We start from the raw sequence: 144179 nt of genomic DNA, 5'->3' as shown, positions 1-144179 counted from the left end.
CCTGACATTAGGAAAACATGATGGGATCTTGAGGGATGGTAGGTGTGTCTGTCCTTAATGAGGATGGAACTGGGCGGTTCGATATTTCCGTCTGCGGAATCGGAGGGCCCCCGCGGCGTACTTCTCCTTCCAGCCGGGACGTTATTCTTTACGCTGCTCGTTGGCGTCTTCATCCTTAAGCTCCCTTTTCAGATGGCACCTTTCCCTGCCTATCTCACTGTAATAGTTAGCCATGTATGCTATGTGTATGCTATATGTAATAATTGCCCTAGCGTTTTATTATTTGATTATTCGTGGTGTTCTACCTGTCAACTGTGGTATTGCTACTTGGACCGTTATCTGATTATTATAAGGGTTAACTACACAAGGCTTCACGTTTTTATCTATGTGATCACTTCGCGTCTTGGAACCGTACTTACCTCTAGGGTTTTTAGCGAACTTGTCCCTGGTTCTGATTTGCCCTTCTGTACGTCGCTCTGGATAAGAGCGTCTGCTAAATGACTATAATGTAATGTAATAATGATATATGCGTGCGTGCGCTCCGTCTGAGAAAGCAACCTGCTGCTTATGGCTGCAGGTAGACATGGAGCCACCCGTTTGACCTAATTTTGTTTCCACCTGCATGTCTGCAGGAAACGGGGGGACACTGACCCAAATTCAGACCTCCGCGACGCCAGCTGTGGCCGCTTGCGACAGCGGCGGTTTCTGCACCTCTGTGTGCGATTGCAGGAGCGGGAGTGCTCGCGCATCGGCCTTTCAGATGCCAAGCATCAATCCGTGTCAAGAGATATCTAAATATAGATCCCTTACAAACTGAAGCCCCTTCCCCCAGGAACACACACACACACACAGAGATACACACGCATACGCACAGAGAAACGTCTGTCTTATTAAAGAGGCTCCATTTTGTATTTTGTTGCTTCGTTTGAATCTTCCCGGACCACCCGTGCGCCATACCCTGGAGGGGGGAAAAACCCTAAAACTATCCGACGGTCCCCCACCAATCCTCATCCTGCCCCCCCACAAAGCGCTGGCCCAAAAAACCTGACGAATTCGTTCGGTCCCTCTTTGATTAACTGGCCGGTCTGGGACGACATTCGTCATTTTTACCCACTTCTGCAGCAGGTGTATGTCCCAGTTCTTTCAGCCCTGAGTCTACAGCACAATTTATGTGACCCAGGCTCCGACCGCCCAGCGCAGACTAGCGCTGCTTCGGCTCGTAAAGGTTTGATTGCTCTCGCCTCCTCCTGTCTCCTATCTATCAGTCTAAAAATACGTCTAATTGTCTACATCATTTATATTTATGTCAGTCATTTATTCATTCTTTGATACAATTGATACGCACACATACACACCGTGCATTCTGAATGCCGCTGTCAGTAACCACACAAGTAGGTCATTTCACCAGCTTGTGACTGGTGAGGATATGGGAGGATGAGGCTTCATTGGCCCTAAAACAGACAGCTGTTATAAGCAACAAATCATGGAGTTATTTTGTCTTTTGGCAATAGATCGAATAATTGTCTTGATTGGTTAATACCATCTGGTGACTGACAGAGCAGGTTGGCACCACCCGTGTGAGGGGTAAGGGAGACTTGTGTTCCCAGCCCTGCTCGTTATGGGATGCTGCCACTTAGAGTGTGGGGTTTTTTTTCCAGACAAATCACCACATTCATTTTAGTTTGCGACACACTGGCAGAGACTGAATTGCACCACTACTGTTTCACCTTCATAATCTCCAAAGGATCCTGAGAATAGATGGTAACAGATCAGATGCCCAATGCCTTCACAGGGGCAATCGCATGGCCAGGGTCAAATAAATATCCTTCTGGTTTGACTGAATCTGGAGAAGAAAATGCCATAATCCTCCTCACGTTAAAATCCTGAAATCCTTCCTATCGTTGTTTGTTTTTCCAAACCCAACTCAATATCCTTTCATTTTTCTGGCCAGCAAAAGTGTTCAAATATACACTCAGTGAGCACTTTATTAGGTATTTATTAGTCTTTATTTTTTAGACTTATTGGTCTTCTTCTGTAGGCTATCCACTTAAGAAGTTTAAAGTGTTGTGTGTTCAGAATTGCTCATCTGCATATAACTGTTGTAATGTGTGGTTATTTGCCTCAGTCTGACCTTCCTGTCAGCTTTGACCAGTCTAGCCCTTCTCCACTGACCTCTCTCATTAGCAACACGTTTCTGCCCGCAGAACTGCTGCTCACTGGATGTTTTTTGTTTTTCACTCCATTCTCTGCAAACTCTAGAGACTGTTGTATGTGAAAATCCCAGGCAATCAGCAGTTTCTCAGATTCTCAAACCACCCTGGCTGACACCAACAATCATTTCACAGTCAAAGTCACTTGGATCACATTATCTCCCCATTTTGACATTTGGTCTGGAAAAACTGCTGAACTTCTTGACCATGTCTGCATGCTTTTATGCCTTTAGTTGCTGCCACATGATTAGCTGATGAAATATTTGCATTAACAAGCTGGTGTACAGGTCTACCTAATAAAGTGCTCAGTGAGTATACAACCAGAGTAAATATATATATAAAAATGTGACTTGCACTTTTGCTGAAGTTTATTTGGCCACAATTTATTTATTTATTTATTTTTGCAGCATTCTCTGACTCCAAGGATACCGCGTGGGCACCCTTTTATTGCTGGAGTTGCAGATGCTGCACTGTCCTCTTGCCATTAATTATGACCTTGAGTATACTGTACACAGCCAAGGTGTGCTGTGATTAATCTCTGCTGTTTTCTAATGGGTCCTTTTTCCTGTCTCGGTTCAGCTGATTTGTAGGCCAAACCGAATGAGCTGAGCCATCAGAAATGTGAAAGGAGTGTACAGTGCATATAATCCCTTATTGTAAGGCCACGTCCATAGCATGGGGTCTCGGATACTGCCAGTTGCTTATGCTTCCTTATTTAGCTTCCCCTTTCCACAATTAGAATTTGGAGAAATTACAAGATTTTCGTCTATGCTTTTCCCCATATCTGCACGACCCAAACATGTTCATTCGCACTCATTACTGCCCCCTCTGCTGTCGTTGTTTATCACGGCGCAGTTTTCCAGTCGGGCTGGTGGCGCGACGCTTCCACTGCGCCGTATAGGACTGACTGTGACTTATTCCTTTATTTGTTTTATCATCGAAGTGTATGTTCACATGTCTTACTAATGTATCGGGTTTATTGTTGCACAAATGCACTCCCTGATGATATTATGGCTGCTGTTTGGAACGCTGAGTAACAGACATAGTTATGGGTGGTGGAGCATTGCTAATGCAGATTTCGGTAAGTGAGATACCGTGCACAATGATGCATACCCACCGTATTGTTCCCTCAGCCTGAATGACATAATATTCCACAGCAGAGAGAATGATGACTGTTTCTTGGGGGTAAACCAGTTTACCATAAAAAAGTGGCTTTAGTCCTCTGGTCACCATCGAAACCAGAGACTAACCTCATATTTTGATTTTTATGCATCGGAAATTAATATTAATATCACAAAGAATTTTTCATTCAGTACCGTATGTGTCCACAAGATGGCGAGAGGAAGTCATCTGTGTCTATTTTGATAGCAGTTCTTTTATGGTAGTCATCCAAATGCATGCCATCTAAGTTCAACACTCACATTGTCTGCAACAGAATCAAAACATTTTTGTTGCACAGTGAAAAGATTGACTGTTTTGCATTTTGTTCCCCCCTTTTAAAGAACTTAACATCTGGAATTCACCACAAACAAATGTGCTGAACAAGTTGGCTCCTAGCAGCCAGAAAACTATCCCAAGGAATGAGAGGTGTGAAACTAATTTATTTAAATTTAGTACTTGCCCTTCAAAGGCTTATCTACTCAATTTGCAATTACCAAATGTACCTCTTCAATCAATGTTGGACCTACACCCCCCCCCCTCCCATTATCCATAATGAAGTTTCATCCACAGTCAGCAATACAAAGCCAGCACCAACCAATCATGCTCATGCAATTTGAGATCAAGCCACAAGGTGTCATTGTTTCACCACGACTTTTAATACAGGCAATGGAATCTATTCATGTTTCATTAGCAAATTGTATTGGTTAGCCGCATTAGTTGTGGAAGGTGAACACTAACATGATACTCTGTATGTACAAGTGAAACTCGAAAAATTAGAATATCGTGCAAAAGTTCATTTATTTCAATAACTCAACTTTAAAGGTGAAACTAACATATTACATAGACAAATTACATGCAAAGCAAGATATTTCAAGCCTTTATTTGTTATAATTTTGATGATTATGACTTACAGCTTATGAAAACCTCAAATTCAAAATCTCAGAAAATTAGAATATTACATGAAATCAATCAAAAAAGGATTTTAAATAGAGAAATGTCGGCCCTCTGAAAAGTATAATCATGCATATGTACTCAGTACTTGGTTTGGGCCCCTTTTGCACAAATTACTGCCTCAATGCGGCGTGGCATGGATGTGATCAGCCTGTGGCACTGCTGAGGTGTTATGGAAGACCAGGATGCTTCAATAGCAGCCTTCAGCTCTTCTGCATTGTTCGGTCTCATGTCTCTCATCTTTCTCTTGGCAATGCCCCATAGATTCTCTATGGGGTTCAGGTCAGATGAGTTTGCTGGCCAATCAAGCACAGTAATCCCATGGTCATTGAACCAGGTTTTGGTACTTTTGGCAGTGTGGGCAGGTGCTAAGCCCTGCTAAATTTCCTGGTAGACGGTTGCGTTGACCCTGGACTTAATAAAGCACAGTGGACCAACACCAGCAGATGACATGGCTCCCCAAATCAACACTGACTGTGGAAACTTCACACTGGACTTTAAGAATCTTGGATTGTGTGCCTCTCCATTCTTCCTCCAGACTTTGGGACCTTGCTTTCCAAATGAGATGCAAAATTTGCTCTCATCAGAGAAGAGGACTTTGGACCACTGAGCAACAGACCAGTTATTTTTTTCTTTAGCCGAGGTAAGACGCTTCTGGCGTTGTTTGTTATTCAGGAGCGGCTTCACAAGAGGAATACGACATGTGAAGCCCATGTCCAGGATCCGTCTGTGTGTGGTGGCTCTTGATGCATCAACTCCAGCCCCAGTCCACTCCTTGTGAAGCTCTCCCACACTTTTGAATGGCCTTTTCCTGACAATCCTCTCCAGGATGCGGTCATCCCTGCTGCTTGTGCACCTTTTTCTTCCACACTTTTTCCATCCACTTAACTTCCTATTAATGTGCTTTGATATAGCACTTTGAGAACATCCAACTTCTCTCGCAATTACCTTTTGAGGCTTTCCCTCCTTGTGGAGGGTGTCGATGATGGTTTTCTGCACAACAGTCAGGTCAGCAGTCTTCCCCATGATTGTGAATTCGACTGAACCATACTGAGAGACAATTTAAAGGCTCAGGAACCCTTTGCAGGTGTTTTGGATTAATTAGCTGATTAGAGTGTGACAATTTGAGCCTACAATATTGAACCTTTCCACAATATTCTAATTTTCTGAGATTTTGAATTTGGGGTTTTCATAAGCTTTAAGCCATAATCATCAAAAATGTAAGAAATAAAGGCTTGGAATATCTCACTTTGCATGTAATGAGTCTATATGATATATCAGTTTCACCTTTTTAGTTGAATTACTGAAATAAATGAACTTTTGCATGATATTCAAATTTTTCGAGTTTCACCTGTATATGTGGTATATGTGTAACCTGAATGTAATGTCTAATGTCTAATGTCTACCTAAACTGCTACTCAATATTCATCGCAGTTATTTGTTTCTCTTCTTCTTGTATCATCCCATGTTTAGTCATCATCCTATGTTGTCTGTTTCTTTTTTCTCGTATCATCCTATGTTCAATCATCATCCTATGATGTCTGTTTCTTCTTTTTCGTATCATCCTATATTCAATCATTATCCTATGTTGTCTGTTTCTTCTTTCTTATATCATCTTATGTTTAATCATCACTCTATGTTGTCTGTTTCTTCTTTCTTATATCATCTTATATTTAATCATCATCCTATGTTTGTCTGTTTCTTCTTTCTCGTATCAACTGATGTTTAATCCTTAAACATTCTATTTTTCTTTTCTTTCTCGTATCAGCCTATGTTGGATATGGATTGGCTACATTTTATTTTGCCCGCTAAATGTACTAAATGTAGTAAGTGTTGGTTAGGTGTGGAGCTCTGTACAAGCCTGTTAGGGCTTCGCTCCCACCTTGCACAGATTTGTACTAAAATTTGTGCTAAATAAATAAACCTAAACCTAAATGAGAATGCTGAAGAATCAGCGCCTGCGAATGACATTAAAACTGTATCATGCCAGCATGTGTCATGAACCATTGACTTACTCATGATATGCGGTACATTGATCATATTTGAGGGTCACATATTTGAACCCACAGCTGTTGCTATTGTAAAAATTTTGCTGAAAAGAAAAACCTGCGCTCGTCGTACAGTCAACTCCAGCGATACGGTTTTGGTGTCTTTCCCTGTCATGACCACTAGAGGGAGTAATACCAACATGTTATTGCATCCCGGTCCCTGTAAATGGAAGAGTCCGTAGGAAAGCAAGGGATTGATAGAGAGAATATATTGTATGACCAACAATTTACCCTCTACCAATAACGACTCCGTTAAGATGACTAGGGTAAGAATTGAACGTAAATTAACTGCGAACGGAACTCTCAAACCTTTCCCCCTGGGATCCGCCATTGCAGTCATTGAAGTGGGATTCGTACATAATATAATATTTATTATTTGTAATTATTTATCGTGCATTTATCTATGTATGGTAAACAAATGGTATATTTCCCTGTAATTCCCAAAAGAAAGGATGTTTATCGGCAATAACCATTGAAACGACAATATTACATACTGCCGGCTCCAAGGCTACCGACAAACCTACTTTGGCATTAAAAGTACTTTTGGAGCCCATGTTAATTAAAGATGGCCTACTCGCACAATTCCTTGAAAATATTTTGCTTTATTTAAGGTCATATGATGCATATGAGATGGACAGCTCACTGTTGGAAGACAGGCCTTTGATCAGTGGAAATGAGCATGCTGGGAATGGGTAAATGTCAGTTCATTATGAGCACCAGGTGGGGTGCCTTCTTACTCAGGGCCTTATCTGCAACGACATGAGACACTGATGAATAGTACTGGCTTCTTTAAAAAAACAAAACAAATTTACGACAAAAAACATCCTTTTTCAGGAAGTGAATTTGATCACTTGCTGATTTAATTAACCAGTATTGCTGGCATGTTTGGACCACATAGGCCTACCTAAGCAATAACAATATGTACATGGACATCCATCCATCCATCCATTATCTTAACCTGCTTATCCTGAACAGGGTCGCTGGGGGCTGGAGCCTATCCCAGCATACATTGGGCGAAAGGCAGGAATACACCCTGGACAAGTCGCCAGTCCATCGCAGGGCACACACACCATTCACTCACACACTCATACCTATGGGCAATTTAGACTCTCCAATCAGCCTAACCTGCATGTCTTTGGACTGTGGGAGGAAACCGGAGTACCCGGAGGAAACCCACGCAGACACGGGGAGAACATGCAAACTCCGCACAGAGAGGCCCCGGCCGACGGGGATTCAAACCCAGGACCTCCTTGCTGTGAAGCAGCAGTGCTACCCACTGCACCATCCGTGCCACCTGTACATGGACAGTATGTACCAAATTATTTTGGGGTGGGAGAACAACACTAGGTGGCAGCGTTGGACAGGAATGTTTCACATAAGCAAGTCCCCTGGTACCCAAAGAACTTTCAACAGCAGGGGCAATAATGGTGTAAGAGTTTAAAGCACAAAAACTGTAAGAGTTTAAAGCTTAGGTTAGAGATTAGGTTTTCTTTAGAGATTCAAGGATGCGTGCATGGGTGTCTTGAATTAGAATGATTGTGGGTTACTATATCTTGCTGAGAAACATAATACTACAATTAGTGTGATGTGAGAGAGAGGGAGAGGGAGAGCGAGTGCAGGTGTATTTGTAAATTGTGCGTTTGTGTGTGCCCTCAGTACCGATGTGGAGGTTTGGTGGGCTGGGGACGGGATTCTCCAGTTAAAGAAATGAACAGAATGGGGTGTTCTCAGTGCCCTCGCATAGCTGGCTGCAGTCTGTCATAGGCCAGAGGGTGGATTCCTGTGGTCCCGCCACTCAGTCTGGGGGGCGGGTAAGAGGCGTGGCTAGGTGGCGCAAACACCAATTAGAGGGTTTTATGTACAGGGGGCCACATGATGCAGAGACCCCAATTAATGCCTTCATCGTCACAGTATGGACCACCTTCATGCAAAAAGTCCCCCTTGGCTGCACCTAAAAACAAGTGCATCCATGTTGTCTAAAAGAGCCCATCCACCATTAAGTGTTTTATTTTTTATTTTTTGAGGCCGGGGATATAAAATGTGCCTGCCCTTTTGTGTCCCAGTGTAAAGTATCAGAGTCAACTGCTGGCATAAACACCATTTAACTGTACAGAATTATTATTGCTGTGTCTGCGCCAATCCATCCCCTGGCCCTCAATTGCTTCCCCTGGCCCCTGCCCCCCCCCCATCTGCAATCAGCACCCCCGTCTGTCTGCGTATTCACACAAACAACCTGCCTGTTCAGGGCTGCCAATATCCTAGAGCTCATCATAAAACAAATGTTTATTTGTATTTTATTTGTTTTTTGATACATCGTTTACTTTCAAACAAATGCAGAAATGGTAAACACGCATTATCTTCCCTTATGTTGAGTGCTACTTTTCTTAAATGTGTGGCTATGGGTACAGCTGTCGGTTATAAAGTCACAATTGTGTTTCATTCAGAGGAGCTGTGAGAAAGGATTGACTTTTATGCCTACTCTTGATTTACACATGTAAAAAAATAGTGGACAGAGGGAGTGAGGGAGCCAGAGAACGTGATAGGTGGATTGTGTGATAGGTGACCAAAAAGAGGGGATAAGAGAGAGGTGCTTGTCGATGCCTTATCTGCCCGGCAGCAGCGGGTGTGAGGTGCAGGTGTTTAACAGCTTGTCAGGATGGAATAAAAGGCTGAGACAGCCTCATCATCGAGAGTCAATAACCGGCGTTTCCCCCGCAGGCTGACTGTCACTGCACCGTGTCAGATTACGGCTGGGGTGGGCAGCGTCGGACGCTTCCCTGTTCCAGCTTCCTCCTCATCAGCGCTCATCCAAACCCACAATCCCTCTCTCTTAGTCACCCTCCCTCCACTGAAATGGTCGCTGTCCTCAAAAATGAAGGAAGTGCCATTGGATTACCTCATGGGACGGTTTAGCTGAGACTTATCTATAGTGAATAAAAATGTTAAAGGGTTAAAAAGGGGACTGCTGGGTGGCTCGTACTGTTAATACACTGTTCTAGTGCATGGATGCTCCCCACGGTCTGGTATTGAGCCCAGACTATGGCACTGCCAACTTTGGGTTGGGTTATAGTTTGGGTATCTGTTTTGGCACTGTTCTGCGTAGAGGGGTCCCGCATATTTTCAGGCACCTGTGAGATTCGGTGGCCCCGGCTACTGGTGGAGAGGGCACTCGCTCCTGGGTTGCGGTAAATAATCAGCCCAGGTGCTTAAAGGTGTGTTCGTTTTCACAGTATGGATCTGAGACCGTGAGATCGCTCCGAGAGAGCCACTGTTGTGTCCTGCTTTTTAGCACTGGAAAGTGACTGGCGCCGAGCTGAAAAGCCGATGCTCGGTTTTACCTTCTTCTGCCTTTTTTATTTCAGTTTATTGTGTTAATTTAGTGTGTTCATTTATTATTTTTGCCTGGAATCCATGAGAGGGAAGGGTGAAGATGTTTTATTATTTAATGTGTGTTGGTGCACTCTCTCTCTCTCTCCATGCAGGAAACAACGGTAAAAATCCCAGAAGGGCCACATCTCCCTCCCAGGGGAGTCACACGGTGTGTGCCAGCACTGTTCTGCATGGATAGGCATCACAATCTGGCATCGGAGGTTGGCTGCCTGTAAGTTTGCCGCTTAAACACTGAATAAGCCCAATTCGGTGTCATTAGACTTCTAGAGCTTCTCTGTTTCTTTAGGAAGTACTGCAGTCAGTCAGTGCTGGTTCTGAGGGAATTTTGTGGAGCAGTCGCAGGGTTAAGGAATGGGTTTGAGGGAATTATGTGGAGCAGTCGCAGGGGGTGAGGAGTGGGTTTTAGCGAATTGTATAGAGCAGTGGGCGCATTTGAGGAGTGCATTTAATTTCCTGTAAGATGATGCAGCTATTCCGTTGTGGCCTGCTCTTCGAGTTAAATCCTACTCTCGGTGCCCCTGCGGAAGACAAAGAATCTGCCCCTTGAGTGCAGTGACATCACTTTCCCCAGTATCAGGCTAAATTTGTCTCCTGTCATTCACTGCATCACACTCCCTGTAGCCCAGCTTGGGTATTCCTCCTGAGAAATGTGTGTATGCACACACACACAGACACACATACACACACACACTCACACACACACACACACACACACAAACAAACAGAAATACAGAGAAATCAAATTTACATGGTTTTCTGGTGTTCCTCCTGAGAAATATGTGCATGCACGCACACACACACTCACACACACACACACAAACAAACAGAAATACAGAGGCATCAAATTCACATGGTTTTCTGGTACTGTTAGTCTGACATTAACTCATCTGGCCTACAGGTAAACAATGTTCAACTGGTTCTCTACTAAGAGCTCATGTCCCAGCTTACCTGACATTTCAGGAGGAAAAGTAGGCCCAGTCCAGTTCAATCACACGGCCAATCTTCAGGAAGACAGCAGTCACTGGCTCAGTGCGGCTGTCACAGGTTCTGATAACAGAATAAATCTGCTGATAAGGCTGCCCATAAGCAGGTGCTTAGCGCTGTAATGGCGAGCGTTAAAATCCCTCCTGTGGCAGTGGTATCGGCAGGCTTCGATTTTTTTGAAGTCTGTCCGATGGCGCGGGACAGTCTAACGCCTCCGCTGGCTAGTGAAGGTTTTCATGTTTTTGGCTGGCAGTGCACGTTGCTCATGGTTACCTCACTATTCGTGACAGGCCTGTAGGCCTTTTGACATTTCGTTAGTTTGGGGTAGGGGTGGCCAACCCTGGTCCTGGAGAGCCACAGGGTGTGCTGGCTTTTGTTTTCACCCTAAAATCAGCATCCAATTCATACCCATGAAACAGGTGAGGTGAGTTAACTATGCAATGCTTTAATTGATCAATTAACTGCTGAGTAACAGCGAAAGGTTTGGGGGTGTCTATGTGCTCCACCAATCACATAAGTATTTACCATGAGTCTCATAGTTTACCTGTCATCCCTCTAAGATTTTATGCATCTTAGACATAAGCAATCTTATGACTTGGCATATGGTGTCACAGAAGGTGTGTCTGTTAGAAAGGGAATATTTTCTAGTAACCACTGTGCTTATGTAATGCTTTATTGACTTTTGGACTCTTTGTCATTTTGTTCTAACTCTTCTGAGAGGAGGAATTTCAGGAATTCCTTTTTCTAGCCATGTAGGGCAGAAGCCATGTAACGCTTGGGGATGCCTGTTGTGTTCATATTGGGTGGGGGTGGCAGGTGGAACACGGATGATTTTTCAGCTTCCTAGAATGTTGCCTCTGAAGTGGGGGAGTCTCACATTAGCATAGCATTCTGTATGATAAATTGTTTTATTCCATATGTAACACTGCGTGTTTGTGTGTTTAGGGGGTTATGGTATACTGTTAACATATAGTTAACATAATTATGCAAGACAGGGCAATTTCCCACAGGGTCTCACTTGCTATGGCCCGCATGTAATTTAAATAGTAATGGCTATAGTATGGAGTGATTTCAACCCCTCCAAGACAAACCCAATGACTTGCTCATTTGCGGCGGCCATTTCTTCTTTATGCAAGCTGTTTTGTCTTATTTTCCTTCATAAAACCTTTGTTGTCTTTATGTGTCTTTATGTGATGGCCACAGGCACCTCATTGAAATTCTTTCTTCTCTCTCTTCCATGGCTTAGGTATCACAGGGGACTAATGCTGCAAACAGACTGGGCATCTTCGCAGGTGCGTCTGAACAGTCAGAAAAGCGCGTCGTCTACATTATTTTATTCCCCAGCAAGTCTGTACATCCATTACATTGCATTACAACCCAATTCAGAATGCCGAAAAACGTCTTCTATCCCATTGCTCAGCGGATAGGAAGTCACAACTCCCCAGATCCATAACCCAGCAAAATATCCCAATCCCAATTTATGAAAACAATTATGGCAAATAATCATTCTTCAGTCAGAACACTCCCATCTGGAACTCCCTCCCATTATCCAGTACACCTGCATTCATACACACTTTCACATATCTGTTAAAATACTCACATCTCTCGCCCAATCAAACTAGTTAGCTCTCCCTCTATCAATTCAGATAATATACATATATTATTTTCCTTTTCACTGTATTTTCTTCATTCTTTTTCTATACATACTTTCTCTCATATTTTACTCTTCACTCTCTCCCCTTTATTAATTTTTTTTGCTTTATCTGTTTTCTCCTCTCCTTTTCTTATTTTCTTCCTTGTTCCTAATTCACATCTTCCTTTTCTTCACTAAGACTATGTTCGTTCGTTTAAGTATTGCTTTTATTCCTGTGAGAAAATAAATAAATATATATATATATTTTTTTAAGTAGCCGTAGGACTTTTTCTATCAGTGTGATGTCCAGCGCCCATGTTTCCCCAAAATGAACACAGCCAGCCTTGCACTCTGCAGTTCGTGAGGTCGTCATGACGAATGATGATAGCATCTCGCTGCTGGGTGCGGGTGAGCAGTATTCTAGAGAGTTCTAGAGTTCTGCTCTGTTTCGGTAGATAACTTCTGCCTGAGAGGGAATATTAACTCAGAAAGTAGTTCATATTAATATAACACCCTGGTAATCCCTGCCCCCTCAACTTCCCAAAAGGCAACCCCAAGGATTAACATAAATCCCTTTTTTTGGCAAATCATAGGGTAAGTCCTTTTGATGTACCTTTTGCAGATAACTGCACACCCAGTCACCCTCTCACCGAAAACCTTCCTTGCCTCAGGAAGCCTGAAAGCATGCCACTAATCGGATCATTTAAATTAGATTAATTATTTGACGGATGAGGGTTTTGTCTACTGTTTAAATTCCTTAACACTGCCAGTTTAAGGCTTTGCATATGAAATCCCTGAAATCATTGAAATTCATTGTAGAATATTTGCTATAATCAACAAGATGGACACAATGAAGGGAAATATCTAAAATCCAAATCCCTTTCACCGTAGAATATTTATAATGCAAAAATATATTTGTTTCCCCTTATTTACAATATAGTTGAGGCTTTTTTTGATCATGCAGACATTTTAAAAGATGCATCTGATTTCATTATTAATATTATCCCTGTTGAATGAGGACATAGTTGACTTACAGTGTGTTTGTGGTGGAAAATAAAATAGGTCAGAGCGTACTACACACATTTCCCCGATTTCTTTCAACACAATGCTCGTGTTCTCATGCCATAGTTTACCAGATATACCAGGGATTTAGGGTTCCAAGGTAAACACCTAGCACATTCGTGATGTGCTGCCTCGAATCTCCATCTCCTCCTTAATACCCGCCTTCGCTGCGATCATGTGACCGTTACAGAAGTAGACGTGCGAGTGCTTCGTCCCTTCATCACCTTTTTTTGAGCCGGGCAGAGAATGAGGGCTTGACGAGAGATTGAACATGGCTTTCGCTGCCTAACTTTGCAGTAATTGGAAACCCTTGGCTGTCGTTCCTGGGTTGGGGAGCGGAGGAAAGGTTGATACTAACAGCTGGAGACATAGTGGGGGTGAAATACGAATGTCAGATTTGACTTTTCGAGAGAAATTTGAGCTCAGTTCAAGACTCCACAAGTACTGCAAGAGGGCGTAATATGGTGTGGTCATCAACAAGATATTTTTTTATCAAGGACGATTGTGAGAGTTCTGATGATGAATGAATGATGGAAGATTGTATTTCTGTTCTGACTGTGAGGCTTCAGGCTTGTCGGGTGGGTTGGGGGATGTGAAGTGTATATATTGGTCGTGGGGTACCCCTCCCCACCCCCACCATTTTGAACCTGCCCTGCATCTGTTTGACATCCTGGTGTCATAGGCATAGATGCATACATACAGCATTTAAATGATTTATTCCCGCAAAAAAGAATTGTAATGAAAATTGTGAACACTCTGTCCTCCATGCAAATGCATGTTCCTCGGAAGCTAATTCAAACGTCAAGTGCAAATTAAGGTTTGCCTGGATAGAACTGGGGAAATTATGGGTAAAATGCATAGAAACAGATTTTGAATGGGTCCTAGAGTGGATTGTTCCCGCGCTATGTACAGCACTGCAGACCACAGGCAGTTTAAATCAGGATTGAAAACAGAAAAAAGGCGGGTCAGGGGGGAGGTAGGACACATCACTGTGAAAGCCTGCTGCTCGAAGCCTATTGATTCACAAGCTGAAACCACACTATGCACCACAGCCTTTCTGGACGCCCAAGTGCTACATAGAAAATATGTTTACTCTGGCTCACCTCAAGAAGTAATTTTTTGGCACTTGAGTACCTGTTCAGTCAGAAAAAGGGTTTATAAGTGGAATTATTGACTCTGTAATATGACAATAACTTCCAATGCCGCAAAGCGTCAAAAAGCTCTTATTACTCGAACTCACTGTTCTGTTATTTTGTTATGACTGTAATAAACTTTCACTGTCAAGAAGTGTACTTTTCATCTTTCATACACAGACACACACACACACAGCAACACGCAGGTGCACACACGCACACACAGACAAGGCAACATGCACACACACACACATACACACTCAAGAATGCACGCTCACACCTCAGACCAAAAGCCATCATCTTATCCTAATTGGTTTCTTCACCACACCATTGTAACATTTTTGTCAAAATCCAAAAAGCATTTGAGAGAGGATGTTCCTGTTGTCAAATACTTAGGAGTTGACCTAGCTGTACTATTTACATTTTTTAAGTGTGCCAGCCTTCACTCATGGTGTCCCTGTTCTCGAAGCATATGAAACGCAGGTTGTGCTTTCCCACATGCTGGTGAACACTGACAGGAAACAAGGGAGCATTATTTTCAAATTGCATTCATATCTGTGTATCAGTGTCCAAAAAAATAAATAAAATGCTTGCACAGCATGCATTCCCCATCCTCAGAGCTGTGTGTGTTCCTGGTGGTTAAAGGAATATGTGCAGACATTACGCCCAGTTTTTCCATCGGATGGAGAGTTTAGAGAAGGACTTGTGCTCTATCCCTACACAGTTAACTTACTCTCATAATATCTCACACCATATAATAAATAAATAATGCATGACATTCATTTTCTGAAGTGCACAAAACAGAAGGAAAAAATACATTTCGTGAGACCGTTCTGAATCACAAGACTACATTTCGAACAAGAGTGTTCGATATTCGCACCTCTTTCCACCAGATCAGCGATAGACGGGAGCAGAGAAAGGTTTTGCATCTCTTCATCAATGTGGGCTCATGAATGTTTATGTTTCCCAGAGGGAAGTGTGGCCGTATTCTCACATACAAGTGCAGCCATTGGCCTAGAAATCGACATAAAAACGGTTTAAATGACTGGGTAAACGACTAAAGTGCAAGTAACATACTGTATATCAATGGCCCTTTAGAAAAACTGCAATCTGGTTAAGGGTTTGATTGTATCAATCCAGTACTATGGGTATGTCCGCTTTGTAAACAAAATTAATAAAAACACAAATTTGAAACTACTGTTCTTAAAAAAGAAAATAACTAAAATGAACTTGAATCTAGTAAGTGTGTTCAGTCTTCCCACTCCAGTGCTTTTGATTTTGAATAATTCAACAGCTGTCCCACAGCTGCAGAGTAAAATGGTTGGTGTTAAATCAACTCTTACTTAGTACATATGGCCTCTGATGGACAGCGTTGAGAGTTGAGTGTTACTGTCCCCCAGGAAGGGAAGGAAGGTTAGGATTGGCAGGGCTGTTCCTGTTTAATTGCACACTACCCATGACTCTTCTGTTCGCTCTGCGAATATGGTAGACAGATAAGTACAGGGGAAAAAGTTAAACAAAATGATTGGATAGAACATCCCACTGTTTGGGATTTGAAATCCATATACTGTGCTAATATAACCCTCTCATGGGGAAGTTCAAAAGTCCCTTTGAAAGCAAAGCTTTGAAAAGGTTGTTGCAGGTAATTGCTGGCCTGCTATTATTAGACGCGGTTAAAGCTCATTAATTGTAGATATAATAATTTTATATTTGTGTCCTGCCAACTGACAGTGCACATTCAACTCTTATTTAATTTGTAAATATACTCATCATTTCTATCTGTGTTTTACTACTTTAAATTATATAAGAATTATTATATAATAATTATATGTTTGGAGACCGTCTAAAGACCAATATCAAATAAAATACTTTTCCTGAATAGCAAAACCCAACACTGGTAAATCCTTAAATTGTACGAAAAGTAAAGGTGTGACCTATATATAAAATCAATTTTTCAATTTTGCCTGTGTAGGACTATGATGAATATTGATCTAGAACAGGCAGCCATCAGATTTGATGGATTTATTGGTTGTGGTGGGTGGGTTCTTTGCATTCTTCCTCGTGATTTGATTTCCCAGAAGCCTTTGCCATAGGATTGCCCCCTTGTTCTCATTTCTTTCTGGTCTCTGTGTTTTCCCCTTGAGGTGACAGGCCCCTTGGCCGTTGAAACGCTGCCATTAGAGCCACTGAGGAAGTTAAGCTCATTAGAGGAAAGGTTTGATGACTTCTCCGGTGATGAAACTCAATGCTTCAATCGTTACAGTATTGAATTTGAGGACTACGAGGGATGTGCCTGTTGTTCATGTCCTAGCCGCTCCCTGGGGCCAAGATGGCAGAGTCCGAATTCAATGAGCACCTGACTGAATTTGGTCAGTTTTATTGATTGGATTTCCTGGATGCTTGATTCCTGGACCCATGAGAATGCCACTTATCAAATGTTATAAACTCATTACATCTGAGTTCTGTTAGATGTGTGTGTCTATCAGTGCAATACATGTAATTATATTTCTGTAGATCACGTTACTTGACACAGGAGGACTTACAATTTTACACTGGCCTTCTTCCCTGGCCCAGTCGTGTCTGGAGAAATGTTTAACTGCTAAACTGTTTTCAACTAAGATTGGGTGCATTAACCACGACTTCAGTACAATGCCCTGCGTAACTACATTATAAAATTATAGGCTGCTCTCAATACTATTGGAAGAAATGTAAATTGGTATGTCTGGAATCCTTTGCCATTGAATAAACAGCCACAGGCCTTACTTGTTAAATTATGTCTCTTACTTTGTTTGAGGGGAACAGTAAGTCCTCTCCACTTAAATCATATGCATGCCCTGCACCACACGGTCACGGCTCAGAGGAACGCTCTTTCCGAATACGAGCTGGCGCCAAGCTCCGATTAGATTTGTGCAAAATGGAGGCTGTGCTGTAAATGGACCCTGGCGGGGACGACGCGTTGTCGAGACCGCTCGCTCGCGACACCTCCGAATGGAACGGGTAATAAAGGCGCATGAGTGCGGCGAGTTCATTTCCTCCCGACGTTTATGCGATGGCCCTGGGCGTTCAAGTATCTGGCCTGTGATTAACGTTGATGGTTGCTTATCTGCGGGTTTGCAGAGTATTCAGCATCGTGTGCACGCGCCTCTGTCATTATTATTATTATTATTATTATTATTATTATTATTATTATTATTAGTAGTAGTAGTAGTAGTAGTAGTATTACTATTACTTTTATTATTATTATCCATATTTGTATTACTGTCAGTATTATTATTAGTAGTAATATTATCATTGTCAGCTCAGCCTCCATGAGACTATGTGTTCTATTGTCTGAGGACATCAATAGTTACAGTGAATTATGTGACTTAAAGTACACCCAGCCTCAGGGGGCTATTTGACCCAACAGGTTTAGAGTCCTATGGAAGCCACTGTACACTGTGAACTGTGAACATGGTCATCGAGAGTCGGGTGAGCGGTGGTGAGGAGTCTAGGGGCCCACAGTTTAGCACAGCCTGCAGTGGGAGGGGGCCCATGAAAATTCCAGTAGGATGCGGGGCACGGAGCAAGATCCTATTGGGTAGGCCAGATTTGGTACTATGGCCAGTTCCCTGAGCCTCTGTAAAACTCTGTGGTCTATTGTTGGGGGGCATCAACATGTCTGCTCATGATATTTTCAATCTGAACGCAACACCACAATGATTGCATTCTTTTCCAGGGGTCAGTAAAGATTCTGTATTCACTTCTCTTATATTCTTGTGATGTCTACTTTGCGAGAATCAAAATGACTACTAGACAAAAAAAATACATGGTCAAGCTGATTATAACGTTTCCAACTGTAAGATACCTTAGACTGCTAAATGATGTAGGTATGAAATGTACAAAGAGGAAGGTGTAATTACTATTACTCATTTAACACAAATGCTCATTGTTACATTTACAACATGTTGCTCAAAATTGAAATTGTTGCAAAATATTGTGTTAATCATCAAAATATGTTTCCATAATTTGTGCTAGTACTGCCTGTCTTATTATTCTGCTTGTCTTTTTGTATAGTATTGTTGTGAAATCTAGTATGAATTTCTTTGGGGGGCATATTTTTCCATCAGTTATACAGCACTGTTGGTGTGAATGTATCAAGAAATTTGGACTGTTGGATTTCGGAGTTGTAATTGCCTCTAAAATGGTCTAAACATGGTATGACTCATTTGATGCCAGTACCCTCTGGAGAGAAAAGAGTTTTGTCTTTGGGGTGGTGGTAAGTGTATTGGGGGAGGGGGAGATGATGGTTTATTGAACTTATTGTATTGCTCACTGAGAGGTTAGGGTGTGAACATGCTGTTTTTCCTCCTGATCATTGTTTTTCCTTCACATAATGGAGTCAACGCGGGGTCAAAGTGCCATGGGGGTCTGGGGAGATTGACACAATGGATGATAGAAGCCAGCAGAAAGAGATACGTAAGGGAAGGCATGGGTCACTGGAAACAGAACTACAGTGTCACTGGAAATATAACTACAGTGTCACTGGAAATAGAACTATAGTGTCACTGGAAATATAACTACAGTGTCACTGGAAACAGGGCCATGGTGTCACTGGAAATATAACTACAGTGTCACTGGAAATAGAACTACAGTGTCACTGGAAACAGGGCTATGGTGTCACTGGAAATAGAACTACAGTGTCACTGGAAACAGGGCTATGGTGTGAAAGCAAATGCGAGAGAGCAGTGCTGAATTGCTAAAGCAAAATCATGTTGAGATTTTATGACATTGTTTTTCATCCAAAATTATGTAGTAACTAGTAGTTTGCAGTGGATCATTCACTGAATCGGTTACTCCTGTATCACACACCAGCAAATGTGAGAGAATCTAACCAATATGGTACATTGCTATTGTGCTGTTACTGCAATATTAAGATACTGCAATATTAATTCTGTACACCCGGTAATAATAATAATAATAATAATAATAATAATAATAATAAAAATCTGGAATGGGTTCACATAGAAAGCCTATGATCTCTTTGATAGTTGCATCAAATCAACTATACACTCAGTGAGCAGTTTATTAAGTATTCATTAGACTTATTTTTTTACTGGTCTTCTGCTGCTGTAGCTTATCCACAGGTTTGACACGTTGTGTGTTCGGAAATGCTGTTCTGCATACTACTGTTGTAATGTGTGGTTATTTGCTTCATTGTCAGCTTCCTGTCAGCTTCCCCTCTGGCCAGTCTAATTAAAAATACATTTCCACCTGCAGAATTGCTGCTCACTAGGTTTTTTTTGTTTTTCGCACCATTCTCTGCAAACTCAAGAGACTGTTGTGTGTGAAAATCACGTGAGATCAGATGTTTTTGAGATACTAAACCACCCTGTCTGGCACCCAGAGATTTTTTATTTCCCTCGGAATGAATAAAGTCTATCTATCTATCTATCTATCTATCTATCTATCTATCTATCTATCTATCTATCTATCTATCTATTTTTATAATTTGATACAAAATAAATGATGTGCCACCTATTAATCAGAACCAAGACACTGATTATTTCTAAGGCTTGTGGATCGAGTTCATGAAATATTTCAATGTTGCACTTCTCACTTCATAAATCCATCATAGATACAAATATACACAAAGTCAACAGTTTATGTACTTTTAATTCAACAAAGCAACGTGTTTTCGGGTGTTCGGCACAGCAGCAAATAAATTATAACGTTATACATCTGTTGCCCATTTACGAGCAGAAGGGCAAAACAGAATGAGCATTTCTGACACATACCGAAGGCTACTTTATGTTGTCTTGTAAAATGGGAGACATTCAGTGTCGGTCCAATGCGCTTTTCTCGTCGCTGGAACTCTCCCGTGGAAGAGGCGATGTACTTTGACTGACACGGATTAAGAACTCGATTCAGGCGTTGAGACAGTTTTGTGAATCGAGAGACAGGAACACGTTCGCTTTACACTGAAACACACTTGTGCCGTCCTGGACTAGCTCGCAGCTTTGCAGGTTTGGCGAGATGTCCTTGACGCACACTGCCTGAAAACATAATCGAAGAACAATAATTGGTTATAGGGTGTTTAACTAAAATTACAGTTCTGACAATTGAACAGAAATTAAATTAAGGAGTTGTATGTAAATCCATGGTTTAGCATATAGTAGTCTTAAATTACATCATTTGAAAAAAGTCATGTAACCCTTCAGACGCTTTACTATGTGAACCTGTGGCTCTGGTGACAGGTCGATAGATACCGTTGTATAGAGATAGGCTGGTGATTGTGTTCAAATAAAGTGATCTCTCTTCAATCGTATACAATGTTGCGCATGTCTTATGAAATAGAACTAATGCTCGTCCTGTACACAAATAGGCTATTACAACTTCCATGATTGAGACCGCGCGCCGTGCACTAACTGTACCTCTTGGTGGACAGCGTTCTTTACGCGCGATTTAGTTGGCAGTTGACTTCGGTCCACAGTCCGAGAAAACGAAATATTATTTATTATAAGCCCTATGTAAAAGTCAAGAATTATATACTGTCACCACACATTTCCTCTTCCTTTTAAGATGTCCAAATGCCGAATTTATGTTTCCCTCAGATGCATAATCTACAATCGTTGCTATATTATCTATGTAGGCTATAAGAGCGACCAACCAATTGCAAATGTTAAAAGCTCTACTTGCCATGTTTTTCAGGAATGGGTTCTTTCGGTCTCCCGGCTCGGAAATCGCGTTGTTTTCTGAAGACTCTCCGCTTTCAAGCACGGACTCGGACTCAGACCTCCTGATGTAAGGTGATCTCCGGATTCCTGAAAGCAGACCCGAAGCTCTGCCCACTGAATAGTAACTTGGGCCAGTTGCTTGCTTGTACCATGCTTCCGTGGGGTTACACAAAACAAGAACTGAAATCGCCACGGACACTAAGGCGAATCTGACATGAATCTTCTCAGTGGCGAGCATTGTTGCTTGGCGGTCGGGGTTCTGTGCGCTTTCAAAATCTTAACACCTAACTCTACACTCAGTGTTTCAAAATGTCGCTGCTTATATAGGCAGCTCATAATCGTAATCGCATTCGTCAACTTCATCAGAGTCGGTGATTCATATGCCCTAGGGAAAATTCAAATCTGAATTGATCGGTTTACGCGATATACCAGTTGGGGAGGATAATGGCGAATCGGAGAGGAGGTAACACCACGTACAGTTTTAAGCTTTTTATTTTAAAATTTTATTTACTATTATTTGTATTCATAGTCCTAAACTCGCATCTCATAAATGTCACACCATGGTTCACTGGCTTTTAAAACGGTGAGATAGATATATCCAGGATGCAAAGCCTAATCCGCGCAATCCCAAACTTCTGGCATTTGCCATACATTCCCATACAAACCCCCCTTCTTCTCGAATCACATTACGATTAAATATCACTAAACCGACCATTAGCATTTTAAAGCCATCCTCGTTAGGACCTTTGTGACTAAATTCCCCCTCCTTTTTGTATTTCCAAACTTGTCAACTTAATATTTATGTATTGCCGTATTGTATGTCTAAGGCAAAAACGAACACAGTTACCTCCTGCGGCAGAACACTTGGTGATTATTAATTTCCCTCGCGCATTTGTGTCAGTCTCAAGGTACTTTTGTGTCAAAGCCCGACGCCTTTTCAATATTGATTCACCGAATGCGTAATATATTTCACCTGGGGCTAGATGCACATCCAAATATTACCTGTTCCTGCAGGCACATATTACAGAAGGCCAGTACAATTACTATAAAATAGAGGCCAGTACAATTACTGTAAAATGAACCATTTAGGCGTTTATTAATTATTCATGTCCTTCAACAGTTCTAGAAACAGTGAGCTCTAACTTCAGTTAATTTGGAAATAGTGAGCTCTATAATACTCTGGGGCGGCACAGATGGTGCAGTGGGTAGCACTGCCGCCTCACAGCAAGAAGGTCCTGGGTTCGAATCCCCGTCAGCCGGGGCCTCTCTGTGAGGAGTTTGCATGTTCTCCCCGTGTCTGCGTGGGTTTCCTCCGGGTTAGGATAATGAATGAATAATACTTTGGACAAATACATGTTTTTTCTTGATTTGGCTCTTTTGTCTGATTTGTAATGAAACCATTCCATTGTGGTTCGCCATGCAGAAAGTATCACTCTTTTTATAAATAACCCCTGCCCCCTTCCATTTCATGGCAATGTTTGAGGAATATTAATGTTATCTAAATTGGTGGCTAGTTGCCTTAAGTTTTCTCTTCAGCAACTGAAATGCATCTTCAGTTGGATCGGCTGACTGATTTGGCCAGTTAAGGATTTTCCAGTTTTTTGGCTTTGAAAAATTCCCTTGTTGCTTTAGCAGTATGTTTGGGATGCTCGTTGTAGAATGAAGTGCCCTCCAATGAGTTTGGAGGTATTTCTATGAACTTGAGCAAATAAGATGCTTCTGCAGACTTCAGAATTCACCCTGCTGCGGCCATTTCATCGTCAATGAGGACAAATGAGCCAGTACTTGTTGCAGCCAAACTTACCCAGGGAGGTGCTTTGGATCTTGGGCAGTTCCTTTTGGCCTCCACAGTATGCTCTTGTCATCACTCTGATGCCCTCCTTTTGTGCAGTTGGCCTCACTCAGCGCGCAAATGAGGTTTGGGCATGGCTAATAGCTATCGGACACAAAAGCACACAAAGTTAAACCTGTCAACCTGTGCCGCCTACACTGTCTGTGTACAGTGTGATACAGTCCTCAACAGTGTAAGCAGATCCAATAGTACCCAAAAACTCAGAGGACCAAGCAAAGTCAGGCACATACAAAGTAGCCTGCTCACAAAGCAAATGGCTGTAGTCTTTGTATTTTTATTTGGCTATATTTAAAATTGAATTCAGTTCCCTTGTCTGCATGTCATGAACATGACCTGAACTTCAAGTATCCATCTATATCAGATTTCCTCTGTATTATACACTCACTGTGCACTTTATTAGGAATAAACCAAACCGAAAAAGCAACAGGTCCAGCTGAGCCAGGGAACTAAGTCAGGCCCTGCAGGCGACCAGAAGTGCAATGCATACAGTCATGTAGATACGGGTCAGGAGCTTCAGTTAATGTTCACATCAACCATCAGAATGGGGAAAAATTTGATCTAAATGACTTTGACCGTGGAATGATTGTTGGTGGCAGAGTGTGGCTTGAGTATCTCCTGGGATTTTCCACGCACACTAGTCTCTAGAGTTTGCAAAGAATGGTGCAAGAATGTTAATGAGAGATGTTAATGAGAGATGTCAGAGGCCAGACTGGTCAAAGCTGACAGGAAGGTGAAAGTAACGCAAATAACCACACATTACAACAGTGGTATGCAGAAGAGCATCTCTGAACACACAACACATCATAACTCTTAGTAGATAGGCTACAGCAGTAGAAGTATAAAAAATAAGTCTAATAAATACCTAATAAAGTGCTCACTGAGTGTCACTTGGCATACTATGAAGCAGATAATGCCAATGTTCGACACTGCACACATTTCTTGCGGATAGGCTTAGGTGTCTGTCTGCCGTACAGCACCACCGTGTGGTCAATATATAGCATCGCGTATGGACGGTTTACATGCGGGAGTGTCACCAGCTTTCAGAGAGAGCGAGAGAGAAAGATAGATACAAAAGGCGTCATCAAAAGGCGTTAATCATAATTAACGTGACTATGAATGTAATAATGGAAAGAATGTGGGGTGCGCGGGCAAGGCGCCGTAATCTGTTCTCAAATGTAACCTAATCATTACCCTGCAAATAAACTAAAATAAAATAAAATCAAAAAATGAACCAAAGCAAACCAGAGTCTTTCTCTCATCCCAATTATTGGTGTGATTTGGAGGAATACACGTGTGGCCTCGCAAATTAACCCTCGGACCCACCAGTATACACGATTCTGGTACTGGTCGGTATGGTTGAACTATTTGCTTTCATTTAGGAATTAAATTATTACAGGTGATCTTTGGTTTGGGAAAGGTGGGAACATGTGTGTGTTTATGTATTCATTTATTAATGTATTTATTATCAGCACTTGCTAGCACTCGTTGAGAACCGGTTCTTCCTGTTTATCAGAATATTTTGCTTGTCTTTTTGGTGACAAGCGAAGATACAGTCTCAGTTGCAACTATTTTATAACTTCCAGAAGCTTCTACCAGAGAGACATATATATTTTCAAAAGGGTTTACAGGACGGTTCTGACATTGCGTACATAAATAAAACATATAACTGACAGAACAAGCAGTTTTAAACGGTGAAGGCGAGATGTGGTAAGTTACCATTTGTTTTCTAAAGTTTAGTCATTTATTAACTTTAGGAGCCCTTTAATTGGCTACGTTATGACTTATTTCTGTCTCAAGTGTACTAGATATGAATTCATAATCATTTAGCCCAATTTCTTAAAATATAATATGGAATATAGCATGTGTATACCCGATATTCATAAATTAATTAATATATTAAATCTATACTTGTTCAGAAATAATCGGTTCTGAATGTACAGTCAAAACTGCGGGTAAATCGACAACGTGTCATAGCGTAATGTAGGTTCTGATGTGTGACGTTTCTTGACATATTTATCACACGTCATGTAGCCTATGACCTTTAGACTTGCAAAACGAAAACTCGCATTACTCGACTTGACTTCGAATAGTTAGCAATTGAATGGGAATAGCATTGCTCGCCTTGGAGGCGCTTTGAACCAGTGTGCCTTCCCTCTTTAAAAAACAACGAAAAAGAAACAACACACATTCATTTCTTTACGAAATGAAATTGTTCGCTCCCAACGCCTTCTCGTCCGACTTTATCCGGCGACAATTTCTCTTTGTTAATGAAATGCGTATTACTTCCTTATATTCCATCTGCGTCTCTGGGTAGGCGAAGCAGGCGAGACCGGATGGAACTTCAGGAAGAGCACAGCTGGCAGGACAGGAAACAGGAGCGATTCTCGTACGCTACCCTTAAGGCTCATCTGCCAGTCTTGGGGTGGCTGCCCCGGTACAGACGGGCCTGGCTACAGATGGACCTGATCGCTGGGGCAACGGTGGGGTTGACCACTGTGCCCATGGCCCTGGCTTACGCTGAAGTAGCTGGTCTACCTGTGCAGGTGAGTGTGTGAACAGCATATATAGGGTTGTACGCAGGATGATGCCTGGTGTCCTGAAGAGTGTTTCTGCATTTGTGTTGTCATTCTTTTAAATTGTAGTGAATGTGCGGCTAAATGATTCACACACTTTGTTCTTTTATTCTTAAATGGCTGCTGAATGAAAGGAAATCAAAAATACCTGCAGCCCTCCAGGAGCTGAGTTTGAGACCCCTTCTTTTGAAGACGATAAAATACAATTACTTCAAAGGCAGAAAATGTATCAGACGTGAAAGTTTCTGTGCAGTGAAGTGTTTTACAGAACTGGGTTTGTGATGAGGGGACAGCAGGTTTGATGAAGTGTGGTGCTGCTGATGTACGTTTAAGGCACTTATCTTTGAAAAGCTTTAAGAAAGGCATACAACTGCATTGTATAGTATGTAAAAAGGTGTATTCTCCTAGAAAATTAATAACAAAAAGCTATGCAATATATATATAATATTTGATCAACAGTATGAATGCTGTTTGGCTGAATTTGGCCTTGAAAGAACAATGAATTCACAGTACCAATATCAATCATAAATACACTCTTCTCTGTGTGAAGAAACAGTGATATTTACATGTGACTGGCTTTCACCTGCACATTCTCCTTCTGTTAAAGTTTAACGCTCAGCAATCTCCATCATTTTAACTGACAAAGATATATATGTATGTATATATATATATATATATATATATATATATATATATATATATACACAAAGATATATAATTTCTTATGATTCAGTTATTTTTATTTTCCATTGATTTCTCTGACAGAGGCATGCATTGCAGTTATAGTTTATTTAACAAACTGTTGAACACATTATAAAAACAAACACGTCAGTGAAACAAACTTATCGCTGCCAGCTGATAAGTGAAATTCATGGCTGATATAAAGGGCAGCTATGATGATGCAATATCCAAGCAACAGAGAAGAGGCAACATACAGTGCATCCGGAAAGTATTCACAGCGCTTCACTTTTCCCACATTTTGTTATGTTACAGCCTTATTCCAAAATGGAATAAATTCATTTTTTTTCCTCAAAATTCTACACACAACACCCCATAATGACAACATGAAAGAAGTTTTTTTGAAATTTTTGCAAATTTATTAAAAATAAAAGACTAAGAAATCACATGTACATAAGTATTCACAGCCTTTGGTCAATACTTTGTTGATGCACCTTTGGCAGCAATTACAGCCTCAAGTCTTTTTGAATATGATGCCACAAGCTTGGCACACCTATCTTTGGGCAGTTTCACCCATTCCTCTTTGCAGCACCTCTCAAGCTCCATCAGGTTGGATGGGGAGTGTCGGTGCACAGCCATTTTCAGATCTCTCCAGAGATCTCTCTCAATCGGATTCAAGTCTGGGCTCTGGCTGGGCCACTCAAGGACATTCACAGAGCTGTCCTGAAGCCAGTCCTTTGACATCTTGGCTGAATTTACCACAGGTGGACTCCAATTAAGCTGTAGAAACATCTCAAGGTTGATCAGTGGAAACAGGATGCACCTGAGCTCAATTTTGAGCATCATGGCAAAGGCTGTGAATACTTATGTACATGTGATTTCTTAGTTTTTTATTTTTAATAAATTTGCAAAAATTTCAAAAAGACTTCTTTCATGTTGTCATTATGTTAGCAGCTAAGCTCACAAGCAAAGCTATACAGAGAATCAGTTGCTCTCAACACTAATGCTCTCCCTTTAATACTGAACTTAATGAGTTGAAATATTTTGGAAAATTTTTTTTTTTTACACTACTTCTTTCTTCAATGTGTTGTTTTGATGGTATCTCTCTCTCCCTCCCTGCTCCCATAGTATGGCCTGTACTCAGCGTTCATGGGGGGGTTTGTCTACTGCATCTTTGGAACGGCGAAGGACCTGGCTCTTGGGCCGACCGGCATCATGTCCCTCCTCTGCGCCCGTCATGTACACCATGATCCCGTCTACGCTGTGCTCTTGACCTTCCTCTGTGGGATCATCCAGGTGGCTGTGGCCCTTCTCAAACTGGGTGAGCCCCTTGTGACTAGTTAGGCACGTTGGAACCCGCCATACTGTTCTTCAGAGTAGAGGAATTATATCACTTCCCTATTCTGCCATAAAGTTCATAGAGCTTAGTGCTACAGTATCTTTTTACTATTCATAAAATTTTCACTGACCAATATTAGCTATGCAGCCCGTATTTTAATAACATAGCATTAACATGGCTGCTCATAGGCTCTGCACTCTGTCCGAATTCCCTAATCTGCAGGCTTCCTGCTGGATCTCATATCCTCCCCTGTGATTAAGGGCTTCACCTGCGCTGCTGCCATCACCATTGGCTTTGGGCAACTGAAGGTGAGAGTGGTGGCATTTCTCTGGGGGTCAGAGGTCAAAGGGCAAGGCAGGCAGCGAGTCCCCTTCATGATATGAGATTTTACATCCTGGAAAGTTGCCGTATAGTAGCTACACTTTACTGTCATGATGATGATGATGATGATAATGATGATTATTGCTATTATTCTTAAAACCTGAAGTGTTGTGCTGAATTGGAACATGTACATATGCTGCTACAGAACATTTTCACACATATATAATTTACAAATATCAATAAAATATTAATGGCAGAACCTGAATTTAAAATGGCAGAATAGAAATTAAATGTAATTTCCATTTTGTCTGTAGAACATTCTGGGTCTTCGGGAGGTTCCTCACCAGTTCTTCCAGCAGATCTACCACAGCCTTTGCAGGATACCTGAATGCAGGTGTGCATTGCTTTCCTTTGGTATGCCCCCTTTCCTCTTTGTGTGCCTCATACAAGCACGGTACAAAGGGGGAAGAGGAGAAGCTTCAGAGAGGAAGAACAGGGCAAAGTTAATATGTGAGGTTTGTCTCTCCCCCTCTATCACTCTGTCAGGCTGGGAGATGTGACCTTGGGCCTGCTCTGCCTCTGCTTGCTGGCGACGCTGATGAGGATGAAGAATTCGGGAAACAGTGCAGGGGATTTGCCCGCCCAGAGCCACGCCCGCATCCTGCTGCGAGGCCTTGTCACAGGTGCATGGGTTCTCCTCTGCGCTAACTTGATTGGCTGCCCTTTGAAAAGTGGGCTGCCAATCACCCTCCACTTTCATAGTCCACGTACAAGTTTATTGCCTGAGGAGACTTACAGTTGGAGGTTTTCTGAATATAAACAATAAACAACATTTAGGGAATGTAATTCATTTTAACTACCAGCTCAATTTGTAATTCTGTGTTATGTAATAAATGTATGCCTCCATACCATGTACTTGTCAGCTCATTACTGTCAAGTGTACTGGTGATTATCTAGTGGCTTTGTTACCCTGACTGCATCTGCTCACGTGTTCTTGTATCGCACTGTATAACCCTGAGTATGTGTTCATTTAGCACGCTGTGCCCTCGTGGTGATTGGTGCCACCGCTGTGGCATATGCGTGCCAGGAATCCGGGCATGGTATATTCACCATTATGGGTTCGACCACCCAGGGCCTCCCACCACTTCGAGCTCCGCCCTTCTCCGAGATCACACCCGAAGGAGACGTGATCACCTTCAGTGAGATTGCACAGGTGTGTGGAAACTGCTGTTCATCTTGAAGCCCAAGCTGTACATAACTGCTGTTCAGACAAATGTAGAAAGAAGTACAGTGAAACACACAATTTTGCACTGTAAGAACAACGTAACACACAATTTCAAATAATACATTGTAAGCACAATATAAACACAATGGGCCTCATGCAAGACTTATTCTTAAATCATTCATACGAGAACTTTAAATATGAGCGCATGTGCCAATTTTCTCATATTTAGAATTTTTACTTTGGGAGGAACAAAATGTATGACTGGTCCCCATCAGTCACACAAATAATGCAAACAATGCATTCCACTCATTCAGCCGTTGCAGTACATGATGATCCAGTGCTGTGGTGTGACATGTATTCAAATTAAAATTCCAGCACAGCTCCCCTGGCTCACAGAACTCGGACCAAACTTTCAAACTAGGCATTGCAGATCAAGATCAATATGAATTGCATTTCTTATTTCTCGCCTCAAGTGTTTACAGAAACATATTTTAATGGACTGTTTTGGAGGACTAGAGAAGGTTATCAACATTTATGATGTATAACTGTTATATTGACGACACTTATTCTTGTTGATCCCATTGGCCATCTATTAGATGGACCCCACCTACAGAACGTCTTGGGGGTTCAATGCCATTTTTATGAATTCATTTTCTGGACACACCTAGCCTTTATGCTAATTTACCATTTTCATGCATAGACGCTCATTCAATAAGAGGTGGGGATTCATTGTGATTATGTGGACAGTTTTCTGAGGTTAGGAATGTTTGTTGATTCCGGCGTTACACACTTGTACGAGTCGTAGTAAGAGAAAATTACGATAAGAATACAAAATTGTTCTTGCGGTCCAATGTTACATTGTAAAGAGGCTTTTATTTTAGCTGCTGTGTGGACATGGCCCTATGATTTGCCAAGCTTTCTGATAATCTGTCTGCTCCTCCATCTTTTCCCTCTGGAAGGGTCTGGGAGGAGGCCTGGTTGTCATCCCCTTCATGGGATTACTGGAGAGCATCGCAATAGCCAAGGCCTTCTGTAAGCCTTATCATCATTCCTATGACTAACAGCTAAGATTAAAAATGAATAAATAAGACATTTATATTTGTAAAGTGTCTTGCTGAGGCACTACCCTTGTAGCTTCATGAATAAACACCCAATTTTGTTTCCTCTTCAACCAGCCAGCCAGAACAACTATCAAATCGACACGAACCAGGAGGTCTTTGCAATTGGTCAGTACTAAGCAGCTGCACTGTGCTAATTGGGCGTGCGTCGTCTGGGTGGGAGGTACGGGCACTCGGCCCGACCCTGCTGCATGAGTCTGCTTCATGCAGTCACGTCTCCTGTCTGTTCAGGCTCTCTGGTGGTGGAGTGAGCTTCCCACTGCAGTGGGGACAGCAGAAACATTGCCCATCTTCCGATGCTGACTGAAGACCTGCCTCTTCAGATTGCACCATGGCTCCCCTGACCTGCATTAGCTACCATCTTTCTTTCAGACATTTTTTAATAATTGTTGTAGGTATAGCCTGGAGAAAGATAGGTGAGCCATAGAGTGGTATTCACAATGCTAATCTTTGTTTTGCTTGGTTAGCGTTAGCCTTATTGATTATACATGGGCCTTCTGTGCATTCCTGGTGATATTGTACGGACATATTCCTGAGACACACTGGTTTTTTAACATGCTGTAGATAAGAGCTAAGTGATTGCAATGTAATGTAATGTGAGTTGTTGTGTGCATGTCACATTTCCCAGGCCTCACAAACATCCTGGGATCGTTTGTCTCTGCATATCCCGTCACTGGGAGCTTTGGCAGGTATGGAGCGCTCACGGATCGCCTGTATACTTGTGCACTAACATCATTTGTTAGTTAAATAGTACATTTTAATAAGCTTTTTTAAATTGCTGTATTGAATATTTCCTATATTTTTGTTGTATTAAATGAACCAGTAGCAACATGCATATGAAATGCATTTTAAGTCAATAAGTCAATGCATCAGTGTCCTCTCCTGGTATGATTGTGTCCTGGCAGGAGTGCTGTGAACTCACAAACTGGGGTGTCCACACCACTAGGGGGCGTTGTGACAGGTGAGTCAGTGCTCCTCATCTGCAATTAACTGCCATTAACTCAATAGGAAATGTCCGTGGCTCCAAAAATATATGAGCCATGTATGTGAAGGCTTGCACTGGGTGACTCTCCCTCCCCCTGCCCTGCAGGCCTCATCGTGCTGCTCTCTCTGGCCTTCCTCATGCCGCTCTTTTGCTACGTCCCTAAGGCTGCTCTAGCTGCCGTCATCATCTGCTCCGTGGCCCCTCTGGCTGACCTCCGAGTGGCCAAGGAGATCTGGAAAGGTGGAGGTGAGTAAGCACAACAGGCCAAGATGTGCCCTTTTCGAGGCAGGCAGAGTATCGCATTGTGTACTTACACTCCCTATGGTATGTGAACCTTCCACTGTAGATCTCAGATTGTGATAGGCTGAAATCCTACCCCACAATAGTGTAGTAGTTGAGGTGTGTCCAGGTTTCGGAAATTGAGCCATTGCAACCTGTAAAACAGAGAAAGAGAGTGCTAATAAAGTCAAAGAGTGAACTGATTGTGTCTCAGCGTCTCAGTGCCCCCCCCCCCCCCACCTCACTCTCCCCAATCTGGCTGTCCATAGGAGTGGACCTGGTGTCGTTCCTGGTGACCTTTCTGGTGAGCTTCTGGGAGGTGCAGTATGGCATTGTGGGAGGTGTGGCTGTTTCCGGAGCCATCTGTCTGTTCAGTTTAATAAGGGCGAAGCACTCTGTGAACGACAGCATACATCACTCATGACTCACCCAGGAGTAACTTGAACAATGTATCTGCTGGATTATTTCCCCTCAGTACTTCTGTCAACTTTGAGCTACCTTGATGGTCTTTGATCATCTATTCCATGGCAATTACATTTCTCTTTAAAAGCTGACATACATAAGGTAGAGGAAGAACATATTGAAGTGTTCATGTAGTGTTCATGCAATCTCGACCAATCTCATGGTTCACCAGCGACCTCTTGTGGCAGATGCAAGAACCACGCAGCTCATCCTGTAGGATGAAATTGACAGCAAAGGAACAGACTGAACTTGGGCATGATGTTTACACTCTTCCAAATTGACAAAGGAAGTTGCAATGATGAGATGGACCCATGGATGCAACCGGACATTCCAAGTTTGGAGAGATTAAAAAATGTAGGTTAAAAGAAATTGCAAGCACTCTATAATGTAGGCCAGTAAAAAAAACAACAACATAGTTTAGGAGTTGTACAGTGGTGCCCACTCTCGAGTGGATTTTATAATAAATATACATTACAGTTTTATAGCACCTTTTTATCTTATAATGTCAAAGTGTGTTACAGTGAAGAAGGGAAGCTCCCCTCAGCCGCCAATGTGTATCACCCACCCAGGTGATGCAGGGCAGCCATTTGCACCAGGATTCTCACTACACATCAGCTGAGGCAGGGAGGGAGGATTAGCCAATTAAATGAAGGGATCATCCATCATTGGTCACATTGAGTAAATGTGTCTGTGTGTGTGTGTGTGTGTGTGTGTGTGTGTGTTTCTTGATTGGTTTGTGTGATCCAGTGTAGTTAAAGGGGCTTGCAACTCAAGAGCTTGAACAAGGTACTTCACGTGAATTGCTTCATTAAAATATCAAGCAGTGTAGGAAAATATCAATTGGATAGTGTGTGAAATTGAAAGTTACATAACTGATTTTGGATCAAGGTATGCAAATTTTCGCACTTGCATCCTTGTGAATGGTGAGACTGATAGACAAACACACACATAATTCTGTAATGCCTCAGAAATAAAAGTGATTTATGTGTGAAACATTTCTTAGCTTTGAAGTATGGACTGATTTTGGGTCAAGGTATGCAAAACATAATGTAGAAAAACATACCTTTTCCCCTTAGTTTATTAAAATCTGTGGTTAATGACAGTGGTGAGTTGTAATAAACAATAGGTCCTTGCGAATGTATGAAACTTGTTTATTCAGGTAGAATATTCCACTCTCTTGCTTTCTGGTGGTTGGATTTCTCATTTCCAAAACACAGAATGAACCTTGGCCTTTTCACACTTGTATCTTTGTGAATGGTGAGACCGATAGACCCACAATTCTGTACTGCCTCAGAAATAAAAGTGATTTTTGCGTGTTAACATTTCCTAGCTTTGTATGGAAGTCCAAAGGATTGTTTTTGCTTTACATCTGGGCATATGCAACTCCCCACTCAGTCCAGCATAAGGAATGTGAGGAGAGACGTAGTAGGGGGCGTGGTGTGAGGATAGATGTAACATTCAAGACAAAAGTTGACTTTTCACCCAGTGCTGCTACTGCCTGTCACCGTATGTGCACGTTTCATGCGCACAGTGTTTTATAAACTGTTCCTGTCTCATTGACTGAGTCTTCCTGGATGATGTTCCTCCTAAAGTATGTGAAATCCTGAAAGCTATTTGGCCTCTCCACATTTTCCCTGTTGATAAACATATTCGGTTCTGTAATCTGGACTGCGATTTCATACTCCACTTGTGTAATTGTCAGTTTCACAACAAAGCTAGACTGTTGTCTTTCTAAAAGTTCTAGAAAAGCAGTGTGATATGTACCTGGCGTCGCTGTAGAAGGATCAAATCGGGTTGTGTGTGCTGAGTCACACAATGAGGAGTAAATATTCTTGGGAGAATCTGGATGTTCGTCCATCGGGAAATTCCCGGGAACTTAATCCTTACGCCTAAACGTAGGCTATCCATTCTAGCTTCTAACTAGACCTATGACCGGTTTGAAGGGTAGCATGCAGCTCACACAGATAATGTATGCACACAATTACTCTTTTAGGGAAAAGTACGTTTCTAAATGTAAACCTAATGGAAATTAATTATATAAATAAAACCTTGAGTGTTGTTTTGTGTTATTTTACGAGTTTACAAAAACGATATCTATATACAGAATATTCAATTGAAAACAGACTGTTCAAGAGGACTGCGGTCGGGAATCCCCCGCAAGCTGGTCGATCTTCGCTTGATTACAAGAAAGGCCGAACAGGGCACACACCCAGGAGTGGGCAAATGACGATTAGAAAGAGAAAGCAACGTGATCGAATTGTAGACGCCCATTCTTAGAAATAGAAACTTCTGTCTCTTCGAGGTGCTACTCCTGTAAACGGATATGACCTGCAGCCCTAGGATTTCGCTACAAATATTATTTTTGAACGAAATCTGGATATTCTCTCTAAGGTAACTAACAGACATTTTTTGTTTTTTAAATTACTGGCGATTTCTGTAATTTACCCGATCTTACAATCGCTAACGTGTGCTGGTATACATGGCTTAGACGGGCTATTATAGAAATAATAGCAACCTAATTTGGTCATTGCACGACCTCAGTTGCATAGCTGCTACTCGACACAGATAACCAACCCATCACCGACAGTAAATCGTATTGACACTCGCAGCAATCATAACATCTGCTATCGTAATGTAATGAGCACCAGTGTTCATTTGTTTTCAGATCGAGGCCTGAATGTCAGCTTTCAGTTCAATCTTACTATAAGTTGATTCGTTCGCTTTTCAATGTGCACACATTTCTGCAAATTAGCTACTTTACTCGATGCCTGATAGTTTACTAATTTGAAGTGCAAGCTGATACCATCGCGCAGTTAATTCAGATTCAGATAATTGTTACCTACCTGCGTAGCTAAATATCTGAAAAGGATCATAAGCAAGCTCAATAGTTTGTCTCATCACCCCGTTTCACAGCTTTAGATCAATTTAAGCCTGTTTATTATCCTTGATGTAAGTTATCTAAATTGTAAGTTAGCAATTCAAAGCAGGAAGTACGTGTTCGAAGAGAACATTTGTTTTGACGTTTTGCTTTGCCAATTGCTTTGCCGCGATTGGCTATTTTTCAGCAGCCATTGTTCTATTGGACAATACGTCATATCACAGAAAATTGGCTGCAAGGACATTGGCTGTAGCGCTTAACTATTGAAGGACTTTTCTTACTTCCAGCGTGTCAGTCGGCTGGACAACAACTGCATGAATCGATCGATACCTAGTTTTCTATTGCATGGTATTGGCTCTGGCGAACTACCTTGCTAGTATATTATACATTATAAGCGACTAATCTGTAAGTACTCACACTGCCTGCTCGCCTGCAGATGTAACTACTGTATGCTATAGTTCACGTATCTAGCTTCATGATCATTCTGACGACGTCTGCAAATTATTCAACATTCTGGTCAGCTATAGTTACATGAATGAGAGAAGGAAATTACTTCTTTATTTGCTATGGGGATGTTCACAGGAAACGATAATGACACAGTTGGGCAACTTGTTTGTCTGTGCATTGGCTTGCTATTGACAATGGTCTAGTTTCGTTTCTTGATCTAGCAAATTCATTTCAGATGGCTAGTTCTAGCCCAATACTTCAATCGCAATCCACCAGTTTGGCAGAAATGAAACTGAAAGTTAACCGCGTGACTCAGTGCGGGTGATTTCCTTTTTTTTTTAGAAATCGAATGTTAGCTTATTTCTTTCAGCATCACAGACTGATATCGTTGGTGAGACTACGAGATGGAATGTCCACAATGTGAGCACTTTGCGACGGAGCAAAATGCCAAGTTCTGTAGCCAATGCGGCTTCAAGTTGCCCCATCACTCAGGTCAGTGAAGCGCTTTGCTTTTCATTCAAAATGTAAGCAAAACTATTTTCTGCAAATAAGGTCTTTATCTTAACTTTCATAATATGTAATATTTATATATTAGTTATTTAAGTTAAAATATAAAATTATTTCTTAAGCGAAATTGCCCTGTGGACCCAGCTAACATTAATATTTGAGTGTCAATGCTTATGTGTAATAAAGGATATTCCAGTTACAGAAGTTTCTGGCTACCAGTTGGCTCTTCATTAGGGGCATTCAGTCTAAAGCACTTCAGGTCACTCCACAGCTTGTCCAGTTTGTCATGCCTCCACTAACACTGCAACAATATTAAAAAAAAAAAAAACTATTTTAAGTAAACTATCACTTTAAGCCACAAGAAATATTGCTGAAATGGTTTTGGTACATTTAGAAGTACAGATCATGCTATTTAGGAAAGGTGGGTATACAAAAAAAGTTGTATAACTAGAATTGGGATAGAGATATTGACTGAGTGATTGAAGACTGATCAACTGATTGCAGGCCAGCCTCAGCAGAATCCCTCTGTTCCTGTGGAAGCGGGGAGAGGTAGATCTGCATTTAAAGTGGAGGAAGAGACCAAATCATTGGTCACTCAGACAACACATGCATCTGAAAAGCTACCCAATGAGATGACCAAGGGAAACTCGAAGAAAAAGGTTCTGCATTTTCGTACATAGCTTTAATTTATTTGGTGGCATTTAAATCCTTGGTTTCCAACTTATGGTCTGCTGACCAATCCTGGGGGGTCTATAGATTTGGGAAAATATTTAAAAACATAAACCTTTTATTAATGTAACCCTTTATAACTCTTGGTGCGGGTCCCCTGGATGTCTTTGAGCCTGGGTGGGGGTTACTGGATCATAAAAGGTTGAGAACCGCTGGTGTTAACTGAATGTAGAAGTAGAAGGGAAACATGCTCTGTGGTGGAAATATCCTCTTATTCCTATTTCAGAGGGTGAAGAACCCGGTTCAACACAATCACAGTATTTTAGGACTTTATTTGTTACTTGCAAGCCAATAAAGAATGGGGGTATGTGCTTACCCACACTTTCCCCAAGATGCAAAGGATCAGTCCCTTTTTATACCTGTCTCTTCGCTTAACACATGACAGAATTTTAAGCTGTCTAAGCATCCACCAGTCTTGCAATGTCCAAGGTACAATGTTTAGGTTTTAAAAAGTGGCTTACTACCAACGGGTATGTCTGTCACATTGATTGCTCATCAGGGGGCTGGGTTGGTTTGAACACATTAAATACACAGAAGCCAGGGCTTGATGTCATACCTTATCTTTTCTCATAAACATGTTATTCCCCAACTTGAATATCTCTCTTCCTCAGTCAACATTACCTTTTGCCCAAAGTATTTTGAAGCCCAAAACCCATCCTCCCCGTATCAACTTGTCACGAGCTGCAGTCTGAATGTTTCTGCTCAGCAGTTTGGCACACTGTCTTAATGTATTAAACACAGTTCATACATATTTATACATTGTAGGATTTATAAAACAAATAAAACTGTACAGCTCCAATGACTGCGAAATGGATTCTGATGTGTGTGACGGTGCACAAGTGTGTTTACACTTGCATCTTTTTGTTTTGCAGAAAAAAAGGAAGAAAAAGAAAAAGACGGCCAAAGAGAACAAAGTCCGTATGTCTTCAGAGTCTGATCAGCCAACCTCTGACCTGTCTGACAAGTCCCTGGCTGCTTGGCAGGGGAAACGGGGGCAGGGAAGGGCGTTGTTGTCTGAAAGTGAGAGTTCGATTAGTGCCACAGATGATGCACCTGATTCGTTGCAGGACCAGGGAAAAACCCTGGACGAGCCCTGTACAGGCTGCCCATTGGACGAGAGCAATGTCGGTGAGGCACGTTCCCCATCACCAATCAACCCTCCCACACCAGAGTCCTGCCCAGGGGAGAGCCAGCCTGCCTGTGAGCAGCCAGCCAAAAGCCTTCAAACAGAAAAGCCCTCAAACACCGAGGCTTTGACCGCCACTCCTGCTGCCCCCCGTCAGTCAGAGGGCGACCCCACTAACACCGCTGGAGCTCAGAACCTGGGAGGAGTCGGGCAGCAGACCGACAGCGAAAACGACAAGGGCAAGAAGGATGCAGTGAACACACAACGGGCCTCTTCTGACCAGAACAGCAGTGTGGACCAGAACGCCAACGTGACTGAGCAAACCGAACCGAAAAAGCAACAGGTCCAGCAGAGCCAGGGAACTAAGCCAGGCCCTGCAGGCGACCAGAGCATGGTCTTTGGTCCTCAGAAAAAAACAGAGGTAATGGCACAGTGTACATTTTGAGTAATTTACCTGCACAGTAAATAAAGAACTATCCATCCCCTGCAGTTCCGGGTTAAAACACCTGAAAAGGGACCTAATTAGGAGACCATGGGAAACCCAAAGAAAAAGTTTCTGGATTATAATGCATCATGTATTGGTATCATTTAAATCCTGGGTTTTCAACATGGGGTCTGTGGACTCCTGGGGGTCCTTGAAAGTGCTGTAGAGGGTCCCTGGACATACAGTCAGGTCCATAAATATTGGGACATCGACACAATTCTCATCTTTTTGGCTCTATACACCACCACAATGGATTTGAAATTAAACAAACAAGATGTGCTTTAACAGCTTTAATTTGAGGGTATTTACATCCAAATCAGGTGAACGGTGTAGGAATTACAACAGTTTGTATATGTGCCTCCCACTTTTTAAGGGACCAAAAGTAATGGGACAAACTAACAATAACATAAATCGAACTTTCACTTTTTAATACTTGGTTGCAAATCCTTTGCAGTCAATTACAGCCTGAAGTCTGGAACGCATAGACATTACCAGACGCTGGGTTTCATCCCTGGTGATGCTCTGCTAGGCCTCTACTGCAACTGTCTTCAGTTCCTGCTTATTCTTGGGGCATTTTCCCTTCAGTTTTGTCTTCAGCAAGTGAAATGCATGTTCAATCGGATTCAGGTCAGGTGATTGACTTGGCCATTGCATAACATTCCACTTCTTTGCCTAAAAAAACTCTTTGGTTGCTTTTGCAGCATGCTTCGGGTCATTGTTCATCTGCACTGTGAAGCGCCGTCCAATGAGTTCTGAAGCATTTGGCTGAATATGAGCAGATAATATTGCCCGAAAACACTTCAGAATTCATCCTGCTGCTTTTGTCAGCAGTCACATCATCAATAAATACAAGGGAACCAGTTCCACTGGCAGCCATACATGCTCACGCCATACATGCCCACGCCATGACACTACCACCACCATGCTTCACTGATGAGGTGGTATGTTTTGGATCATGAGCAGTTCCTTTCCTTCTCCATACTCTCCTCTTCCCATCATTCTGGTACAAGTTGATCTTTGTCTCATCTGTCCATAGGATGTTGTTCCAGAACTGTAAAGGCTTTTTTAGATGTTGTTTGGCAAACTCTAATCTGGTCTTCCTGTTTTTGAGGCTCACCAATGGTTTACATCTTGTGGTGAACCCTCTGTATTCACTCTGGTGAAGTCTTCTCTTGATTGTTGACTTTGACACACATACACCTACCTCCTGGAGAGTGTTCTTGATCTGGCCAACTGTTGTGAAGGGGTTTTTCTTCACCAAGGAAAGAATTCTTCTGTCATCCACCACAGTTGTTTTCCGTGGTCTTCCGTGTCTTTTGGTGTTGCTGAGCTCACCGGTGCGCTCTTTCTTTTTAAGAATGTTCCAAACAGTTGATTTGGCCACCACTAATGTTTTTGCTATCTCTCTGATGGGTTTGTTTTGATTTTTCAGCCTAATGATGGCTTGCTTCACTGATAGTGACAGCTCTTTGGATCTCATATTGAGAGCTGACAGCAACAGATTCCAAATGCAAATGGCACACTTGAAATGAACTCTAGACCTTTTATCTGCTCCTTGTAAATGAGATAATGAGGGAATAACACACACCTGGCCATGGAACAGCTGAGCAGCCAATTGTCCCATTACTGTTGGTCCCTTTAAAAAGTGGGAGGCACATCTAGAAACTGTTGTAATTCCTACACCGTTCAGCTGATTTTGATGTCAATACCCTCAAATTAAAGCTGAAAGTCTGCAGTTAAAGCATATCTTGTTCGTTTCATTTCAAATCCATTGTGGTGGTGTATAGAGATCAGAATTGTGTCGATGTCCCAGTATTTATGGACCTGACTATATGATATGTAATGATGCTGTATAGATTTGGTAAAATACAAAAAAATATGAAACTATTTTGGAGTTCCTGTGGATGTCTTTGAGCCTGGTTGGGGGTCCCTGTACTGTATCATAAAATGTTGAGAATCCAGGTTTGAAATGAATGCGCAGGGAAATGTATTCCCGTGACTGTCAAATAGATCCTGATGTGTGTGACTGTTTCATTTACACTTGCATGTTCTTGCATTGCAGCAGGAAAGAAATAAGAAAAAGGCAACCAAAGAGAACAAAGGCCCTGCTGATCAGCTGACCTCTGACCTGTCTGACATGTCACTGGTTGACAGGAAGGGAAAAAACCGACAGGAAAAGGAGGAATCATCTGAGAGTGAGATGCCTGGTTTATTGCAGGACCAGGGTAAAACCTCGGAGGGGCCCCGAACAGGCTCGACCACCGAGGCTCTGAACACCACTCCTGCTGCCCCCCGTCAGTCAGAGGGCGACCCCGCTAACACCGCTGGAGCTCAGAACCTGGGAGGAGTCGGGCAGCAGACCGACAGCGAAAACGACAAGGGCAAGAAGGATGCAGTGAACACACAACGGGCCTCTTCTGACCAGAACAGCAGTGTGGACCAGAACGCCAACGTGACCGAGCAAACCAAACCGAAAAAGCAGCAGGTCCGGCAGAGCCAGGGAACTAAGCCAGGCCCTGCAGGCGACCAGAGCATGGTCTTTGGTCAACAGAAAAAGCCAGAGGTTATACAGCAGCTTCTAAACCTAGAGCTATTATCCGCATTTAGTAAATAACAATGGGGTTGTGTGTTTACGGCACTGTGTACATTTTGAGTAATTTACCTGCACAGCAAACAAATGAAAAGTCATGCAGAATCCAACCCCTTCATCTTAAAAACGGCAGTGCTTCATTACAAGGAATTCAGTTAATACATTCAGAAAAGATATGCACTGAACAGTTTCAGCTATGATAAGCTTAATAGTTAAAATATTTTTGGCATATTTGCCTACATCAGGGAAATATGCTGATGGTGGTTAGATACATCTTCCTTTGTTACTTCTTCTGTTTTTAATGGAAAGGACTTAAATAAGAGCCCAGTCCATTTATAATGCATTTAAAATGTAGTTAGGAGTGTGCTGATTGACTGAATGTATAATTTGGGATGAAAACCCAGGTTTAATTCCGTGTTTTACCCCGGCAGTCCAAACAGGCCTCCAGCCGAATGTCCAGTGGAACCGACCCGATGGTGGAGCAGGAGCAGCTGCAACAGTCTTCCAGCCCCAAAGAAGAGCCCTCCACAACCAGAGACAGCCAGGGAGAAGAGACTGACACTGACAAGAAGGATGTCCCACCTCCCAAAAGGTAGTCACAACACATGTATAATAATAATAACTACTATTTGGAGAAATGCAATTGCAATGATGCATAATGAAATTACTGGATTGTTTTTTTTTTCTTCATAATGATTCTTGTCCACTGCACTTATCTTGAAAAGATTTTCAAATTGTCATTTTATTGTGGTTTTATGTTTATTTTAGAATACCTCCAGCCAATCAGCAGATCCCGGCTAGTGACAGGCTCACCATCTACTTCCACGCTGTGCTGTCCAAGGACTTTAAGTTCAACCCTAAAGATGATAGGATTTTCCTGCGGGCTGGGGAGAGGATTGGCAACTGGGAATCTGACACTACTGAACTAACAGTGTCTCGGTTAGTTTTTATCCTTTATGTTTAAAGGTACAATAGGTAAGATTTTTGTGTTAAAACATTGTTACAAGACCATTGTGAATCCCTTCCTATCCTAAAGGCTCACTGACATGCTGACTCACCCTCTGCCTGTGTTTATAGTCCTTAAATTCGGGTTTCAAAATATGCAGTTGATGAGCCGGCACTCTCTGCCAAAACATTGTATAGCTGTACAATAATTCAAGGTCATTGGTTGAAAATTGATTCTAATTGCCACAGCCAATGGCATTTCAACATCAGTGCGTTCACAGAGAAGGGGTGGGTATTGTGGTTTGAGCGTGTTTGTTGTTAGAAGTCTGAAATTTCCTATTGTACCTTTAAATGAGAGTGGCTCCTTATGTATTTTTCATTTTATTAACACAAAGAGAAAGCAGAGAGGGGTAAAGACAGATGGCATCACTGTGCATATTAATAATGTAGACAATATGACATGATGAACCGTGATATTCAAAGAAATGTAACAATGCCATTGTACTATTAGCCTACCATGCTAATAAACACTTCGCATTAAACAATATTGAGTGTCATTAGTTTAAGATAAACCCGAAACAATACAGCCTTTGTTTATCAGGAAGTGATGTAAAAGCGGTACCCTGATCACTTGTGAACAGTCCTCAGGATGGTTCAGTGCAGGAAAAGCGATTCTGAATCTTGACACAAGCAGTGCATAAAGTCGTTCAGTTTAGTGGATGTTATGGGGTAGGCAATCTGTCTCTAACAAGTGTGAGTTATCTGTGGACGTACATACAAGATTAGGAGCGCAATGTGGTTCACTATACATAAGGCATTATTAACCGACTGTTCCATATGTGTGTATTTCCAGGGATCTGGGAGAGCATGGATTTTTTGTAGAAGGAAAACTTGTGACAACCAAAAAAAATGCTTCGGTTTCTATACCGTACAAATATGTTGTGTTTAAAGACAAGAAATCAAAGTATGTGTTTGAATATATTTATAAACTGGACTCAAAAGAAACAACCAACAGATGTCTCTTTGTCAAGCCACATTTGCTCAATGAAGAAGGTATAATTGTTATTTGGTTTTTGGACATTTTTAAAGAAATGTGTTCACACATGGCCTGCTGAGTTTGACTAAATTTGTGCCATTAGACTGCTTTGAACATTTTTCTTTAAATTTTATTACAGGAGAATGGCACCAATACGATGACATCATTTGCATAGAGCCCGCCAAACATATTCTTTCCGGTGTTTTTTCACGCGTTTGGCCTGATCAAAAGAAAAATGTTGTTCAAGGACGGGATATCGCAGGACGGATCATGCTGGAAACTATTTTTGACCTCCTCAGTTCCTGGAGTGAAATTAACCTGAAGAGTTTCCTCACTCAGCTTAACCAGTTCCACCAGGTTTATTCAGACCCATTTGTGTTTGAGGACACCTACAAGAAATGGAAGTCCTTAGATTATGGTGAAGAACAGGTAAGTAAATAACAACATGGTGCTTTTCAAGTTGAACGGTAGAATTTCTTGTGATTAGTAATAATAATAGTAATAATAATAATAACCAAGTTAGCTGTGCTAACCAGTAAATGAAATACTAATTCTGAACTCATACGGAATACATCCACAACTAGCCCTCAGGTTGGAAACATCTATCATGAAGTCATATGAAATGCCATAAAAGTATTAGTAGAAAATGGGGACTAGCTACGTGGTGGGGATGCATATGCATCCCCTCCACGTAGCTAGTCCCCATATATATGCATGACAATGCACGTTCAAGACCTAGCATTGTTTTGTCTGTTGAGAATTGTATCATTTGCATCAAAAAACTCTGCTCTTGAGAAATTTCTGTGTAACTGGAGAGTGGGTTAGAAAAGGTGCCACATGCAAACTCATTTTAATTTCTTCCTGATAGGTGAACTCCCTGCTGAAGCAGGTGGTGCTGGAGCGTGTGACTCCACAGCTGGCTAAGGAGAGCAGTGAGAGGGGCGTCTTCATCAAGGACCCGCTGAAGGCCGCGGTGATCGTGCTCTACATTTGGACCAAATACAAAATCAGGCTGGATAACAGAGAACTGTCCCAGCTCTGCCGGGCGCTCTGCCTGCCGAAACTCCCCAAGGATGACTTTGTAGTTTACTGGAGGGATTTCGTCACATCTTTTTCCCATATAAAGAAGTAGGTGCATTGCTTCTGCCTTTTTGTTTTGCGTAGTGAGTTCTTATTATGGAGTCGTGCCTTTTGATCCGGGATACTTTTCACTACAGTGAACTTTATTGGCATGTTTGTCGACAGGTTCTGTGAAAAAATTTTTTTCAAGAAGTGATAGCCTAATTGTGTAACATTAATTGACTTGGTCATTGATCAAAATTCATTTAAATGTGACAGGAAAAGATTCCCCAGTTTGGCACAGTAGCCAGGCTGTGCATATTTGCAAGTTTACGTTTAGAAGACAAATTTGCTGTTCAGATGTGGAAATGGCAATGTTTTTGTCTATATTATTCTATGTTCTGTACTCTGTAGAAGAAACCATTGTGAATGGTTTTAATGGCGGGGCCCTCTAATTTGTGTGGTTTGGTCCCCAGCCTCTCTGAGCGGGTACGGGTGTTGGTTGATCAGGTAAAGACAAAGGACATGCCACACTGGGTCCCAGCTGTTCCTCTGCTTCACTTCCTGAGGGGGTTGTCTGCGCCCTTTGAACCAGTCTCGTGCGCCATCAGCCCGACATATGACCTCTCCTGGGCAGGGCTTTGGGGGCTGAAATCCAGCCATGTGTCCAACTACAGCCAAGATAGGAGGTGCTCTCTCTTGCTTACATTATGCAATAACGTCGCAATAACTGCTCCAATTCAAATTTCAGAACCTTTATAAAGCCTAATTTTAACCAGAGCCCTTCAGATTAGGGGTTGAACAATAAGGCAATATTGTGCAACTCCGTATCATGATAGGTTCTTCCAATTTATTGATTTTATTTTTTAGGAATTATTTTTTATTTGTAAAAGAAAGTATCACACAAAGTGTGTTAGTCAACCAGTTTACTGTATGATACTTTGCAGGTTTTTGTCTTAATGAACAAAAACAGCACCTGAGCATGTCTATGTGCATTATGCACATTTTAACTCATAGATATCATCAAAAAATTAATATGAGTTGAAAGGATGTCAGGGAAATGATTTGCTCAATCAACATGGAATACAACACAAGAACCAGACAACATTTTGGAGGGGCAGTTCAAAAAAACAGAAATTTAAATTTTAAATTTTTAAATTTTAAATTTTAAAGAGTATTTTAATGTCATAACTTTTTAGATACAGTTCACCGGTGAATTGCCAGTGAATTCTTTACCAGAAAAGCAGTGGTCCTTAGAGGTCCATTATATCACAGTGAACTGCATTTAAAAAAAGTTGTGGAATCTAGAACATTCACCGCGTCTCAGCGAAACTATATGGATGGATAGATAGTAAGCGGAAACATTTTTTGATGAACTGCCCCTTTAAATGCAGCCATCAATTAACATATCATTGTGTTCTTAGAGAAACCATTGAATGAAAACTAAATCTAGGCGAATTGTTCAGTAGAATAACCTTTGCTTACGAGAAAATTATTTTAAGAGAATATTTGTATACTCTGTGAGCCATAGATAGCGATTGTGTGTGATGATAAATTTAGGTTGACCCAACACGTTTTTTGATTGTATGGATGGCTTGACCTTGCTACTCAATGTTTGTATTTTTCTTCTCAGGGCCATAATAAATGTGATGAAAGACCACAGGCACCTGTTTGAGGTGGATGCACTGCTGTTTCGGTCGTGTATGTGGGTCATGACTGTGGAGGACTTGGTTGAGTGCAGTTGTATTGCACAAGCCGGCTTGCTGGACCTCCTCCAGGCTTTCTATCTGAAGGCTCCAGCAGATGTGTCTTACAGTAACATGGTAAGGACGACGATTGTTTGGTCACTTTTATCTTTAGCTTCCATGTGTGGTGTAAGTGACCCAAGAGCCTATCCAAATTTAAATCTGTCGCAGCATTCATGTTTTGCATTCATTAGTGTAATTTGCTCTTTCTCTTTTATTGGATATTGTTAGGTAACCCTGGTCCTGAAGATGATTCTGGCTTTTGTTCCATCGAAACCCTGAAATACTGATTTTGACTGAATTGTTACTGTTAATGCAGGGACGCAGAGACTTGTGCTTATGATGCAACTTGTTTTGTACTTTGATCTGTGTTTTGTTTTGTTCCCACAGCACGTGTCTGATGTCCTCACATATATTCACAAAAATCTTGTTGAACAAGAGTACAGGTAATACAGGAAATTAATTTACCAATAATTGTACCACAGCCGTTGTTCATTAATCAGTTCATTAAACAATACTGTACGTGTTACATTTTCCAAATGTAATGGTAGGAAACCTACAGTTTCATGAAATGCTGCCAAAGTTGTGAAAATTATGTTTAAAATATGTTAGAAATGCACAATTAGAGTGCTATTACATACGCAATCTGTGATCAAAACTATCTTAGTCTGCATTAAAGAAAATGTATTTTACAAATTGAAAATACAGCTTGGTGCATTGCTGTGTTTCTTCATTGTAGACATGTAGGTTGAAGTAAAAATTAAATCTCATTGCATTTTACACCAAAGTGTAACTGATTTCAGGGACTGGAAGCTATATTTTACCCTATTTTGGGGGCTTTATTGATGTTATTTGTAATTTTGTCAATGACACCTGAAAGTCACTCTCTTAGGTAAGGCCATCTTGTAAAGGGCGACTGTTTAACTGTATTTAAAATGGTTGTGACTGCAGTTTTCAAGGTGAGGACTACGGAAGAGCTTGTCTGACAACAGCGATAAAAATATTGGATAAAATCTGCAAAGGTGTTAAATCAAGTTACAGGCAGGAATTGGCCAAGATCCCTGTGGCATGTATGAACATGGTTGCCCTGGTTTCTGAAATTTTCCTGTCCTGCCAGCCTCAGGTATAAACACACACACACAGACACAGCGCATCTTGATTGTTCTTGATTGCCACTTCTGCGCTGAGTGACAGTGCTAATGAGCCTCTGGCTGCAAATTTAAGGAGATGACGGATGTCGACAGAACCAGGATGGGAGCGAAGGACAGAGAGCTCCTGGAAACAGCCATGGGCATCTTGAGGAAGTGGGTGGGGCAAACCTTACGGAGCAGGCTGACTACCGGTGTCTTCAATATCAGCATTGCGCCCGAAATCGAGGTGAGAACACGCTGGATGGGACAGGAAGTTTGGCAGTGTAGAATAGTGATAGGCGAGCCGCATTAGGGGACACCTGGGGGGCAGCTATTGTACCCTTGAACAATGGGCCTCATGCAAGAACCACTTGTATGGACAGATTTGTTCTTAAATCGCTTAAATCTCTTATTTCCCATTCACCAATTTTCTGTTATTTAGAATTTTTCCTTTGGTAGGAACAACTAGTGGTCCAGACGTATCGTACGAGTCATCGAAACCAGAGCCCTACCATGTGTCAGCACAGCTAGTCAGGCACACGGAACTCTGTTCAAACTTTCAAACTAGGCGCTGCAGATCAAATATGAAGAGTTAATTAATTTTATTATGCTGCCAAATTCCGGATGGTGCAGTGGGTAGCACTGCCGCCTCACAGCAAGGAGGTCCTGGGTTCGCATCCCCGAACCGGGGCCTCTCTGTGCGGAGTTTGCATGTTCTCCCCGTGTCTGCGTGGGTTTCCTCCGGGTACTCCGGTTTCCTCCCACAGTCCAAAGACATGCATGTTAGGCTGATTGGAGAGTCTAAATTGCCCGTAGGTATGAGTGTGTGAGTGAATGGTGTGTGTGCCCTGTGATGGACTGGCGACCTGTCCAGGGTGTATTCCTGCCTTTCGCCCAATGTATGCTGGGATAGGCTCCAGCCCCCCTGCGACCCTGTTCAGGATAAGCGGGTTCAGATAATGGATGGATGGATGGATGGATGGATGGATGCTGCCAAATTCCACTCTCCACACCCTTATGTCTACTATGAGACATCAGCAATCACTACCCACAGTCACCTCATCAAAATCACACAACACCATAACTATTGCAAACAAAACCATCTGGAAAACAATAAAAACAACAACCTTACACAATTGACCAACCTCCTCATGTATCAATGGCAAAAATTACTGCCTTTATCATAAATCAATTACACCACTTAGAACAAACATAGAATCCATTTCTTAATAACCGACTCTCCAAAACCAGAAACCTGCCTGTCACCCTATTCAATCAACGCATGCTGGTACATACACACAAGCATGCAACTATAACCTGTCTCCTTTCTGCTTGTACTTCTCCCTTTGTATATTTAGTGAATCTCTCATGATGTCTTTGACACCTTTTTGTGTCATTTTGATCTTCATGTCTAATGTATAATTTATTTTCCTCTCTTTTGACTTCCCTCTCAGATGCATCAGCACATAATTTCTATGAAATATAATTGCATATAAAAATAAAGTTGACCACTCAAGAGGGGGGCATGGTGGTTGCAGTCTGCCATATTATTATTATGTTTGGCCAAAATAAAACCGATGGAACCCACCTACAGTACCATACAGTGGCTTCAGAAAGTATTCACTATTCAGACCACTTCAGTTTTTGCAATTCACTTTAAAGATTTCAGTTTTTCATTTTTAATAAATTAGCATTTCATTTCTAAAAAAATATTTTCACTTTGTGAGGTTATTAAGTGTAGATTGATAGGCAGAAATGGCAGATATGGCAATTTTAGCCATTTAAAATTTAATCTCACACAATAGTGTGCAAAAAGTGAAGGGGTCTGAATACTTTCTCAAGCCACTGTATAGACTATATTATAAAGGAGATATTCATTTAGGACAAGTTTCTTGAAGTTATAAGCATCAGTTTAATCTGATGTGGCACACTCGTACGAGCCCATCATATGACAAAAAGCAAGAAAAATGTATGATAAATATCCAAAAATGTTTTTGCATGAGGCCCATTGTTCCTAATCAAAGATGAATTATTGAAAAATATCCGGCTGCATAAATCTGTTTAAAAAAATAAAATAAAAATCTACGTAAGTCTGTTAAGAACATCATCTGCCAATATGTAAATGAGTTTTCTTAAACTTCAGAACAAGTGAACTCTTATTAAAATTTTTCTTACTTATGATGTTTCATTTTACTTTTATATTGTGAGTTGCATGTATTTTGAATGAATTACACATTTTTAAATGGCCAGAGGCCTGTGTAAAGTGCACATTACTAATATTCTGACCATGTTTTGATACTGTTTTATATTTATTAGATGTGGAACAACATCATTTCTCTCAGTTTTAAAAATGAGGAATTCACAAAGGAATGGAGAGACTTGTTTACGACAGATTTGGAAGGGAAATTGAATATGGTGAGGAAATTATTTCCTTAGGTAACTTTTCTGCCATACAGTATTCTTCTTTTTTTTTCTTTTTTTTTTACAACCAAAATGTTTGTATTTCAGGAGTCTCCATTGAACCAAATCGAGATCTATTGTTCCAGTATTGAAGAAATTGCGGATTCCTATCCCTGTGTTGCAAACAGTATTGAGAAGTGTGCCCTCAATGCAGTTACCTCCATTTGCCAGGTATTCAGTGTGCCTTTTCCCCTGCGATTCTCCCTGTTTTGAGAATGGCCAGTTATGCTTGCGCTGCAGCACTTTTAAAACCTTTGTTGTCAATTCTGGTAAATTCAAACAACTGTATGCTCTTAGCACACATTAGCTGGAGGGGGACACTCCTGTGTGTAGTTTAATAGGTGAACTTGAGGGTGTCAAATTAACCAGTCGGTGTCACTGGTGTGTGATGAGACAACCAAAAATTTGCCTTAACAAGTATTTTAGTATTTAAACACTGTATTTCAACATGTTACTTTTACTAAATAATATGTTGCTATACATTTTGCTAAATAAGACAAAAAGACCGCCAAAGAGGTAAGATGATTTTGCTAATTTCAAGATTCAAGATTCAAGACAAAACTTCAAACTTATTAGTCTTCAGTTACAAGACTAAAACACTTGTGGCAGACAAGTTTTTACTGCGAATATCATCCCTGGCTGCTGAATTTGTCCCATCTCATTGAGGAGCAAGAACACCAGCCCGCCTTTCCTGATTTAATCTTTCTTTCCTGGGCAAGGCTGGACCATCTGAAATGATCTTTGACAAGTTACGTTTGGTGATCGCTAAATGTGGCGTGCAATGTAAAAATTAAATACATAAATAAATTGCCCCTGACTCAAAATTATGAACAAAGGTTGATTGAATCCAGACCAGAATGCTTTTGAAATTAGGGTACTGAGGTCCCAGATGTTTCTGCACTCTCATAAGCAGAAGCAATGCAAAGCCTGCATTAGAAGAGCCGTGTTTTAAAGTTGGAGTTTTTTCTTCTATTTTAAAGCCATTTTTATCATGATCCAGGTAGGCTTTGGTTAATTGGGAGATTGCAGAGTACATTCTTCATGCACTGTACATAACAATATTCTTCTTTTTTTTTTTTTTCAATTGTCATTTATATTCAGTCCAAGGCAGAGGCAGAGGTTTTTGATAAATTCAAGATAAATTGGAAGTTTGGAAAGCTGGTATCTGCTATCATTGAAAAGTCCTGGCCCAGAGATTCTGTGGGGCATTACCAAGAGGGGGAGGAAGCAATCCTTCAGCACATGCTCACCTGGACTGCTGCCAAGGAAATCTTTCAATTGCACGGTACTCCGCTGCTCTTACCTGTCATGTGACTGAGTTTATGTGTACTTTTAATTATTGATGTATTCAGTAGCATTTTACCATTCTTGGAATGATTTTCTCTGCTTCTCGGTTTCATTTCAAAACATGTACACAGCGGTCAAATGTCTCATTGAATAGACTTGCTCAAAAATTATTTGAATGCATTGCTGTCACGTGACTATGTGCATTGAAAGGGGGGGAAGTCCTCACCGCCTAAATTGAGAGGGAGGGATGATGAAGACTGTCGGCCCATACTTGTCATGATCCTTCATGCATCGGTTCTTGCTTTTCCTGTTTTGTCCCTTGGCTCTCTTTTTAGGTGCGGATGAAAAGCTAATGGACAAGCTCAGTAAGGAGGCCAAGGAGCGATTGGCTGCAGCCACCTCAACCTTCAGCTGTATCTCCCGCAAAGTCCTCGAGGGGGCTATAGAGATCCGGCTACTCAATCACATCCTGACCTACCAAAGGACCTTCATTGAACTGCTGAAGATAGGTAGCTAATGGGTCAAATTCCTGTTATGGCAGTCCCTTTGCTCCATGCATAATAGTGAGCTCCCTGGAAAGAGTGAAGACTTTTCTGGCTACTGTATACATTTCATAATTATGTGTGGAATGATTTGTTTGGGTGCACCATGGAATTTGCATGCTGCTGAAACAAGGACAGGTGTTTTACTCCTGAAATTCATTGGTTTTTGTTGATTGCTTTAGGTTGTGGTTTTGTGATTTGATGGTGATTTGCCTGTGATTTGGTGAAAATGGTCGACATTGTGGAATACATGCTTTTTGCAGACTGTCTGTCTAACTGCGAGGAGTGCAAGGACAGCTCGACCATGAGAAGACTGCTGCAGTGGAGAAGGGACGAGTTGAAGGCCGTTTACCGTGAGAGGGAGCTGGTGGAGAGTGTGATCACCATGTCCCGCAAACTGCAGGAGCACATCCAAGGTGAGTGAGTCAGTGATAGAGTGAGTGATTGTGAGTCAGTGATAGAGTGAGTGATTGTGAGTCAGTGATAGAGTGAGTGAAAGAGTGAGTATGCCTCACTAGTTTGTGTGTGTCCATGTGTGTCAGAGTAACACCTCACAGGACAGTGTATGTATGGGTATGTGCCTGTACACTCACTGAGCACTTTACTAAGTATGCATACTTATTCATGCGATTATCTAATCAGCCAATCGTGTGGCAGCAGTGCAATGCATAAAATAATGCAGATGCAGGTCGGGAGCTTGGGTTAATGTTCACATCAGCCATCAAAATGGGAGGAAAATTGGATATCAGTGATTTCAACCGTGGTATGATTGATGGTGCGAGACGGGCTGGCTTGATTATATCTGTAACTGCTGATCTCCTCAGATTTTCATGCACAACAGTCTCAAAATGGTGCGAAAAACAAAAGACAGAAACCATTGTTCATGGGAGAGGTCAATAGAGAATAGCCTGACTCGTTCGAGCTGACAAAAATATGATATGGCTATGGTAATTCCGATAATGACACTGTACCATTGTGGTGAGCATCAGAATGCACAGGACGCTGAACCTTGAGGCAGATGGGCTACAACAGCAGAAGTCCACATCGGGTTCCACTTCTGTCAGCCAAGTACATAAAGCTGAGGCTTCAGTGGTCACAAGCTCACCAAAACTGGACAGATAAACTGGGAAAACGTTGCCTGGTCTGATGAATATCAATTACTGCTCAGGCATACAGGTGGTAGGGTCAGAATTTGGCACCAACAGCATGAATCCATGGACCTAACCTGCCTTGTGTCAGCAGTCCAGGTTGTTGGCAGTGGTGTAATGGTGTGGGGAATGTTTTCTTGGCACACTTTGGGGCTGTTAATGCCAATTAATCATCGCTTGAATGCCACAGCCTGTTTGAGTATTGTTGCTGACCATGTGCATCGCTTCATTCCCTTCACAAAGAATCAAGGCTGTTTTGAGAGCAAATGGAGGCCCTACCCAGTATTGGTATTGTGTTCCTAATAAAGTGCTCCGTGAATGTATATTTGTATGGGTAAGAAGCTCTAAGAGCATGGTGTATGTCACTGTTAACATGTGTCCCTCATCTGTATGTACCTCTTTTTTTTTATTTATACAGTCGCCATGGGCGATCTAGAGCAAACGGGGCAAATTAATATTGAGGGGATGACCCTCAACGAGTTCATGGATGTTCACCGGTGTGGCAGTATCTCGTCCGACATGGCTGGTGTGGTTACCTTCTTCCACCTCGACGAGAACACAGAAAAGATGGCAAAAGTCCTGTGCTTGTTGAAGGGCAGCTTCATTTTCAGCATGTGCTGGGATAATCAGGCAAAGTACCTCTCTAGGAGAAACCACCTCAACGATGATGAAGATGAAGAGGACCACAGTGAGGATTTTGGTGATGCAGAGGAGGAAATTCAAGTGGTGGCTACACTACCAGTCATATACAGTGATATCTTTCAGCCGTCTCAAGATGAATATCTGAAAATCTACGCTGACCTGAAGAGTGGGACTCTCAAACTGGGGGAGGTGGACGTCATCTTCAAGGAATATAAAGGCAGGTATGAAGAGCTGAGGGAGGAGCTGGAGATCATGTGCCAGACTGACCCGTCTGAGGGCCGAAACTGGATCCAGAGACGGGTGGGGCAGATCGAACAGTACCACGAGATCCACCTGGCCGTGGAGTCGGCACTGGTCATACAAAAGGTCAAGCAGACGCTCTGCCTTCAGGGGGATTTCAAGGTCCTGGAGAGGCTGCTTGAAGTTGTAAGTGATTAAAACCTTTGGAAGCAATGTCCATAGGGACAGTATAGTTCCTTTCAGGGACATTCTTATGCATTAGTTCCAAAACTGTAGGAAGAGACCCACTACTGGGTTGAGAAAATGTGTTTAATTCAGAAACACATCAGGTTAAAAAATATAAATGAAAAAATGCTATTACACAAGGCTGTATGTGTAGAGTGGGGAGCTAAGCGGAGAGCCAGGGGTGACCAAGGGTAGAACCCTTCTAAACCAACACGCGAACGCGTTCGTCACAAAATCCCAGGGAGAACAGAAATAGGGATACACAGCTAGGGACAGGACTTCCCCCGAAACAGTGGGGGGAATAGAAATGACCAAAACTATTATTCTAAATAGAAAACAGAAAAGGAGCCCGAAAACGGCTAGAGAACGTAAAACAACCCTTAATACACAGGGCGAACCAATAACCTTGGTACCGTGCCAAATAGCGGGGCACGGAGAGAAAACCAAAATAAAATACAACCTAGCGTGAAAAACTAGGCACGAAAATAAAAACCTTAAGACGCAGCTCGGGACAAAAATGCAAACCAAAATACAACACCGGGGACAACGTCCCTCTACCGTCGACTCACACGAGTCCAAAAGAAAAACAAAACCCTTGAGGAAGGCGCCGGCACACACAACACTCCCAGCTGTACGCCTTCCGTACCTTTTAGAACCTGACTTGTAAGTTTTAGAGTCTACCGGGTGCTTTACCGGCTTTGTGCCAAGGGCGAACGGTTGAACACAAAAGCACTGAAAAATAGTCCACGCTGGTCTTAAATACTGTTCAGGGAGGTAATTCCCCTGGTGTAAACGAGGAACAGGTGGAAACAATGACCAGTGGGAATTACCTCCCACCGTGACAGTATGTAATGTACACTCACTAAGTACTTTATTAGGAGTGCCCACCTGAACACCTAACAGTCCGTGATTTTGACAGTGGCATGAACAGTCTCTAGAGTTTGCGGAGAATGGTGCATAAAACAAAACATCCAGTGAGCAGCCGTTCTGTGGGCAGAAACGTGTTGTTAATGAGAGAAGGTAAAGGCCCGAAGCTGACAGGAAGGTGACAGTAACATAAATAACCACACATTTCCACGCATAGTATGCAGGAGAACATCTCTGATCACACTGCATGTCACACCTCTAAGTGGATAGGCTACAGCAGCAGAAGACATAATAAGTCTAAAAAAATAGTGTAATAAATACCTAATAAAGTGCTTACAGAGTGTACATGGGTTTTGGATTATTTTAAATGTTTAGCATGCCTATGATCTTTCCTATGAAAATAAATCATGATATACTTTTTATATTTGTATCATAATGCAGAATTATATCAAATAGACTGAATTTCTGAATTTCGTTCGTTTCTATCTTCAGGCTGATGTGAACTTTAAACAAGAGAACCTGGACCGCATTGACAATAACTTGATGCAGGCCAAAAAGGACATGGTGGACATCACCGAACCTCGTCGTCTGTGCTTGCAGGAGCTCGGCGAGAGGAAAAACTTTGTCATGTGGGTCAAAGAGGCCTTGGAAGGTGAGGCAAGGATAGATGAACTAAACATAATTAAAATTATGTACTTTGCTTAGCTTAGCAGACAGTGTCATCTACAGGTACTTCACACTGTTTCCCACAACAAAAGAAGAACATACCATTTCACAATGACAAGCGCCTGTTTAGTCATTTTGCCTTCACATACAAATCCTTGGTTTATTTGGAGATGATGTAGGTGAATATACATGTTTTACGTGCAGATATCAATGAGCTGAAGGTCTTTGTGGACCTGGCGTCGATCTCGGCTGGAGAGAATGACCTGGATGTGGACCGCGTGGCCTGTTTCCATGACGCTGTTTTAGGCTACTCCCCTATGCTGTACGAGCTTAAGCCCAACTGTGGGTTTGACGTCTTTAAGGAGACACTGAAGAAGCTGTGGAGAGCACTTGACAATGATCACAACCTTCCAAAGAAGCTGGTAAGATGTCAGAAATGTGCATATTTTCACTGTCCAGGCTCCCCGAGTAAAAGCTCCAGAGGTCCTGAGTTGAAGGTTGTTCTCCATTTCAGCGAGACACCGCTCGCCACCTGGAGTGGTTGAAAACGGTTAAAGACAGTCATGGTTCGGTGGAGCTGTCCTCTCTTTCCTTGGCTTCTGCAATCAACAAGAAGGGCATCTACATTATCAGCGCACAAAAACAGAAGGTCTGTCTGTCTTTACCTAAATGTAAATGTAAAAGAGCTTTAATTATTTGTTATGGTTTGAAACAGGGCCTTTTTTTACTACCATTTAGTTTCTTGGCTCATGAATGAATACCAAGCATTTGTTTCATGTTACAGTTGAGTCTGGAAACAGCCCTGAAGTTGAGGATCCCGGAGGAGCATGAGGAGGGGCAGGAGATGCGCTGCTACTCGCTGGATGAGCTACGGGAGTTGCAGAACAAGTTGATGCTGATGTCTGGGAAAGGGGAGCAGGGCCAGGGTGAGGTGGAGCACTTTGTGGAGGTAAACTACATTCAGACTGCTTTTGTTACATGGTTTCCACCATGAGCACAGGTTGGTAGTTGCAAGGTTGACCTTCTTTGTCATAAGCCAACTGTGACGTTTTTGTGCTTCTCAGGTCTTTGCCGGCATCCAGAGACTCTCCATGGCCTTTGTTGAACTGTACGCTGCTGGAAACCCACTGTTCCGTCACTGGGAGGCCAACTTCGACTGCAGTGCGGTCAATGGAGATGGCATTGGAGGCATCATCATGGACTTCAATCTGAGCACTGCGGTGGGTGAGATCATGTTGGAGGGTGACATGCTGGAAGAGCTGCTTGAACTGTGCAGGAAGATGGAGAAGTGCTTGGAATTCTGGGAGGCCTTTGTGAACCAGCAGAGATCCCAACACTACTACCTCAACTACTACACTGCAGAGCAGATAGTCTACCTGTGTGACAGGCTGACCCAGAAGAAAGTGAAGGAGCTGGATGGCCAGACCCTAATGATGCTGTCCTTCATCAAGCCCAACTGTGGGGTCTATGATCTGAGGCAGACATGGCACAAGCTTCAGTATGAGCTCCTCACCATGACTCCTGAGCTAAACACAGATATTGAGTTTCAGACCTTTGTGGAGAACACTAACAGTTTGGAAAGGGATCCAGCATTTGAAGAGGAGGGTGTCGATCTGCCGAGTCTTTTGGAGCAAGCCAGTGGCTCACAAAAGCTGGATGCTGTGTGGAACGCCTATATGAGGGACATGCAGAGCTTCCTCCCAGACTCCCTGGATGTGTGCACCTTGGGGAGACTGTTGGAAATATTGGCTAACTTAGAGGAAGAGGATGAAGATGACGAGGAAGAGGGATTTGTGTTATCTGATAGGAAGGAGAAGGGTGCCTTCCGTACCCTTCCAAATGGTCTGATCGATAGCCGCCCAAACCTTGTCATCTGCCCACGAGCTGAAGTCTTGAGGTCCTGCATCAGTGTCTACATGACCAGCGGGGATGAGCCGCTGCCCACCTATGACGAGGTGCTCCTGTGTACAGCTGCCACCCCCTACGAGCAGGTGGAGCTGTTCTTCAGGCGTTGTCTGACTGCTGGCTACGGAGGCAGGAAGATCTACACCCTCCTTTACGCAGAGGACCTAGCCTATGAGGCAAGCTACAGGGTGGAGCAGCTCTTCCAGAGGTTAGAGAAACAGTGCTTTAAGCCCTACAGGCTAGTGATCATCTGCAGCGCCGACCGGGAGCACGCCTATATCCCCTCTGCCTTCAGCCAGTACCGGCTGCACATGGTCCCCCTGGAATCCATGGAGAGAATCCAGAGCTACCTGTCCTGGCACTATACCGTCCCTTCCGAACTTCCTACTGCTGCTGCCGTGTTCCGAGACAGGACGTTTGTCAGAGTTGTGACATCCAAAAGAGCTGGAGTGGGTCAGTGGCGTCCAGTCAGATATTAACTATTCAATGGGGGTGATTGTACCCGTCTCTAATAGTATCAACAGAATATTAATTTGTGCAGTATAATACATTAGCTCAGTTATTAATCTGAAAGGTAGCCTATATTTCAGTATATATATTAAATTTTTTCATGCATTGCTGTTGCTTTTAAATGGTTGAAGTGATACATTGAAGGCAAGTCATACAGATCAGGACAACACTACTCTATGACCTGTTAGATGCAGGGTATTATTATTAACTACTAATGCATGCATTAGTCTGGAGCTTATATAAAGGCTCACACAATTCCACATCAGCTTGATTGCTTCTGAATTCCTGCTGTCATTTTGATTATGGTGTAAAATGTATCAATTAAGCTGTCATCCTGTGCTTTTCAGGTAAATCCATGTACATTAAGAGGCTGTACGAAGGACTGAGGAAAGACACCAAGAGGCCCTCTCTTCTGAAATGCATTCGTTTGATTGAGCCAAGTGTTGATGAAAATGTTGTTCTGCGGTCCTTGCTCAGTGGTCTCCATGAGGAACTCACAATCTTCCATTTTGACGTCACGTCATCTGTAAGCATTTTAAAATGGAGTGGTACGACTGCTTAGAAATTGATTTCACTTTTGTAAAAAACAAAAAACAAAACATTTCTAAAAAACAAAATTTTTGAGGCAAATTCTATGCCGTACAAATAAATTCACTGTAATGCATATCTTTGGCTAGCATTATGGCCAGCTGGCATCATCAGTTGTGTTGGTTTGGTTCATTCTTCTTCACTGGATGGTTTACAATTCTTGATTGACAGAATCCATAAAATGATATACAGTATATCAAACCATATTTGAAACCTTTTTTTGCCATGCAGTCTTTCTTTGTTCAGTTTGTTTCTTTTTTAAGTAAAGCATAATTAGCTTAATTAATTTTATATTAATTACCCCGGATCCTTTGGTGTGCTGAATATTGCAGGTGCGGAAAGGTCTGCATGAATTTCTCTTCAAATTGCTGGTGTTGCGCTACCTGATGGATTCCGAAGGTCACATGTGGAAATGCAGCAACACGCATTTGTATGCCATTGAAATCTTGCAGTCCATGGAAAATGTCTCCAGAACTGGAAACAGAGCTGTAAGTTTCCTGGCTACTTGGTAACAGTACACGCACAGCATTTCTTTTTCCAAGTTTTGTTTTTGAAAATCTGAGAATTTGTTTTTCTGTCTCCTCACAGCATTCACACGTTCAGTTCACCTTTCTAGATGTCTTTCCAAGAGTATTTTGCCGCCCCCCAAAAGAGGTCCTTGAATTGGAAATGCAGATCAGAGATGGCCCTTCCAAGGTGTATGAAGACCCACTTATGGATGACCAGGAGTTTAGAAGTGAAGCCTACCAAAGACCGTACCAGTACCTAACAAGATCCTACAATGGCACCAGTCTGGACAATTTCAAGTACAATGGTGTTGAGGGGACTCATATGCAGTGCTTGCAGATGCTTTTTGTGTACTGTGGCATTATGGATCCTTCATGGGCAGAGCTAAGGAATTTTGTCTGGTTCCTCAACCTGCAGCTGCGAGACTGTGAGACATCTGTTTTCTGCCAAATGGATTTTGTTGGGGACACACTGCATGGTTTCAAGAACTTTGTGGTGGACTTCATGATTCTGATGGCTAAGGATTTTGCCACACCCTCCCTCAGCATCTCTGACCAGAGCCCAGGGAGGCAACAGGTGGACCTGGCTGGGGCCACTGAAGCTGACCTGGCCCCCTTCCGTCTCAGGAAGCGGTGGGAATCTGAGCCGCACCCATACATTTTCTTCAATGATGACCATGTATCCATGACTTTTATTGGCTTCCACCTGAAGGTGAATCAGCAGAACGGTGTTGATGCCATCGATCCCTTAAGGAAGACTGTGATCAAGCAAAACGTCATGAGCCAGGAGCTGTATGAGGGACTCAAGCTGCAGAAGGTCCCCTTCAACATTGACTTTGACCAACTCCCAAGGGGTGAGAAGATTGAGCGCCTCTGCAATGTTCTTGGCATTCAATGGCCTTTTGATCCTGATGAAACCTATGAGCTAACAACTGACAACATGCTTAAGATGCTGGCGATCCACATGCGATTTCGTTGTGGCATCCCTGTCATCATCATGGGGGAGACTGGCTGTGGGAAAACCAGGCTCGTCAAGTTTCTGTGCGAAATGCGGAGGAGCGGGGTCCCCACAGAAAACATGAAACTTGTCAAAGTCCATGGCGGGACCACCTCAGACATGATCTACACCAAAGTCAGGGAGGCTGATGATATAGCCTTGTCTAACAAGCAGGAATATGGCTTTGATTCTATCCTCTTCTTTGACGAGGCCAACACCACAGAGGCTGTGAGCAGCATCAAGGAAGTCCTCTGCGATGGCACTGTGAAAGGAGAACCCTTTACCCATAACACTGGGCTGCAGATAATCGCTGCTTGCAATCCGTACAGGAAGCACTCGGACAAGATGATCGAAAGGCTGGAGTCTGCTGGATTGGGGTACAAAGTTAGAGCCGAAAAAACTGATGACAAACTGGGATCCATTCCCCTTCGCCAGCTGGTGTACAGAGTCCAGGCCCTACCTCCGAGTATGATCCCACTGGTGTGGGATTTTGGGCAGCTCAACGACTGCACAGAAAAACTGTACATCCAACAAATAGTCCAAAGGATGGTGGAGATGAATGCAATCAGCACACGGTACATTCAGATGATTACCAACGTCTTGTCCTCCTCGCAAGAATACATGAGGACAAGAAAGGATGAATGTAGCTTTGTGAGTCTGCGAGACGTGGAACGCTGCATGCAAGTTTTTGTTTGGTTCTACAAAAACCATAAGATGCTACTAAACGAGCTTAGGATGTTTCTCGGAGACCAAGAAAGTTGGAGAACCCAAACTGAGCGTGATCCTGTTGTGTGGTCCCTTGTGATGGCTGTGGGGGTGTGCTACCATGCCTGTTTGGAAAATAAGGACAAATACCGGAAGAATATCTGTAAGCACCTTGACACACACACACCTCTGAAAGTTTCACAGGAAATTTTGCTCATGCAGGACCTCCTTCTCAGTGGCTTTCCCCTCGGGGATACTATTGCTAGGAACAATGCGTTGAAAGAGAATGTGTTCATGATGGTGATCTGCATTGAGTTACGAATCCCCCTTTTCTTAGTGGGGAAACCTGGGAGCTCAAAATCCCTGTCTAAGACACTTGTAGCAGATGCCATGCAGGGTCAGGCTGCGCATTCAGAGCTGTTCAAGAAACTGAAGCAGATCCACCTGGTTTCCTTCCAGTGCAGCCCTCACTCCACTCCAGAAGGAATCATCAACACCTTCAAGCAGTGTGCCCGTTTCCAGGAGGGTAAAAATCTGAGGGAGTACATCTCTGTGGTAGTGCTGGATGAGATTGGCCTAGCAGAAGACTCCCCCAAAATGCCCCTCAAAACTCTTCACCCCTTGCTGGAGGAAGGCTGCATCGATGATGAGCCGCTGCCCCACAAAAAAGTTGGGTTTATTGGCATTTCAAACTGGGCTTTAGACCCGGCTAAGATGAATAGGGGCATTTTTGTGTCCCGCGGTGACCCAGATGAGAAGGAGCTAATTGAAAGCGCAAAAGGCATATGTTCCTCTGACAGGATGGTCTCAGAGAAGGTACGAAGCTACTTCCAGCCTTTTGCCAGGGCCTATCTGAATGTCTGCCGGAATCAGGGGAAAGGTTTTTTTGGGCTGCGGGATTACTACAGTCTGATAAAGATGGTGTTTGCCATCGCCAAGGTCTCTACCTATGAACCGAGTCCAGAACGTTTAGTGGAAGCAGTGCTGAGGAACTTCAGCGGCAAGGATAATGTGGATGCAGTCAAGGTCTTCATCTCCAGGCTGGGTATTCGCCCAGACATGGAGAGCGTCAGCGCCATTGAGCTGGTGAGACAGAACATCTCTGCCATCGGCCAGGATGACGAGTGCCGGTATCTCCTTGTTCTGACAAAAAACTATGCTGCTCTCCAGATTCTCCAGCAGACATTTTTCTCTGACCAGCGCCAGCCTGAGATCATCTTTGGCTCCAGCTTTCCCAAGGATCAGGAGTACACCCAGATCTGCCGCAACATCAACCGGGTGAAGATCTGCATGGAGACAGGCCAGACCATTGTGCTTCTGAACCTGCAGAATCTTTACGAAAGCCTTTATGATGCTCTCAATCAGTACTATGTCTGTCTTGGTGGCCAGAAATATGTGGACTTAGGACTGGGAACCCATCGCGTCAAGTGCAGGGTGCACAAGGACTTCAGGCTCATTGTCATTGAGGAGAAAGAAGTGGTCTACAAGCAGTTCCCCATCCCACTCATCAACCGACTGGAGAAACACTACCTGGACATCAACACTGTTCTCAAGAGTGACCAAAAAGGACTCGTTGGAGAACTAGAGAAGTGGGTGGGACAGTTTGTGACCCTCCGTGGCCAGCACCACACAGCACATACGTACCTCCCTCCTGATGTCTTCATTGGCTACCACTCAGACACCTGTGCCTCAGTGGTCCTACAGGTGACCGAGAGGCTAAAGGAGGAGTCCGAGGTGTCTGACTTCCCTCGACGCGTCCTGGAAGAGGCTAAGCTGATCCTTCTGGGCTGCGCCACCCCAGATTCAGTGGTGCGTCTGGACTGCACTGCCCTCCCCACGGGGGAGACTGAGCAGCTGGCTCATGTGTACTTTGAGCAGCAGAAGCACAGCTCCCTGGCGGACTTCATCATCTCTCACACCCAGCAAGAGGAGTGGTGCCCTGCATCTTTTACTGAGGTAACAAAGCTTCAGACTGTGAGGAGTAGAGTAGATGCACCACGCCTTGCAGTCAAACTACACAATGGAAATGCCTGTACTGGCATTACTCATGCACAAGTGTTTTCATACAAATGCCTTTTGAACACATTATGTTTCCATGTTTTTTCAGGTGACAACATTCTCAAGACTTTTGACAGCATCAGATACAGGGCTTCTCCAGGATGTGGCCTCAAACATTGAGCTTCTTTCCCTGCAACAGTTTGACACCGAGCACTCTTTCCTCAAAAAGATAAGGTCTGTTGATGATGATGGTGTTTCCCATGTTTGTGATTTTATTTTTTGATGCTTTTGAGCTTTCACCTTTCATTGGTTGATAATAGTTGATCTACTGTGCCCTGGTGAAGGTTAATAGAGATATTTGAATTATCTCTATGTTTTTAGGCATTTCCTTGATTTACCATCTGGATACAGAATACTCCTTATTCAAACAGACTTCAATGAAGGCTCCCAGAGTGCACACCTCATTGCTTCTGCAAAGTAAGTGCTGTCTTGGATCAGAATTTGTATTCTTTCCCTATATTTCTATACAAACTGTTATGTGTGTGACTCTTGACTTGTGGTGAGGCTGTGTAGCATATTGGTTAGGGAAATCTAAGGCTGTATGATCAGTTCACAGGTGAGGCAATACCTTTGCACCCTTAACCTGAATTTCTTCAGTGAAATATCTGTATGAAGGGATTTCATGCAGAAGAATGCATGTTTAAGTTCTTCACCAATTAGTGCTAAATTCCTGAAGTGTAATGTAAACTTGCCTGTCTTTTTTCTCTCCCCCCTTCCAGATATTCTGCAATGAATGAAATAAATAAATCAAGAAATGAAGAAATGAGAGGGAAAGTATTTGTGTACTTTATCACAAAGCTTCCAAGAATGGAGGGAGGGACTTCTTATGTTGGATTTCATGGAGGTTAGATGCAACACAACATTTCCCACACCTCCTGAGGACAAATAATTAAGCATGTATTTTTTAGTTGAGATATCTCTCCTTCATCTGGCAATAATGAGAAGAATGATTACTTACATTTTCCTAGTAGCTGACAGCATTGCACCATCAGGTTGTGCCTAAACCTCAGCCTCCAAGAGTATATAGCACCCATCTGGGATACTTTTGTGTCAGAATGTTCACTGTAGATAATTTACAAAAACAGTTGTTTCCTTTTGAACATGCAGACACCTTAGAAATGGGTGTAATAAGCTATACCCCTTAAATACCTTCTCCTTCCTGAGTATAGGCCCGTGGAAGTCGGTCCACATTGATGACCTCCGAAGGTCCAAGGACATCGTCTCAGACATCAAAGCCTTGAGAGGTTTAACTATAAGTGAGCTCTTTGAGGACAAGGTGGAGGAACATGAAGGTATTTTTTTTTCATGATCACTGACTGGGGTTGTTCAGTTGCTTTATGCAAACTAACAATGGTTATTGGACTGGTGACTTGCTGAGGACTGAAGCTAGCGAGATCATTTAAACATTATGGTTTTATGATAGTTATTTATTAGATGTATTCATAAAATTGTGTCTTTTCTGAATTTATTTTATTTCCACAGCAATGGAAGAGGAGGACATGTACACAGCAACAGAAGAGCAGGACATGGAACATTCAAAACACACAGTGAGTTCCTGGTGGTGGTGTTTGTTCTTTTAAATTTCTCTTGTTTTGCTTCAGTCTGACATCCTGCATAGCATTTCTGTATTGTGAGTATTAATATTCATTTTTATGTAAAATCAGTATGTAGTGGAACCCAATATCTTGGCAGATACTGTTGTTATTGGCAGATTTCTTATTTACAATTATTGCTGTAAATAAGCATTTCTTTCAGAGTTAAACTGATGTTCTCTACTTCTGTGCATCACTCTGGATGAGAACATCTGTAAAGTGATTGTAAAGTAGTGTAATGTAGTGTAATTGCATTATATATCAAGTAGGTACACATTCCCATAGCTCCTGCTGTTCATGTCAGGCCCTAACATCTTTGACCGCCAGCCGTGTCATTTGATGAGTCTTCCTTTCTGTAGCATGAAACAACTTTCTTGTGCTCTCTCCCTGCAGGATGGTGGGGAGGCAATGCTAGACACTACAGCACTGGTGCGGAGCTGCGTGCAGAGTGCAGTGGGCATGCTCAGAGACCAGGGCGAGGGCGGAGCCCGCAGCACCAGGAGGGTGGAAATCCTTCTGTCGCTATTGGCCGACAGTGGGGAGCTGAAAGGTACCCCCGCCCCCGTACTTACATGATTGCTTTTGAATAGGGCTGGGCGATATGGCCAACATATCACATCATGATGTCTTTCTTCTCATTGATAGTGTCATGGTATTTAATAATAATACATGGTATTTAATAATAACATAATTTTTCTAATTATTATTTCATAATGATAAGTATATCATTATAATTCAAATTACATTCATTATAATTAAATAATAAAACAGCAATAATAATTATAATAATATCATACCAAGTGTTGATATAACATCCACCATGTGAATTCAGTGTCAGAACTGTAGTCAAGACCAAGATCCAGACCAAGACCTATAATATTTTACAATTATAGTCACCACAATGAGGCAAAATGGTGAAACATTTCATTTGAACCCTTTTAGATCAATATTGTTTATTGTCACACCCAATGGTGCTGTTTTAATGAAGGGCTTCTCTAACCTGCAAAAAGTCAGAGTGATCAGATCAGTGTCATTCAGTAATGGAGTACTACACTACCCTGGGAGCGCTTGGGCATGCATTAGACGCACTGAGAGCTAATAAAGGAATGCACCCTACACATATTGTGCTATGTGAGTTGGCGTAGCATTAGATCAAACACATATTGGATTGTTGGTAATGGAGTCTTTTGTTAGTCGAGTCACATATAATCAAAATATGAGACCAAATTTTGTTTCAGTAAACATCCGGTTTAAATTTTATTTCTCTGCCTCTGTCTCCGTTAAAAGTTTAAAAATACCAAATTATTCCTCTAAGAACATGTCCATTGTTAATTACATAGTCGAAGCAATGATCTTAAATTATTACCAAATGAATGCAACATGTGCCATGGCTGTAATAAGCATTAAAATAATAAATTCCGCAAAACTATAGCTACTATTAGCTAGGGTACATATGCAGGAATGTCAACACCAAATATTTGTCTTCATTATACAGCTTACCTGGGTAAAGCTGCATTACTCCAACTAGTGGTAGTTTTCAATCATGTTATGTTTCACACAATTCTTCATATTGTGCATGCAACAAAATGTTTTTGTGGATCTTGGTCTGGAACAAACTGCAACTTCACTACATTTTGTGCTAGTATACAGAGTGCTTTCATCTGAAGCCATGGCCAAAGCGTTAATTAGCCTGGGAATGTTCTGAGTTGGTAATCTGAAGGCCTTTAATGAGATCTTTAATGAGATCTTTAATCTTTACCCGTTGTGCAGCTGCATTTCTGACTGCCTTAAAGAGACGCCTCCACACCCTGTTGGTGACCAACGATGGCAAAGCCTCACCTAAGAACTGGGTGATCATCGAGGCGTCCAATATCGATGCCCTGCAGGAGGGTGGGACCTTCAGGTAAGTCGGGGGGGTTCTTTTCCCTGCACCTGGGTGGAAGAGGACAGGGCTAGGCAGTCATTTGTACCTGCCTTTGATGCATGTGCACGACATCCTCCACGGGCAAGTGCTAAATTCTGTTGCACTTGTGTTCTTGCAGACACGCCCTGTGGAAACGTATTCAGGCTGTTGTCACCCCCCTCCTGGCTCAGCTCGTCGCTGTTGCCGACTGCGACTACAACCTGGACCTCCTGCTGGACTGCAACTCGGCGGAGCCAGTAAGGAAGCTTTGGCTGGACATCTTCAGCGATGAGAAGCTACTGGAAGTTCCCTTCGCAGCCGTGGACCGCAAGTAAGTGTGAAGGGGGTTTCAGGGGAGGGTGCTGATTGGCTGCTCCCTAGGGTTCATGAAATAAGCCGTTCAGGCTCTCAAATTTTGGGGTTGTGATCTGCTTTGTCCCAATGTCTCTTGTACAAAAGAGACATACATTGTTAAATATATTTCTTCACTAAAATGACACTGTTCAGATTTTGGTGTTTTCTTTAGTTATTATGTATATACAGTCAGGTCCATAAATATTGGGACATCGACACAATTCTCATCTTTTTGGCTCTATACACCACCACAATGGATTCGAAATGAAACGAACAAGATGTGCTTTAACTGCAGACTTTCAGCTTTAATTTGAGGGTATTCACATCCAAATCAGGTGAACGGTGTAGGAATTACAACAGTTTGTATATGTGCCTCCCACTTTTTAAGGGACCAAAAGTAATGGGACAATTGGCTGCTCAGCTGTTCCATGGCCAGGTGTGTGTTATTCCATCATTATCTCATTTACAAGGAGCAGATAAAAGGTCTAGAGTTCATTTCAAGTGTGCTATTTGCATTTGGAATCTGTTGCTGTAAACTCTCAATATGAGATCCAAAGAGCTGTCACTATCAGTGAAGCAAGCCATCATTAGGCTGAAAAATCAAATCACCTGACCTGAATCCGATTGAACATACATTTCACTTGCTGAAGACAAAACTGAAGGGAAAATGCCCCAAGAACAAGCAGGAACTGAAGACAGTTGCAGTAGAGGCCTGGCAGAGCATCACCAGGGATGAAACCCAGCGTCTGGTGATGTCTATGCGTTCCAGACGTCAGGCTGTAATTGACTGCAAAGGATTTGCAACCAAGTATTAAAAAGTGAAAGTTTGATTTATGATTGTTAGTTTGTCCCATTACTTTTGGTCCCTTAAAAAGTGGGAGGTATGTATATATTTGTATATATATGTATTTATATATATATATATATATATATATGACTTTAGCATTTCGTTGTAAATGTGAAATGAATCCATCAGACAGAATGGTAAAATGATGAGCTGATGTCCGCAGCTCCGAGTCGAAGACCATCCTGGTGCAGAGCTGCATCACGGCCCACCTGGGCAGCGGCTGCAGCTTGCCTTTCAGCTGGAGGGTCCGAGACATCCTAGAGGAGCTCTTGGTTCACGCGCAGCAGAATGAAGGTGAATTTTGTCACATTATATGCAGTTCCTTCTGGCTAAAAGATAAGTTCACTGAAAAAGAACTTGGTCATTATCATATATAATAATATTAAACAAACCTTGCTGTTGCAGTTCAGTTCACTGCAGTTGCACACAAACTAAAGGCTGAGTTTGGCCGGCTCACATGGAGCGGAATAATAGGCTCACCGCTCCAAGGGAGGGGTTAGGACTCAGCAGGGGGAGGCTCGCCGCAAACAACAACAGTGCCCCAATCGCCTTGTCTCCAACCGATCGCAGTTAGAGACGATGCGGCTTAGAGGCGATGCGGATTGGAGATGGCGTGTCGCTCCATTCGTGCTGCCTGGGGAAGTGGTTGAATGCATGCGGTGGTATAGATAGGGAAATTTGGAGAAAAAGGGAAAAATCTGGGGAAAAAAGGTACAGTTACCCGCAAAAAGTATGGAAATGATATACAGTATACTTAAGACATTTTGATTTGAGATCAAAATGACAATCAGATTTTTCTCATGGTAATTACATTCATAGCTGTAATTGTTACTTGTGTGCCCCCATCCCCATCTGCCCTTATTGTTTAAAAGAGAAAACGCCATTGACCAGCAATGTCTTGTGGTGGAATTGAGACAAACAAATGGGAAGTGGTGTAGCCTAGCGTAGCGTCAGGTTTGCGGTGGGAAGACCTTGAATCTTTAACAGTGCGACTCTTTTTCGGAAGGCCACACACTACAGCAGTTTGAGGAGTTCTTCAGGGACACTCCCCTGGGCCGGTACATGGCAGAGGCTGGAGAAGAGACACAGAGAGAGTTTTTCCAGCGCTATCTTCAGGATTTCGTGTCCATGACCATGAAAGTGACCTCAGTGGAGGAGCTCCAGGTACAGCCTTGCAGCCCGGGTATTTGAAATCTGTCCACTGATAAGATTTTATAAAATGTGGGATAGTGATGGTTACCATAAGACTTTAGATGAAATGTATTTTGATTGTGTCTCTCAAGTCAACCCTTGCATGCATTTAAAATGAATAATGTACTGTTTGCCCAAAAGCTTCTGTCTACTGCCTTGACCTGCTGCGTCAACGAATTGAGGATCCGTCAGGATGTGGTGGGGGATGAGGTCATCTCTTTGCCCTGGGTTCATGCGGCACACCAGGAGTTTAAGAACCGTCTGCAGAACCTGTCCAGGATGGTTGCCATGGAGCCCAAGGTGACTCTGGCCCTACAGGGTCTGGAGAGCTCCAGGGAGGGTCCTGAAATGGTGAGCACGGTTCAAATTGCTTCTCAATGAGGAGGGCATTTTTTTTCCTTAAAACAGGCTAAATATGCATCCATGCGTGTAGTCGTGCAGAGTAGTGGTTCCTCCCAGGTGCAGTTGTAACAGAGTATTGGTTCTTCCCAGATGCAGTTGTAAAAGAGTAGTAGTTCCTCCCAAGTGCAGTCGTAACAGAGAACTTGTCCCCTGGTGCAGTTGTAAGACAGTACTCATCCACAGGTGCTGGATGTGTTTGCGGCCCTGGCCTGTGTGGAGCAGTTGGAGCCCACCGGGCTGGACGCGGACAGGCATCAGCTAGCCTGGCTACGGCAGGTGAAGAGGTTGCAGGTGCCCATTGAGCTGGTCTGCTCAGAGGAGAGCTGCAGGCGCTACAGCGAGAGGAGCCGGGAGTGGGCGCGCACCGTCCGGTGAGCAACAACTTACTCCATTGGTTTACTCCAGTTTAACTCCATTCAGCATTTTCTAGACACTATTACAGTATAGAGGGTGACAGTGTAATGTTTAGGGAACTGGGCTTGTAATCTAAAGGTTTCAGAATCGATCTCCTGGTGGGACACTGCTCTTGTTCCCTTGAGGGAGGTACTTTACTTTACTTGGCCCAGTATGTGTCCACCTGTATAATTATAAAAATCCAAAAAGCTGTGCAGGTCACTCTGGATAAGAGCTTCTGTTTAATGCCTGCAAAAACATAGTGGTGACTTTGTGTTGATTTGACAGCAGGTTATCAATCCGCATTTCGCAGGTTGAGCTCCCCATAGTCAAAGGACAAGGTTTGCATTTGTATTGTACAGTTTAAGCACTCTTATCCTAAACAAATTACACAGCTAACATTGCTTATATATGGCACAGTCCATTTACACTGCTGGATGTTTGTGGAACTGATGAAGTGATCTCTCTCCTCTGTCTCCATCTCTCCATGGTCCTCCTGCAGGAAGAAGTGGAGCCGAATCTTCTCCATCTCTCTATTTGTGGAGCACATGCTGGTCGGCATCAAGAGCGAGAAGCTCTGCCAACTGCTGTTCAGGCACACTGCGGGAATAAAACGGGTGAGAGCACGGTCACATCGCAACCAGCCATGCAGGTCAAACATAAACATGAAGGAATGCTTCACGCGTAAAGAATATAACACGCTAAATGTTACGTTATTCTTCAAGTTTTTATTTTAAGCCAATGTTCTTGTGGTCCAACTGTGGTGTGTTGTTTGAAGTAAAGTAGCCTGGGGTATCCTGTAGCCTAGTGGTTAAGGTACATGACTGGGACTCGGAAGGTTGGTGATTCATGCCCCAGTGTAGCAACGATAAAATTTGCACAGCTGTTGGACCCTTGAGCAATGTCCTTAACCCTGCATTGCTCCAGTTGCGGATTGTCCCCTGCTTAGTCTAATCAATTATAAGTCGCTTTGGATGAAAGTCCTAGCCCTCTTTACAAAAGTCCACTGTATCCTTCATAAAGGCGGAGGTTATGTGACTTATTTATTCTTCCTACTTCCCCATTTTCCAAAGGTTCTGGAGGCAAACTCGGACCTGAAAATGGAACCGCCCTTCCTGGCGGTCATCGAGATCCTCAAGGCCTGCAAGGATGGAGTGAATGACATGATCTTCAAGTGAGGAGCTTTGAACAACAGGGAACCTACCTTGTGCCTATCAGTGTTTTCGGAAAACACTAGCATTAAGAATTTGGTCTATTTATAGCTGCAGGTGGAGGGAGTAAACTGGTTTCTTTGCATACCACATACCTGCACATATGTGTGTACGCACACATTCAAGATTTGTGTTCTGGTTCTTTCTGGTCTGGAAATATTGTTAGTCAGGACTGCCGCTGTTACGCCTATAAATCCAGTTAAATCATTTTTGTTTTCTAAAGGTGTAATTCTATCTGCCAAATGAATATAATGTACATGTGTGCATATGTGTTCGTGCGTTTGTCCAGGTTTGGTCGCCAGCCATGTCCTGTGTGCATGGGCGACCCGCAGGACCCCATAAACCTTCCCTGTGATCACATATACTGCCTGGCCTGCATCAGACAGTGGCTGGTCCCAGGTCAGATGTACTGCCCTCTCTGCAAACAGGAGGTCCCTGATGACTATCGACTGACTGCGTCTGAGGACATAAGGTAGGCCTCAGCTGTGCCCTCCGGTGGACGTCACTCATATGACACCCCTGGCATTAGATTCCCCACTACCGGATGTTCACACTTGCAGGGAATTAAGTGTGATATTTTACGAATGGTGTGTTGGGATTGTTATGTCGTATTTGAATATTGGTGATTTGCAAATCGAGGCCTTTTCTTTGTGCACTAATTGTAAGTTGCTCTGGATAAGAGCGCCACCTCTTAATGTTTATGAATGAAGTTTGCAGCACCACAGACAGGCTGAGGTCCGAATTGTGTGAATCGGGTCTTGCGTTTTGTGAAATTCCCTTTGGTTAAGGTGTCTCAGCTCTCGCTCACTTTTCTTGCGTTTCTCCCGCCGTTCCTCTCGGCTCTTTGGCAGGCGCCGCATTGCCGTGTACGCCCAGTTCAGAAACCGCTGCAATGGCTTCTTCATCGACCTGGTCTCCACCGTCTGCTTCAAGGACGACGCCCCTCCTTCCCGTGAGGTCATCCGGCGCCTGCTGTCCTTCCTCATGGTGGTGGTGGATCCTATTCCCATCATCAGAGGTGACCCTCCCCAAAATATCTGCCCTGCCCATCCTCCTGGCTGCTTAGGCTTATATACTGCTTATACAGTGGTGTGAAAAAGTGTTTGCCCCCTTCCTGATTTCTTTTTTTTTTTTTTTTTTTTTTTTTTTGCATGTTTGTCACACTTCAATGTTTCAGATCATCAAACAAATTTAAATATTATTCAAAGACAACACAAGTAAACACAAAATGCAGTTTTTAAATGAAGGTTTTTATCCAAACTTACATGGCCCTGTGTGAAAAAGTGATTGCCCCCCCTGCTAAAACATAACTTAACTGTGGTTTATCGAACCTGAGTTCAATTTCTCTAGCCACACCCAGGCCTGATTACTGCCACACCTGTTCTCAATCAAGAAATCACTTAAGTAGGACCTGCCTGACAAAGTGAAGTAGACCAAATGATCCTCAAAAGCTAGACATCATGCCGAGATCTAAAGAAATTCAGGAACAAATGAGAAAGAAAGTTATTGACATCTATCAGTCTGGAAAAGGTTATAAAGCCATTTCTAAAGCTTTGGGACTCCAGCGAACCACAGTGAGAGCCATTATCCACAAATGGCGAAAACATGGAACAGTGGTGAACCTTCCCAGGAGTGGCCGGCCGACCAAAATTACCCCAAGAGCGCAGCGACGACTCATCCAAGAGGTCACAAAAGACCCCACAACAACATCCAAAGAACTGCAGACCTCACTTGCCTCAGTTAAGGTCAGTGTTCATGACTCCACCATAAGAAAGAGACTGGGGAAAAAATGGCCTGCATGGCAGAGTTCCAAGACGAAAACCACTGCTGAGCAAAAAGAACATTAAGGCTGGTCTCAATTTTGCCAGAAAACATCTTGATGATCCCCAAGACTTTTGGGAAAATACTCTGTGATCTGACGAGACAAATGTTGAACTTTTTGGAAGGTGTGTGTCCCATTACATCTGGCGTAAAAGTAACACCGCATTTCAGAAAAAGAACATCATACCAACAGTAAAATATGGTGGTGGTAGTGTGATGGTCTGGGGCTGTTTTGCTGCCTCAGGACCTGGAAGACTTGCTGTGATAAATGGAACCATGAATTCTGCTGTCTACCAAAAAATCCTGAAGGAGAATGTCCGGCCATCTGTTTGTGACCTCAAGCTGAAACAAACTTGGGTTCTGCAGCAGGAAAATGATCCAAAACACACCAGCAAGTCCACCTCTGAATGGCTGAAGAAAAACAAAATGAGGACTTTGGAGTGACCTAGTCAAAGTTCTGACCTGAATCCTATTGAGATGCTGTGGCATGACCTTCAAAAGGAGGTTCATGCTCGAAAACCCTCCAATGTGGCTGAATTACAACAATTCTGCAAAGATGAGTGGGCAAAAATTCCTCCACAGCGCTGTAAGAGACTCATTGCAAGTTATCGCAAACGCTTGATTGCAGTTGTTGCTGCTAAGGGTGGCCCAACCAGTTATTAGGTTTAGGGGGCAATCACTTTTTCACGCAGGGCCATGTAGGTTTGGATTTTTTTTCTCCCATAATAATAAAAACCTTCATTTAAAAACTGCATTTTGTGTTTACTTGTGTTGTTTTTGACTAATATTTAAATTTGTTTGATCTGAAACATTTAAGTGTGACAAACATGCAAAAAAAAAAAAAAAAAAAAAAAATCAGGAAGGGGGCAAACATTTTTTCACACCACTGTATACTTAGTGGGTTTTTAGCTGCATCCGCATGTATTTTGCCCAATATAAATGTGTACATTGTAGATTAAGTGCCGTAGTGATGCTGGCATTATTATTTGTTTCAATCACAGAGTCGGGTTTCTAAGCCACTATTGCATTTTGTGTGCTTGCGTGTGTGCATGCGCCTGCACGTGTGTGTGTGTATGCTGTAGTGAGACTGAAACTTTGACAGGGCTTGCGTGTGTGTATTTCTGTCAGTGTGTTTTAGTTCATGCTTGTGCTTTTCCAGCTATATTTACTCACCCTTGTTTTCTCCGGCACAAGCTCGTAATCCGGTGTACACCAAAACTCTGTCTCCATTTGACGACTCGATGGACAAAAATCCTGTGGTCCGGTCAGTCATTCTTAAGCTGCTGTTGAAGTACAGGTGAGCATGTTCCCTTTGTGGTCAAAGACACAAAGTTGAAAGTTGTGGTCAAGTCTTGATGTTCCTGAATGCTCCTAACATTGAACATTAATGTATAACATTGAACATTGAGAATTTTGTGTGGGTTTTTAAATTTTACTTTTGGTTTATTCCTTTGTTTAGTCTTCTCCAATATTGCTGTTTCTCTAAAATAAATCTGGTTTATATTTATGTCTTCAAGCTTTGCTGACGTGAAAGGCTACCTGCAGCAGCACTTGTTTGAAGTGGAACAGAGCAAAATCCTGGATGGAGGGGACAAGAGTGAACTTTACTCCCTGTTCATAAATTGTCTGGAGGTAGGCCGCATTCTGTACATTTTCACAATTTGTACTTGTGTAATTGTGCCAACAAGACCTTGAAGTGTCCACGCAGCTGTGTCCGGTTGGCGTGGATTGCAGCATGAATATGCTCGGTGCTGAGGAACTAGTGCGACCACACGTTGACCGAACGCAGGTCTGTGCAGCGTTGACCGGGTGACGGCACATTGAGCGCGCTCCCGTCTCGCCCCCTGCGCAGGACTCCATGTTGGAGAGGACGCAGTGCCACACGGTCGCAGAGAGAACGGCCTGCCTGCAGGACGAGAGGAACTTCCTGCAGGACTTCCTGCACTCGGGCGGCGGTGTGGCGCGTCCCGCTGACATAGATCACCTGCAGCAGATAGCCCGGGTTCGCCTGTGCCTGGACATGGCCTCACAGCTGCTGGCAGACTCGCTGACCAACCCAGGTGACCACGGTGTTACATTACATTACATTATTGGCATTGGGCAGACGCTCTTATCCAGAGCGACGTACAGTTGATTAGACTAAGCAGGAGACAATCCTCCCCTGGAGCAATGCAGGGTTAAGGGCCTTGCTCAAGGGCCCAACGGCTTTGCGGATCTTATTGTGGCTACACCGGGATTAGAACCACCGACCTTGCGTGTCCCAGTCATTTACCTTAACCACTAAGGTACCTAACCGCCCTTGTGTTCACAGCCTCTCTGTTATGGTGTAGCCAGGGGTGGATTATGTAGCCGGGATTCACTGAAAAACGGGATGCCAAATCACACCCCATGTCCAAGATTTTTTTAACAATTCAGATAAATTATATTTATATTTATAAATGGCTGCCTAAATACTGCTATCTCTATTCTGTTTTAAACACTAAGGCTTGATTCATCCAAGATATTCATCCTAAAGCACGCTCTTGTTAATGGATAAATATAGTCAGGTTTTTGTTCAAGGTTCCCCTTCTCTTTACGTGACAAGTTTGGGTATGTGGCTTGTGGCGTTCAGGAGCAAATGAAGGTGCTCAGAAGGGGATCCTGGCATTCCTGGGCAGTGTTGCGAACCTGTGTGTGCAGAGCAAGAATGACTGGTACCGGATCTACCTGATCCGCAAGGTGTGCAGTCTACAGGGCGTGGAGTTCGTCCAGAAGCTCCAGACCATGGCCAAGTTCAAATGGTTGTTTCCCGAGGAGATCCTTCAGGTGAGTCCAGCTTCCACACGTACCCCTGATCACATAGTGCGCTGGAAGTGGGGGGGGTGTCCTATTCACCTTTAGAAAGCTATACAATCACTATGCGGGACTGTGAGTTAGGCCATTTGTATGTGAGCTACGTCAGCCATTGAACTACATCTCCCATCAGCAGCTCTGTGAATAGGCAGTAACCAGTGAACTACATTTCCCATCAGCACCTCTGTGAAGAGGCAGACTTGTTTTGCCTGCCTGACTTGACTTACCATGCACACTTGGCTCACACTGAAAGTACCAGGCAGTAAAACATGGCAGGAATGCGATGGGCTCCTGAATTAAAGGTTTTTTCCTTCCTCTTTGCCCTGTGTCAGGATCAGGAAAGCGGACAGATGGACCGCTTCCTCGTGTGGGGAGAGGACTATCGGGCCATACGCGAAGCTGTTGCCAAAGCAACAATGAAAGGCGGAACGGAAGGGATAGAGGAGGCGTGTGAGGTACCTGTACCCTCCTCCACTGCCACTGCCCTTTCCCCTGCAGGAGGCTCCTCTTGAATTCCCGCAGCTTTATTGTAGAGTCAATTCATGTTTTTCTGTGTGTGCGTAGCGGTGTAGAGGTACGCCAGCTATGAAGACTGTGCTCCTGCTTCTGGCACTCTTCAGGGAAGTGACCACGCTCTACAGAACAACCAACGTCAGGCTCCACCCACAACCACAGGTACTGCTGCATGCTGCAAAAGGGTTCCGTTAAAGTGTCCCCTTATACATTACTTTTTGTCATTTAGGAGATACATTTTTTACAGTTTGTACTGCTGAGTATTTTACTACAGCATTTCAAGTTAACTACCTTGATCAAGAGAAAAATTGGCAGCATTCCACCTGGGAATCGAACCACAGCCTTTGAGTTATGAGCCCAGTCCCTGACCAGTACTCTACACTGCCACCCTACTGCCTTCCATCTCTGCCCAGGCTTATCCCTGAAGACGCTGAGTCACTCCCTGTTCTTCCTCCTCCTCACAGTTACTCCATGCCCTGGAGGAGTTCATCCAGAGCTCCAGGGTGCTGGGCGGGCCGGAGGTGCGGGTGTTTGCCCAGGCCCTGGTGCACAACCGGCTGGGTGCGCTGACAGTTGGGGCCAACAGGCCGGCGGTGGAGCACGCCCTCGTTGAGCTCACCATCCACCTGGCTGCCGTGCTGATGTGTGGGAACCAGGGGCGGCTGGTCCCTCTCAGACTGCTGGCCCTGTCCCCCGCACGCATGGAGGTAGGCTGGCACCCTTCCTCCTCTGCCCCGAACCACAGGCTGGTACACAATAAACTACCATTCTCCTTCTCACCCTCTCCGCCAACTCACAGGTACACAATAAACAACCATTCTCCGTTTCACCCTCTCCTCCAACTCGCAGGTACACAATAAAGAACCATTCTCCTTCTCACACTCTCCTCCAACTCACAGGTACACAATAAACAACCATTCTCCTTCTCACACTCTCCTCCATCTCACAGGTACACAATAAACAACCATTCTCCTTTTCACCCGTTCCCCCAAACCACAGGTAGGTACACCCCCCCATTTAACAAGCAGTTTGGCAATCTGCCAAATGTGTGCATGCATGCGAGAGCGACTCAATTTCTTGACTTTACAGGAAGCGCCCTGCCGGATTTTTCTGTTACTGGAAGGCCTTCGGGGGGAGAGGGGGAGGAGCCTTACACACATTATGAACTGCACTCACTCCAAGCCTGTGGCATTACTGAGCCTTTGCTGACGGAGATCAGAGCTCGGTTAATGAAACATTAGCCAAGCGACTGCCGCTATTCCAAGTGCTCCACGACCTCACTGTCCTCTGGTCAAACGAAACACTGTCCTATACAGGCAGGAGTTTAATTCTGCTGGGATTCAGTCGAACAATTTTCTAAGGAAAAGAGCATTTTGGATTTGAAGAATCACAAGAAGAAAAGTTCCTGCTCTTCTATAAACCTGTGAGTTTTCTGTCCTGGTTCACGGTGTATGTGTGCTTTCACCCTGCAGGCGGCCTTCCTACCCACAATGCCTGAGGACATGCTCGCCGTGGCTCGCTCGGCATTGGGAAACCTCACGTGGTACTGTAAGTGCTGTTCAGTCTGTTTGTGGGAGGGTGGAATATGACAGCCATTTTAATCATGACAGTGGAGAAAAGCTGCATAGGTGCACTGTGATTTGCTGTTCCTGTGATGACAGTGGCCGGCGCTGTGTTCTCATTGGTTTGTGTGTATTCTGTTCTCTGCAGATTGTCCGAATGGTCACCCCTGCTCTGTGGGAGAGGTGAGCGGGTTAATTTGATGATGGTTTTAGTGCTTTCTGCATGAGAATAATCCCTTTGCCCTCTCTTCCATATCGTGCCTCTCTCTACCATCTCTCTTTCTCTCTCTCCCTGTCTTTCTCAAGTATAATATGCATATTATATAGAAGAAAATGAAGGAAAACAAATACATGGCCAAACTTCCAGACTTGGCCTATCTACCTTGTGTACTGGACATTCACTCACTGAGCACTTTATTAGGTAGACCTGTACGCCAGCTTGTTAATACAAAATTTAATCAATCATGCCAATCATGTGACAACGACTAAATGCACAAAAGCATGCAAATCTCGTAAGGTTCAGGTGATCAAAGCTGACAGGAAGGTGAGAGTAACGCAAATAAGCATTCCCTACAACAGTGGTATGCAGAAGAGCATCTCTGAACACTCTTTCTATATCTCTCTCCCGCTCTCTCCATCTCTGTCTCCACAGTGTGGTCAGCCAATGCAGACCGGACGGTGTCTGGAATGTAATTTTCTGATTGGGGGAAGTAACCATCGGCCTGTTCACGGTTTCAATCGGGCTGATGTCCAGTAAGTGAGGGTCCACTGCATCCCTGCTGAAGTGACGCTCTGTCTCCTCCTTGTCTTTTGCAGTTGGTTATTTTGCACTGGCCTTCCTCATCTATGACTTCTATGCCTTGTGTTTTTACACAGTATTCATTGCATATAGATATTGTGTTTGTATTGTTCACAACCAGGATGTGGGAATGCTACCTTTACTGTACTCCTGTGAAAAGCAGCCATTAAATTACATAATATTACATTAAATTACATTACAGGCATTTGGCAGATGCTTTTATCCAGAGCTTATGCAATGAGAATGCAATTGCATAAAGCAGGGTTTAGAGAAACAGCAACCCTAGATGTGGGAGTTAAACACTCGGACCACAGATGTGAAAACCAAGGATCACCTCTGGTACCATGCTTCACGTACAGTGCATGCCGTGAATGGTGGGCTAGTATGCCATCTGAAGGGCAACAATAAATTAAACATACAAATTTGTATTTGTGGTAAAGCACATTGGAATTCAAAATATGGGTAAAAGAACTCAAACGAGAGCTCGTGCCAGGTCTCCGTGGTTTGACACCAACCGTAAATCTACCCCGAGGCATTGAACCTAATGGCTCCAATCCACATGCTTTTATGTAGCTAAAGAACGTTTATTGTGCTGAACTGCTTTTGTTTGCTTCAACACTGAACATCAGGGGCCTGTTCCACAAAGCAGGATTAATGAGTTAGCCAGATAACTACAAAAAATAAAACCAGGAACAGCTCATTCAGTCCATGTTCCTCATTGGAGCAGGGTCCCGGTTTTAGTCAGTGCACTTATCCTGCTGACTCCACGATCCTGCTTTGTGAAACAGCTCTTCCCTTTAGCTCGGAAGGTGTGTCGTTGTTTTCAGAGTGCCTGTCTGTGCCCGGCTGACTGGGAAGTACGACACGCAATGCGTGTGACGTCGTGCGAATTTGTCACCAAACAGGGGCGACCGCACCAGGAGAGGTCACTTCTTGGGCGACCCAAGCAGGAGAGACTTGCCGGACATGCTGGACACCAAGAGCATGTCCCCTGCCCCCTTCACCCTGGTCAGGCTGCTCACACACATGACCATGCTCATTGGAGCGTCTACACACCCACAGGTACCCCCCCTCCCTGCCTGCAGCTCTTATTCTACAGCCTCCCAGTCATTTAGTACCTTCTGTTCAGTGTGCTCTACAGCCTCCCAGTCATTTAGTACCTTCTGTTCAGTGTGCTCTACAGCCTCCCAGTCATTTAGTACCTTCTGTTCAGTGTGCCCGCTTCAGTTTGGGAAAGGACAAATGCGAATTCAATCAGATAATTTACCTGTTAATCAATTTTTACATTTTGATAAATGTAGACTCTGACCTTGTGGCTATGGGAATTGCGCTTAGATTGTTGTTTTAATATTTACCTGAAGATTTTGTTGTTACTTTGGCATTTTTTGATTCATTATTTTTTTGTGAAGCATTTTATGAAATTGCTCCATAAATTAACACATTTATATGAATGTAATAATTATAGTTTTGGATATAGTGGCTTACCTTACATTAGCATTGTTGCCTCTTCCCTCTCTGTTTCTCAGGTTATAGCTCGGATAATCAGTCCCACCGTGGCGGACCCAGGCCCCTTCCTGATTGGTCACCTGCAGAAGGACATGGAGCAGCTGGGCCGTATGCTGGGGAAGGGCACTGACGACGCGGTCAGCGTGGTCCACCTGACCGTCTGCAACCTGCTGGACCTCAACCTGCCCGTGCAGTGTAAGAGAGCAGCGGGCTTCTGTGGTCTCCCAAAGAGCACATCCTGTTCCTGGAGATTTACCTCCCAAACAAAGCACACCTCATTCAACAGCTAGAGGTCTTGTTGAGCTGTTAATTGTTAAAATCGGGTGTGAAATTAAAATTAGGGTTTAAATGAAAAACCTTACAAGACAGTATAGCTCCAGCAACAGGGTTGGGCTGCCCTGCACTAAAGGCAATTGGCCATTTGGGTGTTGTGTAAAGGTTAGGGAACTGGCTTTGTAATCTAAAGATTACAGGTTTCATTTCTGGGTAGGACACTGCCATTGTACACTTGAGGTACAAGATACTTAACCTGAATTGCTTCACTGTACAGTATGTCAAACTGTATAAAAACTCTGGGTTAGAGTGCCTGATAAATGCTTGCAATATAATGTTATGTAGTGAGTTTGAATCTTTGTTTCTCCAAATGAATAGTAATAATGTTTTAAACAGGATTGTATAATGGTTAGATGAACACTCATATTGCATCAGGGAGCTCCATGTATAGAACATGCTAATGCTAAAATGAATGTTATGTTTCACTCTGCTTCGCAGGGCCTGTTCCCTACGACGAAGTCCTCTCCACCAAAGAGGCGAGGAATGCCTGGGAGATGAGCGTCGCGTCTGACATCATCGTCCCTCAGCTGAAGGTGAGGGTGGGGCGGCCGTTCCCCATTCACGCCTGCCGCTCCTCCAGCGGAAGTGTTGCCTTTTGTACCGGAGTCCATTTTGTAACGTTCTTGAATCGTGAAACTGATTCAGTCACAGAGAATCAGGTTTCTGAGCATATTCCCCGCAGGGGCTACTTTACTTTACTAAGAGGGTGAATTTCTGATCCACGTTCCATGCCCTACCTCTCCCTCCCTTGCATCTCCCCCATCACTCCTCCCTCCTCACTTGCCCTGCCCGACCCCCCTCTTCCTCCCCGCAGACCCTGGAGCGCCGGCTGAAGGAGGCGAGCGCCCTGATCAGGACGGACTCGCGCGTCTCCTCCAGTCCCGTGATGAGGGTGGTGTTCGGGGACCCGCGCCTCACCCTGCCAGGCCTGCCCCGGGACAGCCTGGTGCACTGCGGGGCGGTGTGGAGCTGCAGAGAGAGGGCCTCCCTGCACAGCCTGGCCCACGTGGTGGAGCAGAACGACGGGCGCGACGCCCTCCCGGTGCTCTGGAGGTTCCTGCAGAAGGTGAGACACCGAGCCAAGGCCCACCTCCTCCTTGTTGGGACTCTTTGCCTGGGAATCTGACCTGGAGTCTGACCTCCGCTCCCGGTTGCAGGAGCCGGAGCTGAGGCTGGTGAGGTTCCTCCCAGAAATCCTGGCTCTGCAGAAGAATTTGGTGAAGAAGTTCCAGAACGCCACAGACTTTTCCGCCAGGACCATACGGGAATTCATCCAGGGCCTGGAAGCAGGTAGAGGTCACTGTTCTTACCAATCCCTTTAAAACACACATTTGTTTGTTTATTCCTTTCTGTAATTATCAAGGTGACTGCTTTTAATTGGTGGGCTAAGGGTAAAGGGCTTCCATATGGCATTATGCACAAAAACATGATATACCGTAGATAAGCACAGCAAATGCTTTAAGGAATACATTCTTTCAGAAGACAGAAAGCCAAATTCATGACCAACTTGAAATGATCATAGCATCCTTGTCTCATTGCATAAATGTGACTCTTAGGTCAGGTAGGCAGCCACCCTGCTTTAATTGTGCTCCACCTACACAATGACCGCAGTGGACCGAAGCTGTGGTCAACAGTGCGTAGAGAGCTGTTGAATGTGGCCGAGCTTAATGATAATGGAAGATGGTGCATCGGTGGGAGAGATGGTTGTAGGAATACATTTTGACATTGTGGACTAGAATACTGTGGAACTGTGGAATAAGACAAGATGCAAGTTTTTGAAAGTGACGCAGAGCTTGACATTCCGCTGTTTGTGTACGAGCAGCCTCTCTCAAAGCCTGGTACGAGAAGCGGATCAAAATATTCCTGACGACCTGGAATCAGCTCAGACAGTCGCTGGCTACTAAAGGTAAGAGCACAAAAACACACAGAAGGCGGTCACGTCCCTCTACATACCCACAATGCCCTGGTACAGTGATCCTTACAGAGCCACTTCAGCACGGTAGAACTACAAGTCACAAGACATATGACATAGACCTTTTCTTATGGTATAGTTGTGATGAACGTATGCACTGAAACGGCAGGATGACGTATAAAAAGTGCTGTAGGTTCTGTACGGTGAAACCAAACTTTAGTATAAAAATACTGAGGATCTGCACTTTACCCACATGTAGATGGTTTGATTACAAATCTAAATGTGTGCAGAGCCAGATCAAGAAAAGAAGATATGTCTGTGTCCCAAGACTTATGGAGCTCACTGTATTTAAGTGTGTTTATGTATGTTTGTGTGTGTGTGTGTGTGCCCCTGCAGGAGAGCTAAAGATCCCTGCCGAGTTCTGCCAGACGGACCTGGACCTCAGGAGCGACCTCCAGGTGCTGTTGCCACGACGGCAGGGGTGGGGCCTGTGCGGCACCGCCCTGGTCAGCTACCTCATCGCCCTGCACAACGAGCAGGTGCACGCTGTGGACAAGCTCACCGGGGAGGAGACCAGGTGGGGGCGCCACTGAGCTACACTCAAAACATTTTTATAGTCTTCAGGTTTGGTACAGGTTTAAAATGAACTTGAATGTTTGGGTCAAATAACAAAGATAGAGTTGCTTCAAAGTTCTTGTTGAGAGGTTGTTGCCAATCAACTTGAAAAGCGTTTTTTCTTCTTAGTATTAACAGTAAGTAAAATAGTTAGGGTTTGTATTGGGATTGAAAGAGCTGATCCTGGGACAGCATTTTGGGTTCTGAGGTGCTTTATTGACGATATTGTCCTGAGGTGTCCTGCTCTACACTTTCTATGGGTCCTTGAATGTAGGAAGGATTTGACTGTGAAAAATGTCTTGAGTTTACGGTACAGATAAATGGAGGGCAGAGGGTCTTCCTGGTCATTCATAGCTTCTGTACTGAGAGGGGAGGGGGATTGTGGAGGGCAGAGAGGGTCTTCCTGGTCATTCATAGCTTCTGTACTGAGAGGGAAGGGGGATTGTGGATGGCAGAGAGGGTCTTCCTGGTCATTCATAGCTTCTGTACTGAGAGGGAAGGGGGATTGTGGAGGGCAGAGGGTCTTCCTGGTCATTCATAGCTTCTGTACTGAGAGGGAAGGGGGATTGTGGAGGGCAGAGAGGGTCTTCCTGGTCATTCATAGCTTCTGTACTGAGAGGGAAGGGGGATTGTGGAGGGCAGAGAGGGTCTTCCTGGTCATTCATAGCTTCTGTACTGAGAGGGAAGGGGGATTGTGGAGGGCAGAGAGGGTCTTCCTGGTCATTCATAGCTTCTGTACTGAGAGGGAAGGGGATTGTGGAGGGCAGAGAGGGTCTTCCTGGTCATTCATAGCTTCTGTACTGAGAGGGAAGGGGGGTTGTGGAGGGCAGAGAGGGTCTTCCTGGTCATTCATAGCTTCTGTACTGAGAGGGAAGGGGGATTGTGGAGGGCAGAGAGGGTCTTCCTGGTCATTCATAGCTTCTGTACTGAGAGGGGAGGGGGATTGTGGAGGGTGTGTGGTCTCACTGCGGAATCCTCCCCCAGCTACACGGTGAGCCCAGCGGACCTGAGCGACCTGCACGTGATCCGGTACGAACCGGAGCGTGACCTCCTGCCCCTGCTGCTGTCCCACTGCCAGTACAGCGTGGAGCGAGGCCAGGAGACCCTCTCCGAGTACGACCTCCCCAAAATCCAGCAGCAGCTCCTCACCCGCTTCCTGCAGGGCAAGCCCCTCATTAGTCTGGTGGTGAGTAGTGGGCTGGAGGCGGGAGGGGTCGACCTGTAGCCCGGGGCCAGAGTTCACCCAACACCCCGTTTGGAGCATGTTACCCTAACCACCACCCTAGTCCTAACACTAAGCCCAAAACCAGGGATACTCAACTCTGGCCCTCCAGGCCTGTCATCCTGCTATTTTCATTATTTGCCTCTAATCAGCAACTGGTGTAGATCTGGAACATCAGGTCGGGGGATCACTTGGCAAATCAGTGATTCAATTAAATTAATATTAATACCTCTGGCCTCGAGGGCCAGGAGTGAATATCCCTGCCATAGACCCTAAAACCTTACACCGGACTCTAGCCCTAACTCCCCACGGCCTAACTCCTACAGTGGGAGCAATAATTATTTGATCCCTTGCTGATTTTGTAGATTTGCCCACTTACAAAGAATGGAACTGTGTAGAATTTTAATCATAGGTACATTTTAACATTGAGAGACAGAATATCACAAAATAATCCACAATTACAACATCATATAAATTTTATAAATTTAATATCATATTTTCACTTGAAATAAGTATTTGATCCATAGAACAATAGGACTTAATACTTGGTGGAGAAACCTTTGAAACCTAGTTTTTCACCAGGTTTGTACAGATCTTGGTCCACTCCTCTTTGCAGATCCTCTCCAAATCCCTAAGGTTCCGAGGGTGTCGCTTGGCAACTCGAAGCTTCAGCTCCCTCCACAGATTTTCAATGGGATTTAGGTCTGGAGACTCTGGCTAGGCCACTCCAGGACCTTAATATGCTTCTTTTTGAGCCACTCCTTTGTTGCCTTGGCCGTATGTTTTGGGTCATTGTCATGTTGGAAGACCCATCCACGACCCATTTTCGGTGCTCTCACTGAGGGAAGGAGGTTGTCGCCCAAAATTTCCTGGTACCTGGTCCCATTCATCCTCCCCTCGATATGGTGAAGTCGTCCTGTCCCCTTAGCTGAGAAACACCCCCAAAGCACGAGGCAAGATCTTGTGTGGAGCCCCAGACCGAGGGAGATTGGCGGTGACTTTGTGTTTCTTCCATTTTCTAATAATTGCTCCAACAGTTGTTAACTTCTCACCAAGCTGCTTGCTTATTTTCTTGTAGCCCATCCCAGCCTTGTGCAGGTCTACAATTTTGTCCCTGATGTCCTTAGACAGCTCCTTTGTCTTGCCCATGGTGGAAACATTGGTATCTGCTTGATTGTGTCTTTTATACAGCTACATAACGATGTAACGAGTTGACACAGGTGTTTTGGGTAATGAGTTGAGATTAGGAGTTAATGGAAAACTAACTGGTCTGTGGGAGCCAGAATTATTGCTGATTGGTAGGGGATCAAATACTTATTTCATGCAAAAATACAATAATAAATTTATCAAATTTATATGATGTTGTTATTGTGGATTATTTTGCAAGGGATCAAATAATTATTGCTCCCACTGTATATACCAATAACGCAAAACCCAACCCCAAACTCCATAACCAAGTTTCCCCCTCCCTTAAGCCAAGCTCCTCAGACAGGAATAAATCCTAACAGTGACCCAACCATAACTGAACCAGACCTTCACCATAATCATAATTTCCTGTCACCCTTGCCCTATTTCCTTCATAACCCCAAACAGGGATTTAGCAATATCCAATCTGTCCACATGGTGCACTACTGAAATATGGGCTCACATTGTCTCATTCCTCCCAGGGAATCCCAACGCTGGTGAACAGACACGACCGGAACTATGTAAACATTTTCAAGGATGTGAAGGAGAAGGTCGGACAAGTAAGTAATCAAATTAATTTCATTCACACCTGCAAACAGCAGGCCGTAACTGTTCCATCCCAAGCCTGTTTACATGGGAGGAGATTGCATTATCAAGTTTTGGGGTGTTTTCATTGCATGTTTTATAGTTCTAAATGGTAAATGGTTGGCATTTATACAGCGCCTTTATCCAAAGCGCATTCATACACACACTCACACACCGACGGCGATTGGCTGCCATGCAAGGCACCGACCAGCTCATCAGGAGCATTTAGGGGTTAGGTGTCTTGCTCAGGGACACTTCGACACAGCCCGGGCGAGGGATCGAACCGGCTACCCTCCGACTGCCAGGCGACTGCTCTTACTGCCTGAGCCGTGTCGCCCCCAGTTCTACTCATTTTACATTTTCTTTTCTTAAGAGTATGATCCCCTGTTAAATGATACAGATTGGTTGATTGATTGATTGCTGGATTGATTGACTGATTTCATTGGTTGGTTAGTTGATTGTTTGATTGGCTTGCTGTTGTTGATAATATGATTGATTGATTGATGGTTAATGTGATTGGCTGTGCCCACAGGAAGCCCTGCCTGCCCTCACCCTGGCAGCGTTGGCGGGGGAGCTGCCAGCGTACAGCGATGTGTGTGAGGCTCTGGCGGTGGTGGAGGTGGCCCTGGGTTTCCTAGCGATGACTGGCGAAGACCCCAACATGCAGCTCGTCTGCTATCTCGAGAAAGTTTTAAAGATGGAGGACCAGATGGCTCCCCACATCCTAAAGGTGAGCCCCCACCCTGAGCTCCCACACACTGTTCACACTATACCTCCCATCAGCCCCCACACCTACACCCCATGTCTCCGGTTATCTCTCACACTGTTCACACTACATCTACATCACTACATCAATTAAATTCTAATCTAATCTAATCTAATCTCCCATCAGCCCCCACACCTGCACCCCATGTCTCCGGTTATCTCTACACCTCCCATCAGCCCACACACCTAGACCCCATGTCTCTGGTTATCTTCCACACACTGTTCACACTACATCTCCATCACTACATTAATCTAATTCTAATCTCATCTCCCATCAGCCCCCATACCTATACCCCATGTCTCCGGTTATCTCCCACACACTGTTCACACTACACATCCCATCAGCCCCCATACCTACACCCCCTGTCTCTGGTTATCTCTCACACACTGTTCACACTACACCTCCATCACTACATTAATCTAATCGCCCATCAGCTCCCACACTTTTACCCCATGTCTCCGGTTATCTCTCACACAATGTTCACACTACATCTCCATCCCTACATTAATCTAATACTAATCTAATCTAATCCCCCATCAGCCTCCTCACCTTCACCCCATGTCCTCTGTTAGATCCCAGTGTTCCCACTACATCTCCCATCAGCCCCCACACACTGTGGACACTACATCTCCCATCAGTCCCCACACATTTAGCATTTCCAAAGTGCTGCTCTTACCCCCAGACTGTGCTGTGTGCTCTTCCCTGACTGTGCCGTGTGCTGACCCCTGACTCTACCTTGTGCTCTCTGTTCCCTGACTGTGCTCTGCAGGCCCTGGGCAGGTGCAGTCTGAAGCACTGTGCAGGCCTGTGGCAGCTCCTGGCATCCCTCAAATCAGAGAACATGCTGCGCCTCAAGAGGGTAGGAGAAGTTCCACTCACCTTAATTGTGTGGATGGATGTGTGTGTGTGTGTGGATGTGTATGTGGATGGGTGGGTATGTGTGTGTGTTTGTTCAGTGTCTGTTCAGTAGTATTTTGATAAAAGGTTGAACACAATCTCTCTCACTCTCTCTTTCTTTTCCATGTCCAACTCTCTCCCTCTCTCTGCCCGCTCCGTGTATCCTTGCCGTCGTGTGTTTCCTGTCTACTCCCTCAGGACCCTTTCGTGGAGGTCTTGGGGGTCTATAAGGAGGCTCTGACTGAGGAGGATAAGGGGTTTCTGACCGGGTTCCTCTCTAAGGGCGCTGTGGACACCTGCCTGCTGGAGATGCACGAGTTCCTGCTGCTGGTCCTGAAGGGGGCCCAAGCCCCTGAAACCTACACGCCTTCCTGGGGGTGAGACCAGTGCCTCCAGCGTCTCAGGGTCAAATCCACAATGGCAGTGCTGGTCTCTGAAGAACAAAACATGCTGTGGCTTAGATTGTGCCAGTAGTTTACCTTTGTTATTGCGCAACCCACATAGCCGTTCAAGGACACAGAGTCATTGATGAGAAGCACCATTCAGCTGCTTGAGTGCCCGTAGCTCCCCCTTGTGGAGAATCTTCAGCCTGCTAAACATGAGTGAGTGAGTGTGTAAGGGAATGGGTGTATCAGTGAGGTCCATGTGGTGCTTCGCATCTAAAAAGTGAGTCTGTCACATTCGATAGATGTTAAAACCACATGTTAAGTAATCACTTCTCCAGAGTGTGTAGCTTTCATAGACTGACACCGTGTAGGATGTTGAGGAGTAGGATTTAGACACCCTCTGTCCTCTCCATTTCAGACTGAAAGAAACACTTGAGGCGTATATCGAGCGCAAGGACGTGGACGTGCCCCCGGACGTGGAGCTCCTCCCTGACGAGATCTGCCTGTCAAAGTTTGTAGAGGCGTGGAAGTTCCTCGTGTCCTTCAGACAGGAGCGCAACCGCCGATGACACTGCCCGTGGCCACGCCCCCATCATTAAAGCTTATCTTTACCACTTTTACCGTGCCTGCCCTTTTTGCTGTAGTACATGTAACCTTATATAGTCAGCACACATGTCATTCTTGTGAACATAAACTAATACACAGGGCCGTGTACCTTAGTCTGCAGGTAGACGCTGCAAGACGGGTGCCTGTTGAAGTGCAATATTTCTGAACTTTTAAGCTTTTAAAATATATCACATAATTTTTTCTGGCCTCCCATGAAAATGTTTTTGGAAGGCAAAGAAAATCTTTTTTCTGTAGAATAATCACAATCAGTTTTTTGCTGCCATTTATTGTGAACATTGTATCCCTTCAAGGCTATAGGCTTTTGTTTGCACTTAAAATACTGGAGTACTAGGAAAATAATAACCTGGAATGTGCTTTGTGGGAATACTGTTTGACTATTCTTCTCAGGGAGTCCCATTTTCAGTGGGGCAAAGACTGAAGTAAAATTGTGACATGCTCGTTATATTACTTAATTTGTGTAACGGTGCCTTGCGTATCCTGAAGATTCATCCGCTCTGAAGTAAACCGCTTTTGTTAACTTTAAATTTAACCAAACAATTGCATTTATTTCTGCCATTTCCTTTTGCTTTACAAGGAAATTCATCCCATGCTTCCTTTATAACTGTATAATGAATAGCTTTATAACATGCCTGCCATTTTTACTATGAACTCATGTGTAGGACCAACCAGTAGTCTTAATCATTCCATCTATGCACTCCAGAATGGCGACTTATGTTTAATAAAATATGAAGAGGCAATCAAACTTCTCTGCACCTTGGTGTTTCTCCTTTCTGAAGTCATGTGTGGCAAGTGTTCTGTCTTCAGTGGAATCAAAATAATTTGTCAGTATTTTGGGGAATAGCAACGAGCTATAAAGTAGACTCATGATAAAGCATTGCTACTTCTTCAGTTCAGACTTGAACCTTACATTAATTCCCTGGAGACAGCAGAAGTTTGAGCTGTGTTGAGACTAAACTATGACCCCCAGTGGACATGAGTGGTACTGCTCTGAAATCATGCTGATGAAGGCAAAACAAGAGCTTCATTGAACACTCAGCAGGCCGTAATGGTGCTTGCGCACAATACTCAATTTGTCGATCTGGAAGAAATTGAAGATGAATTCCTGGTGAAGTGCCACTTTAGTGTGAGAGCAGTGCACTACCTGTACATCCATACTTATTTATGCTCTTGGTAGGGCGGCCTGTAGCGTAGTGGTTAAGGTAAATGACTGGGACACGCAAGGTCGGTGGTTATAATTTGTAGCCACAATAAGATCCACACAGCCATTGGGCCCTTGAGCAAGGCCCTTAATCCTGCATTGCTCCAAGGGGGGATTGTCTTCTGCTTAGTATAATAAACTGTATGTTGCTCTGGATGAGAGTGTAAACTAAATGCCAATAATAATAATAATAATAACAAGCAAGAACAGCTCTCCCACCAGACTTGAGACTGCTTATCTATCATCATGCTGTGAAAACAAGGAGTTTGCTGAATTCATTTTTGCATATTCAAATTTTGAAATTGTGTAAGCTGCCATGCTTGTTAATTTTTACTGGTCTATTTGACCTTCCGTCTACCTGACCTTTGTGACACTGTTAAGGATGCTAACCTGTATCTGTGTTTGTGTACTTTTAGATATGGTGATGGGTGTTGTACGCTCCACTGCAGTGATAGAACCTGAAACTGTTACAGCTGCCTCACATTCAAATGTGAAGCTGATAAAATGGTAACCCAAAGGTTTAAAGAAAATTTTGTTGTTTAGTGTTTACAGCTGGGTTGATGTTAATGCCTTATTATCGTGAAAAACTTTTTTAAGGATGTAATTTGAACTGTAAATTGACTGGCATGTTAATACGTCTTACATTTATTAAATGTAAGAATGTTACTTGTTTTTAAGAAGCTGTGCTATAAAGTGCAGGCTAAGTATTTGGACAGTGGTACAATTTTCTTTTGGCTTTGCGCTACGGAACATTGCATTTGAAATGGAGCAATGAAAATGAAGTTAAAGTACAGACTGCCACCTTTAATTTGAGGGTATTTACATCCATATTCAGTGATGCATGTAGGAATTACATCCCTTTTTATACATAGTCCCATCTTTTTAGGGGACCAAAAGTAATTGTACAGTTGGCTTCTAAGCTGTTTCTGACTATTCGAGAATTTTTTTTAACCACTTCCTTAGTGCAGGCATATGAACGCTTTTTTCTTGATTCTAGGCCTCTGACTGCTTTTGGAGTCAGTTTCTGGGATTAGTCTAAATGCGGACCAGAGCACGAGTAGTGCTCAAAACTCTGATGAAAAGGTCAAATTTGCATGTCATTGGCTGTTGTCACCTTCTGAAGCTATGCTTGTGGCAACTATACTAAAACCACAGAACTGTGAAGCCTATGTGTCTCTACTCAACCAGGCCTGTTCGCCAGCGCAAACTCCTACTGTGTGTTGCCATGACATCATCAAAGCCCTGCAGAGGCAGTAGGTCATGAATAAGCAAACAGAAAATACCGGGAATTCCTCTGGGTTACTTTGTATTGTGGGTCTGGCGCTGTTTGGACCACAATGTGTTTTGAATCTCCCATAGATGGGGTTGATAAGGATATAGCCGGGGCATTACTCTAATTCAATTTCCCCATGCCTGCGGTCTTAGTTAACATAACAGCATCAAATGGGCGCATGGTCCCTTCGAAGCATATACCGTGCCGGCGGCTGGTCTCTAGGTGGACTGCCAACGGTTAACTGTGCCTTAAGCCAGGGTTCTTGACTAGTACGAATGCCCCCATAATCCTCCAGGGATTGCTGGCTAATCAGCAGTGGTTGTGTGTGCTTGCAGAATAATGTTGATTCATTGGAGTGCTCCGATTGGCTGTGAGGTCTGACCTCTGTAATTCTGTTTATTGTAACTACAGGGATCTGTGTCTCTTGTGCGCCAAAGCCCTTCGGAGTTTGACACAGCTCTTCGACGGTGATGTTGCCGTTTCAGAATGATAGGTTTTATAGAGAATGAGCCCAAGTTGGCGCCGTGTGGGGAGATCAGATCAGATCAGGCCCAGGCCTGCTGGTTCTGAGAGAGGTTACATCACCGGCAGAACAGTGCATCAGAACAGCCGGGGGTTTTCACTCACGGAGGCCACAGATAATCCGGTTTTGCTTCTATTCAGGTATTGCAGAAAAAGGGAGAAGTGTTGTGTTCAGAGATAGAACACATCCATCCATCCATTATCTTAACCCGCTTATCCTGAACAGGGTCGCAGGGGGGCTGGAGCCTATCCCAGCATACATTGGGCGAAAGGCAGGAATACACTCTGGCAGGTCGCCAGTCCATCACAGGGCACACACACCATTCACTCACACACTCATACCTATGGGCAATTTAGACTCTCCAATCAGCCTAACCTGCATGTCTTTGGACTGTGGGAGGAAACCCGAGTACCCGGAGGAAACCCACGCAGACATGGGGAGAACATGCAAACTCCACACAGAGGCCCTGGCCGACGGGGATTGGAACCCAGGACCTCCTTGCTGTGAGGTGGCAGTGCTACCCACTGTACCATCTGTGCCGCCAGATAGAACACAATGTTATAATAGTAATAATAATAATAATAATAATGATTTTTCCTGACTATCAGCAGTCCTTAGATACATCTCAGTGTCCTTCTCTTTTTGTGAGTGGCTCATCCACCATAAAAGCAATACCTTTGTGTTACCACTAGGCTGTGAAAGGGAACTCATGAGTGGATTCTCCTAAATTAATCACAGCCTCTCAGTGCAAGCCCTGTTAAGCTATTTCCATTTTTTAACAAATCTTCGGCATTTCTGTATGCTTCTTTCTCCTACTGATGGAAAATAACTACATCAATAGCAGAAACACTATATCACTGTGACAACTCTCCTTAAATCCCGTGAGCCGTGTCCAAAATAGCAATCAGTTGTAGCTGCAGCATTGTTGAGCATCCAGCAGATGGCGGGATTCCCCAACACCAGGCGCAGGACGTACTCTGAGAGTATTCAGAGGTGCGAGAATAATTTAAATGTTACGACCACTGTCCATAATGTCCTGTGATATCAGGGTATTTTCTCACTGAAACTCATTGTGGTTGATACATTCAAGTCTCTTCTACGGTATATGTTTCTTTGAATGATTTTTCTTCAGTCATTTCAAAGTGATTATTCACCAATGTAAAACAAACTCAGTAAGAACTTTATTAGGTGCTTATTTTTGTAACTTTGAGTATTCTGCTGTTGTAGCCTAGCCACAGAGCAGTTTGATGCGTTATGCGTTCAGAGATGCTCTTCTGCATACCACTGTTGTAATTTGTGTTTATTTGCGTGACTGTCACCTTCCTGTCAGCTTTGACCAGTCTGGCCATTCTCCTCTGACCTCTCTCATTAACTAGGAGTTTCTGCCCCCAGAACTGCTGCTCATTGCACCATTCTTTGCAAACTCTAGAGACTGTTGTGTGCGAAAATCCAAGAAGATCAGCAGTTTGTGAGATACTCAAACAACCCTGTTTGGTACCACCAATAATTCCACGGTCAAAGTCATTTAGATAAACATTTTTCACCTCTCTGATGGTTGATGAGAACATTAACTGAAGCTCCAGTGATTCTGGCGCTTGGATAGGTGAAGGCTGTATGGATGAAACCTAACCTTTTCAATAAACCTTCACTTCAGATCAGTGAAATAACGATGGATGGATGAGGGAAGATGCCATTTCAGAATATTCCAACGAGGCCCCTTCTCTCTACATTCCATCTGACCTATACTGGGAGCTATTGCATGAAAAATGAACAAAACAAACGCTTCGGGTGCCAAATTCTACCAGCTTAAGGGTAACAAACAGCAGACGCCTTCCTCCCTCCCCCTTTGAACTGTGAGGATTCAGTTTCGCTGGCCGCAGGGTGCAGCGTTGTCCCAGCTCTGGCCAAGTACGAGTTAAGATGCTGCCGATTACTGGGGTTTGAAGTCGGTACACCTAGAGCAGTAATATCTCTGGAAAGATAATACCATCTAACCAGGCTACTGTGCGTCCCCGGAGACCAAACTGCCCTTAAGCCGGTCAGGATATTTTTATAAAATTAATCCACCGGGGTGTCGTTGTTATTGCTTTATTATCGAATTAGTGCGTTTTTAATTAGGAAGCCGTGTGACATCGGCGGGTCGCGGTGGGGTGACCGACAGGAGCCGCAGATAAGCTCTGACCTGTTCGCCGGAGAAACGGAGCACCTGGCCAGAGTGAGGCGGATCCACGGACCGCACGGTGCCGGGTCGGCGTCTCCTCCCCTGCGCTCGACGCCTGGGGTCGCCCTTCGCAGTCCCGACACATGGGAGAGATTAAAAGCAGAGGCTCCGCGCTACGGTTCTATTAGATACGCCGGGAGGAAACACAATTACGGCCAAAGTGGAACCACGCCAGAGGACATCGTGCTATGCATGATTTTCCTCTTTCCCCTTAAAAGTGATTGAATTTTCCTTCCACGTAAATCTGGGAACAGTGGTGAGGGAAAGGGCCTGATCTTGTTAGATTGTTGTTATGTAAATTGGATTTCCTTTCAGAATGCTTGTGGTCTTTACGGTTATGTTTAAATTCATTCATTTTTTTTGTACAATTTAACATTAAAATGTTTTATATTACCTTGCATTAAAGACCTGAGTGAGTGCCCCTTCTCCACCAGTTTCATAATTTCATCCTATCCTATCAGAGCGAGTTCACTCAGAAGACATGTAATTATCTAACACGGTAAGTCTGCTGGTTCAACCTTAGCCCTGGCCTTTCACTAAACTAAGATAGAGTTGTGATTCACCAAGGTTCACGGTTAATCTAGCATGCTAAGCTAGCTAAGTTGCTATTGACAAAGTATGGACCATGGTAGAAGAATGTAGGCTGCTAGTGGCCTATGTGGAGAGCTTCTTGTGTTTGTAGCAGCGTTGTACTGCTTAGTGGTCACCCTTATCCTAACATTTACTGTACATATAAGTACACCTCCTTACCGTCTCTTTTTCTTAGGTTCCCGCAGATGAGATGTCCAGCCCTTGAGGAGTCTCTATTCGGGAGGAGCTGATGAGGAGGTAGGGTGACAGTCAAACATTTCCCACATTAGACATTTGGGCACTTTGGGCCGCCCTGTTAAGAGAAGAAAAGAGAAGAATGTAATGCTATTTATGGCATGAGTGTTAACCTTTGAGATTTTTTTTCAAAAATTCTGTGTTGAAAATTTAGCTTTGATGGAGATCTGGATCTGAGGGGTTTTATTAGTGCAACACAGAGGAATTAATGTGTTTTCATGCAGAGTGAATTTTCACATTTATTTCAGTTTAAAGTACATTTTGCAAGGTTTCACTGCACTTTATAAAGCAAAGTCCACAAAACAGCAAAGATGAAACAAGTTAATCAAACACACATATTATTGAAAACTATGAGCACAGTTGACTCCATTTCCCACAAGTTTTCAGGCCACCATACTGAATACTATACATGTGCATGATGACACTAGATTTTAATGTCATTATTTCTGACTCCTTGACCGGTGTAGGGGTCTGTTGGATCAGACAATGTTGCAGAGAGTACCTTAGCGCTCTAGTGCAACTGGGCCTTCTATATCCGGAGCCGAGTAAAAGTTGGAGATGAAACTGAAATGAGACTAATATAATACGTGTTCCGCGCCGTATCGTTGGAGATATGGTATTAATGGCAGACTTCTCCACAGGGGCGTCACCTGCGGCACACGTGTTAGCGCCACCGCGGCATGGCGGCCTGCCGACCCACGGGCGGGCGCGGGAGATGGCGGCCCGTCCGCCAGACTTTATTATGAGCGATTGAGTTTCAGCGCTGGGGCTGTCTGCCGGCGGACAGAGGGCCCGCTCCGCCATTTCAGCATAATAACAATAAAGCATATTGAATTGGCTTGTTATGGTAAGACGATAGGCTGTTTGAAAAGCCCCAAACTATGTCTAGCATTTCCCAAATAACAATGAGAGGAGGGTGCCACAGGGCCTTGGTGTTCGGTAACGGACCTTACGTTTGCCCAGTGAGAAAACGGCTCCCTGCAGGTCCACGCTAGCTTGAGACGCTGGGTCCAGAAGTGCTTTCAAGATTATTATTTCTTAAAATATTCTGCCTGTTGCGCATTAATCTCTGTTATAATCTAGTTGGGGTTGAGGGGGTGCTTTTACATTCTGGCTTGGGGGAGAAATGGGATGGAGCACGTTAGTAAGAGAGAGAGAGGAGAAAAGGATGGCATGAGTGCGCTACAAGGAGTTTTTAGTCTTTTCTGTTTTTGAAGGTGCTGAAAAAAATGTTTTAAACTCACAGAACGGATGACTGAGTGATGTTTATAACTGGTCATCCATCTGACTAAGAGAGGGGGAGGGAATTAATCATTTAGAGGTTGAGGAATGCCTGCTTACATCTCGATCGATATTAAAACGATACTGTACTGTACATTCTTACATTGTGCTTTCTCTCAAAACTTGTTTTGTGTTACTTAATATTCCGATAGTATATGTTGCAGCATATGCTCTGTATAGTATGTATGTGGACCTGGTCTGGGAATTTTTTCATTTTTTGGAAGAACATAGCTTGTGACCACAGGTAGGGACCTCGTGTGGCATATGTCACTATGGGGCAGTTGTTCATGGAGGAACAGAGAGCCTTCACCATGGCGTGGTGCTTATTCCCAGAGAAAGATAGAGACATTTTCAGGTTGTTTCATATTTGCATGTAGGGAGTTCACATATCTTCGAATTAGCGTATATGTAAGAGCAAGGGTGTAGTAGCGCATATCCATTAGCCTTGTACATGAATCAAATTCTATGCCAATTTCCAGTCTAACATTCTCCCTGCCCACCCACACCCTCTCCTGTTTTGCCCCTCCCTTGAGCTCTGTCTTCTGTGCCTTAACCCCTGTGCCGCACCCCAATATTCTATCCCCCCGCACCACCCACTGTGCCCCCGATCCACCCCAGTGCTACACCCCCAGTTCCTTCAACCTCCATTCTGCAACCCAGTCCCCCACACACACCACACCCCTCTCCCCCACACACACCACACCCCTCTCCCACACACACACCACACCCCTCTCCCACACACACACCACACCCCTCACCCCCCCACACACCACACCCCTCACCCCCACACACACCACACCCCTCTCCCCCACACACACCACACCCCTCTCCCCCACACACACCACACCCCTCTCCCCCACACACACCGCACCCCTCACCCCCACACACACCACACCCCTCACCCCCACACACTGCACCCCTCTCCCCCACACACACCACACCCCTCTCCCCCACACACACCACACCCCTCTCCCACATACACACTGCACCCCTCTCCCCCACACACACCACACCCCTCTCCCCCACACACTGCACCCCTCTCCCCCACACACACCACACCCCTCACCCCCACACACACTGCACCCCTCACCCCCACACACACCACACCCCTCACCCCCACACACACTGCACCCCTCTCTCCCACACACACCACACCCCTCACCCCCACACACACTGCACCCCTCTCCCCCACACACACCACACCCCTCTCCCACACACACACACCACACCCCTCACCCCCACACACACTGCACCCCTCTCCCCCACACACACCACACCCCTCACCCCCACACACACTGCACCCCTCTCCCCCACACACACCACACCCCTCTCCCACACACACACCGCACCCCTCACCCCACACACACACCACACCCCTCTCCCACACACACCACACCCCTCACCCCCACACACACCACACCCCTCACCCCCACACACACCACACCCCTCACCCCCACACACACTGCACCCCTCTCCCCCACACACACTACACCCCTCTCCCCCACACACACCGCACCCCTCACCCCCACACACACCACACCCCTCTCCCACACACACACCACACCCCTCTCCCACAAACACACCGCACCCCTCACCCCCACACACACCACACCCCTCACCCCCACACACACTGCACCCCTCTCCCCCACACACACCACACCCCTCTCCCACACACACACCGCACCCCTCACCCCACACACACACCACACCCCTCACCCCACACACACCACACCCCTCAACCCACACTCACACCACACCCCTCACCCCCACACACACTGCACCCCTCTCCCCCACACACACCACACCCCTCACCCCCACACACACTGCACCCCACACACACACCACACCCCTCTCCCCCACACACACCGCACGTCTCGCGCTCCGCCCGCATGTCCGCATCAGTCCACAGCTGCTCCCAATTCCCTGCCCCCGCCCCAGTGTCCCAGCAGCCTCTCTGTGTGGGATTAGCGCTTTGGTTCTGCTGGATTTGGGGTCTTAGAGGAATGCAGACTGCTGGAATGTGGGCCACACGCATGGACGCGGGGCACCGGGGACCCCCGAGAGGAGAGGGGTCTGGGCACCGTCAGGGTTCGCCTCTTAGGGGCGGTCTCGCGGTCCAATCCGGCAGGTTCCGTTGATACAGCCCGCCGTCATATGTCATGACATTATTTCATTTCTGTATGGAAGGCCACTGCATTCTGACCAAAGCCACTTGAGCCTGAGATCTTGCCCGCACTTACTGAACTGAACTGTAGAATATGTAACTGCCCCCTGCAGGGCAGTGCCTCCTTTGAGCAGATTAAATCTGCATAGTGAACCTACACCTGAAGCACATCTGGCTGTTATTCACTTTTTTGTTGCCCTACAGAGTTATGATCACAGTATAATATGGTTCCGAACTACAGAAATTCACAAATATTCATATACATTTATATACATAAATTCATTATATCGACTACTGATTTGACTGCAGTGGCATCATTTTATAAATACACATTGTACCAATCTGTCTATTTATATCTATCTGTCTATTATTTATTATACGGATCCAGTCAAAATTTTTCTTTTTTGGCATTTTAACATCCTTGGGTGAAAATCTATCTGGTAAACTGAATATTTTCACTTCAAAATGAAACGGAGGCATCCTGTTCTCTAGGCAAATGACTCTGATCATAAAGTCCAAATGGATGCATTTTTCCACTGAGGATTTGCGTTGGATTTGTTAAACAGACCTACGCTATGAAAAATATGAGTATCCAGTTTCATCATCATTGAAGGGTCAGTGCCAGGCGAGATGTTTTTGTTCTTTTTAAACGCAGAGCCCTTTAGGGAAGAGAAGAACAGATGCCTCTCTGGCAAACGTGTGTGTGTAAGGGCTTCTTTAATAGCATTAAGAGTCAATCTGGTCTTCTCCATCTCTCCATTGTGTTTATCTCTCTCTTTTCTATGTCACAATCTCTTTCTACCTCTGTCAATTCAGTTTGCTGCAGACTAGAACATATCGACAGTCTATAGATGTAGTGTATTTTAACCATTTGCAAGCTATGAATGTGAGGTAACTACAGTACTGTGATGATAACAGTGAAATTATTATGAAATTATTTTGATGATAAAATCGCACACACACGCGCACACACACACACACACACACACCACGCACACAAACACACACACAGAATTGTGGAAGATGCTGGCAGTGCAATGCTGAGTGCATGTGCATGGTAGAACCAATGGACGGACAGGAGCTTTGACTGACACAGGCTGACAGCACCTGAGGGACAGTGAGACTGAACCCTACACTGTTTCATCCACAGGACAGCCCGCCATTTCCAAACGGATACAACCACTGCCGTTTCTCAGAAGCAGCATTATAAACTATGTTTTTCTTACCTCCCAGATGATAGAAATTAACCGCAAAAGGGGAAGGGGTTTTAGTATGACATGTAACCGGGTGTGGTTTTTCCTCCAGGACAGAGAGGCAGTAAGTGTGTGGTAATAATATCACATCCTATGGACCTACAGAGGTGCCGCGCACCTCTGAGACAAAGCCACTATTGAGACGGTGAGGAGAGACATCCGAGATCGGCTCTCGCTCTCCGAGAGGTGGAGGCGCGACTCACTTGACCCGCGGTGTGAGAGAGACGGGCCGGTTCACTCCGCGCGCTCCCGGGGGGGGACCTCTCCCGGCTCCGCTCGGTGCCGTGGCGGGGGTACTGCGACCTTTGACCCCTCCGGGTTTCCCATGGCCGTCCGCGGAGATGGCCGCTGCCGGGAGCCCAGCGTCGCTTTCGCTTTCCGGGCCCCGTCCCCCAGCCCCCTACCCAAACACCTCGACACCCTCTCCGATTGCACGGAATAATATTTATCCTCAAACCATAATTCTGCAGATATGGATTCTGGAGCTGAAGTACAGTAGCGTGAAGCAGTGGGAGAACAGTGCTCCTGTTCCCTGAAGCGCTCCCAGCATGCACTGGGGTCCTGGAGGAAAATAAGCAACACATCCATTAGGCCCCTGACTCGATGTAACGGCTCTTCTGTGCATATTTCTTCCTCCGATTCAGTGTCCGCATTAAGGACGTGAAACAAAAACCCGACAGTTATAAATGTTAATCAGCGAATTTGAAACTCTCGGCTGAAACAAGGCCAGCGCTGAGAGAACCTGGGCCAAGTGCTTATATTTCCCTGAAAATTCAATTAAGTTGTAGTTTCAAGCACAGGGGGTAAATGTTTTAATGTCTTAAGGGAGAATACGGTGCAAAGTCATAAAACTTTAGGCCTTCTAGTCAGAAGCTTATAGTGAAAGGTTAAGGCATCATTCCTAAGAACATGATTAATTTCTGTAACCCAGTCTAAACCACAGTTCTATTTAAATAAAAGTACAGCAAAGTTATTGCAGTCAGATTGTCGCTTTTTCTGCAGGGGTGAATGGTTCAGGGTGGCAGTGGACAGCAAGGGTGACTATTTGCTTAAACCACATCCCATAAACCGACATGGCAAAGTGTATAAGCAGGGCGGCCTGTAGCGTAGTGGTTAAGGTAAATAACTGGGACATGCAAGGTCGGTGGTTCTAATCCCGGTGTAGCCACAATAAGATCCACACAGCCGTTGGGCCCTTGAGCAAGGCCCTTAACCCTGCATTGCTCCTGGGGAGGATTGTCTCCTGCTTAGTCTAATCAACTGTTCGTCCCTCTGGATAAGAGCGTCTGCCAAAATGCCTATAATGTAATATTTATAAGCATGTCGGTTTATAAGCATGTCATAAACCTGGATAATGCTTGCATAAGCATTCCATTAACCTGCATTATGCTGTCTTAAGCATGGCATGACCTGTCAAAACCAGTCATGACAGTATATTACAGTATTTGATGAGAAATGTTTCTAGTATTCATAAAATGTAAATTTTATGAAATGCATGAGTTTCAAAATACCAATCGGTTACAACAGTCATGATAATCATCATAAACTATAATAAACTATTATGACTGCTTGTGATATTTTGGCTGCTTGCTGTGCTTCATTGCGAAAGGGAAGTTTGTGTAAAACAAGGATATTTGGCTTTAAAGACATCCTCTGACTCTTGCTGGGGTTCTTTTAAGTTTGCGTCTGCCTGTATCTGTATTTCACTGGATACAGATAATATCTCCATTTGACGGTAGACTGAGCTTTAGCAGCGCATTTTTCATTGCACAATTAAGTTTTTACTCGAGCTGGAACAAGGGGAAAATATTGACCTGACCCCATCTCCCTCTTCAGGAGCCTTGAGGTTATTTATCTGGGAAGTAATCAAGAGACACTGAGACCAGAGAGCCAAACTATGAGCGCACAAGGTCTCTGAGTCAAAATGTCTGGGTGTGGAAATCCTGTCAGAAGCCGAGTCGTTAGAGGGGGTTAACCTGAGCCGTTTCAGCGAGTTGCCCGGCTGTTTAGCAGGATGGCGTAGAAACCGTAGGCTGTGTTTGGTAGGGCCCGCAGGGAACGGGAGACTGCTACACAAATAAATAACAGTGTAGTAGTGCAGAAAAGCGCTGACTGAGCCCAACTCCGAGAAAAATAAACTTTCAGCACGTTTCTGTCTTCTCGCAACCGTCAAAACACTTCTGTGCCGATTCGAGCGCAGACTGGAATCAGTTCGAGTCTCTGACGTAGGATTTGGCAGAGAACGAAGTGTCTTTTTTTTCCCCCCACTCCCTCCTCAAGTTGCCGCTTCACCTTTGCACTGTTTGGAAGGCCAGACGCTATTTCATATTTTCGCATGGCTGAACGATACTTTGGTCTCACCCAAAAAAAAAAATGAAACGAAGTGGCGGCTCCTTTCAATATCGGTGAGAGTTATTACATTTTTCCTGTTTCTAATTACGCTGGTAATTACCACGCGGAGAGCCGAGGCCCTGCTCTGCCAGATGGACCGGCGCGAGCTGATTGGTCGGTTGCCAGTGGAAGGGTGACGTGACCTGGCTCCGGGCATGAAAGGGGGCGGAGTCTCGCCAATCGCACACAGACTGGCGCTCATGCCTCCTCGCCACGCCAACGTCTACGCCAGGGACACCACTCCCACAATTCCCATGGTGTCATTTACACCGGACCTTTGTAACAAACCAAAAGCGCCCATTCTTCACAATGTCCGTCTCTGTGCTCTATCCGTTCCAGCTCTCTGCATGGCAGTCACAGGAATCACAGTCAATCTGCTTTTCCTCCATTGGCTTATCAATGCAGGTTGAAGTTGTTTTTATTATTATAATTGTTGTAGCTTTTTTGCATTTTGGACTGAGCTCTCCGGCATTGCCTCAGACTGAAGGCTGGCTCTGTGTTTTCCAGCTGTCTGTCTTTCAGTCAGCCGTGCATATCTGCCTGCTAACCGTGAAACCGCTCATGCAGTTTCGAATGTCAATGTTTCAACAACAGGCTAATGCCAGTTTCCAGAAAGTACTTTTTGAAATACATGAACTTGTCTGGAATTTGAAGCTTTGCTGGATTGGGTGTGTCTTCTTTCTTTCTCCCGCTTTCTCTCCTTTCTTTCTTCTATTTCCTTTTCTACGTTCTGTTCTCTGCTTTGTTTTATTTTTGTCTGCTCACTTAAATGTGTTACATTTTATTGTAATTTTTACATTTGCATAAAAATCTCTGTTATTACTTCCTCTATTATTGAAACACATTTGGCGTGCATTTTTTGAACTGGACTTTTGCTTTTCTATTCTTTAATATGCATATTATAGTAAAAAAAAACAAAAAAACATGTTCTTAGTCTCAAAGTTACGTAAACGCTTTTGATGGTCATTATCCGCCTGGGCACTTCCCCAAATTCACCCAAAAAAGGTATACATCACATGGGTCGGTGCTGCTCGTGCCTGAGGACTAACCTGATTGGCTTCTCCATCTTGGAGATGCACGTATAAAAGGAAATGGCATTTTTGTTTTATTTTATTTTTTGGATATAGAGTGATGCTGATCAGGCTGGTTGGTCCTCCAGTGCTGGGCTGTGGGCTGTGTGTGATCTTATCCTGGGCCCATCCTCCCGCCCCTGTCTTCAGCAGCATTAGGGGCCTGATCTCGGCCTTGTCTCAGGACAACGCCCCCACACGCTTGTGTTTGCGTGGCTGTTCACTCGCTTTTGATAATACATGTGTGGGAGTGTGTGTGTGTGTGTGTGTGTGTGATAGGAGAAAACGGTTAAAGAGAGCAGGTTAATGGTCATGCTAACTGTTGTATACACTGTACACAGATACAAACGCAAACACACATACATACATGGTTGCCATACATGTACACGCATATTGCAGAGAAGGACAAAGGTCGGTTTCTTTACTTTAACTATGTGACTGGTTGACTTATTGTCACTGGCTAGGTTTGTTATGGGCCTGTCAGGCTGGATATGGTGATACTTAAGGAGAAGGTGACCGCTTGAAGGCTTGGGTTTAGGCTTTTCCCTCGGGCCTAATCATTCCGCTATTACTGTTTTTAGCTGGCAGCACATCCATGTCCCGACCCCAATTTTTAAAATTAAACATAAAGTTAAACGTGTATATTTTTCTTTCAAAGGGCCAAGTCCGTAATTTCCTGGCAAATCATAATCTCAGTACAACGCAATCCTCTGGATCTAGGTTTACTATGTACCCTTACACATTTTTTTTATTTTTTATAAAATGAGTCTGTTTATAAATAAGATGAAGAAAAGCCATATTTCAAAAAGCAGACCATTCATATGTCACAGCTAGTAACTCCCATATGGGAGATTAATATACTGCATGTTGACGAGCTGCTTGCATTGCTGGAGTAATGGCCTACTTTAAATTGAATTAAATCTGTAATACCGAGGTCGCATAATGACAAAATGCACTTTTCTCTCAAGAAAATACAACATTATGTGTGTGCAGGTGTGCGTGTGTGTCTAAACTTTTAGATAAGGCTTGTATTTTATGTACTGTTAGACAGTATTTGACTCCATCTTGACTGTATTAATTACCTCCATTAAAATGGCCTGAATAATGCTGAAATGGGTTCCTATTGGCCTCCAGGGTGTGATAAATATCCTGAGGGGCAGAGAGTCCTTACCTTTTGAAAATTTTCATGAACACATGCAGAACTTGTATAAATGTTCCAGATAAGCTCTTAAGGGGAGCCATTAAATCTCATTCCAGTTGTTCTGCCGACACAATAGCATTGATCCTTATGCTGGTGCAATGCTTATAAGGGATGCTTTCAACTCATGCTTAAGCTGTTGTTGCAACATAGCAATAACATAAAAATATATTGATATTGGTATTGCTTTTTGTTCCCCTATCTTTGCTTTCAGGAAAATTATATGCATTTTCACATTTACATTTATTTGAAACAAAATGTTTTATTTTTGTTGTAAGAGTATGTCTAATTATGTTTTTCCCCACAAGTTATTCATAACAATATTAGTTGTGATGAATATGTGATTAATTGTTAAAAAATATTATTAATCATTAATAATATTAAATGTCAAAATCATGGAGACCTCTGCACTTACGGCATGGCTCAAAACGAATGGCCAGTCTTGACAACCCACAAAATAGTCCTGTTGACTCTGTTAGTGAAAAGTTCTCAACATCTGACACAGTGAAACAGAACAGCGTTTGATTACCCCCTCGAAGAAGGACCTTGAAAAGATTTCTTTTAAAACCTTCCTGGGCACGCAGTCGATTGCCAAACTTGCTCATTACCCATCACACCCCCCACCCAGACTTGTTTTCAGCAAGGAAGAAAAAAAGATACTAAACAGAAAGAAATAAAGGACGGGGGTGGGCGTGGGGGAGGGGAGAGAAGAGGCAGAGGCAGAGCTGCACAGCTGAGCATCGGCATTCTGGAGCTGTCGGATCGCTGGCTCAGCTATCCCCGCAGCCGGTCGTCCGGGCAACCTGCCCAACAGCCTCTAATGGTGGCATTATGAGCGGTGGGCGGCTGGGTCCTTCAGCCCGTGGTACAGACCATCGTGTGTGTATGTGTGTGTGTGTAGGTTTTTAAAGAATCACAGGAAGTACAGATAAGATGCGTGGTTTGGGGGGTGGCGGCTCCGGACCCCAGGCTCAGCTTCAGGGGCGGCGGAGGGGGCGGGGGCGTCCAGTAGTCCTCGCTGTGGGACAGCAGAGGAGGATCTCTTGGTTATCATCCTAAACCCTCCACCCATATCCTCAGTGCCTCGCACCCCTGCATCCCACAATCCCACAGCACCCTCAGGGCCACAGATAACGCCAGGATGACCCACCCCCAAGCTCTCACTCCCTTTCACACATACAGGGTGCGTGCTTGTGTGTCTGTGTGTGTGTCTGTTATCTTAGCCCACCGAAAGCAGGACCCTAACATAAGAACATTCAAGCTGGCCAGGTTTGTTGTGTGTAGTGAATTGCCTTGATGACGCATTGTTTTGTTTAACTTTACGTCAATCGATCTGTTGTGCCCACAGCCCCCCTTTTACCAACACCTTCCTTTACAAGCCCCCATTCCTTTTTCATTGTGACCCTGTCTGTTATAATCAACTGGCCAACCGTGTCTCACCCTGAGTACAAGCTTTCCTGCTTACTGCTTTTCACTCGTTTGTCCACCCTAATATGGACCTTGCGCGTTACAATATGTTTATTATGAATGGCATAGAAAGAAACATCTATGGTATACTCAGATTTGCATAGGCCGCACGTTTTTATAACTGTGCCTCACGCATTAATGTTCTGTAGACTGTATGCTTTCTGCTACCAAAGTGTATATTGCCACTCTGTCGCTGTTTTCTGAAGCAAGGCACTTAACCTGAACGATGTCAGTAAACATTCAGCCGTATGATTGGACTGTTCAAAAAAATCCCTTTAGCTGATGAAGTTGCCCTGGATGAGCGCCTCTGCTCAATGACAGAAGTACTGTTGGGAGTGGTGCATGATGGGATTGGGGTTTGACAAATGGAGAGATACTTGTTCTTTTGCGTCTTATTATTCTTTGGTCAGCACAGCCAATTCACCCCACCTGCCTGGGGGCCCCGGGCCCCTCCCATCGTGCAGAAACCGATAAGATACAGGTGTTTCTTCACGCAAAGTGCTATCAGCAAGGCTACGCTGCTGCCTAGGCAATCGGCACCTTCATATCTGCCACAGCTTCTGGTGTTACAGGAAACGTCGGCTTTTCGGGGAGTAATTTTGAGCCAGCTGTCTTTTTCTCCGTTCAGAAAGAAACATACACATGATTATAGGCAGAGGAAAAACTGGAAGAAGCCGAACAAAGGAAAGGTTTGAGGAGATGTGAGGCGGTATTAAAGCAGAGGGTGAAATGAATCCGTACGCTAAAACATCAGAAAAGGGCTGAAGGCATCAAAGAGGAAGTGGAGAGTCGCGGGCCGTCGGAGAGCGTTGAAAAGCGGCGGGGATCCGGGGATGTCGATGCTTCGCTGCTGACGGTTGTTTCCCCCCCCCCCATGGGGGAGAGAGGCCCGGCTCGCTCCTCTGTCCCGCTGAATTTGGCAGTTGAAATAACAAACTTGCGCTCGGGAGGCCGGGGCGAGCGCTGATGGATTAGGGGCCGCGGCTGGGAGCCCAAAGCGACTCGCACCTGTCACCAGTCCTGTCTCTTACCCCCTTCAAATAAATATGTGCACCGCCCACGGACGAAGGCCTCCGGCTGGGCCACTGAGAGAGCCCACCCTGCTGTCTGTCTGGGTGCACCCGGCTGCCAATCAGCCAATGGAGGGGAGTAGGCTCCCCGCTATCCCATAATGCTTGGTTGAGACTTGGGTACCTGTAGCATTAAACATCTGGGTCTAAAGTTGATTTTAGAAAAATATAAAAATATAAAATTCTTTGAATGGACAGCAACTCTCTCACACACACAAACATGCGCACACACGTGCACAAATACATTGTCCAAACTTGCGCATAAACTTGAAGCATAAACGCATACTCATGCCTGACACTCTGCATCGCCCTTAGCAATCTTTTTGCTGTTTATACTCTATAATCATACAGTACATACTTGTGTTATTTCACCGTTCAACCGACTCCAGTGTAGCATTCATACAGGGCCTGAGTGTCCCGTGTCCTAACGGCCACCCATCGAGGTGCTGTAAGATCTGAGACAAAGGCAGAAAAGCGGGAAGGGGAGAGAAAGAAGAAATGAAGGAGAGAGATCTCAGAGAGTGAATGAGTGATGGATGGACGGGGAGCGGTGTTTCTGCTGGCCCCTTTTCGGCCTCCCCTTCTGGGGAATAGCTGCGCTTCAGTCCCTGATCTTCGTGCTTGTGTTTACATGGTATTCTTCTCTGAATTAGTGTCTGCTAAATGCCGCTAATCTAAAGTAAATCAGGCCCCAGGGACCCACCAGCACCCCCAATCCCTAAATCAAATTCTATACGCAAGATCTTAAAAAAACTATGGACATAAATCAGGAGCGAAACAAAAAAGGAAAACGAAGTAAGTATTTCATTCCCTTTTGAACTCGGGGATAGTCCCAGGAACTGTTGACTCATCTCGCAGCGTAATGGCTTTAGCACACGGCGCTGTTCCCCCGGACGTGGTTGTGTATTTCAGTCAGTCAGGTACAAATCACACGTAAACAGACGGAGAGGAAGGGCAGAACCTGTGGAGGACTGCAGTAGATATATCTGTCGCCCAGAGGAGGCCCTGGCTCCACCCATACAATGTACTGCGGGCGGGAGAGCACTCTGGGAAATGAAGTCTTCAAAGTCCTGATGGCTATGAAATATCATGCCCCCAACCACCTAACCAACCCAACCACCCTCCCCGCACTACACACACAAACACACACACACAGTCCATTTGACTTCTGACGAGAATGCCATAAATATGATTTGTATACACAGCCCATCAAAATGCCGAACATAAAACCTTCAAAACGAACAGATATCATATATCACACGCCCACTCATGCCCGTACTTTTCCTGCGGACAGAATAAGTCACCGTATGTCATGGGAGTCTGCTCTACATCTCCCCCGCTAACATCTGACGGTGAGGAGTGGTTCCTTCTTGTAATCCCACGCAAAGAAATGGCCGTTTCTCTCCTGCTGTGATTGCTGAAGGCCACATTCCTCTCCTCCCTGGACGACTCGCACAGATAAAATAAACACAACTGACGCGTCTGTCACAGGGACCTAATCTTGCGCAGGACGCTCGCTGCTTAAACTCTGAAGTGCAATGCGCCCTCAAACCGCCCTGCTTAGAAAGGGTGTCTGATCTCTTGAGTGCCAGAGAGAGTCACTGTCAGCACAACTAACTGTTGAGAATGAATGCTCTGGTGTTGGTTTGTGTACGTTCGTGTGTCTGTGTCTTGTTGAGATGATATCTGAACGTTGGCGGGTGAACATTAGAAGACAACAGAGCAAAGTTTTTTGGCCCAAAACACTGTACAGTTTGGCCCTTGCTGCTCAAAGTGTACAGTGTTGGTCAGCAGTGAATTAACAAAGTAGCGCACATAATGTTAAGGGCATTAATGTTACCATGACAGTGAAGAACAAAAATGAGTTTGATGCGATTATATACTTTACATTCACTGGATATAGCAGAAATGAGACCTTGACTGCTGTTTTTCCCTCCATGCTATTCTGTGGGAAACCCTGGATATGGCCATTAGAGAAGCATGTTCAGCAGTGGACTGGAGTCATTAGAGCTCCAGCCTGGCTCCATTTGGGAGTCAAGGCTGGTGTGTGGTGTGGAGGCAGGAGGCAGACGACGGTGTCTCCTGACATGGGGCTGATAGCATTTCCGTTGTTTCCTTCATTAGCAGACGTCCTTGCGCGGCGGGGGGGAGGGAGCGCGTCTACACCTGGTGTGTCTGTGTGTCTGTTTCAGCGTATCTCTGCTTCTGTTCGACTGCCTTTGCCACTGCTTGGACATATCTGCTGGCTCATGTTCCAAGAAGGGGGAGGTGTGTGTGTGTGTGTGTGTGTGTGCGCATGTGCATTTGTGTTTGTGTGTTTATTGTGGGGTGGCCTGTTGCGTAGTGGTTAAGGTACTTGACTGGGACCCGCAAGGTCGGTGGTTGAATCCCCGGTGTAGCCACAATAAGATCCGCACAGCCGTTGGGCCCTTGAGTAAGGCCCTGAACCCTGCATTGCTCCTGGGGAGGATTGTCTCCTGCTTAGGCTAATGAAATTTTTTTTTCTTTGGAAACATTATGTGTCTGTGTATGTTTTTATGTGTGGCTTGTATGTGTGTCCGATCCTCTCCTTGGTAATCAGTCCTGGCATAAACCTGTGACAGCAGTACATAACACCTTCATAAGCACTACAGCCCGGGGGACAGTCTGAGCCCCCACCCCCATACCTCCCTAACAATCCGAGAGAGGCAAACCATCTTACCCAATGTTTCCCCGCCGAGATCCCTGTCCAAGCACTGCGTCCCAAAGGTGTGCTTCGGCCCACGCCGATGCACCCCACCACAAACACAGCATCAATCCGCAGCACCGCCATGCTCCGTGTGCTGCTCCTGTCACTGGGCGTAATGTACCGTGGCCCCCCTTTCAACAGCAGGCCCCAGCCCGGGCCCACCGTGACCTCCAACCTCACAACAAGCACCACCCCCCAGCCCGCGTAAACCGTGATGCAGGTGGGAATCGTTAAAAGAGCGCTCGGGTAGAAGAGGATACACAGAGCGTGACTCTGTAAATAAAAAGAGAGGGAAGAGAAAAGAAGAGAAATGGCTGACTCACCGCTCGGTCACTGGGGTGATCTCAGGAACACCTCCGCCCGCTCTTCTCTTGCTCTGTACAGTGAACGTGCCGAATCCCTGGGCCCTCCGTTTACGGACTTCCACAGGTCACCAGTTCTGTGAGTTTCCCCAAACCTGAATGATGGTGCAAGAGTGAGGTTTCACCAGCGGAAGACATGAAGAATTTAAGTGAAACGGTTTTTCTCAGCAAAATCCTTATTTGGAGGAAGCACAGTTCCCACCAGATCTGGCCTTTTTATATCATATACGTACTTACAGCCTTCAAAAATATTTTTTGGAGCGAGATCCTTTTACTGCTGCAAATCTCCAACAACAGAACAAGAACAAAGTTTTACTGGGCCATGTGTGTATACTAATAAATATACACTCATAAATGCTATGTAGTACATCAACTTGGTTTATAGAGTATGTCCTTAAATCGGCGCTTGTACCCTATACTCATAATATTTTAGTGCCATTGTTTTTTTGTTAAACGACCATGGTATACATTTATATCAAACATTTTCAACTATATATTTATGTGGCAAAAAACTGCTTTTGGACCCTAAGCTATGCTCAGAAAAGCCAAGAGAGATTCCATTTTACACAGAAACCGAATGCTCTTTACCCAGTATGAGACCATACAAAACTGACAGAGCACTCCAGAATGTTCCAGAAGACTGTTAATCACTTTGAGAGACAGCAGATTCTGCTTCTTCCGCCTCCTGCCAAAGAGTTTTTACAGTAGTTTGCTCATCTTATGAGTCCACTTACAGTAAGGAGTTGCAGAGATAAGAAAACTGGATTGGAAACATATACCATAACTTTTCCATTTAAAGCATAGCGTTTGTACAGTATATTTAAGCTGAAAGTAGAGATTAAGCTGATTTATGTCTCATGGATAAGGCTGAGCAGAGAAAATAAGCTCACAGTTTTGTTTATTGGCATTGTGACACTTCCTTTGAGATCGTGTCTCTTTTCCCAGTGGAGTTTTTTTGAGGGTGAGAAGTACTTCCCTTTGCAGTGGCTTATGGGATACCTGGAGGTAGATGGAGAGTACTCACCGCCAGAGTGCCTGCTCATAAACAGCTGAAAACCGCCATAAACGTAAGTAAGGCATGACGGTGGCCATCTCAGCACCCTGTATTGGGATCTCTGCGTTTCCTCTGGTTTAAGGGGGGCAGCCATTATGCGCCAGGTTTCCTGGCCACCCTGAGAACTGCATCTGAGCTAGAACCACGCTCCGTATGGATCAGGACTCGCAACTCAACTATTGTAACACACAGTTCGGCTGAGTTCACTGATAGATTCCTGAAATGTACATGTTCGTTTAAAATAGCCTTACAGTGCGGAAACAGATCAGTTGCAAGACTTCATTTTCATTATGGCAGATGATCTAAGGAAATAACTTTTCTTTTCTTTCTTTTTTTTACATAAATCAAATGCTCTTCGTACTGTACATTTTTTAATGCAGTGCATTCAAAGGCTTGAATATGAAGTAGTGGTAGTAAGAAATAGGCCTGTTAGAACATTGCACTGCAGTAGGATGAAGCTATAAATATTATAAGCAATAAGCTTTTGCATATCAGTGTATACAAAAGAGATAAGCCACTGATATGAAAAAGATTGGATATTTTGATGTTGTAGCCAGTCATCATGGTCAACAGTCATTACTGGAAACATTGGCAGGAACAGACTGTGACTGAACTGAAAAAGCAAGATGTTGCCACAATCCAAAATGTGTGTGCTTGATCTCTTGTTGTAGTGGACCATTGAACAGTCAGCGGCTTAAAGGGCCAAATTTTTTTACTTGCCTTTGCCACTTTTGCTTTTACTTATTTGGACTTTGCACCTTCTGCCATAATCTTGGGTATAGTGCCAGGTACAGGTAAGAGACAAACTATAATCTGAAACTATGAACGTCAGGATAATAACAGATATTTTGATTTTGTAGATAATCCTTTGGCATATGGTATGGCTAATGAGGATTTGTCTTGGGATAAAGATCGATGATATCTCTGGAGGACCGAGTTGGGCACATAGTAAAACTGGACAATGCAGGGCTCTGATGTTTTTTTTCCACAGCGCAGTTATTGATGACTTGGAGGTACAGTGTCTGGACGAGGGAGATGAAATTGTCTGAAGCTGAATTTAAAATGCTTTTGAGTGGCATGCTGTAGGTATTGTAAGATTTTGAGGAATTGATTTCGGACAATTTAAGTTGTTTAAGTTGTTTATTCATCCGTGAGAGAATCTTTTTCCCCTTGGCTTGTCTGTTCCCCTCTGTATTTGAGTCGAATCCAAGTCAGGCCTGTTAATCTTAGCCAAAGAATAATTTTCTTAGCACTCCAGGTGTATGAGGTAACATTCAGTAATAATTAAAATCAGTCACCCCTTTACTCATAATTAGGTACATTAGCAAACATAATTGCATTTTGCACTGCAAAAACTAAACGAGTCAGCATTGTTTTAGAAAATATGAAAAGTGTCTAATTTTGTCCTGTTTTCATTGCAGAGTTTGGGCCAAATCTGGCTGAGCCTTTTGCATTGTCTGTATCCAAGACCCACAGCATGACATCAGCCAGAGCTGGACATGGGTGCTGTTTTTGTCCACTCCTGAGGGGCTGCTCTCGTTTACTGTGCTTATCAGTGTGACGGTAAGATCTTGGCCCGCACAATTTCTTGCTCTCAAGTTGCCGTTGCTGCCATTTCCTGCTGTTTGACCTTCAGACTCAGCCCAGGGTCACAGTGAGGCTGGGGTTGGGAAATGTGCAGCAGTGTCATTGTTTTAAAAAGCTGTGCCTGTCACCAGTGAAATTACTGACACTATGGCAAAGGGGCTTCAGTTCTTCCAAACATCTGGTGCAGCTTGACCCGACAAACTAGCAGGCCGGCTATTTAACCTTAATAATTATGCTTTTCAGCTTGTTTAAGCAAGAGCAGAGAACTTCCAAACATGGTTTCTATCTGCATATGGTATTGTGTGTGTGTCTCTGTGTGTGTGTACTACCCTAATGAACTTTCAACCAAGTTATACAAAAGAACAAAACAACCCTTCTGAGCACTGAACTGCATCAAACGAACAGCAGAAAAAAAACCACAGCCTGAGAAAACAAAAGAAAAAAAAGATGTTGCTCCTAATCAGGTTTTAGGGGTAGGAGCACAAGAGTATCACAGTCTGGGTATAACGCTGCCCCGTGGCGTAGGAGCGGGAGGCTGGACCCCCTCAATCTGAGTCACATGCTTCCTGAACCTTCAAACATCACTCAGCCCCTCGCATTGACACCTCCCTGGTGACAGCAGAAACACGTCTCCCTTTTCCTGGAGCACAGGACCACGAGCCTCACCGGCCAGAAGGATTCTCCATTACCGGTCCTCCTGGAACCATATACCTCCCATCCCAGAACTCACCGCCGTGTCCTGAGGTAACATCCCGAGGTCTGCATACAAAACTGTGCTGCCCTTGTACGGCAACAATGGTTCTCTCGCCCTCCACACCCATTCTTTCTCATAGACTCGCAGTCAATATGTTCTCAAGAGCGTGACCCCTTCTTCTCTAAGAGGGTCTATACGTCACCTTGCTTTCAGGGGAAAGTGGTTGGGTTCTGTGCCACGGGTATACAGTATGAATGCGTTATTCTCATTATTTGAAATCTGAAAATGAACCGTATAGAAATTGACAGTGAGGCGGTGTAAAATCGAATCATGCTTTCTGTGAGTTTAAAGAACATTTTCTTAACATCAAATATCCTTTTAATCCACTGTATAAAAGTTTTAGGATCATCAAGAGTTGGAATGAGTCAGTTAGTGGAAAATTGCCAGTTACTTACATTTCATTACAAATAGCCACAAAACCAAAAATGTCTGCAGTGCAGCGTATTGTAACATTAGCTTCCTAATCGACATTCCAAAAATACATAATCCATGACCAAAGATTTTATCCTCAGACTGAAAACAAAGTAAATTGTGTATTTTTCCAGATATTAGTCACATCACTGATGTCAGTACTATAGTCATATCACTGTGAACATATGGTACTTTTAACATTTCTTTTTCTTTTTTGTGGAGCAGTAGCCTGTGTAGTAGCAAGTTTACCTCTGGTGCAAGTGTAGTAACGAAAACACTTGGAAAGTGGCATAGAAAGGCTTATTAAAACTTAGGAATACCTTTAAAAAAAAAAAACAGATCTATTTTATGGTTTCAACAAAGTGTTCTATTCAGACTAGTATCTGTTAATTTCGCAAGCAAAGTCATAGCAGACTCAAAGTTATCCAAAGAGCCATTTTAGGGGCAGGTCCCATGAGATGCAATTCCCTTCCAGGCCTAATGGTGGCACTGTAGCTCCACTATAGTGAGCCAGCTGGCAGCCCTGGTCTTGCACAGTGATGAGAACGCAATGAAGTGAAGCCTGTCTTAGCACGTCCAGCTCAGGAAAGCAGGAATTATAACAGGTAATTAAAATGGATTGACGCCAGATGTGCTCCGCCTCTCAACCCGTGTTTGAGCGAAAGGTGTTTCACCCTAATTACCAAACTGACTGCCTCCAGGCATGCATTATAAGCACACACATACACACACACACACACACACACACACACACACATACACACACTCACACACAGTACATAGCAAAGGATGACATCTGAGTTAAAGCAGATGGGGACTTTTCTCCTGGTAGCACAATGCTACTTATTACTTCTGTAAGTACACCTGCAACTATCTGAATTACTCTCAGTTTACATCAGTCTACAGCAGTCTGCATAGATGTTCAGGCACATTGTAGGCGTGAGGTATCAATATGTAGCAGTCTGAATCAGTCTGTGTTTACATCGGTTAAAACCAGTCTGTTACACTCTGATGAGGGTGTGTTTCTGATAGATTTCTTAGTGAGGTCTATCATACAAGTATAGACATGAACTCACAACAGAATCGTACCTACAAACTTGTGCTAAAGATGCTTTCGCTGCATGATTATCTGCCTAAGAGGGCTGTTGTTTCAGAAAGCCCATGAGACATAAAGAGTGGACACCTTTCATATAATGCTATATGAAAATCTGTGTATAAGTTACATGAGTGGCATTTTTGGCATTGGGTCTAAAATTGATTATTAGATTTGTTTCCCCTTAATCTTTGTTTACTGGTAATCACGATTTTCAGAATTCACTGAAATAAGAAAGCAAAAAGGATTTTAATGCTTTTGTTGAAGCCCTTGCTTGAATGTGTCACTTTATTAAGTCGACGGCAAAGCACAGAGAGGTTAGATTGAATAGCTCCTGGCTTTAATGGTCAAGATGAAGTTCTGCCCTCCAGATGTTTTCGGCCTGAAGCGTCACGGGCACAGGGAAGGGAACCTGCGCGCAGACCCGCTGAGAACAGCATCATGGGAAGGCTACTTTCACATTATTTCCACTACAGGCTGACAGCTGGTGTAAAAAAAAAAAAAAAAAAAAAGTTTCATGAATCCATCCGCCAACTGTGGCTAAACTGCGCGTCTGAACAGCCCTGTGTGGGGGGACGCAGCGCGTGTTTTGAAGCTCGCGCCAGGTTCTGAGCGGCTGCTGTATAAAAGCTGTTAAGGAGGAAAAGGGTGACATATGTTTGCAATATTGCGGCGGGGATACGGTAGCATATGTTTTGGGCTCAAACTTTGCTGAAACAAATCAAAAACTGCGAGGGCTACTTGAGTCTGTATGGTGATTTTGGAAGTATTGTATGAATTCAAGGGGAATTTAAGTAATTCAAGCAGATGAGTAATTCTCTCTCTCTTCCTCTCTCTCTCATACATACACACACACACACACACACTCCCTTCTTCCCTTTCTCAGACTTATCAGTCTTTATCAGTTGGAGATAAAGCAGGGTTCAGATGCTCACTGCTGTAAGCTGGCTCTCCACCAGTCTGGAAGACATGTGCTGATCTCTCAATGTGATTGACAGCTGCAAGGGGTCAAAGGTTATCAGGACACAGGGCTGGCCATGTGTAATGATGTCAGTTGGGAGGGTGAGGTCAGCATGTGTGTTGCCAGGGGTGATAAAACCCCTTTAAGATAAACAGGAATATCCTGCATTAAACCCACATCTACAGAGAGAGACGATAAAAAACTAGTTTGGGAAGACTGCCGATTGACTCTGAAGAGACCCATGAGAATTTGTAGGGGCCAGAGAATGAAGTAACCTTTTTATTTATTTTTTGTTATGTTTTATTGATGGAGACAGATGAAAATGCACGTTGATATACTGAATTCACGATTTTTAATTTTGTTTTTCTAGCTTGCACCAATTGTCCACACCCATCCGTTTGTGAAACCGCAGACGCTGTAAGTAAAGGTTATGTTACACACATACATACCCCTGGAAAATCAATCCAAGGCCCGTACTGAGGTCTAGACTTTTCCTTACTGGGCATTTCCCACGGAAATAAGTTCGATGATTGCATTTTTCCTGCAGTAATAAAAGGCATTTAAAGTAATTGGCGTGCCACCAGACGCACAGGACCCTGGGTAAATACAAAATGGTGTTGTGCTGGTGACTCGTGAACACATGACATCATCAGCCTTTGTTATTGCACCTGGAGAGAAAAGTGTGGACACGTCCCCCGCCCAAAGCACCCTCTAGTACAGAAGTAACTCAGCCTGATGTGTTTCATGCCAGTCAGTGCTGGGGGGGAGTGGGGGTGGAGTGTTTTATGGCCTCACTCACCTGATGCTCCTGCCTCATCACCACCCCAGTAGACCAGGTGGATGATCAGCTAACGTTCGCAAACATATTCTAACTTTTTTCTGTTCGCCGTAAACGTTAGCTAACGTTAACTAACTATTCTAAAAGGTAGTGCATCGTGAATGGCTGCCGACGGGGAAGACACAGAGAGTCTAAAAGTTGATAATTATTTGGCTGTTATAATACACTTTAACAAATGTAATAATATGTGATAATAACAATAATCTATGTAGTAATAACCACAGATAAGTGTATAATACACTTTAACCCTTAAAAAATAAATCACAGATATGCAACGAATCAGCCACCTGGCACTCTTAAATCTTAAGTCGCATCCATTTGTATTCAAAATGTGTTGGCGGTGAACTAAATGGGATGTTCATTTGAAATCGTTCAGCTGCGAACATAGTTTGCCGTGAATGTTTGCTGTCTTGAACGCACCTCGGGTCTCTGCCCTGACAGGTGACGGGACCTCTACTTGTCCTTTGCAGGTGCTCATACTCCTCCTCGCTCTTGTCCACGCCCTTGGCTGTGTGGTAGCCGGTTCAAAGCATCAGCTTTTTTGGGCTCCTGTGCCAGTGCAGGGGTGGAGCACCGTTCGGGGGAGGAGGCTGCGCTCACACGCTTGTGTCAGCGGGACGGGAGCGGAGCGGGCCCCTTTAATTAGCGTGGGTTACCCCGGCCCTCTGTCATCGCCCCCCCCTCCGATTCTGCGCTCAGCTGCGGCGTGCTGACTAATGAAAGCAGCAGGTGTGCTCCTCCAGCCGCAGGTGTGCGCCCCTCCTCCTGAACGAGCCGCGCGGAGTTCCCCTCGGCCCGGGCCCGCCGAACGCGCCTCCTCGTTTATCTCTGAGTCACGCTTTCCGCTGTCCGTTTCATGAGCTCCACGCCGCCGGCCCACCCGAAAACCCTGGTCATTCAGTGATGGTCTTTTACAGCCCACCCGAAAACCCAGGTCATTCAGTGATGGTCTCTTACAGCCCACCTGAAAACCCAGGTCATTCAGTGATGGTCTCTTACAGCCCGCCTGAAAACCCAGGTCATTCAGTGATGGTCTGTTACAGCCTGCCTGAAAACCCAGGTCATTCAGTGATGGTCTGTTACAGCCTGCCTGAAAACCCAGGTCATTCAGTGATGGTCTCTTACAGCCCGCCTGAAAACCCAGGTCATTCAGTGATGGTCTCTTACAGCCCACCTGAAAACCCAGGTCATTCAGTGATGGTCTGTTACAGCCTGCCTGAAAACCCAGGTCATTCAGTGATGGTCTCTTACAGCCCGCCTGAAAACCCAGGTCATTCAGTGATGGTCTCTTACAGCCCACCTGAAAACCCAGGTCATTCAGTGATGGTCTGTTACAGCCTGCCTGTGAAAACCCAGGTCATTCAGTGATGGTCTGTTACAGCCCGCCTGTGAAAACCCAGGTCATTCAGTGATGGTCTCTTACAGCCCACCCGAAAACCCAGGTCATTCAGTGATGGTCTCTTACAGCCTGCCTGAAAACCCAGGTCATTCAGTGATGGTCTGTTACAGCCTGCCTGAAAACCCAGGTCATTCAGTGATGGTCTCTTACAGCCTGCCTGAAAACCCAGGTCATTCAGTGATGGCCTATTATGGGAGCACAACTAATCTGGAGCCACTGGTCCCTGTTTTCTGTGTTTTGTTACATTTAGATGTTGATTACTCAGATAGATGTTGAGGACTCACCTTACATCATGACCTCATAGCTTGTGGAGAACTGGTGGGGGTGGGGAGGGCAGGGGGTTAAACAGAAGGATCTGAAAGTGGTATCACTTTGTTGATACACCTGCCCTCTCAGCAGTCAAATCTATCCATCCCTTCTGGATTAAATACAGAGAAAGGTGGGACTGCTCAACAATAGATTAAATCGATTCCAAACACCATCACTGGTGAAACATTTCATACCACTATACTGTGGTTATAAACATGTAATAAAGCATTGATAACTAAATTATAGATCTTTCTGAAAATGTAAGCCATTGACTGGGTTAGTTCATCTGGAAACTAAAGGTAAAAAATATGCTTGATTGAGTCACATCAGATATTTATTCAACATAGTAAAGGTACATATATTATATCAGGCAACCATGGCCTCTTACATTTCTACTTGTTTTATTAAATACAAAAAATATCCTTTAAAAAAAATACAAGGCACCCTCCTTAGAACATTTAGACCACAAAAGGCTATGATCTCTTGAGTATGTGAGTGTAAGTCAGAAATCTGAGTCACTGAGCGAAGTTTTAGGTCATGTGGGAGGTAATACAATGAGGTGGAAATTTCTTTCTGACAGCTCTGAGTCTGGCCAACTCACATGCTATAGTTGAGGGGTTAAGGGCTCAAACTGTATGTCCATATAATGTGTGTATGTGGCAGTAACAGTGGTTTCGTATGTTGTTTACAACTGTATGTCGTGACCGCAATCCCAGCTATTTATTTCTACTGGTGAAATTGTTTGAATATTACATAGTTTAAAGAGGAATTACGTGACCATCAATTTCTGGACCTGAATCACACCGGAGCAATAAAAACAATCCAATCACACAAACGCTAACTCTTCGTATCGCTAATAGATGAATCGGACACCATGATTTGAACTCAAACAAACCCTGGACGTGGCCCCAGCATACCACAATCTCTTTATCCTTAAGCCCCATGGTGGGGGGTGCTCAGTTTCCCAGCATGCTCTACTTTGCTTTGCCTCAACCTTGCCCTTTCTAGTTGCGGCAAACCTCAATGAGAAAATGTGTGTAAGTTTGTGTGTGGGGAGGAGGGGGTGCATGCGCGCTCTTCTGCGCTAACACTACAATCTAAATTACCCAACCCGAAAGTGCTTCCCATACTGCATGGGCTAATTACAGGATAAATCCTCAGGAATTCATAGCCCCTATCCCTGGCATGAAGGCGCATGCAGAGGTAGGTTGTTGATTTCACAGGGACTTTCCCAGCATAATGTATAAGAGGACCGTGCCATCTCATCCCTCAGGAATTCAGCACGGCGGCTGTGCTCCGCCCTCTCCCTCGTCCTCACTGACAGCCTGTCCCAAATCATTAAGCCCCCGCTACTACCAGCCCGGTCCATCTACTGAAGTCCCCTCTGAGTGAATTGTTCTCATGGGTCACCTGACCCTGAACTAACACTGCACATTTTCTTTGCTGCTGAATTAGCTGGAATAGGGAGCTACATGTAATGAGGTTTTATGAATAATATTCTGCCACTGTAACACAGTAACACAGTCTGCAAAGTTTCATTGTGAAGAAGCAATGTGTGCTTAGTGACGTGGAAAGACAGTTTTCGATGTCATTTTACAATACTTCATGTGGAGAATCTGAACCTGAATTCCATATTTGGAAATCCACAGATAATAAGATAATGCACCTTTTTTCCCTCTTTTAATCTGACAATCGAAAGGTTAAATTATCAAATTTACAGGAATGGTGTCTTGGTGGCGCAGCCTGTAGAGCACTGACCGCATGCTCATCGCGAGCCGCGACGTCGGCGGTTCGAATCCGACCGTCTGACATTTGTTGCATGTCTTCCCCTCTCTCTCGCTCCCATTCTTCCTGTCTCTCTATACTGTATACTGTCCAATAAAGCTGAAAAAGGCCTAAAAAATAATAATAATTGACAGGAACAGTGAGCTTTAAATGAATTAAATGATGATAATTTGTTGCACATAGCAAGCTTGCATTTTAAAGCATTTCTTGGCATTCATTATATAACAGTGCAAGAAGAACAGATCCCATTCCAGCTGGGCAGTCCGTCAGCACTACCCCACCAACCCCCCCACCCCCACCCCTCACCCCCCCTGCACCCCTGCCTTCTGAATAGTTTCGGTCAGATGGATAGACACAGATACCGTCTGTAAACGGCTCGCTCTGTATCTGGTTGAGGAGCTGATGCAAACATGCTCATTCCTCTGCAAGGAATAACTGCAACATACAGTAACCTTTGGTTGCATGGCATAATTGTGAAGGAATTGGACTCAAAGGCTGTAGTTTTGATTCCCAGATAGCTCTTCTGTTCAACCCTTGAGTAAGGTACTTAAACTGAATTGCTTCAGTAGAACATCCAGCTACGCAAATGGTTTGCATGTTAAAATAAATAAAATTAAAGTCATGTGTGTAGGTGGCTCTGGGTAAGTGTCTGCTAAATGCAGTAATGTATGCTTAATGGCAGGCTTCTCTTTGTTGTTTCTAGTATTGCATTGGGGTTGGAGTTCTGCCCCTAAAGAGAGAGGCCAGCTCTCCCAAGCCTGAAAAAAAGATGCATGGCATTGATACAGTCCAGTTTCACCCATCAAAATCTGAGCTTATTTACACTTATGGACTCAAGAAAGAATTTACAGCCTTCGAGCATCAAGAGAAAATAAACTTTTAAGTTTTAAATCTTAGAAGGGTGTTTTTACTGTAGGTCAGGCTCTGGTCCTCAGAGATACTGTGTGCTGCTGATTTAAAAAGAAAAGAAGGATGAGACCACACAGACCTCTAGGTCAAAGGGAAGAAATGGGTACTGCTCCAATCAGATGCCATTTTCTTTAAACCTCAGAGCTTCTGACCAATCACACACCTCAGAGCATCAGACCAATCATACACATCCAAACACATAGCATTCTTTATAATACTTCAGAGCATCAGACAAATCCAGCACCAGGCAGGCAACTCACATAACATTCTCTTTATATCTTCAGAACATCAGTCCAACATTCTCCAAAAACCTTGAAGATCACATCTTAGTGTGCACATTCTCACTCTTAGCATCATACTGAAGATGTGTTATTTAAATGTATAGAATTAGGAGCATAGCTATACAAACCAAATGTAAGACTCTATGATAACTAATACAGAGCTGGCAATATGGCTTGGTGGTTAAGGAACTGAGTCACTTATGCATACCAATGAACAATATTTAACATGCTAGCAGTTTGTGTTGCCCAGGATACTGACATCCCTGCTGACCGAACAAATAATAATAATTCAGACTTTCATACAGTATTGATTAAGTACCTGCAGGGACTGGTTTGTTTCAGTTGTGTCTCAGTGTTTCACAGTCTCCCTGTGTCCGAGCTCATGGCCTGGGGTAGGGCTCATGTCTGTCAGGTTGTGGCAGTTTCCTGGCTCCTATTTCTGATCTCCCCCCCCCCCCCCCCCCCGCCAGCATAACTTACAGAAAGAGTGTGACGGGGGTTGACAGTGGCTCATGGTTCCAGACTCCCACATGTTAGCGTCTCTGTATATTTAACATGTGTGGTGCTCCTGTGGAATCCGAACGATTCAATATTTTTCCTGACTGACTTGCTGTTAGCGCCTTCATTTAACATGCGTCAGATTTGTTTGGGTTTTTTTTTGCAGGCCGGCCTGAGAAGTCTCTCTTACTTGCACACTTGTGGAAGCTTCTGTGCTTTAAGTTTGAGCTTTTCACTAGCATTGTCCAAACTATGTGTAGTAATGGCAAGCACTAGAAGAGACATTTTGATTGTAGTTTTTTATTTTCAATACATTATCATCGGTAGTTAAGGCAACAGGGTCAGTGATGGTCATGCTGAGGTATATGGTAATTGATCTGCAGCCTGTTTCCATGTTTGCTTGTTGATGCCTTCTGTCAAAATCAGAAGACATATTAGAGAGGTATCTGTAACACAATGCTCTCCTGGTGTCTAAATCAGAGGGGTCCAAATATATGTCTCTACTGACCAGTAGTAAGAAATTATTGGATTAGCTGCAAAGCTGAGTGAAGCATATGGGCTCCCTGATAAGGAAATGAATGAGCAAGAAAATGCCTGGCATGATGGGAAATGGAGTCCTAACTGCCCCACACATACTGTCCTTATGATTACAGGTCTGGCTCATAGAAAATGCGTGCAAAAGGTTTCTGCAATGTTCATATGATAGTTTAAACTGCACAGGAATGTGAGAGGTTACACTGACATGCTCGCATAATCTGCTCTCTTTGATACTTCAGAACAGAGTGATCCGGGCAAATTAAAATTGAATGACTTTTGAGCAGTAAAGATGACAGTCACGCGGAGCTGCTTTATGATGGAGGTGGAGTGCAATAGCCAGGCCAGATAATGCACTTCCTTTTCATTTCCTCAGCCTCGGCATGGAGAAGGATGTTTTCGCACAGATCTCAGAGACCCATGCCGCATTAGATAAAGGACGGGGGAGAAAACGGCCAAAGAAATACAGGCTGCCAAAAAAAGAAGAGGAAAAAAACCTGTCTTTTCCGTTGAAGTTGCAGCTGTGTCTGATTTATGGGGAAATGAAGCGCTCCTGCTCTCGTTGGCTGTCACATCTCTAATTCATCACGCGGCGTCCCCGCTCTCTCATATATTTCACCACTCAAGACGGGATCTCTCTTTCTCTCTCTCTGTCGCTCCCTTCTTTTTAATTATCTCTTTTAGAAAGCAGCAGATGCCATCGAGTGTGGGATTTCTCTGAAGCTGCTGAAGGAGGAGCGGGGAAAAGAGGAGAAAGGTGAGATGGAGAAGGAGAGCGAGAGGAATAAGTAGTGAGTAGTACCCACAGACAGACTCGCACACACACCCATGCAAACGCACAACAAGAAAGCACACACGTGCAAGTACAAGCCTTTCACAAAGGCTTCTCTATTAACGAGGTTGGTTTAATGTCGTAATCATGCTGGATTTAAATGCCACTTACACAGTATTTTGCTCTCCCTAATGAACCCTCTGAAAAGCTTTTCAGAACATAAGTGAAATCAGTACACTCAATAATGGACGTTTCCTCTCTCTCTTTCTGTCTCTTTTCCTTTCTCATTTTACCTTTTTGAAGTTTCTGTGAATGACCTTTATCAATAGGTTGCAATATTAATTCACATTTGTGTAATTGTATAATAAGGGTGTCTTGCATTATATTTTACGTTTTACTTATGACATGCCTTGCATGCACTGCCATACCATAATATAATCGTGCAAAGCTTATAACATTGTAGAAACTTTTCATAAACATTACACTGGCAAGGACTGTAACCATTCCTTTGCTTTTGTATTAAGTAAGGGTATAATGACAAGTTCTGAGAGAGTGAGAGAGAGAGAGAGAGAGAGCGACTTAACTATCCTCTAAGACATTAGGTTCAATTTATTTGTATTTGTATAATTGTATAATTATTTTTAGAGAGGGACTGTCACAAATGTGCTTTACAGCAGCACGCATCTACTGTACATAGTGAATCTATGTGTTCCCTTGTAGAAATGGCCAGTCTCAAAGCCACAGACATGTCCTTAGAAAACATGTATGTTTTCATCCACAGTGCCCTTAAACCCCCAAGGCCGGGAACACGGTAATTCAATAAAACAGTCCTTTCTAATTGGACGACAGAAAACATAGCCAACAGTTGCTTGGTTGCAGGCCATAAATTGTACTACTTAAATATAACAGAGGCATTAAACAGAGTCCTAATTATGTGGCACAGAAAAAGAAATCTGTGACCTCATGAACAGACTCTAAACAAGCATAAGGGCTGCATTTGCATCCCTCCCCAACATGCAGTGGTTTATAGCCAATAGTTTTACAATCCATGAATAGATGCTGACAGCAATTTAAGGTTATTTGCCATTAGCTTGAACAGAACATGTAACAATTAGCACCCCTCTGAGTAACACTATCAATTTTACAGGGTGTGTGACATGAGACAGAATGCAGACACAAGTACATGCACATGAGGTCACGAGAAAACTACTGAACTACTGAATTCAGTAGCAATATATGCTAACATGTTTTGGGGTTGGTGAGCTGACCCTCAGACAGAGGCCCTAAACCTGCCTTGGTCACATCTGATGAGTTTCAAGGCTTTTATTAATAGAAAACTCAAAGCTACTTGAAGCACCAAATCAAATGTGATTTTAAACATGACTCACTGGGTGAAAAACATCTCCTTTCTTGAATTATGATCTTGTATCATGGCAGATGTCATGGCTACGGAACGTAACTTTTTTTCAGATGCTTTGATATATTTGGAAATGACTAACAGACTAACAGGCTTTTGTGTTGAGAAATGATGAATACTTGATTACAATATCTGAAGTATTACATTTATTTGTTAGTTTATGTAATGAAGAGTCTAAATTGCCCGTAGGTATGAGTGTGTGAGTGAATGGTGTGTGTGCCCTGTGATGGACTGGCGACCTGTCCAAGGTGTATTCCTGCCTTTTGCCCAATGTATGCTGGGATAGGCTCCAGCCCCCCTGCGACCCTGTTCAGGTTAAGCGGGTTAGGATAATGAATGAATGAAAATGGTGAAGTATGAATCACCATAAATAAACACATACACACATACATATGTGTGCATATATATAGGAAAAGTATATATATATATATATATATATATATATATATATATATATATATATATATATATATATACACACTTTTCCTTTGATTATAAACACCTGTTGACAAACATTGATTATTCATGGGAAAAAACCCCATCTTGCTTTATGTGAATTTGCACATGCATTTTAGAAGCAAAGTTGGAAAGCTTATATAAAGAAGCATCAGTTGGATGTGGATAAGGGAGCTATGCCAGGGGAGTAGAGTATGAATCTTCCAGAAACTGAATTTCATAGAGATCCATTACTCTGTTCTGCTTGTGTGCTTGCTGCCTCCAAGAACAAAATTTCCTTACACATGCACACACGCACACACATTCTCTCACATTGAAAAAACTGGTTTTAATATGTATTTAGGAAGCAGCAAAACGTTAGTTGTAATTACATAATTGATTCTGTGACAGGAATAACGCGAACACACACTCAGGCACAGGTAAATAATGCAAAAGCGACACTCGCATGCTTCCAGTGGTTTACCTTATGTATCTACTGTTATGTGTGGCTATCGGCCTAGTCTTACTGACATAAAAATTCAGTTGCAGTCTTATATGTTTAGTATGCATAACCATGTGTATATGTATTATGTATGTATATATTTACATACATGTAGTGCATATATTATACACATGTCAAATGCATTCACAGGGACACCCTTCTGTGTGACACACACATGTCTGGTCAAAACCTCAGAATTTGACAAACCGCAAACCCTTTTGTGAATACATACATGAGAATGGGGGGTGGGGGGGGGGGGGGGGGGGGGGGGACCCTTGTATTTACTTTAAATGAATTGAGAAGAGCTTTCTTTGTCAGAGACATGCTGCAGAAGTGGGATATTTAAGCAGCGGGGGTACTGACCGTGCCCTTGTGAGCATTAATCAAACACAGTGAAGCTGAGAGACGGACCGAGGGGATCAGCGTTCAGCCGACTCTCAAAGCAGCGCCCAACGGACACCCCGTCGTGTCAGTTCCTCACCCCGATCGCCCCTCTCGCCCCCTCGACCGCTCGCCCGCCCGCCTCTGGCACCACAATGAAAATAAACAAGTCTGCGTTACGATGACGGTCCAGCAAGCGCCGGCTTTTCCAGAGCTGAAGATATGCCCAATTAATCAGCTCGCCGGTGAAGCTCTTTATAGCTAACGAGCAGGAACGATAACTTTGACGCAGATGGGAATCATTTCACCTAATTAAAAGCAGAAATAAACATCGCTTTATAATAACACTGCTTCTAATTCAGGAGGCCAGGACCTACCCGCAGACTGCGCTACTATCACAGCTGAATATGTCAAAAGCCAAAATGATACTTTATCCACACTTCAGGCAAAATACATAATTCGACATGCTGTGTAAAATGTGTGGGACATTATCTGGATAACTGAGAATGGTGCCTCCAAACATCTGAAATTTCCTCTTGGCTGCCGATGGCTTAACTGGAGAAAAATGTCAAAAATGATACAAATTAGTTAAGGTGCTCAGCAGTGTGGCCCGTGATGAATGAAAGAAAGACTTCAACACTCAAAAGTTGTGACACACACTGATATTATTTGAAATAGACACACTGTTTTGATCCTTTGGGATTTTGTCAGCCATATTTGGATTTAACAGGGTCTGTTTGATCTGTTGTTACTAATTACCTTAGTCGAAATATACTCTACATTTTGGAAAATCTGAGTAGTTGAGCATGTGTCAACACATCTATACTCTTTGATAAAGTACATCTATGTTCTAGGTTACCTCAGCTTGTTTATCAAAATTTATATAACAATAAAATAGCGATATTAAACAGTGCTTCCTCTGTCAGACTTTCATCAACAACTCAGAGCTGCCTTAGATCTCTGGTGCAGAAGTTCGGTCCTGGAGGACTGGTCTGTGTGTGGGTTTTTGTTCAAACCGATTACCTTTAATTCGTTTTTTTGTTTTCCGACGGCGCTATAAACTATGTTGCTTTGCTCCTCTACTTGAGAACAGTATACACTTTAGAATACACTTGCAGTCTGTGACTGTAGCTGCTGGTTATACAAATGTCAGATGAAAATATGATTGAGCTAACTAAATTATTATGAACAGAAGTTGATATAAAATCCTGAAATGGATCGGCCCTTGTTGTACCCCTGCCTTTGATCCAGTCATGACATAAACTGAAAGGATAGTTTGTAAGCTGTGTTTACTTCTCAATGCACTGAGTTGCAATGCAATTATTTTTGAACAATCATTTTTCTTTAAAGTGTCTTGCAGTTAAGAAATACCTCCTCCCATAGGCTTGAAAGCCAGACCTTGGCTCAGAGAGAGAGAATTTGAATGACCATAGAATGAGCAGGTGGTCAACAGGAAACATTGCTGCTGACATTAACCATCTTGCACAGCAACCTATTGGCTAAAGGATATTTCCATCCTATTCTTGAGATTTGCTAAAAATGGTTGTTTCCAGTTCCCACAGGGTGAAGTGCCCTTTACAGCGTGAGAAAGCTTGGTAAAATAGGAGAAATTTGCTTATTTTGTTGCCAATAACTGACAGCTTACTCACATTCATATTTTTTTGCATGGAAAAACAGAGTTTGGTTAACTGTGCAGTCCTCAAAACATCTCTTTGTACAGTACATATGCATTGCGTGCCACTGTAGTGTGATGGTTAGGGTAAGGGAACTGGGTTTGTAACTACGGTTATGGTTTCATAATTACATGTTATTTATCTGATGCTTTCATCCAAACCGACTTAGTTGGTTAGACTAAGCAGACTCCAATCCCCCCTCGAGCAATGTAGGGTTAATGGCCTAACAGCTCAAGGACCCAATAGCTGTGCGGATCTTATTGTGACTACACCGGGGATCTAACCACTGACCTTGTGGGTCCCAGTTGTGTACCTCAGCTGTGTAAAAGGATTGTATGTCATTTTTGATAAGTGTGTCTACAAAATGCCTAAATGCAATTGTAAATCTTACATTTGTTTGTAAGTATATCTTAGCTAACTGGTACAGGAATAGTATAATGATCCTCCAAAAAGCCTAAATAAGCTGTCATAAGTATATAATAACCCTTGTAATACACTGTCTTTATGACATATTATGAAAATCATTGTAGCTCTGATGATGTACGAAGCAAATTTAGCAAAACATTAAATATGATCACTCCTTTAAAATGTGCATTTTTAGTTTTTAGAAAACAATATGCCACACATTTGTTATGGTCATATTTACAACAGAGCAACACCATACTATACCGTATATGGAAGATTATAGCATATAGCAACCCTTCCCTCCACTTTCTACAAAAATGGTTTCTTAGCAACAGTTGTAATGCTTTGTTATTAGGTTATTTAACTGCTGCACCCAGACTGAAAGTGTTGTCAAAAGCACAAGTGAGTGATTCTGATATTGATGAGTGTTGTAACCAATTTAGTTTCATTATTAACTGGGGGAGGTAAGGGGGGGTATTAATATTTTTCCAAGTAATTGCACACATGTGATTGGGCATGAATGGCTTGAATGAGCAGCATTAGAACAGCCGGTCTGGTGTGTGGCTGGCTGCCCGGCCACACACAAGGGGTCCGTTTATTAATGGAATGACCGCATTAACCATTTTACAGACACGGGCCCGTAACCGTGCACTGAATATGCATGCACATGTGCACCTATCGCGCCACAGGAACACTGTGGCTGTGCCTGTCCACACACAACCCATCCCAGCCCACACTGAACAGAGCTGGGTGGGCTGTCCAGCACGACCGTGTCCAGCTCTGCACTGGAGGTCAAACCACAACCAACCAACCCAAACCTCTCGTCTGTTCTGAGCATGTGACTATGTTAGTCAGGCCGTGTTTAATTAATCAATTCAATCAAGGCAACATCATATAAATTCATGCGATGGCATGGAAAATGTTAGTACCCTGCTGTATATCAATCTCTCTCTCTCCCACACATACACACACACACACTCTCTCTCACACACACACACACACTCTCACGCACAGAAGTTCCTCTTGTTAATTCTTCATGACTAATTCTTTCTCTCTTCTTCTCGCTCTTATTAGAATCTAAGAAAGCAGAGAGAAATACAGACATTATCCAATACATTATCCACCACTACCACAAAGCAAGGGAGTGACAGCCAGACCGTTAAGTTGAAAATGGATGTTTTTAAATCTGTAAGTGATTTGCCTGTCCAGATGTTACAACAGTCTGGCTGTTTGCCCTATTGGCCCTTCTGCTATCCCCAAATTTCGCCTACATGGAATCAGGACTTATTTAGATAAAGAAGGAATATGTAATATGACGGTTGTAACCGTTTGCAAGTCAGTAATAATATTTTATAATAATATCTCTTTGCATTACATAGCCTTCAAAAGAGGTTGCAAAAAGTAAACTTAAGTATTGCCTTGGTGACTATATGGTGGTATATACACTTGTGCATTAGTCATGTCTGACCATACATGCCTGCATTAGTCATGGTTGACAGGTTTAACAGCAGTGACTTTTTTGCATTATACCCCTAAACATTTTGCTTTTAAAGGTACATTATCAGACTGTATACATACACTGACACACTCACTGAGCATTAGTAGACATGTACACCAGCTTGTTAATGCAAATACTTGATCAGCCAATCTTGTGGCAGCAACTAAATGCATACAAACATGCAGACATGATCAAGAGGTTCAGCTGTGTATTGACCATGGAATGATTGTTGGTGTCAGACAGGGTGGTTTGAATATCTCAGAAACTCCTGATCTCCTGAGATTTTCATGCAACAGTCTCTAGAATTTGCAGAGAATTGTACAAAAAAACATCGGCAGTCCAGTCCAATGAGTCGCAGTTCTGTGGGCAAAAACACAATATAAATAAATAAAAATTCAAATAAATAGATGCTACCTAAAATGCTACCTGAGTATAGATACAGTGTATATAAAATATAAAATCCTGCACAAACAGTATATTTTGTATACTCATGTTTCACTATGGCTTTTATTGCTTTTATATGTAGTTGCAGGCATGCCAGGTCATGCTCATTCATTAAGAATAATGATGAGCAGAGCAGGATATGGAGACACTGAAATGCTCTTGAGAAAGGCGTGAGGACATACTATAACACTAAAAAAAGTGAAAAATACTGAAAAAAATAATTTGTGATTTTGTCATTGCGATGGATGGGGAAGGAGATATATTTAATAAATATGAAGAAATAAAATAGTTAGTATGTATAATAAATATGAAGGAATAAATTGAATACCATGTTTTTTCAGACATTTATTGACAAAAACATTATTCAATAAAATCAAGAAAATAAATTAGATTATACACTTATTTCCCAAAATAAACATATGATTTCATCACAGGGATGGATGGGGAAGGAAATATATTGAATAATTATGATGAAATAAAATGAATACATTGTGTTTTCAGACATTTATTGACAATAACATTTTGATTATACACTATACACTTCAAAAATGACAAATTCCCAAATATAAATGTGAGATTTTCTCACTGGAACGGATGGGGAAGGAGATATATTTAATAAATATTAAGAAATAAATAGAACACAATGTGTTTTCAGACATTTATTGACAAAACATTATTCCACAACATCAATAAATTACATAAGACTTATGTCCAAAAAGTGAAAGATTATCAAAAAATAAATTTGTGATTTTATCACTGTGATGGATGGAGAAGGATATGAATAAATAAATAGAACACAATGTGTTTTCAGACATTCATCGACAAAACATTATTCCACAACATCAAGAAAATACATGAGACGTATGTCCAAAAAGTGAAAAATTTTAAAAAAATACATTTATGATTTTGTCATAAAGATAAAATTAATTAAATTACTACAAAGTATTTCCAGATATAAAAAAATATATATATATTCATGAGTATTATGTCCAAAAAGTGAATTTTATGACTGCAATGGATGGGGAAGGAGATATATTTAATAAATATGAAGCAATAAAATTAATACAATGTGTTTTCACACTTTTTAAAATATATATATTTCTATAAATAAATAAAACCTTATTCCACAACATCAAGAAAATACATAAGTCTGTACACTTATTGACCAAAATGAAAACTGCTCCAAAAAATGAATGCATGATTTCTTCAGAGGGGTAAAATTAATAAAATGTATACAATGTGTTTTCAGACATTACAAAAAAAAAAACATTATTCCACACATCAAGAAAATACATGAGACTTATGTCCAAAAAGTGAAAAACTATCAAAAAATAAATTTGTGATTTTATCACTGCGATGGATTGGGAAGGAGATACTGTCTATTTAATAAATATGAAGCAATTAAATTAATACAATGTGTTTTCACACTTTTTAAAATATATATATTTCTATAAATAAATAAAACCTTATTCCACAACATCAAGAAAATACATAAGTCTATACACTTATTGACCAAAATGAAAACTGCAAGAAAATTAATGAGACTTATGTCCAAAAAGTGAAAAATTATCATAAATATTAAGAAATAAATAGAACACAATGTGTTTTCAGACATTTATTGACAAAACATAATTCCACAACATCAAGAAAATACATGAGACTTATGTCCAAAAAATGAAAAATTATCAAAGAATTAATTTGTGATTTTATCACTGCGATGGATTGGGAAGGAGATACTGTCTATTTAATAAATATGAAGCAATTAAATTAATACAATGTGTTTTCACACTTTTTAAAATATATATATTTCTATAAATAAATAAAACCTTATTCCACAACATCAAGAAAATACGTAAGTCTATACACTTATTGACCAAAATGAAAACTGCTCCAAAAAATTCATGCATGATTTCTTCAGAGGGATAAAATTAATAAAATGTATACAATGTGTTTTCAGACATTACAACAAAAAAAAAACATTATTCCACACATCAAGAAAATACATGAGACTTATGTCCAAAAAGTGAAAAATTATCAAAAAATAAATTTGTGATTTTATCACTGCGATGGATTGGGAAGGAGATACTGTATATTTAATAAATATGAAGCAATACAATTAATACAATGTGTTTTCACACATTTTAAAATATATATATTTCTATAAATAAATAAAACCTTATTCCACAACATCAAGAAAATACATGAGACTTATGTCCAAAAAGTGAAAAATTATCATAAATATTAAGAAATAAATAGAACACAATGTGTTTTCAGACATTTATTGACAAAACATTATTCCACAACATCAAGAAAATACATGAGACTTATGTCCAAAAAGTGAAAAATTATCTAAAAATTAATTTGTGATTTTATCACTGTGATGGATAGGGAAGGAGATATATTTAATAAATATGAAGAAATAAAATTAATACAATGTGTTTTCACACATTTAAAAATATATACATTTATAAAAATAAAAAATATATTATTCCACACATCAAGAAAATACATGACACTTATGTCCAAAAAGTGAAAAATTATCAAAAAATAAATTTGTGATTTTATCACTGCGATGGATTGGGAAGGAGATACTGTATATTTAATAAATATGAAGCAATACAATTAATACAATGTGTTTTCACACATTTTAAAATATATATATTTCTATAAATAAATAAAACCTTATTCCACACATCAAGAAAATTAATGAGACTTATGTCCAAAAAGTGAAAAATTATCATAAATATTAAGAAATAAATAGAACACAATGTGTTTTCAGACATTTATTGACAAAACATAATTCCACAACATCAAGAAAATACATGAGGATCATGTCCAAAAAGTGAAAAATCATCAAAAAATTAATTTGTGATTATATCACTGCGATGGATGGGGAAGGAGATATATTTAATAAATATGAAGAAATAAAAATAAAACAATGTGTTTTCACACATTTCAAAATATATAAATTTATATAAATAAATGAAACATTATTCCACAACATCAAGAAAATACATAAGTCTATATACTAATTGACTAAAATGAAAACAGCTCCAAAAAATTCAAGTATGATTTCGTCATCGGGATGAATTTCATAAAATTCATACAATGTGTTTTCAGACATAAAAAAAAAACATTATTTTACTCATCAAGAAAATACATGAGTATTATGTCCAAAAAGTGAAAAACGCTCAAAAAATTAATTGTTGATTTCATCACAGAGATAAAATTAATTAAATGAATACAATGCGTTTCCAGACATTTATTGACAATGGCCGCGTTTCCTGAACGCGTTAAGAACGTTCTTAAGCTAAGAACGTTCTTAAGGACCTTCTTAGGCCTCCGGAAAGAAGCAAACGCGTTTCCTGAAACACCTTCTTAACCTAAGATGATCTTTCGTAAGAAGGTTTTGTAAGAAGGGTCCGGAGCGTTCTTAAGAGCCTTCTTATCTCTTAAGAACGTTCTTTATCGGGAAACCCGGCCAACTTAACAGGCTTCGTAGCAACCAAACGCTTGCAGATCCAGCCGCATCAGGCAACTGGCACATGAAATTGAGCACGGCAGATTAAAGATTAAAGAGTAAAGATTCCTTTATCACTGTGCATTTGCATACAAGAGAATGAGACACCGTTTCTCAACCAGCATCTGCAGTGCAAATAAAAGAGTCAAATAAACAAAACTGTGAGATCCGTTATCAAGCAAACGTATTTTATTTATTGTGAGGGTTAAAGTTAGATACTCGTGTGCAGTAACGTTATGTTCTTTACGGCGTAAATCCTCCGTGAGTCGGCAGGCAGTAGATGGTGTAGTAGTTAATGTTACCGTTTTTCGTGTGGAAGCCTCAGGTTCAAATCAGACCTCCACCCTTTCCACAGTTATTTAACACCTTATTTCCGGTTTAAACATTTATTATTATTGTTATATTTGTGTAATTGGCCATGATTCGCACACAAAATAAACGTAAGAATTTAGAAATGTTACGGGTGTGGAGTGTAACTCCAATGATTTCTACTGGGGAGTTGTTGACCCAAAACAACATGCAGACGGAAGGTTAAAAACAAGATTTATTATACTTACTAAAACACAAGTTAAGAACAGATTAAAATGTCTCAGTGTTAAAAGAGTCCATGTCAAATCCAGCGAGCTAAGAGTCCCATTCCGGGCTCCGCCTCCCTCCCTCGGCCTCACTCGTGGCTCCTGCGGGATGTCAGCTGTTCTCCCGGTTCTTGCACTCTTGCGACCAGGCCGTAGGCTTGCAAACCGTAGCCGGTTTCAAGCCAATTTTCTGCTGTCTGTCTCATAGGGTCTGTCTTTGCCAAAGTGCCCCATGGTTGGGGTGGTAGTGCCGGCAAGAATTTCAATCCACTTTCACCCCTGATTCATACTAAAATCAAAACTTTAAAGTCAAGTAATTTATTCTCCACATCCTCTTATTTCACTCAAAGGCCTTTTTGCCCCGAAAATGAGGAAATTCCTACCCTGTTACATAGCCTACGCATGGCAAATTAGAAAAGAAAAGTGTGGATTCAGCCCGCAATTAGAATTATAATCACGTTCTGGTGCCTCATTTCCCCGCGCGTTATTCTCAGTGTCGTTTTATTGTAGGACGCCACTTGTTACATCAGAACTTCATCTGGGAGCATGTAATTATGTGGAACAATCGATTAGCCTGGCATCGATTGTTTTAAATCCAGCACTGAGGGGTGGACAGCTCCCATTAAGAACATTCTTTCAACCCTTCTTAAACCCAGTCTTAAGAACGCCACTAAGAAGGTGTTCGGGAAACACTCGTAACTTAAGGATCCTTCTTAGCCGAACCCTTCTTAAGAGCGTTCTTAACTCCTTAAGAACGTTCGCTATCGGGAAACACGGCCAATAACATTTTGATTATACACTATACACTTAAAAAATGACAAATTCACAAAAAATAAATGTGAGATTTTCTCACTGGAACGGATGGGGAAGGAGATATATATTCATATAGATATATATATATATATATTAATAAATATGAAGAAATAAATAGAACACAATGTGTTTTATCGACAAAACATAATTCCACAACATCAAGAAAATACATATCTATACACTTATTTCCCAAAATAAAAAATGCCCCAAAAAATGTATGTATGATTTAGTCACAGGGATAAAATTAATAAAATTAATACAATGCATTTTCAGACATAAAAAAAAACATTATTCCACACATCAAGAAAGACTTATGTCTAAAAAGTAAAAAATTATCAATTTATTGACAAAAACATTATTCAATAAAATCAAGAAAATACATAAGAGTATACACTTATTTCCCAAAAAGAAAAATGCCTCAAAAAATAAACATATGATTTCATCACAGGGATGGATGGGGAAGGAAATATATTGAATAATTATGATGAAATAAAATGAATACATTGTGTTTTCAGACATTTATTGACAATAACATTTTGATTATACACTATACACTTCAAAAATGACAAATTCCCAAATATAAATGTGAGATTTTCTCACTGGAACGGATGGGGAAGGAGATATATTTAATAAATATTAAGAAATAAATAGAACACAATGTGTTTTCAGACATTTATTGACAAAACATTATTCCACAACATCAATAAATTACATAAGACTTATGTCCAAAAAGTGAAAGATTATCAAAAAATAAATTTGTGATTTTATCACTGTGATGGATGGAGAAGGATATGAATAAATAAATAGAACACAATGTGTTTTCAGACATTCATCGACAAAACATTATTCCACAACATCAAGAAAATACATGAGACGTATGTCCAAAAAGTGAAAAATTTTCAAAAAATACATTTATGATTTTGTCATAAAGATAAAATTAATTAAATTACTACAAAGTATTTCCAGATATAAAAAAATATATATATATTCATGAGTATTATGTCCAAAAAGTGAATTTTATGACTGCAATGGATGGGGAAGGAGATATATTTAATAAATATGAAGCAATAAAATTAATACAATGTGTTTTCACACTTTTTAAAATATATATATTTCTATAAATAAATAAAACCTTATTCCACAACATCAAGAAAATACATAAGTCTGTACACTTATTGACCAAAATGAAAACTGCTCCAAAAAATGAATGCATGATTTCTTCAGAGGGGTAAAATTAATAAAATGTATACAATGTGTTTTCAGACATTACAAAAAAAAAAACATTATTCCACACATCAAGAAAATACATGAGACTTATGTCCAAAAAGTGAAAAACTATCAAAAAATAAATTTGTGATTTTATCACTGCGATGGATTGGGAAGGAGATACTGTCTATTTAATAAATATGAAGCAATTAAATTAATACAATGTGTTTTCACACTTTTTAAAATATATATATTTCTATAAATAAATAAAACCTTATTCCACAACATCAAGAAAATACATAAGTCTATACACTTATTGACCAAAATGAAAACTGCAAGAAAATTAATGAGACTTATGTCCAAAAAGTGAAAAATTATCATAAATATTAAGAAATAAATAGAACACAATGTGTTTTCAGACATTTATTGACAAAACATAATTCCACAACATCAAGAAAATACATGAGACTTATGTCCAAAAAGTGAAAGATTATAAAAAAATTTTTTTTGTGATTTTATCACTGTGATGGATGGGGAAGGAGATATATTTAATAAATATGAGGAAATAAATAGAACACAATGTGTTTTCAGACATTTATTGACAAAACATTATTCCACAACATCAAGAAAATACATGAGACTTATGTCCAAAAAGTGAAAAATTATCAAAAAATACATTTGTGATTTTATCACTGTGATGGATAGGGAAGGAGATATATTTAATAAATATGAAGAAATAAAATTAATACAATGTGTTTTCACACATTTAAAAATATATACATTTATATAAATAAAAAATATATTATTCCACCCATCAAGAAAATAGATGAGGATCATGTCCAAAAAGTGAAAAATCATCAAAAAATAAATTTGTGATTATATCACTGCGATGTATGGGGAAGGAGATATATTTAATAAATATGAAGAAATAAAAATAAAACAATGTATTTTCACACATTTCAAAATATATAAATTCATATAAATAAATGAAACATTATTCCACAACATCAAGAAAATACATAAGTCTATACACTTATTGACCAAAATGAAAACTGCTCCAAAAAATGAATGCATAATTTCTTCAGAGGGATAAAATTAATAAAATGTATACAATGTGTTTTCAGACATAAAAAAAAAACTTTATTCCACACATCAAGAAAATACATGAGACTTATGTCCAAAAAATGAAAAATTATCAAAAAATAAATTTGTGATTTTATCACTGCGATGGATTGGGAAGGAGATACTGTATATTTAATAAATATGAAGCAATTAAATTAATACAATGTGTTTTCACACATTTTAAAATATATATATTTCTATAAATAAATAAAACCTTATTCTACACATCAAGAAAATTTATGAGACTTATGTCCTAAAAGTGAAAAATTATCATAAATATTAAGAAATAAATAGAACAAAATGTGTTTTCAGACATTTATTGACAAAATATAATTCCACAACATCAAGAAAATACATGAGACTTATGTCTAAAAAGTGAAAGATTGTAAAAAAAAAAAATTTGTGATTTTATCACTGCGATGGATGGGGAAGGAGATATATTTAATAAATATGAGGAAATAAATAGAACACAATGTGTTTTCAGACATTTATTGACAAACCATTATTCCACAACATCAAGAAAATACATGAGACTTATGTCCAAAAAATGAAAAATTATCAAAGAATTAATTTGTGATTTTATCACTGCGATGGATTGGGAAGGAGATACTGTCTATTTAATAAATATGAAGCAATTAAATTAATACAATGTGTTTTCACACTTTTTAAAATATATATATTTCTATAAATAAATAAAACCTTATTCCACAACATCAAGAAAATACGTAAGTCTATACACTTATTGACCAAAATGAAAACTGCTCCAAAAAATTCATGCATGATTTCTTCAGAGGGATAAAATTAATAAAATGTATACAATGTGTTTTCAGACATTACAACAAAAAAAAAACATTATTCCACACATCAAGAAAATACATGAGACTTATGTCCAAAAAGTGAAAAATTATCAAAAAATAAATTTGTGATTTTATCACTGCGATGGATTGGGAAGGAGATACTGTATATTTAATAAATATGAAGCAATACAATTAATACAATGTGTTTTCACACATTTTAAAATATATATATTTCTATAAATAAATAAAACCTTATTCCACAACATCAAGAAAATACATGAGACTTATGTCCAAAAAGTGAAAAATTATCATAAATATTAAGAAATAAATAGAACACAATGTGTTTTCAGACATTTATTGACAAAACATTATTCCACAACATCAAGAAAATACATGAGACTTATGTCCAAAAAGTGAAAAATTATCTAAAAATTAATTTGTGATTTTATCACTGTGATGGATAGGGAAGGAGATATATTTAATAAATATGAAGAAATAAAATTAATACAATGTGTTTTCACACATTTAAAAATATATACATTTATAAAAATAAAAAATAGATTATTCCACACATCAAGAAAATACATGACACTTATGTCCAAAAAGTGAAAAATTATCAAAAAATAAATTTGTGATTTTATCACTGCGATGGATTGGGAAGGAGATACTGTATATTTAATAAATATGAAGCAATTAAATTAATACAATGTGTTTTCACACATTTTAAAATATATATATTTCTATAAATAAATAAAACCTTATTCTACACATCAAGAAAATTTATGAGACTTATGTCCTAAAAGTGAAAAATTATCATAAATATTAAGAAATAAATAGAACAAAATGTGTTTTCAGACATTTATTGACAAAATATAATTCCACAACATCAAGAAAATACATGAGACTTATGTCTAAAAAGTGAAAGATTGTAAAAAAAAAAAATTTGTGATTTTATCACTGCGATGGATGGGGAAGGAGATATATTTAATAAATATGAGGAAATAAATAGAACACAATGTGTTTTCAGACATTTATTGACAAACCATTATTCCACAACATCAAGAAAATACATGAGACTTATGTCCAAAAAATGAAAAATTATCAAAGAATTAATTTGTGATTTTATCACTGCGATGGATTGGGAAGGAGATACTGTCTATTTAATAAATATGAAGCAATTAAATTAATACAATGTGTTTTCACACTTTTTAAAATATATATATTTCTATAAATAAATAAAACCTTATTCCACAACATCAAGAAAATACGTAAGTCTATACACTTATTGACCAAAATGAAAACTGCTCCAAAAAATTCATGCATGATTTCTTCAGAGGGATAAAATTAATAAAATGTATACAATGTGTTTTCAGACATTACAAAAAAAAAAAACATTATTCCACACATCAAGAAAATACATGAGACTTATGTCCAAAAAGTGAAAAATTATCAAAAAATAAATTTGTGATTTTATCACTGCGATGGATTGGGAAGGAGATATATTTAATAAATATGAATAAATAAATAGAACACAATGTGTTTTCAGACATTCATTGACAAAACATTATTCCACACATCAAGAAAATACATGAGACTTATATTTAAAAAGTGAAAAATGTTCAAAAAATAAACGTATGATTTCAACACAGGGATGGATGGGGAAGGACATATATTGAATAATTATGATGAAATAAAACAAATGCATTGTGTTTTCAGACATTTATTGACAATAACATTTTGATTATACACTATACCCTTCAAAAATGAAAAATTCACAAAAAATAAATGTAAGATTTTCTCACTGGAATGGATGGGGAAGGATATTTATTTAATAAATATGGAGAAATAAATAGAACACAATGTGTTTTCAGACATTTATTGACAAAACATTATTCCACAACATCAAGAAAATACATGAGACTTGTGTCCAAAAAGTGAAAAATTCTCAAAAAATAAATTGATGAGTTCGTTACAGAGATCAAATTAATTAAATGAATACAATGTGTTTCCAGACATTAAAAAAAATATATATATATATTCCACACATCAAGAAAACAGAGTATTATGTCCAAAAAGTAAAAAATCATCAAAAAATATTTTCGTGATTTTATCACTGCGATGGACGGGGAAGGAGATATATTTTATAAATATGAAGAAAAAAATTAATACAATGTGTTTTCACACATTAAAAAAAATATATTAAAAAAAAAATATATATATATAAACATTATTCCACACATCAAGAAAATAGATGAGTATTATGTCCAAAAAGTGAAAAATCATCAAAAAATAAATTTGTGATTTTATCACTGCGATGGATGGGGAAGGAGATATATTTAATAAATATGAAGAAATAAAATTAAATGTGTTAATGTGTTTTCACACATTAAAATATATATTTTTTAATATAAATAAATAAAACATTATTCCACAACATCAAGAAAATACATAAGTCTATACACTTATTGACCAAAATGAAAACTGCTCCAAAAAATAAACATATAATTTTATCACAGGGATGGATGAGGACAGAAATATATTGAATAATTATGATGAAATAAAATGAATACATTGTTTTTTCAGACATTTATATAAAAAAAGCATTATTCCACAACATCAAGAAAATACATAAGTCTATACACTTTTTTTCCAAAATATATGCAGTCATGTTTTTCCTTTTCCATAAATTTCAAAAAATAAATATATGATTTTGGCACAGGGATGGATGGGGAAGGAAATATATTTAATAAATATGAAGAAATAAATAGAATAAAATGTGTTTTCAGACATTTATTGACAAAAATATTTGGATCATACACTATTTACACTACAAAAATGCCCAAAAAATACATTTGTGATGATGAAAAAGCATTTGCCAAGGTAAATTGGACATTTCTACTCACTACATTGAAAACATTTGGGTTCGAAGAAACTTTTAACAACTGGGTGAGAACACAATACAATTAATCAGTGAATTGTACTATAAATACACACTACAAAATCAGTTTATATGCCCATGATATTCAAATTTATTACATTATGCAAATCCACAAGTGTACCACTTTCCGATGAAAGCTGGAACGTGGCAGCCCACACACCACCCAAACCACTCAACCACTGACACTTTTAAATACCAAGGTATTCATGTTTCCTCTAAGCTGTCAGACATAACTCATCTCAATTTCTATCCACTACTCAAAAAAGTAGAAGATGACTTGAATAGATGGATAAATGTACCAATTTCACTCCTTGGCATATATCAAGCATACAATCAAACGACATTATAATTTTACCGAAAATAAACTACCTATTCCTAATGATCCCTACCCAGCCACCCTTTGCCTGGTTCAACTCTTTAGATTCGACAATAACACAATTTTATCAGAAAAACAAGAAACCAAGAATCAATTTTAATTGGAATGAAGAATGATGTCATTATTTTCTTGCCACCCAGCTGTAGTTAATCATCAACTGGATCCACCCCACTGAACAATGCAGCCCCTGGACTGAAATTGACCAACCATTTTGACAGCTTGGTGGAAAGCCCACAAAATCTCAAATTCAACACTGCAAATACACCCCACTATGGAACAACCCTTACTTCCTGCACAAAAAACCCCCATTAAATGTCACCTCTTGGAAACAAAAAAGCATTACTCAACTTCAGCTTCATCCATAACTTCAGGTTTAGTCCATTTGAAGATGAAATGAACAAATGTTTGAAATATATATTTGTGATTCGATCACCTGGGTGGATGAGGAATGGGATATATTTAAAAATTATGAATAAATAAATAGAATTACACAGATGTATCAGACAGCCGATATCACACAGAGTATATTTACCCAGCTTAAATTCAACATAAATAAATAATTAATTTTGTATAATCGGCGTATTTCACAATTCCAAACGTCAGGGTTACTGTTAGGGTTCAGGATCTAATGGTCAGTCTTTGGATTTTGATGATTTTGATGATTTTGATGATGCACTTTTCTGAGCCAAATCTATTACGCAGTACTTCATGTAAAAAAATAAAAATAACAAAATAAAATCAATATAAATGTTTCAGGTAGTTTCCCCTTATCCAAATCACTGAAAGTAATCCTCCAGTGAAACACAAAGGGAGTGTGTTGCTGAAAAGTCTAACAATGTCGGGGAAAGTGTTTTGGGTGACTGTACAGGGAAAAGGAGAAGTGGAGATCAGCCTGTAACACAGTGGCCCTGTGTATGAGTGAGCGAGCGAGTGAGTGAACGAGGGAAGAACTTAAAAAAAGAAAATAAAAAACCCCCCAAAAAACAGAAAAATAACGCTACTGAGAAAAATAACCAACAGCGTGGCCAGGCCGTGTCATTTCGTTTATTTCCTTTTGACATTTCGGGCGGAGACAAAGTCATTTCTGTGCGAGACGTACTGACATTAGAGGCGCCAGTGCTCTCTCGGCATTACAGTGAGGTAATTACACCTAGCAAACCTATATCCTTTCGCATTACTCCCCTGTTAACGGCCTGCTCCCACATTCACAAACACCCTCTTTGTTCTGCAGGTTTCCCCCAAGTGACAGGACGTGTTAGTATCACTCGCTTGATTGGCCGTGATAAGTTTTTGCGGTTTGGAGGTTCTTTGCCGCGCGCCTGGACGCAGCGTCCAGACCCTGAAAAGGTCCGCGCTCTGCCTGAATCGGGCTCTTTGTTCAGCCGCCCATCCCAATCGCCAGGGCCAACGCCGTGCCCCCGCGCCGTCGCCATGGGAACGCCGGCCCTGCCCCGTGTTTGCCTTGGCAGGAAGCCAAGGTGTTTCAGGGGATGAGGGGTGGGATAGGAGGGAGGGAACGAGTGAGATAGACGGAGGGAAGGACACAGGAGAGAGAGAGAGAGACGGAGAGAGAGAGAGAGAGAGAGAGAGAAGCACCTCTGAGAAATTACCTCAGGTAATAGAGACATTCAAGATAAGCCATGCAGCGTCTTTAGTCCTGAAACAGGAAACAAACTCGTTTGAGTTCTTACCACGGAGGTCGGGAGGAGGTGACAGAAACCAGCATCATCCGCACGCTTCACGTCTGTGAAGTACGAGATCCCGCTCCCCTCCCGCCTCACCGAACACCCCAACCCACCCCGCCCCCGCCCAAAGCATATTTACATTGGCGTGTGCGCTCGAGACTCCTTGAAACAGATCGGGTCACGCAGGTCCGAATGTGACAATATCAATCCCTCCCTCCTGCCCTCCCTCCCGGCAGTGCCTGCTCTGGCCGTCCGGCCGGTGGCTCCGTTAGCGTTAGCGCGCGGCGGGAACCCCGCGGCCCTTAACACACGGCCTTTTGTTATCTCCGCCTCGGCACTACCGTAAGCAAACACGCCATTATGCAGCCGACAACCACACTGTTTTACTTTCATCCCAGCTGCACTGAGGAAAGGGGAAAGAAAAAAAAAAGAAGGAAAACCAAAAGATTTCGGCTGAGAACAGGTCGCTGGTTTGTGTAGATTTGACCCCTTCCCCTTCCCACCCCACTCCTACACTGCTTCATATTTATTGATGGCACAAGCCCACCAAAGAAAGTTATCTAGAAGGGTCGTTCTGTGGCTCAATCTGCCAGCAGACCATTTGTCAATGTCAGATTTAGGGGCTCTCGACCACTCCATTCCCCTTTTACCCAATATATTTATATCTTGGGGCGGCACGTTGATGCGGTCGAATAGTACTGTTGCCTCACAGCAAGAAGGCACTGAGTTTGAATCTCGCCCGAGGGCAGTGTGGAGTTTGTATGTTCCACCCTGCTGGGTATTCCTTCCTCCCACAGTCCCAGTATTTGCAGTAGATTCAAACTGTAGGTATGAATATGTGAGGATTGGCGACCTGTCCATGGTTTTTTCTTGCCTCTTGCCTCTTGCCAAACGCATGCTGGGACAGGCCCCCCCACGTCCCTGTGACCTTGACCAGGAACAAACGGTTTAAAAAAAAACTGTCGACATCTTCCCCTCTCTATCTTTCCCAGAAAGGCTTGTTTGTGTGCTACTGTACCCACAGTTATTCAGGTAAACACAGTCCCAACAGGGACAATGCGAGATTGTTAAAAGACTCTCCACTAGCGAGAACAGCAGTTTAGATTCGTATCATCCTCTTATTTTCAATGGATGGCAATAATAACAACAGCAAGCTTACCCATGTCACATCCCACCGGCCAATTCTGCAAGCATTCCAGAGATTGGTGCCCTGTAATTCAACTGTAATAATTCAAGTTGAGCAAAAAAACAAGAAACAAAAAACACATGCAACAACTTGAGTTCAATTATTAGCAGTTTAACTCCAAACCTGTTGCGTGTGCTTTCCTTTTTTTTTTTTGGCGGAAGCCTCAGGTTTTATGATTGGCTCTGTGCTGGTAATGGAAGGAACATTGCATTTTTGTTGCAATGTTGCAGAAGTGCAACAGAGGTACGGGGCGCTAATGAAAACGTTTTGTGGATGATTTCTTAGTAATGGATGACAGCCGTTTTGGGCAGTGAGATGTCGAGACCTCACTGTGCACAGCTTCTCCCTCAGAGGCTAGACCTCCCAAAAAAAAAAACCCAGCCCCCCTTGCTTCCCCAGGGCCTGAAAGGTCAAAGGCCAACAGCTGCCCGGTGGACGCGTTTCCGATGAGCTCCGTCATAAACCATGCAGCATTAAAGCAGAGCAGACGGAAGCAAGGGACCCCTCATTTCACAAAAGGAAATGGAGAAAAACAGGAAGTGATTTTGATGTCACGCAGGGTAGCGTCTGTTTACCAAACAAGTGTCCTGGCCAGCATCACTGCCCTGCCATTGCTGGTGGGGGGGGGGGGGGGGGGGATAGGGCCAAGAGCTCTCCATATGGAAACATCTCTGGGTTCTGGGTTTCCACACCACCAGGAAGGACAACCTATTTGTTCCTACAATCAAGTTTCAGACATAAAAAAAAAAAAAGCAAAAAAACTACACAAATCAAGTAAATTATTATTTAGTCACCGAATTCCAGGATCAGTATGAATCCAGGATCATGGATGAAGACCGCATCTAGTTTCAATCTCTTTGCCATCAAGGTGCAGGGTAGAACCCAGTATAAAATGGGATAATTCATAGGCTTAGCCCTTGGAGGTGAATGGCCATCTTTTCAAAAGTTAAAGCTGCCCATTGTATTATTCAGGTATTTGTACTTGAACACTCAAACGGGTATTAACAGACCAATTTATTTCAAGTCTCCAGTAAATGATTTTGCAATGTGCTCGACACATCAGAATGTCCAAATATCGCCATGGAACGATTCGCACACGATCTGATTCAAGTGACCAGATGGCAGACGAGAAACGATCGCCATCAACACACGGACTTGCAGCAAGGTGTAAGCCGAACCGGGGCGGCGTTTAACCCAGGAGGGTTCCACAGGATGCCGGAAGGCTTTCCGCCTCCTCGTTAGCGTCACGGCCCATTTCCCGGCCCTCACTGGACGCCTGTGAGACGGAAGCGGACTTCTCGCTCGGGCCGACGAAGGCACCGCTTCTCCGCTGACATCCACACCGTACAGCGAGTGTGCGTGGACTACTGTACGCCCCTCTAACGAAAACACACACCCTGCGGC

At 42.6% G+C, this 144179-nt stretch overlaps 3 protein-coding genes across 4 annotated transcripts; 2 read left to right on the top strand and 1 right to left on the bottom strand.

Annotated features, from left to right (window-relative positions):
• Positions 1-20246: 20246 nt before the first annotated feature.
• LOC133115320 (neuropeptide B-like) lies at positions 20247-21561 on the bottom strand. Its single transcript, XM_061225174.1, has 2 exons — positions 21244-21561; positions 20247-20600 (listed from the first exon to the last, which is right to left on the bottom strand). The coding sequence occupies exons 1-2, from the start codon at positions 21521-21523 to the stop codon at positions 20476-20478; spliced, it is 405 nt and encodes a 134-aa protein (XP_061081158.1). The 5' UTR covers positions 21524-21561; the 3' UTR covers positions 20247-20475.
• A 3131-nt stretch (positions 21562-24692) lies between these two features.
• Positions 24693-33437, top strand: LOC133113932 (sodium-independent sulfate anion transporter-like). Of its 2 annotated transcripts, XM_061223092.1 has the most exons (13): positions 24693-24844; positions 25452-25680; positions 27517-27709; positions 27950-28035; positions 28363-28442; positions 28595-28731; positions 29083-29261; positions 30233-30305; positions 30449-30499; positions 31020-31080; positions 31297-31352; positions 31482-31622; positions 31925-33437. In XM_061223092.1, exons 1-13 carry the CDS (start codon positions 24840-24842, stop codon positions 32077-32079), a joined length of 1446 nt encoding a protein of 481 aa, XP_061079076.1. In that variant the 5' UTR covers positions 24693-24839; the 3' UTR covers positions 32080-33437. The 2 variants fall into 2 exon arrangements, with proteins under 2 accessions (XP_061079076.1, XP_061079075.1); XM_061223091.1 differs by lacking the exon at positions 24693-24844 and having other exon boundaries at positions 25224-25680.
• A 1944-nt stretch (positions 33438-35381) lies between these two features.
• rnf213a (ring finger protein 213a) lies at positions 35382-88335 on the top strand. The gene is made up of 68 exons (XM_061223162.1): positions 35382-35400; positions 35813-35934; positions 36454-36608; positions 37551-38225; positions 40351-40851; positions 41310-41470; positions 41647-41817; positions 42677-42876; positions 42999-43288; positions 43728-43987; positions 44395-44607; positions 45552-45741; positions 46054-46109; positions 46615-46786; positions 46888-47040; positions 49110-49208; positions 49302-49424; positions 50355-50538; positions 50876-51049; positions 51346-51498; positions 52649-53298; positions 54697-54856; positions 55075-55292; positions 55385-55519; positions 55655-55819; positions 55935-57228; positions 57633-57811; positions 58206-58361; positions 58462-62037; positions 62189-62313; positions 62461-62556; positions 62859-62983; positions 63309-63431; positions 63622-63686; positions 64125-64281; positions 65502-65634; positions 65774-65965; positions 66999-67129; positions 67842-67999; positions 68168-68377; positions 68612-68799; positions 69324-69438; positions 69895-69995; positions 70322-70504; positions 70884-71050; positions 73048-73150; positions 73371-73485; positions 73706-73913; positions 74465-74658; positions 75018-75140; positions 75250-75360; positions 75663-75905; positions 76671-76746; positions 76909-76943; positions 77413-77513; positions 78465-78621; positions 79086-79260; positions 79837-79931; positions 80213-80464; positions 80556-80688; positions 81221-81304; positions 81707-81887; positions 82910-83111; positions 84815-84892; positions 85450-85647; positions 86453-86542; positions 86779-86957; positions 87385-88335. Exons 2-68 carry the CDS (start codon positions 35847-35849, stop codon positions 87533-87535), a joined length of 16104 nt encoding a protein of 5367 aa, XP_061079146.1. The 5' UTR covers positions 35382-35400; positions 35813-35846; the 3' UTR covers positions 87536-88335.
• The last annotated feature ends 55844 nt before the right edge of the window (positions 88336-144179 follow it).

This window comes from Conger conger, chromosome 16 (genome assembly GCF_963514075.1).
Source record: "Conger conger chromosome 16, fConCon1.1, whole genome shotgun sequence".
NCBI classification, from domain to species: domain Eukaryota; kingdom Metazoa; phylum Chordata; class Actinopteri; order Anguilliformes; family Congridae; genus Conger; species Conger conger.
This window is presented reverse-complemented; position numbering and strand designations above follow the sequence as displayed.

Excerpts from the sequence above, each read along its gene's own strand:
- rnf213a (XM_061223162.1), top strand. The coding sequence starts at position 35,847 with ATGGAATGTCCACAATGTGAGCACTTTGCGACGGAGCAAAATGCCAAG. Across the intron at positions 79,932-80,212 it reads TCATCGTCCCTCAGCTGAAG|ACCCTGGAGCGCCGGCTGAA; the intron begins GTGAGGGTGGGG and ends TCCTCCCCGCAG. Across the intron at positions 81,305-81,706 it reads ACAGTCGCTGGCTACTAAAG|GAGAGCTAAAGATCCCTGCC; the intron begins GTAAGAGCACAA and ends GTGCCCCTGCAG.
- LOC133113932 (XM_061223091.1), top strand. The coding sequence starts at position 25,405 with ATGAAATGCGTATTACTTCCTTATATTCCATCTGCGTCTCTGGGTAGG. Across the intron at positions 27,710-27,949 it reads TGTGGCCCTTCTCAAACTGG|GCTTCCTGCTGGATCTCATA; the intron begins GTGAGCCCCTTG and ends CCTAATCTGCAG. Across the intron at positions 28,036-28,362 it reads TTGGCTTTGGGCAACTGAAG|AACATTCTGGGTCTTCGGGA; the intron begins GTGAGAGTGGTG and ends TTTTGTCTGTAG.
- LOC133115320 (XM_061225174.1), bottom strand. The coding sequence starts at position 21,523 with ATGCTCGCCACTGAGAAGATTCATGTCAGATTCGCCTTAGTGTCCGTG. Across the intron at positions 20,601-21,243 it reads ATTCCTGAAAAACATGGCAA|TGTGCGTCAAGGACATCTCG; the intron begins GTAGAGCTTTTA and ends GTTTTCAGGCAG.